The 144,179-nt window shown below is 37.7% G+C and overlaps 6 protein-coding genes across 22 annotated transcripts; 4 read left to right on the plus strand and 2 right to left on the minus strand.

The window, feature by feature from the left end:
- The first annotated feature begins 2,748 nt into the window (after nucleotides 1-2,748).
- Nucleotides 2,749-64,673, plus strand: LOC104605222 (lipid transporter). Of its 5 annotated transcripts, none has more exons than XM_010269892.3 (15): nucleotides 2,749-3,145; nucleotides 3,242-3,321; nucleotides 4,790-4,884; nucleotides 8,265-8,425; nucleotides 9,015-9,166; nucleotides 12,889-13,007; nucleotides 14,127-14,290; nucleotides 14,368-14,442; nucleotides 23,209-23,280; nucleotides 35,626-35,763; nucleotides 36,587-36,742; nucleotides 63,446-63,498; nucleotides 63,694-63,869; nucleotides 64,096-64,187; nucleotides 64,282-64,673. In XM_010269892.3, exons 1-14 carry the CDS (start codon nucleotides 3,064-3,066, stop codon nucleotides 64,154-64,156), a joined length of 1,584 nt encoding a protein of 527 aa, XP_010268194.1. In that variant the 5' UTR covers nucleotides 2,749-3,063; the 3' UTR covers nucleotides 64,157-64,187; nucleotides 64,282-64,673. The 5 variants fall into 5 exon arrangements, with proteins under 5 accessions (XP_010268194.1, XP_088752567.1, XP_088752568.1 ...); XM_010269893.2 differs by having other exon boundaries at nucleotides 3,014-3,145; nucleotides 3,237-3,321; XM_088896441.1 differs by lacking the exon at nucleotides 3,242-3,321 and having other exon boundaries at nucleotides 3,011-3,145.
- An 8,028-nt stretch (nucleotides 64,674-72,701) lies between these two features.
- LOC104605219 (uncharacterized) lies at nucleotides 72,702-79,028 on the plus strand. Of its 2 annotated transcripts, XR_016077695.1 has the most exons (8): nucleotides 72,702-73,077; nucleotides 74,148-74,219; nucleotides 74,363-74,430; nucleotides 76,446-76,602; nucleotides 76,738-76,821; nucleotides 77,468-77,557; nucleotides 77,852-77,999; nucleotides 78,792-79,028. XR_016077695.1 is itself a non-coding variant. In XM_010269891.3 (7 exons), the coding sequence occupies exons 1-7, from the start codon at nucleotides 72,814-72,816 to the stop codon at nucleotides 78,795-78,797; spliced, it is 741 nt and encodes a 246-aa protein (XP_010268193.1). In that variant the 5' UTR covers nucleotides 72,703-72,813; the 3' UTR covers nucleotides 78,798-79,028. The 2 variants fall into 2 exon arrangements, 1 of the variants encoding a protein (XP_010268193.1); XM_010269891.3 differs by lacking the exon at nucleotides 77,852-77,999 and having other exon boundaries at nucleotides 72,703-73,077.
- A 23,289-nt stretch (nucleotides 79,029-102,317) lies between these two features.
- LOC104605218 (basic helix-loop-helix (bHLH) DNA-binding superfamily protein) lies at nucleotides 102,318-109,063 on the plus strand. 9 transcript variants are annotated; one of them, XM_010269889.3, is made up of 8 exons: nucleotides 102,319-102,603; nucleotides 102,687-102,782; nucleotides 102,863-103,030; nucleotides 105,752-105,877; nucleotides 105,964-106,029; nucleotides 106,611-106,676; nucleotides 108,271-108,312; nucleotides 108,559-109,063. In XM_010269889.3, the coding sequence occupies exons 4-8, from the start codon at nucleotides 105,776-105,778 to the stop codon at nucleotides 108,742-108,744; spliced, it is 462 nt and encodes a 153-aa protein (XP_010268191.1). In that variant the 5' UTR covers nucleotides 102,319-102,603; nucleotides 102,687-102,782; nucleotides 102,863-103,030; nucleotides 105,752-105,775; the 3' UTR covers nucleotides 108,745-109,063. The 9 variants fall into 9 exon arrangements, with proteins under 9 accessions (XP_088752756.1, XP_010268191.1, XP_010268190.1 ...); XM_010269888.3 differs by having other exon boundaries at nucleotides 102,876-103,030; XM_088896629.1 differs by having other exon boundaries at nucleotides 102,695-102,782.
- A 5,926-nt stretch (nucleotides 109,064-114,989) lies between these two features.
- On the minus strand, nucleotides 114,990-118,338 carry LOC104605217 (B-box zinc finger protein 24-like). 2 transcript variants are annotated; one of them, XM_010269884.3, is made up of 3 exons: nucleotides 117,608-118,338; nucleotides 116,558-116,860; nucleotides 114,990-115,483 (listed from the first exon to the last, which is right to left on the minus strand). In XM_010269884.3, exons 1-3 carry the CDS (start codon nucleotides 117,788-117,790, stop codon nucleotides 115,253-115,255), a joined length of 717 nt encoding a protein of 238 aa, XP_010268186.1. In that variant the 5' UTR covers nucleotides 117,791-118,338; the 3' UTR covers nucleotides 114,990-115,252. The 2 variants fall into 2 exon arrangements, with proteins under 2 accessions (XP_010268186.1, XP_010268187.1); XM_010269885.3 differs by having other exon boundaries at nucleotides 114,990-115,480; nucleotides 117,608-118,332.
- Nucleotides 118,339-120,897: 2,559 nt separating this feature from the next.
- On the plus strand, nucleotides 120,898-130,658 carry LOC104605316 (putative disease resistance protein At1g61300). 3 transcript variants are annotated; one of them, XM_088896624.1, is made up of 3 exons: nucleotides 120,898-122,788; nucleotides 122,891-124,435; nucleotides 130,242-130,658. In XM_088896624.1, the coding sequence occupies exons 1-2, from the start codon at nucleotides 121,597-121,599 to the stop codon at nucleotides 124,429-124,431; spliced, it is 2,733 nt and encodes a 910-aa protein (XP_088752750.1). In that variant the 5' UTR covers nucleotides 120,898-121,596; the 3' UTR covers nucleotides 124,432-124,435; nucleotides 130,242-130,658. The 3 variants fall into 3 exon arrangements, with proteins under 3 accessions (XP_088752750.1, XP_088752749.1, XP_088752748.1); XM_088896623.1 differs by having other exon boundaries at nucleotides 120,898-122,493; nucleotides 122,572-124,435; nucleotides 130,242-130,657; XM_088896622.1 differs by having other exon boundaries at nucleotides 120,902-124,435; nucleotides 130,242-130,653.
- Nucleotides 130,659-131,631: 973 nt separating this feature from the next.
- LOC104605215 (putative fructokinase-1) lies at nucleotides 131,632-134,974 on the minus strand. The gene is made up of 4 exons (XM_010269883.3): nucleotides 134,568-134,974; nucleotides 134,100-134,432; nucleotides 132,702-132,818; nucleotides 131,632-131,943 (listed from the first exon to the last, which is right to left on the minus strand). The coding sequence occupies exons 1-4, from the start codon at nucleotides 134,964-134,966 to the stop codon at nucleotides 131,818-131,820; spliced, it is 975 nt and encodes a 324-aa protein (XP_010268185.1). The 5' UTR covers nucleotides 134,967-134,974; the 3' UTR covers nucleotides 131,632-131,817.
- Nucleotides 134,975-144,179: the final 9,205 nt, after the last annotated feature.

The raw sequence follows: 144,179 nt of genomic DNA on the forward strand, positions 1-144,179 counted from the left end.
TATAAAAGATTCAACCATATTTTTAAAATATTAACATATAAATGTATGTGTACATATATACAGGGAATGCTCTCCTTGTCCCTGCCAATGGGGATGAAAATTCCCCCATCTCCATCCCCGTGAGAGGAAAATCATCCTCATCCCCTCCCCATTCGAGGCAGATCCCCACGAGGACCGGGGAAATTGAGAAAATTGCCAACCCTAAGTTTGATAAACAATCCTTTCTAAAATTAATTATTGTTATTTTTGTATTGTAAAAGAATTATTAAAACTAGTATATAAAGTATAGATGATTATTACTTATTATATAAAACAATTGTATACTTTTTCATGTTTCTATTGTTTATCTTTGACTTAACAAAACACGTGCATCGCACGGGTCCCCGCTAGTATACACTAAAACACAACAATCTAGAAATTTTCTCCTTTGTTTATTTTTTATTCCATGTCATTTTTTAAACAACTAATGAGATGCTCTCCTTCCACATAAGTAATTACCTAAACTCTCTCTCTCTCTCTCTCCCACACGTTTCTCAATAACCTAAATAATATCCTCTCCTAAAATTTCTCTTAAACTACCTCCTACACTATCCCACACTTTCTCCTAAATTATCTCTAATTCTTATTTCTTTCATAGATTATCTTTAATTCCTATATATCCTCTCTCCACTTTTTATCTATATCTGTATAAAGAAAGTTTGAATTAAAAATTTAAAAATTATTTAAATGTTCAAACGAAATTATATAATAACTGTAAAATATTTATTAAAAACACAAGAAATAATTATAATAGATTTAATAATATTCATGTTATTAATAATTTCATATTTTTACAAAATTCATCATGAAATTATGTACTAACAAAATAAATTATGGTTATCTCAATTGTTTGATTTAAATGTTATTCAAATAATAGAAAATATTAAAATAGCTAAATAATTATATATATCAAAATCTTTAATATTATGTAACTTTAAAATAAATAAAATTCAAATAACAAAAAAGTTTTAAATATTTTATACATTAGTTAAATATTTAAATAACTAAATATTTTAACTAACAAAATATTTAACATAAGTAGATTTTAAATAGTTAAAATAATGAAATTATGAAATAAATTTAAAAATTTTCTTAAAACTAGAAAAAATAATTATAACATAATATTCAAATTAATAATAACTTAATATTTCACAAAATTAATAACGAAATTATGTAATAATAGTATAAATTATAATTTCATGGATTATTAAATTCAATACATATTTAATATTTTAAATTTTATATAATGTTATTATTTAAATAACTAATTTAACTTATATCAATTAATAATTATACAAAGTAACTTTCAAAAAAATTATTATATATTTATTTATGCTAAGATTTATTTTTTTGTATATTCAATAAGTAATTATTTTTTTGTGATAAATATATTTTCAATAATTATATATAAATCTATTTTTGTGTTGTTATTTAAAAGAAAATTTTCAATAATTATTGGAGATTAAACTACTATTATTTAAATTTTAAATTTAATTTACTATACTTATTATATTTTTGTTATAATTTATTGATTTATGTTTATTATAGATTAAACAATTATTTGAGATTACACTATTTATTGACTAATTTAATATATTTTTTAGTATTTATTATATTTTTATTATCAATATATTTTCAATAGTTATGCATTTTTGCTATAAATTTTCCATAATTATTGTATTTTAAACTATTGTTATTTATTAGATATTAGACTATTAATTTAGCTAAAATTAGGAGTGTTCACTGATTGGTTTGGTTCGTTGCTGTAGGCTATTTGGCCAACCAAATCAACCTGGTCAGGTTGGGGGAGTTGGTTACTCGAAATCAACTGGCCATTAGTGAAGACCGACTAACTCGGGTTGTATCATTTTGGGTCGATTTTTGGTTGGTTGGCATTATTAAAAAACTAAAATATTTAAATTTATGATATAAAATATTTTAAACTAATAAATATGAGAATTTTTCCACTTTCTCGTATTAAAAAATATAAAATATTAATATATATTTAAGGTCGGGTGGTTCGATTTTGGTCAATTTACAAATGCCCAAAGTGAAACTTATCCAACCTGGTTGGGTTGGGGAATTGTTGAACAAAAACCAATTGGCAATACTAGAAAACTGATAAACTCAGACTAAGCTCATCAGTTTAATTAGCAACCCTAGCTGAAATTAATTATTATTATTTTTATATTATAAAAATTATTAAAAGTAGCATATAAAATATAAGGGAAAATTTATGATGTGGGAAATATAATGGTTTTGGAAGAGTTTTGACCAATCAAAATCCACCCATGAATTTTGATAAATAACACTTGATTGTTTTAGATACCATATTTTTCTCATATCATAGTCGAACCCAAAATATAAATAATTATTAATTATTTAAAAATTTAAAAATATAAAACAATTGTATACTATTAAGTGTTTCTATTGTTTAGCTTTCACTTAACAAATCTTGTGCATTGCACGGATCCCACTAGTTTGTAACTAATAAAAAATTAAAATTCATTTCAAATGAATCTAAAAACAATAAAAATTAGTAAAAAATAATACAAGTTTATTTAAAAAGAATAACATTAATAAATATTTCTAAAAATAATAAAAATAATGATTTCCCGCTAAAAATAATGAAAATTAATACAAATTTAACAAAGCCCGTGCATTGCACGGGTCCCGAAACATAAAACCGAAAACCAGAGCAGGCAATCAGTGTGTTCTTTCTTCTTTGTTACGTTGGGTCTCCTCTCGCCCCTTCCTCACTGACGTCGTAAGCCACGGTTCTTCTTCAGTAGTTCCTTCCAACGACGACACAGCCAGTTAATGCCGGAGCAGGAAACGACACTCTGTAACATCCGCGATAGAGCACGACAATCAGCGTGCAGTGTTTGAGGTGGAGAAGCAATGAGAGTTGAGAGAGACTAGCTTGTAGCCCGTTTGGCGCAGTTGACTTCCAGGCTCCAATCAAGGCCGGTCTCTCTGTTACTTCAAAATCTCGGTGCTTTGTTGGTTTAAGTACTATTTGAGATGTCAAATAAATCAGTTCCATCCCGACCGGTCGGAGGTGGCGATCGTACTAATCTCGCTCGCACTTTCAAGTATCTTATGGGTTAGTTGTCTATCATCATCTCGCATTTTCTCGATTTCAAAGTATTTGTACTTCCCTTCTTAAAATTTTGATTTTTATCTACCGTTGGAAGCTCAGCGACTCAGTTCTTATCAAGAGGAATCCCTTTTATTTTCAACTCATGGATTGTGAGACATCTTACGGAGAAGGACTACGCGGTAAAGTTAAACAGAAAAAAAAGACTTTTTTTTTGTTAATTATGTTGCTAATGGAATACTGTACAAAGAAAACCACGGAAATTTAGTTTTACAGAACGGAAACTGGCTTAATTTATTGCTCTCGGCTATCAATTTGATGCTTTATCTTTGGGCATTGACTTTATATGAACTGAACATTCGATGGAATCCATTGTAACAATCTGCTGGGTTGGGAGCATGAATATATTCATCATGGTGAATCTCAGTGATGGTGGTTGCTTGTTCGCAGTCCATTTTCTGAAATGAAGTTTATTATTTAATTAGCTTAGATTTGCATAATCTGTTTAATAGAAACGAGAGAAACAATAAATAAAGGTTTACAATTTGATAAAGAGAACTTGCTGTAAGCTTGTTGCTTGCAACAATAGAATTCATAAACTTCTGTTTTAGGCAAGTAGAAAATAAAGATGAAAACCCGAAAACCTATTCTCTAGCCAACCACAAATAAACCTTTTATTAAGCTACTAAGAATGTTTTAGAACCACTGTTCATGCTTTTAACTCTAAGGTGCCACAGGATCTGCTGCAAGTAGAAATGTGCAAACCTGGCTGAGTAACCAATCATGAGTGAACACACCAGTGGTCTGTACACATGGGACCTTGCAGCAGATCTGGATTCCTCTGAGGCTTATCTTCTTAACTCAAAGCAGTCTTGATAAAGGCTTCCAGCAAACCTATGAAGTTCTGGGGAGTCCTTATTTAATTACTTCTCTGATTCCTTTACTTTCCTGAACTCTTTGACCCATAGGTTTCCATGCATAAACAACATATATATATATATATATATATATATATATATATATATATACTCATAAACTGAGGTTGCAGAACAAAGACTCCTTTTATTGCTGAATTTTCTGGATTATAGGCTTCTATTATGATCATAATGATGATAATATAATAGAAATAATAATGTGTTAATCTTAGCAATGCAAATTTACCATTTATCAAAATAATAATTATGTGTTAATCTTGGTTATCTTCACTATTCTTTATCTATCTAATGTTTCTCTTAACTCCCCCCACCACCTTACATGCCAATCTAGGTGGTTTTTGGTACCATGGCGTTGAGTCTCAATGTTTGTACTTTGTACTTGAATTATTGCATCGGAAATCACGAGAGTGAGATGTTTTGGTACATGCCACAATGTATAATAGTTTATTGTCGTTTAAGACATGAAGTGGAAATGCCCCCCTGTTGGAGGAAATGTCGCTTTGATGTTCCCCCAGCACCCCCATGCACATAACCCAATATAGAGGGTGGTACAAATGTTTGAAGTCAAATCTGGCCAACAAAATGTGATTTTCATATGGTAAAGTCAAATTGCCTACATGGTGCTTATGTGGAATTTAAATGGGAACACAACACAATGGTTCCAAACATCACCCTAATGTTTTCTTGAGTTCTTATATCTTGGTTATCTTTGCAGCTTTATGCTGTTCAGTTTCATCTTCTCATTACAAGTATCTTGTTCCTTAGTCGGGAGGGCTTTCGGCGAGCATGCATGAGGACAGATATTAGATGGTGATTTCCTCTTTATTTCAGTATAGTTAAAGGTTCCTTTTGTTTGTTCCATAGTGGAATTTGTTATATCTGTTTTTCTTATCAAACATTTGATTGAAATTTTTGTCACAAATTTTTTGATCTCTCTCTCTCTTTCTTTTCTGTTCCATGGTTATAGTTTTTCTTCACTTTGTTTTTTACTGAGTGTGGTCATTACAACACATGCTGTCTTTTGGGAATTCTGTTAACGATGTAATGTGGAGATGGTTGCTGTAAAGCTGGGAATAGGGATCTGTTTGTGGCATTTATGCTTTCTCCTAGGCTTTTCATATGGAGTCTTTCTGGCCAAAGATATTAACTTCATTTCTACATTTTTAAGCAAAATATGAAATTTGTAGTTGCAATATCAAGGAACCAACAACAAAAAGATAACTGGATTATTTTTTCTTAAAGAAAAACTGGGTTATTGGATTCCTTAGCTCTCTAACAATGTGAGTTTCCAATTTGTGGATGTCAAGATATATATATATATATATATATGCCTCTAATTAAGGAGGATATCAGTTAAAAGAATTGGTTGGGATGCTGAAATATTGCAAGCCTAAAAATAAAAAATAGGATCAATTGGTTAATAGCAATAAGGGGTTCTACTGTCCTTTTGGATGTTAATGAGGTTGGTACAGCTTAGAAGAGTTTTTCGTGTAGATTGCCTTGGTTGGTTTTCTTGCTCTTCCCTCTTTAAGGCGCTTAGCCATTTCCACTCTCCTCACTTTCAGTTGGATTTTCCAGTTAAAAATCAAATTGGTCAAATCCTATTCCACAGAAAATTAGGGCATTTTGTTGGGAAGTGTTTCATTTAAAGATTTATACTTCTGATGTCATCCAAAGGAGAAGGCCTCATTGGACCTTTCACCTCATATATGCTTTCTCTGTGAGGCAAATTGTGAAACCATTTGCCACTTAATCAATCTCCTGTCAATCATAAGCAGTATTTTGGAATACCTTGTTGCTATATGGAATCTTCAACAATATATTGACTCATTATTTCAACCTTTATTCTCCAAACCAAAGAAGAGGGAATGTTTTGTGGAAATACACAAAGGCAGTTGTTATGTGTGGCCAATTTGGGAGGAAATGAATGCTAAAATGTTCTTGTCCAAGTCTAACTCTAGAGAATATTGTGAGATTGATTGAAACCCATGTCATCCATTGGATGAACTCCCCAATTATTGATTCAAGGGTATACTAACGAATTGGCAAGCAGTGGCAGTGACATCTATTAACAGGGATAGGTATATTATTTTTGGATTCCCTCATCATAGTCTATTGTCAAGACGAATGCTGATGAGTGTAGCTTGGGAAATCCAGGTCAATCAAGCATGGGAGGCACCTCAAGAAATCATGATAGAGACCTCCTTTTGGCCTTCTCTTACACCATAGGTATTGAGAACTCATTAGGAGCTGAATTGAAACCACAGATATTGATGGTCTGAGGAAAGGAGCCTGCCTTAACTATACATGAATAAATAGAAGATAACCGGTTTGTGGATGCTGGCCGATGGAGGAGAGTCTTGAAGGTCAAAGCTAAGGAGCTCTTATTTGAAGAAATGAAAATCAGAGGTAGGCTGAGTTTGAAGATTAGGGAAGCAAAGCATGCAACTTTGCTGTTAAAAGGCATTGAAGTGATCAAATGGTTTAAGGAGTTTCTTGAGCTAGTGGAAGGAGTATGGAACTGAAGAAGGTAAGAGATATGTGTGAGAATGCAAGAGGAATAACAAAGGTTTCTACATAACACTTCTTGAGTACTTTGTGGAGGGCAGAAAGCAGTTGGTCTGTTTCTCAGAAGGAAGACAGGGGGAAGGCTGGAAGGAAGTATGTAGAGGGCTAGAGGATTTCTTATCAAGCCTGAGAACAGCAAAAATGGAGGTTTTGAGAGAGAAAGAAGGGATTGTCAAAAACACAGACAAAGATGATTATAGAAAACAAGAGTTCATGGCCCTGGCAAAGAGCAATGGACAGGGTAGGTTGATAGCTTATATGAGGAGGGAAAAATGGGAGAGTAAAAATGTAATATCCAAGTTAATAGTCAGACAGTTGATTGGAAAAGGATTGCAAACCTATTGATACTGCACCTGAAGTTAAAAGGACTCTTCGTTTTAACTCCTTTTGAAAGTTGTAAAGCTGTGTTAGACTTGGTTGAAGACAGATTGGAGTTATCAACAGTTAGCTTTCAATATGATATTGGGGCAGTTATATTAGAAAAATGGAGTCCATCATCCAATTCAAAAGACTTCTTTGTTGAATAAGGAGTACTGGTTTGAGTGTTAGCCTATGGAAGCAAGAGATAGCTGAATCAATCACCTAGCTGTGTGGATGGAATTCTTGATGGAGCTTACTTGTGGGGGGGGCTTCACTTGACGGCCCTCTTATTAAATGGAATGAGACCAGAAGAAATACCAAGGAAAATAGTGCTCAAAGTGGAGGGATGTCTCTACTCAGTATGGCTGGTTTCATCTATAGAAGCAAGACTGTGGAGAGAGGCTTGCAAACAAGGTAGAAGATGAAAGGTTTGAACAAAATGATTGGTGAGTTCAAATATTGAAAACACTTTCACCAAAATGGGTAAACAAATTTTTGAGAACCTAAAAGGCGTGGGGCAGGTAGAAGGTCAGAAACATTAGTCAGATGGTTAAGACTTAAGAGCCATCTGATCATGCTGTTTTTTGGTTTAGGTCACTAGGCCCTTTCTTTGGTGGTACCCTTTCCACTATGGGGTTCTGATCCTATGACCAAACAACATAGGAAAAATTACAAGGACTCCAGATCCAGGACAGTCACCATGCTATATGTTGGTGATAATGTCCTTATCAAACTGGTTTGTGTTTGCCATTTCTTCTGTGTATATTTGGTTAGTCTTCATCCAGTGCATAAATGTATAAAGACGGTACACCATTAGGTTGCATATTCTGCCCATCTTGTATAGTTGGATTTATCATTTATAAAGTATATCCATACATTGGATGTTACATATGGTGCTTGTTTTCTGCTATGACAAATTAGCACATGTGAGCGCAGAGGTTATGTCTGGGTTCTCTTGTGATCTAGAAGATAAGAAATAAGGTTTTCATATTATAATAATACCCACCAATTAGGGACTTTTGGTTATTTTCAAAAGAACAAAAGTGATAATGTAGATTCCTTTAATCATCAGGTTCAATTTGATTGTTCTTCTGGCAGATCTCCTAGGTGGGAGGCATTGAAAGGCTAGACCTTGAACGTTCATCAATATTCAAAATTCTGATGTTCCTATTACATTCAGTAATTTCTGTCTGTTATATGACTTCATAGTTTATTCACTCATGAGTTTCATGTCAACTGAAAGATATTACTCTTCTATACAGTGGTGGTGCACAGATGCAAGAAAATGCTGCAAAGATATTAAAAGTAGCTTGGATGACTTTTCCAATTGGAGTTTTTGTCACATTTGCAGCCTGTGTGCTTGTCTTCTGGTGGCAAGCACTAGAATTTTCTGATCCATATGGACAAGCTATCCTGATTCATGGTAATTTTTATTTCCATTTCCAGTATTCCAAATAATTTGTTTCTTGTTTCAGCAAACTATTTTGCATTTTGGACTTTGGAGTGTTGATCTCTGTCCATTTTCTGCATAAAAAGGCTTGTATATGAAGCAATAAGCTTGCTAAAACCCATCACTGTTGATTTATCCATGGTCTTGTGTTGCCTTGTAGCCTAAGCTGAGGGAAGTCCCTCCATTTATTGTATGTTTTTACTGTTCTGGTGGAGATGGGTAAATACCAAGTACCGGTTGTTAAATAAGGAGGATATAAATCTATACTTTTAAAAACACAAGGTCAAGTTATGTAAAATATTGATGGTAACAAGCATGCAGAAAAAAATGGTAAAGTTGAATAGTTGATGCGCCTTTCATAATCAACATTAAAGGATAAAAATTTTAAGGTTTTTCATAATAAAGGGCCTTGTATTTTCACAGTATATTGATTAATAAAGTTAACTTCAATTATAAAAAAAGGGCCTTGAGATTTATTTTTTTCTTCATACTGGTGCTACTATTTTGTGGTTGGTTTTCTTAATAGATTTGGTAAATGAGATAATTTCATCTTATGTGACAGGATTTGCATGCATATTAGAGTTATTGGCGGAACCTCTTTATATTCTTTCTCAGAATCTGCACCTCCTTGATTTGCGCCTGATAGTTGAAACTACTGCAACACTTTTACGTTGCATTACGACCTATCTCCTCATTGCCAAGCAAACTAATATGGTAAATGTCAAAAAGATCCTGCTCGCATTTTTTTATGCCACATTATGCTTGTCTTGGTTTGTAAACAGAATCCAAAGATTGTGTCCAACTCATATTTCCTTGATAACATAATTAATTCTTGCAGGATATTGATTGTTTGTTTACTATTGGAAAACTGTTTCCTTGACCTTTAGTAATTGGGCAAGAGAGTATTAGTTTCACACCTACACTTTGCCACTGATATAAAAAAACTCCTCTGAGAACCAAGGGTCATAAACCTACATGCTCTAATTGGGTGCTCTTTAATAATTTCTGTCCTTGACTTACTTTGGGGAAGAGTAACCTGGCTGGGTGATCTTGTTAGAGGCTTGATTATGGATTATGGGGCGAGGGTTGTGGGTTGTGTCATATCTGTCTATTGCCAATGAGTTACTTGGGCCTCTGGCATGACCCTCACTCTTGTGATTTTTAGAATCAATGAATCACGCTCTTTTATGTTCTCAAATTTGGTCAGGTTTGCCTTCTCCACCTAATCTATGTACTATTTCTTGGTGCTTAAGGACCCTATTGTGGTAAAAATCATTAGAGAGATATTAATTTTTAGGAACTTCCTTTGTCAACAAGGATGATACTATAAAGATCATCTAAGTGGGATACAATGTTAAAAGTATTAAAAAAAATGTCTGAAAGGAGGAGGATGAAGATTTTGGGATTTTGTAGTAAAGAGTATTTGTGGCTTAAATTCTAATGGCGGGATGAGGGTTGGGTAGTAAGATTAAACCTATATCTCTTCTTGGAAGTCTAGTTTTGTTATTTACTCTCTTTTTTTTCTTCCTATTATCAGGTATGAGTTGTACGACCACTTATTTCCATGATAAAAAACCTTTCCATTGCTTGTTTGATAAAAAATCTTTCCATTGCTTGTTTTGCTTACTGTCATCGTTTCATCATCTAGGCTACACAGAATTTTGGTTTTGGGAGATCGGCTGATGGATCAAGACGACTGATGTAACCTCCCTTTTCAGTCTACTTGACAGTGTTTATCTTCATCCCTCTGATGTTGATTATAGATTCTGGCCCTTTGAATCACATGGATGTTTTTTTTTTTTTTTTCTCCCTTTAATGCTCCAAATGATACTGCTATTTCTTCTTTAGCATTTTTGGTAAAGGCACTTTAGGTTGCCTTCACACCTTCAAGAATCAGGGCTTTTTGTTGGGAGCTGATTTGCTTGAAAAAGTAACACTTGTACCGTCTTACAGAGCTGGAGATTGGAGATATTTGTGGTCTCTTACATCCATACATGTTGTCTTTGCATAGGCCAAACAGCAAGTCCATTCATAATCTACGATTTCTATTCCTTGTATTTGGGATTTGGGATAAGTTCTTATATCTGTTTGGTGCTATATATACACATGAGTGAAACTATGAGTTTATTTGGGTTCAGGTTTTTGTTCCCTGAAATAAAATGTGGAAGATTATGGAAATGTTTGACTGCTTTGGGGTTTGGGGTAAGTTCTTATTATTTGTTTGGTGCTAGATATAACCATGGCTGAAATTATGAGGTTATTTGGGTTCACGTTTTTCTTTCAATCTTCCCTGAAATAAAGTGTGGAAGATTATCGAAATGTTTGAGAGCTTTGGTCATTTTGAGAAGAGAAGAACACTTGAGTTTTCTTTAAAATGGAGCAGGCTTCAGACACTTGGTTGATATTATCACCATAGGGTGGTGCATTGGTTCATACAAAAAAATGAGTTCAGAGATTTCTGTACTGATGACATTGTGACTGAATGATCTTATGTAATACCTTGACTATTAGAAAAGTATTGGGATCAAAGCATTGGTCTTGTCCTTCCTAAGAAGTGATCAAGTTTTAACTTTGGTAGTTGCTTTCCTTGCGAACTTGGGTCCTTCATCAGTTAGATGTGTTGTGGTGGCAAGAGCCCTTTGTCCCTTTATCAATTCATCAAAAGACTAGATATTAAGATATATGTGTTGGTGATGGTGAAAGAATAAAATTTTGGGAGGATGATTGGATGGGGGTTGGGAGACTTTCTGACATATGTCCAAGGTTGTGCATGCTGGGTGAGATGTATACCTCAGTGGCTCAAAATTTTGAAATAAACCAAGGAAAGGTTGTGTGGCATCCTACTTTCAGAAGACTATTATTGGAAAGAGAGATTGAAAAAATATAAGGTTTCCATCTTTATTACAAGAAGTGGTAATGCAGGTGGATAGAGGTGATTTAAGATGATGGAAGGAGTGTCGAAATGGAAGATTTGAGGTTAAACCATTCTACAAAGCTTTGGCAAGGAATCAAGTGGAGAGATCCCAAATTGAACGTCTGGTTCACCCTAAAGTAGAGTCCTTTGCTTGGTTGGTTGCTTTGGACAGCATCCTTACACAAGATCATTTGAAATAGTAAAGGATACCAAATGGCGGGTATATGTTACCTTTGTAGAAGGGCTGAGGAAGATGTGCTTCACCTTTTTGTTGGTTGCAGCTTCTCGAAGTGCATATGGGTTTTCTTCTTAGGGTTTTTTTGGGATGGGAAGTGTGGTCTCCAAATTCTCTGGCAGAAATTTTCTCATGGCCAGTCTTGAATGGAATCAAGAAAGCAAAATTGGTCTGGTCATGCATGTCATTTGCGGTCTGCTGGGAAATTTGGAAGGAAAGGAATTGAAGGATCTTTGAAGACAAGTCAAGAGACAAAGAAGAGCTGTAGTCAATTATAGGGAAGAAAATTCTGGATTGGAATTCATCAAAAAAAAAAAAAAAATTCTGGACTGGACCTTGATACTATCAGAACTTTTGGATGTTTCAAGGGTTTCATCTGGACTTTTGTAATTGGATGTGGGTTTTTGATGTACTGCAGTTTTATTTCTTTGGTTTTCCTTTTTTGGGTGATTCCTCATAACCAGATGGGTTGTAATCTGTACTTTGCTTCCTTTTTAATGAATTTTATCTTTTATTTACAAATATCGAGCATTGTTCATATGGTCCAAAGGTTAGCTAACTCACCTGTGGGCACCTTAACCGGAGGTGGCATGGAGTGAAGAGAGCTTGTTGGGGGGTCAGCCCTTTAGGTTATCTTCTTTGGGTGTTGTGCTTTTTTACATGGGGTGCACTAGTCTGTCATCCTTGGATTTAGCTGTCCTGGTCAAGGAGTTCTTTGTGTATTTCTGTGCTTGTACTAAAAGTGTGACATGTATACAGACTTGCAGAGATCTGAAATGAAATTTGATGCATGGCAGTCTGGCTTGGACAAATGAAGCAAGAAGGATTCAAGGACATGCCTATAGAAATGTTTTAACTATTAAAGCAATCCATATTTTGTTGAATTTTAACATAATAAGCCTATGGAGAAAGGCCTAAAAGATTATCTTGTTAATAATATTTTATAGGAAAAATGACATTTATTGTGTATGTTAGCTGTTTGCTTGTGCTGAATATGCAAGAGGAAAAAAAGGGAGTGTGAGTCCAACACATGTTGGAAATGGAAACTCATCCATGTAGGAGAGTCTATGCAACACTAGTTTGTACTCTCCTTGATTTTTAGCATTATCAATTAAATTATTTGATCTTAATAGTTATTACGGCTAAAAACCCATAGAGTTGGTTTGCACACTTTATTTATCTGTAATTTTGTGGTTCAATAAACTCTTTTTGCTGTATGTTTGATGGTTTATATACCACTTTATCACATAACCATGCTGACAGCTATACTAAATCGATCCCTTTCAGGAAAAGGAGATAGTATTTGCTTTGTCACAGACTGCTTATGGAGCCTGTATACTATTGGGATACTGGGGTTATTTTCTTCGTTTTCATGTAGTTAGAAGCTCTGACCTTTTTCCTTTCAGGTATTCTTTCTCATCCCTAAATGTCATTTTTTTTTATTAATGATGGAGATGGTTTTGTTTTGAAATGTAAATTCAAGATGTACTCATTATCTATGTATACATGTTATATATTATGTTTGCATGCATGTATATATGCATATACAAGTATGGCAACATATATGATGCTCAGGAAAGCTTAGTAGGCACATTACTCTTTTTTTCTTTTGATGAGTAACAGTGCAATTTTATTAAAACAGAAACTGATTCAGGATTACAATCTCATGCAAGATCCCTTAGAGAGGTGCGAGTTGCAGCCCCTCCTGATAAATACAAAGAAGTTAGGAAACAATTACTGAAATCACAACTGAGCCCAACAATTCTTTCCTATTTGCCCCTTGCTTGGCTAACACGTCAGCCAAAGTGTTTGCAGATCTCCCCATCCACTGAATAGAGACTGACATGTTCCTTGTTAACCATTTAATTTTCTTAACTTCATTCTTATAGCACCAAACAGTCTTATCAGGTTTCCTTAACCAGCCCACCACCACCTTTGAGTCCCCCTCAATAATTAGTTGTTGTACCCCCATTTGGTTTGCAAGCTGCATCCCTTGTACCACAGCTAGCATTTCTGCCCTGACAGCGTCACCAAGTCCCAAAGGACCCGAGTACAACAGACCCCCCCATTCCAGAGGGCCCTGGATTGCCTAAGATGCTGCCATTGAAATTCAGTTTTAGTGAGCCTTCAGCTGGAGGACACCACCTTGGGACTACCTTGTCCTTGATGGAAGAACACCTCGCTATTGCCAACCAGTTTCTCCAAAAGTCATTAAAGGAGAACTGATGAAATAGGTCCAAAGTCTTCAACCATTGTATTGCCCTATTCAATAGTCTTTTAGTTGCTGGTTATTTCTTTCCTTCTCTTGAAGTATTCTATCAGAAATATTCTATCATTCCTTTCTTCCCATATTGTCCAAACCAAGGCTGCTCTCGTACTTCTCCACATTGATCTTAGTTTATGTTTTAAGCTCGCAATTTCTCTGTATCCAACATTAAATCTCTATGGTGTTCTTTTCAGTACATTGCTCTTCTCTACTTTTGTAATTCTTTTAGTAAGAGATCTATTTTGTATATTCTATGCAGAACGAGAAATATGATGGATCATGATAGGGACCTTTCACATATGTGTATGCTATTTACTTCTCAATCTGTCCGAAAATTGATTCTTCAAGAAGGGGAAAAGCTGATTCTTGTTTGGTTTGATACACCTTATAACCAAGCTGTATATGGGCTTGTAGACAAGTTAGGTGAGTGCAGTGCAAAACTCCCTCTATCTTTCAATTTACTTGGAGTTGATGGTATCACTTTTCAATTGCTTTTCCAGGTAGCTTAGTTGTGAGATTGGTGTTTCTTCCTTTTGAAGAAAGTTCCTACACTACATTTGCAAGGTTTGCATCAGGTTTATTTCTTTCCTTTTTTGGGTTGCTTTTTTGGTTCTTCAAACCAAGTGGTCATCCTTATTTCTCTTTGTTGTATTATGAACTTGCTTCCTCAGTTAACAATTGGCATATGGTTGTAGCATTTAATTGGTTTTTCTACTTCTGAAGAAAGTGCACTTCCAATCTATATTTCCCCCTTGATTGCTCATATTCTGTGGCAGTTGTTAGATAATCATTAATTCATATGCAGTGTATCATACAGTGTAAATCAGATTGTCTACATATTATTGTTGTTGTTGTCTTTTCTGCTGGTAATGAGAAATGAGAATGTCTAGTTTAATTGGAAAATTAGAAAATGTAAGCAAAAAGAGAGCACCTGCTCAAGAAGATAAACAGGGTAATAAAGGAGATTAATGATAACAACAAATGGAGAACCCACAGTAAAATTTGGCATTTGTTACCCACTCTTTGCTGTCAATGCTTCCAGGGCATTAAGGCCATGTTTAGTTCGACTCTCATTCTTACTCAATTTTATTCTTTTTCTCATCAATGGAAATAATAATGTAGGTATACATACAATACTCATTAGCAGATATATAGTGGAAACATGCAAGACCGACACCCATAAAACACAAATCAACTATGTGTGCTTCACATTAATAACACAAATATGAAAAAAAAACAAGAAACCAGAAAAGCTTTTGCATTTTGTTGCACAGAGAATATATAAAAGAAAATTTAAAGGAAGCAATTAGCACCTATTTAAAACTAATTGCTGAATTGAGTAGGCAGTTGTGCAAATGAAGAAAAAAGAGTCTAGAACTTCTAAATAGAAATGGAATTTAAAAATTGTAAAATTAAAAATAAAATTAATAAAATGAAGAAGTACAAAATGTCTAACAAAATGCAAGAAATGGAGAGTAAACTTTCTCAACTCTCCTAAAGAACCCAAAAACAATTACAACTGAACCCAAAATAGTTGACTTTTTTCCCACCCCTTGTTTTGCAAGAACATCAGCAAAGAACATTAGCAGTTCCTTTCGCCATAAGCCATTACCTTCCTTTTGCAACCAATTCACTGCCAGCTTAGAATCACCTTCTATTACCAGTTTACTCAAATTCAATTCGTTTGCCTTTTGCACTCCCTCCATAACAGCCAAAATCTCAGCCCTTAGTGAGTTGCCTACCCCAGTGGGACCTGAGTACAGGCCAATTACTTTTCCCTCATCATTTCTGAACACACCTCCGATACCAGAAGGGTCAGGGTTTCCTGCACTACTCCCATCAAAATTCAGTTTAATATAGTTATTGGCTGGAGGACACCAAAGGGAAATTGCATTGGCCTTGTGACACTCTAAGCTAGCCACTTCCTTCCATTTTTTTCAACAAGTCGTTATAAGAGAAATCGATAAAAATCTCCAAAGACTTTGCCCAATGAACCACTCTAACTGTAATGATCTCAATAATTGCCTCTTTACTTCTTTCCTTATCTCAATAATTGATAATAGTATATTCAATAAAGAAATATACTAAGAAAGTAATAAAATATAAAAAGACATTGTATAATCGTGCCCAATGTTGCTCCTTTTCATTCTTCAAGAAGCTTTGTGCCGACGGTCACAAATTTCCGGTTTAGGTCTCCAATCCACCAGCATAGATTTTTTACCAGTGGATGGCTGGCAGTCAATGTCCATTGGCGTAAGTTATGACAGCAGTAGCTGACAGACAGTTGATTGCCAACCATCTGTTGGTAAAAGTCTATGCTGGCAGTTTGGAGACTAAGGCCAGCGGTTTGTGACTTCCGGAAAAGAGCTTCTTTAAAGAATGAAAATGAGCAACATGACACAATTATTTTTTTTTTTTTGTTGATCAGTAATGAAATTTTATTAATGATAAAAATCAGGTTCACAAAGGGATGGAGCTAAAAAGTCTCAACTCCAGCTACCCAAGTGACTTTTTGACCATGCAGTGATTACAAAACAGCCCAGAATAATGTATCTCTATTTACTCCTTGCCTAGCTAGACCGTCAGCCAATGCATTTGCACTTCTCTTTATCCATGTACATTGAATTTCCATGTCCTTGGTTAACCACTTATACTTCCTCTTTTCATTGCTGTATTTCCACATCATAGCACTGTCCTCTTTTAGCCATTTCACCACCATTTCAGAATCACCTTCTATAACCACCTTTCTGATATTCATTTCCTTGACCCTTTGAATCCCTTCAATAGCTGCTAAAATCTCAGCCCTTAAAGAGTCACCCACCCCAATCGGCCCAGAGTACATGGCTAATAAGTTCCCTGTTTCATCTCTTATCACACCCCCAATTCCGGAAGGCCCTGGGTTCCTTATGCTGCTGCCATCAAAGTTCAGTTTAGTGAACCCAAGGGGTGGAGGAGTCCAGCAAACTTTTAATATCTTCCTTCATAAACCTGAATCAGCAATCTCCTTCCAATTCCTTAACAACTCATCAACTGAGAATACTTTGAACAGCTCCAATGTTCTCAACCATTGTACTATCCTAATATGGATGATCTCCATGATTTCATTGTACCATCCTAATATGGATGATCTCCATGACTTCTTCCGCGCTTCTCTCTTTATTTGAGAGGATCCTTGAATTCCTCTCCTCCCACACTGTCCAACAGACTGCAGCTCTACCACACCTACACATGATTTTAGCCCTTTTAGTTGGCCAATTAGGCATGGAGGAAAACAAGCTTGGAACATTCAAAGGGGGAGTCCACCTACACCCAAACAGAGAAGTAAACCATACCCAAATAGCTTTAACAAACTGACAAGATATTAGTAAATGATATCCAGACGCACCATCGGACTTACAGAGAACACACCAATGAGGAGACAAGCAACTGTTGGGTCTTTTCCTTTGGAGTAGATCCCCTGTATTAACTCTTCCCAGGAAGGCCTCCCAACAAAAAAACCAAACTTAGGAGGTATAGGTCGACACCACACTTCTTTAACATGAAAAGAAGAACCAACCGGATGAGAGGGTAACAGTTCTTTGAAAAAAGAAGCACAAGTGTATGAACCCGAGGGAGTTAGTGTCCAAATTCTGTTATCTGCTTTAGACGGCTCAATGAATACCCCTTCAAGAAGAGATAGTAAGACTATAGTACTAGCAAACTCTGTGTCCCTAACACCTCTTCTCAAGTTTAAATTCCACCCAACCCCAGAAGGTGAATTGGAAGGAACAAGAAAGGATGAAATTGGTTCATTCTTAAGGGAAGACATAACAAAAAGGCCCGAAAATTGATCTTTCAAAGGGGCATCCCCAACCCAAGCATGTTCCTAGAATTTGATAAGGTTACCAGAATGTAAGTCATACCTGATCCAAGGAGAAAATAAAGGCAAGATGGCTTGAATAGCTCTCCAAGGAGAAGCTCTTGTAGCCCGTGCTAGAATTCCTGAGTCCCATCCATTGTTTGCCAATCCATGTATACTTCCCACCACCTTAACCCACAACCTTTCTTTCTCCAATGAGAATCTCCACAACCATTTCCCTAATAATGCAAGATTCCTAATCCTAATATTACCAATACCAACCCTCCTTTTTTACCTCTACAGACGACCTCCCACTTGACCCTATGGTCCCTCTTCTCCTCCCCCGGCTCCCATAGAAAATCCCTCAGTAGCTTTTCCAACCTATTAGCCACCTTCACCGGTATCCTGAAAACTAACAAAAAATATACAGGAAGGTTAGCCAATGTAGACCTAATTAATGTGATTCTCCCTCCAAGAGACAAATAATTTCTTTTTCAGCTGGCAAGTCTCTTTTCAAATCTCTCCACTACAAGGGCCCAAAAATCATCTCTCTGAGGATTATCCCCCAAAGGTAAGCCCAAGTAGGTTAAAGGCCAGTTAGACACTACACAACCCAACATATTTGCATACTCCCCAATCTCCCTTTCCCCCATATTGACTCCAACTATACAACTTTTTTCAAAGTTCACCCTCAGATTTGACATCTGTTCAAAAAGCTGTATAGAGAGTTTCAAATTTTTAATCCAATTGATATCCCCTCCTTCACAAAACAGAATCGTATCATTTGCAAATTGTAAATGTGTAAGTGGTACCTCATCCCTTCCAACTCTCCACCCTCTTATGAGCTCCCTTAAATCTGCTCTGGATATCAATCCCCCCAACACTTCAGCTACTAATGTAAACAAGAAGGGGGATAGGGGGTCTCCTTGTCTAATCCCCCTCAAAGCTGGGAAATAGGTCCACCACTGTCCCATTCACCAAGATAGAATAAAGACAATCCTTAATGCATCCCATCACCCATTTGCACCAAATGTCTCCAAACCCAAAGTTCATCAGCACCTCCACTAAGAAGGACCAATCAACCATATCATAAGCCTTTTCCAGATCTAGTTTGCAGACCACACCTCTTCTCCTAGATCTCTTGTAGTCCTCTAAACTCTCACATGCTACACGTATTTGATTTGTTATTTGTTTCCCTCTCACAAAAGCTCCTTGATTGTTCGAGATGATAGTTGGTAGCAACCTTCTGATTCTAATTGACAACACCTTAGTGATGATCTTATAGACGCTGTTGACTAGACTGATCAGCCTGTAATCCTTTGGATGTCTTGCATCACTTTTCTTGGTAACTAGAGCAATGAATGTGGAATTTAACCCAAGGTTAATCACTCCTCTGGTGTGGAATTCATCAAACACCAACAATATATCATCCTTTAAAATCTCCCAACAATCCTGGTAGAAAGCCATCATAAAATCATCTGCGCCCAGTGCCTTTGATCTATCCATTGAAAATACTGCCTCTTTTATTTCTTCCACTCAAATTTCCACTCCAACCAATCCCTCTCTTCTCTCTTCAGCGTTGGCCAATCCAAACCCTCCAACCATACTCTATTATTCAGTGGCCTTCTATATATATTCCTAAAATGACTTGCAAAAGCTTCCGCAATTTCTCTCTGACTTGTGACTGTTTCCCCTTCAATTTCCAATCTGGTAATAGCATTTTTCCTCCTTCTGCCACAAGCCAAGGCATGAAAGAATTTAGTGTTCCTGTCCCCCTCTTCTAACCACTTGCATCTTGACTTCTATCTCCAACTTATTTCCTCCTGAAAAATATAGTCCTCTAACTGTTTCCTCAATCTCCATCTTTGTTCCTTATCCTCTTCAGTTAGGCCTTCCCTCCCTTCTCTACTGTTCAAGTCCTCAATTTGTGTGATCACATCCTATTTTCTTTCCTCCAACCTCCCAAATTCCAGTAGATTCCATTCCTTGATTCTACTTTTGATGTATTGGAGCTTCTTGTGAAACCTCATCCCATACCACTTCACCGCTAGATTGCTCTCTACCCACCACTCTTCAACCTTGCATAGTACAATAGGCCAATGGTCAGAAGTCACCCTCGGGGGTGCTCTAGAGTTCAGATTCCCCCAATGTTCTTCCAAATCATTTGAAAATAGGAATCTGTCCAGCTTAGAGCAAATTGGATTGGTTTGGAGATTGGACCATGTATAACACCTTTGTGACAGTGGGGTTTCTTTTAACTCATAAGCCTCAATGAATTGGTTAAATCTCCTCATACTTGTGGTGCTCCTCTGCCTAGGACTGTTAGTTTCTGCCAAGAATCTTATTACATTGAAATCACCTTCTAAGCACCATGGTCCATCCCACAGATCCCTTATGTCTGCCAACTCTTCCCATAATAATCTTCTTTCTCTGTAATCATTTGGCCCATATATATTGGTTAACACCCATTCAAAACCATCTTCCACTTGCCTAAATTTTAAGGAGACTGTGAATTGTCCTACCAACTCCTCTAAACCTTTCACTGCCTCATTATTCCACAGTGTCACCACACCCCCTGCTGATCCCCATGAGGGCAGAACCGCCCAGCTAATCCCCCTGCTCCACACACTCCTTGCCCATTTGATATCAAATTCTGCTCTTTTCGTTTCTTGTAACAGTACCACATTGGGATCCATTTTCCTGATGACTCTTTTTATTATTGCTCTCTTCCTTGCACTACCTAATCCCCTCACTTTTCAACTTACTATCCTCATTATTCTTTTTTATATCCACCCCTCACACCTTTTGTCTCTCACTTACTTCCCTCCTAGCCCCTCTAGTTCTAATGCCTTTGTCACATGCCACTTCCCTCCCCTTACTTCTAGCCTCACTCCTTCTCCTCCTTTTGACCTTGACTTCTTCTCTCTTTTTTTCCAAGACTCCTTTCAGCTTATTTGGATCTTCTTTCTCTGATTCCTTGGATTTATCTACCTGGCCTAGGTTCCCCCCTGTACCTTCTTCCTCCCTGCTGTATCCTAACCGAGCCTCTGCTGCCCCCTCTTTCAGACATTTATTCACCCCCACCTCAGGTAACCTGTTTTCACTGTCTCCTAAAAACCTGATGCTACTATTTACTTTCTTCTCACTTTCCCCCTCCCTCTCTAACTCCTCCCCACCTCTGCAAATATTTCCCGACCCTCCTCCTTCTACATGGACTGCAGCCTCTGAAATGGGATTGGAATCTGGCACACAGGACACAGAGCAACCATTAGTACCAAAAACTAAAGGGACACTGTTACCTTGGTTTAGTTGGAGTGGATTAGGGGAACTGGAATTGGAAGCAATCGAATCCTGGAAGAAGGTGTGGTTGTCAGTTAACTCCTTGGCTCGGGTCTGTGGAGTTAGCCTTCCTGCCTCTTTCGTTGTACAGAGGTTCCTCTCTGCACCCAGCTGATTGTCCCTCATTATTGTGTTTCTACTTTGCTTCAGGGGAGTTGTGAATACTTCTTTACTAAGCACCCGCCCGTTATCAAGCTTTGGTACAGAAGCTTCTAAAGCTAGATCATAATCTTCCTCCCCACTCTTGTTCTCCTGGTGTAGAGCCCAATCCGGATTACGTCCTTCTTCTATATCTTCTGAAAACAAAATATCAAGGTTCAAGGTTGCTGCCAAATCAGCCTCTGATAGCAGGTCTACCTCCGTACTGCCTATACTGGACTGGTCGTCGGAGTCCTCTTCCATATCTGAATCTTCCAGTTGACAATTTACCCAACTCTCATCAACCTCTTCCTTTTCTTCGCTGCAATCTCTTTATATCTAGGATTCGGATGGTCTTTCTCTGAGTTGCTTCCTTTTGAGAGGTCAGGCATGAATCTAGGGGCCCAATGCAGAGGACCAGCTGTTTTCTCTTTCCGTCTATTCGAACCAGTGCCTCCAACTCTTTTTCTCTTCAGAGAGGAAGAAAGTAGACCTTGTTTAGTGTCTATAATCCCCTTCATTTTGTCCTGGGCCACATGCTCACTTAAACAGTCACGTGGCCCCAGAACCAAATCTTTGGTTGGACCAACCCCACCTCTAACCGGTTCAGATACTCCAGTCCGCAACAGTAATGTTATGTGGTCCAACCCCCTTCTTGACCACGTCAGCAAAGGAGGCTCAAGCCCCCCCACTTCGGGAAGCTTCAAAGATTTTTGATTTTTTTTCTCTAAATGGCTTACTTGGGTCTCGGTTTTCCAATTGCAACTTTTCAGCTTCCTCCTTAGGTTTCTGCCGCTCTGCCTTCAGGCCCGCCAACACCTGTCTGTCACGTAAGATCGAACCCGCCACGTCCCCTTCATCTTCAAGAATTTTGTGCTGCAGGATTTTTTATTCTAAAAAGAATGAGGCCCATGACAAGAATTTTGTAACTAAACACTCTAATGTTATTCATTCTTGCCCATTCTTGCCCAGAATGAGTAAGAATTAAAAGAATGAGACCTGTAGCAGCGAACCGAAGTAACCTTGGAATCCAAGAGTAGTAGATGTTTTGACCATGGTTCTCAATATGGACAATATTTGGTGATATATCCCCAAAATATCCCCCATTTGCTAGTTGGTGATACGAGATCTTCCGGGAATCTTTTTTTTTTTTTTCAATTCCCTGAATTTTGCTGATATGCCAGCGATATTTCAAATTTCATTTTAGACTATATATATATAAAATTTAAAATTTTAGAATATTTCAATATTTAAATTATATATATATATATAAACTTTTCAATATTTTATTAAAATCATCATAATTTTTTAAAAATATTTTCCTAAAAGAACCAACAAGGAATTGGTGATTGGATAATTGGCTTACTACTTTGATATGATTCACTTACTAAATCACTATAATTCAAAGGAAAAAGAAAAAAAGCATATAGCTACAAAATAGTATTGTCAATCTAATCAAAACATATAGTAACAATAAAGACAAAAGTTAAAAAGGCAAATAATTGACATATAAAGAAGAGAAGAAGGTTAAAGACCAAAAGGGAGACAGAGAAATACACCTATTACAGTTTCTTAATTTTTCCTATTTGATCTATACAGTTCTTTACTATGGTTTTGAGCCTTAAATGTGCAATTGTGTTTCTTTAATTATCTCTTGAAGGTTTGTTTGTTAACTAATTCCATGTTTCTAGATAACTTTCCTATTTTTTAGAATTTCCCAATATCTTAGTGAACTTAGCAAATTATCTCCAAAGTTCTCCAATTCTACATGGTGAAATGCTCATCATCAATATCGAAATTATGAACAGTGGTTTTGACTATACATGCTGAACTCCCAAAATAATTTCCATGAAACTCTTCTTGCAAAGTCTTGGAAAGTATAGACAAATAACTCCATTCTCTCTAAAAGATGTCCTGTGTTCATGTTATAGAATTTAAAGATGTCCTGTATTCATGTCAATAGTTCAATACGTTAAGGAAATATCAACTGTTTTCAGCAAGCCTGTTGAACTTTCTTTCTTGACAGGAACATCCCCTGATAAGCAAATGAAGCTAGCAAGTTCACTTACTCAAGCTCTAAAGCTTGTTTTGTTAATTGGTATGTCTTTCACTTTGCTATTTTTGTTGCATTTGCTTAAAATTTTCTGTTAATTATTTGGGATTTGTTCTTTTCTCCAATTTGTAATGAAAAAGTCATGAACCATGTGTGCAGATGGTGATAGTGTACCAAGTACCAACTATGAATTGAACTTTTCAATTTTGACAAAAGAACTAAAGGCTACTGAAAATATCAACAACACTTGTGCAGGTTCAATGTAATTGATGTAATAACATATTTATTGTGGTATTGAGTTTTATTAATATCACATTATTTATTTTGATAGCCTGAAGAAATTATTAAAAAAATTAAGAAAAGGAGATATGAAGACCAGCAAGAGAGCTTTGTGGCCAAGGCATAAGAACTGCACAAGGAATATACAGAATACAAGAGGCAGCGAACCCACCTCCTACCTGCCAACGACACCAAGATGCCATATTCCTGTTTGAAAGGAGTTCAACATCCTCCTAAAGGCAACATTTTTTTGATAGTTAACAGAAAATTTGTTAATCAGAACATTAATGACAAAGAGAATCATTAAATAGCTGAAAGGAAAACACATTGGAAAACAATGACAAAAATACCAAAAGAATCATTAAATAGCTTGTTTTTTCCTTCTTCCACCTCTTTCTCAACCCATGGTATTCTTGGAATTGCTCCTCAACTTCTGCAAACACAACCTTGCACCATCTGATGCCACCGGGCCCATTTTCTTTTTCTTTTTCTCCTTTCTCTCTCTCTACAGACAACACCCACCATCTGCACAAGCACTTTCCATTTCGAGCACCTTGATTCTCCTGTTGGATTCCACTCCCTAACTTGGGTGCTCCTTTCATTCTTTTCGAGACACCCGAAAACAGTTTCCACAGCTTTCTCTCCTTCCAAAAAGAATATACCCAATTTCTTGGCAACCTGAAACTCATGGTTCGCTACCATTTCCACCAGTCGACTTAGATACCTCCAGGAATTCATTGGAAGGTGCAAGTTTACTGTTCTTTTTTCTGTTCAATAAAATTGCCAGATAAGTCATTGATCAAACAAGCAGTCCAGCATAAAATTATACCAGATTTGTTCTCAGAAGAAAAGAGAACGAAATGCTAGGTCTCAGAGAATAGCATTAACACCAACTAAACAGTTCAATGGGGGTGGCTGCAAACATAAGTGTAGATAAGGTGAGACTCGCTGATGGTTCTTTCTCCACCATAGCTGGCCAAGGAACCATATCTCTCCCACTCGGCATTACCCTTTCTAACGTACTACATGTTCCTAAATTACCTATAAATCTGCTTTCCATTAGTAGTATTACTCACTCCTTGAACTGTTTAGTTACTTTCTATCCGTCTTCATGTGTGTTTCAGGATTTGGCCTTGGGGAAGACGATTGGTAGAGGAAGCATGGTGGATGGCCTCTACGTGTTGTAGAACAAAGCTGGTCTTGTGGCTACAGAGTCTTTGAGTTCATCCAATGAGAGTCAAGCCTATTTATGGCATAGTCGCCTTGGTCATCTTTCTTTTGAGTCGTTAAAAGTTATGTTTCCAAAGTTTGAGTCTTTGTTAGTGAGTCAGTTGCAGTGTCAGACATGTCAATTGAGTAAGCATTGTAGAAGTTCTTTTCCTTTGAGAAATAAAAGATCTGAATTTCCATTTCATATTATTTATTCTGATTTTTGGGGCCTATTACTCTACCTACCGAGGCTGGATATAAGTACTTCATTACCTTGATCGATGATTACTCTAGATACACCTGGGTTTACCCTATGCGATCTAGAGAGGAAGTGCCTAAAATTGTGAAAGACTTTCAACGCATGGTGTTCACTCAGTTCCAAACTGAAATCCATATTTTCCAGTCGGACAATGCAAAGCAATACTTCCATAATGATCTCACAAAATTCTTTGCTTCGAGTGGATCACTTCAATGAAGCTCTTGTGCTAGGACACCTCAACAAAACGATGTTGCTGAAAGAAAAAACCGTCATCTTCTTGAAGTAGCTCGTGGCTTGTTAATCCATATGAATATTCCGAAACGTTTTTGGATGGATGCTGTTTTGTGTGCTACGTACATCATCAATCGTATGCTCTCTCGGTTACTAGAGTATAATGCCCCACATTAGCTTTTGTTTCCTACAGCTCCGTTGTTCCCCATTCCAATGCGTGTTTTTGGGTGTCATTGCTTTGTTCATAACTTGTCACCTACTCGGGGTAAACTTGATCCTCGTTCTATTCCTTGTGTCTTCCTTGGTTACCCTCTATCTCAAAAGGGGTACCGTTGCTATGATCCCGTCTCTCGTAAGTACTATGTCTCAATAGATGTGTCATTCTTTGAGCATCAACCTTTCTTCTCGGTTTCTCCTCAGGGGGAGAGTAGGGTTGAGGAGAAACAGGCTCAGACTCAACTACCTCCTCTACCTGACCCTCCTCCATTCCATGTCTTTCTTCGCCGCCACAAAAACCAACAGAGTTCAAGAGCTGTGGAACCTGACACTATGCAACCAACATCATCGGCTTCACTGGAGGTTGATCCTTCCCATCAGCCAGGTACACTTGCTTCTATAGATGTGCCTACTCCTCTCAATGTTGATTCCCCTGTCATTAATGATCTTGATGTTCCTATTGCTAAGAGAAAGGGTGTTAGATCTTGTACCACTAACCATCTTATCTCTCACTTTGTGTCCTAATGATCATATTTCATCTTCATATCATGCATTCCTCTCCTCTGTTGACAGTATCCCCGTTCCTAAGAATGTGCCAGAAGCTTTATCCAAACCTGAATGGACAAATGCAATGAAGGAAGAGATTGATGCATTACACAAAAATGGCACTTGGGAGTTGGTGGATTTTCCCGAAGGGAAGGAACCAGTGGGGTGCAAGTGGGTGTTCACAGTGAAACACAAGGCTGATGGAACTGTTGAAAGGTACAAGGCCAAACTGGTGGCAAAAGGTTTTACACAAGTATATGGAGTGGACTATGCAAAGACTTTTGACCCAGTAGCCAAGATGAACTCTATAAGAATTCTCCTTTAACTAGCGGCAAATCTTGACTGGGAACTTCACCAATTGGACATAAAAAATGCTTTCTTGAATGGTGACTTAGAAGAGGAAGTGTACATAACCCAACCTCCAGGCTTTTGTGCTAAAGGCAGTGAACAGGAAGTGTGCAAGTTAAAAAAATCTTTATATGGGCTGAAACAATCTCCTCGGACCTGGTTTAGTAAGTTCCACTTAGCAGTTCAACAGTGGGGTTCAAACAATGCCAGTCAGATCGCACACTATTTGTAAAGAAAGGTGAAGGGAAAATTGCAGCTCTAACTGTGTATGTGGATGACATAGTGATCACAGGAGATTGGGAGGCTGAAATACAGAGACTAAAAAAGTTCTTAGCCACTCAATTTGAGGTGAAAGATCAGATCCCTTACGTTATTTCCTTGGAATTGAAGTTGCCCGCTCTCATAAGGGCATCTTTATTTCCCAACGGAAATATGTACTAGATCTACTAGAAGATACAGGCAAACTGGGGGTGAGACCAATTGACTCACCAATTGAACCTAACCATCATCTGGGAGACAGTCAGGGAGAGTTCTTGAAAGATGTGAAGAAGTTTCAGAGACTTGTAGGGAGACTCTTGTATTTGTCTATGACCAAGCTTGATATTGCTTATGCAGTGGGTGTCCTTAGTTAGTTCATGCACAACCCTAAGACAACTCACCTTGAAGCTGCAGAGAGGATCCTCAGATACCTCAAGAAGTTTCTTGGAGCTGGTTTGCTGTTCTAGAAACATGGACATTTAAAGGTGGAGGTATATACTGATGCTGATTGGGCAGGGGCAATTGATGACCGAAAGTCTACCAGTGGATATTGTGCCTTTGTAGGGGAAACCTAGTCACATGGAGAAGTAAGAAGCAAAGTGTGGTGGCTAGGTCTAGTGCTGAAGCAGAATACAGAGCTATGTCTCATGGAGTTGTTGAAATCATGTGGATAAGAAATCTGTTGGGAGAACTGGGTTTTACAGTTAGCAACCCTAGGTCACTCTATTGCGACAATAAGGCTGCTATCAACATTGCAGCTAATCCAGTCCTCCATGATAGGACGAAACACATTGAAGTGGACATGGATTTTATTAGAGAGAAACTTCTAAGTGGAGAAGTGTGCACCCCATATGTCAGCTCAGAAGAACAACTTGCAGACATCTTCACCAAAGGCCTTCATCATGTGCGGCATAATGGTTTGTGTGACAAGTTGGGCATGATTGACATCTATGCTCCAACTTGAGGGGGAGTGTTGAAAGTGTTAAAATAATTGATTTTATGTTTGTTAGGGTCTGTTTGGATGATTAAAGCCTTTTTATTTTAATCTATTATTGTACTATCACTTAGTAGGGGCACAAGGGTCATTTCCCTTCTTATTTTTTGCCCTATATATTATAATGAAGCTGGCGCTGCCAGCACTGTTCCATTGCCTCAACACTTCTTCCTTCTCTCCTCTTCTCTTCTCTTCTCTTCTCTTTGCTATTACCTTCAATCAGATTTACTGTCAAGATGGTGGATTTAAGGTTGAGGGGTCCAGAAGAAGAAGATGAGAGGGGGTGGAGTTTGGGTTGGGGGGCGGAAAGGAAGATTGTAAGGAAGAAGCTGAAGTTCGTTTGTTCATGTGAAAGCTAATGAAGTTGGAGATGCTATAGAGAGGGGTTTCAGTCGAACTGGTTGATGGCAGGAAGTCTACTAAGGACAAGAATCTTGTTCTTGCTACTTCTTCTTTTGAGGAAGTGCCGAAGTGGTAATCAGTGAATTAGGAGTTGTTCTGGCTCAAAGGAGGTTGGCTGGAGAAAGGTGAGCTTGAGGGAGTTGGGGTGGCTCCTAAGAAGTCTCATGCTTCCAGTAAGCTGCACATTGTTCATGTCACTAAGGTATTCTCGTGGTTGAAGCTAGGTTTGGTTCGAGCAGGTCCCACGAAGAACTTTAAGAAAGTCTATAAAAGAAAAGGGGTGAGGTCAAAAGCATCGATTTCAGTTAGTCTTGGTGGGGGAGAGTCTACTGCCACCCTTACCTTGGATTCACATTAGTTGGTTAATTTGCATAAGAAGAAGAAAAAGAATGTATCCATATTCCCTCTTGGGGAGCTAAGATATTTTATCTCCCCTTTTGTATCCATATTCCCTTTTTTCTTTTAATTTAATGAAGCTGGTGTTATTGATCAAAAAAAAAAGAAGAAAAAGAATGTGGATGAGGCCATGGGGGTGAAGTTGATTTGAGAATGGTAGATAAGATTCTAGAAGAAAAAGTGGTGAAGGAAGGTTGTTTGGAGCTTGAGAAGATTGGTGGGAAGAATGTTGAGATTGGTAAAAGACTTCGCTTTTTTTTTGTGGTGGTGAGGCATTTGCTAGAAGTGCAACTGAGGGGTTCGAGAAGAGAGAGAGTTTGACAAAAATTATTGTGGGTGAAGGAGGAAAGGTCTGTAATGAAGCAGATGATGGGTAGGTGGAGATATTTGAGGGGGAGGAGTAGAGGTGGCTCTTGCAAGGTGTCTTTGCTCTCTTGTTTTGCTGGATGTTTTTGTTGGTCTTTGGGGTTGGGGGTCTGGGGCTTGTTTGGTTGGTGGTTGCTGCTTGAGGAAGGTTTTCGTATCTGGTCTTGTTTAGAGTCTTGCTGTTGTTTGTTTCCAAGGTTTCTTCCTCCTTGGCGATAACTTGTCACCTGTGTCTTGTATTCTCTTTTTTCTTTTAATAAAATTTATTTTAGTATCACTGTAGAGAACACTGATGTGGGCCCCACAACTGTGGTCCCACTCTGTCCGTAGGGTAGAATGTGCCCTAGTCATCCTAGGGTTAGCTGGTGGTCAATCTGTTATTCCAGTTGTTATTTATATTTCAATTTTATATTGTTTTATGTGTTATGTAAATACCAAGGGCAGATTTGTCCTTTCATGTAACTAGCATAACCTATAAATACTAAATAGAAGTGGCGGCGGCAGAAGATTCAGATTCTATCCTTCCTTTCAATTCTTTTGTTCTACTGCTCTCTCTACTCTTTCTCCTCTCTCCTCTATACCTTTTTCTCCTTTTTTGAACCTGAAATCTATTAGGGTTCAAGACTGATAGCAGTCTTGAACATCTACTTGGTATCAGAGCAAGGTTAGGGTTTTTCATGTGAGTCTAGTCCAGCCGACCACATGAGAATCCCCTAGGGCTGGAAGTTGAGAAAGTGGAGTTCGTGGACTGATTCTTGGAGATCGCCAGAGGGTTTAGCAGCTATTGAAGACGTGTCACGGTTGCAGAGTGTTGGTGATCAGGAAGAATCAGAGAAGACTAGGGTTCGGGTAACCTTGGAAGGCAACGAACAGTTTTTTCTTGTAAGTTATCTACTTTCTAAGAGAAGTACTATCAGAGAGGATAGGTTGGACCTATTTGGAAAGGGCTGCCAAACCATTATAGGGTTTTCTCCCTTCTACTCTCTAGGGTTTTACAGCAAACCCTACTGTTGGGCCGAACTGCCTTAGGGTTCTTTTCTCTTACTCTAGGGTTTGAAAGTGATCTTGCGGCAAACCCTAATAAGCTTGTGGAAAGCCCTAATGTTAGACTGAACCCTGCGATTTACCTGGAGCTGTCCTCAAGTTTTGTTAGCATTGATCAGATTTTAGGGTTTCATATTAACCCTACTGCAAGTCTATCTGTACGGTACTGATTGGAATGTGCAACTGAAATGTTTTCTTTTTTTTTTGATGAATGACTGAAATGTTTTCTTTAAGGACTGATTAAAACCCTAATTCTGCCAAGCATATCAGACCTGCTTCTAAGCTGATTTTTCAGATCCTTTTGGGGTCTTCGAACTCTCTTAAGGGGTGAGAACTGTACGAACTGCTGCTGTTGTGTTTGCTAGTTGGTTTCAGATCAGATTTCTACCTGTTTTGTGCACATACACTGTGAATACAGATTGGTCCTACACTGTTTTGATTGTGATTGGTAGTCCAAGTGCTGTTTTTGAGACTTGACCGAGATGGAGTTTAAAAATCAGGCAGAAGGCAGTTTTGGGAACAACAGTTATGGTAGTGTTTCTGAGACAGGTGGTCAGATTACAACCGTAAAGTTTGATGGATCAAACTATTTGGAATGGGCCCAATCAGCCGTGATGGCTATTGGGGGAAGAGGTAAATTAGGGTACCTCTTGGGAGATGTGAAAGAACCCCCCAAGGGAGACCCTACGTATACCAAGTGGATCCAAGAAAACTACTTGGTTATGACATGGCTGTGTAATTCTATGCAGCCTCATATTAGCCGAAATTACTTGTGGGCAAAGACAACTAAGGAGATATGGGATGTTATGAAAGAAACTTATTCCCAACCCCTTAATTTTGCCAGAGCATATGAATTGAAATGTGAAGTGAAAAACCTTAAACAAGGAGAAAAACCGATTTCAGTATACTTCTCTACCTTGCAGTCTCTGTGGCGTGAGATTGATCACTTACAGACTCTTGAGTGGGAGAGTCCCAAAGATGCACAGATATATAGAAAGCAGGTCGAGACAAACCGGGTGTTTGAGTTTCTGGCGGGCCTAAATTCAGAGTATGATATTGTGCGGCAACAGATTTTGACTAGAGATAGTGTGACTCTCTCTCAGGCATACTCCTTAGTACATAGTGAAGAGACCAGAAGGAAAGTTATGATGCAACCTCAGCCTCTTACACCAGCCTTTGTAGCTGTCAAACCCAAACCAGGGGGTGATTCAGAGAAGGACAAGAGGAAGGAAGACAAAAAGGATGTGGTATGTGAACATTGTAAGAAACCCAAACATACAAAAGAAACATGTTGGAAACTACATCCTCACTTGGTTCCGGCAAAGTTGAGAAGCAAGAAGGGCAATACTCATGTGGCCGTGAACATTGATTCAACATCCTCATCTGGCACAAGAGGAACACCTTTAGAGACCTTAGCTGCAGTTCGGGCTGCCCTAATACAGTTAGAAAAGGAAGTTGGAAGTTCAGCTCAGCCACCGCAGTCACCATCAGCTCCTGCCATATCTGCCTTCGCACATTCAGGTACTCGAGCCTCAGCCTACCATGCCTCAGCTCCAGGTACTACTGAACATTGTTGGGTAATAGATTCAGGTGCATCCGATCACATGACTAGCTTGCCTTCACTGTTTACCACTTACCATTTGTCTTCGGGTAGGGATAAAGTATCTATTGCTGATGGCTCCCTGGTCCCTATTTCTGGGAAGGGTGATATTAAGTTATCAGATACTATCTCCCTGTCATTTGTTTTGCACGTTCCTAAGCTTGATACTAATCTTCTTTCAGTCAGTAGTATTACCAAGCATATGAACTGCTTAGTAACCTTCTTCCCTGACCGATGTGTTTTTTAGGACTTGGAGACAAAGAAGGTGATTGGGAGCCATGAGACGAATGGGATCTATCTGCTCGAGGAGAGGTCTCGTCAGGAAGAGTCAGTAGAGAAGATGTCTTTTGTTTCTCAGAGTGTGAGTTCGGTTATGCTTTGGCATAACCAATTGGGTCATTTGTCCTTTCGGTTTCTAAAGAGTCTGTTTCCTGCTTTATTTGAGTCTATTGAATTGTCTCAGTTGCAGTGTGAAAGTTGTGAGTTTGCTAAACATTGTAGAAACTCTTATTTATTGAGTAATAAAAGGAGTAATAATTCTTTTGATATTGTGCATATTGATGTTTGGGGGCCCTATCACATCCCTTCCATGGGTGGGTACAAATATTTCTTGTTATTTGTTGATGACCATACCCGTTTTTCTTGGGTTTATCTCGTGCGTTCACGAGATGAGGTTCCTGCCCTGACCCAAAACTTTCACCAAATGATCCTAACCCAATTTGATGCCAAGCTCAAAGTTCTTAGATCCGATAACGCAAAGGAATACTTTGTTAAACCATTGGCATCTTACCTTCTTAATCATGGGGTTATACACCAGAGCTCTTTCCCTCATACACCTCAGCAGAATGGAGTTGCAGAAAGGAAGAATAGGCACATCTTGGAGGTGTCTAGAAGTCTTATGTTTACCTCCAATGTCCCTATTCACTTCTGGGGTGATGCTATCCTCACGGCGGTATATCTTATTAATCGGGTTCTTTCTCGGGTCCTTGATATGAGATCTCCTTTTTCACTTCTATACCCAAGTGAGGAGTTGTTTTCTATTCCCCTTAAAACATTCGGTTGTACCTGCTTTGTTCAGCTTCTCGGACCCCATCACTCCAAGTTCGAACCCAAGGCCTCCAAATGCATTTTCCTTGGTTATGCACAAACTCAAAAGGGTTATTGCTGCTACGATCCTGTCTCAGGGAGGAAGTTCGTTTCCATGGATGTCACTTTCTTTGAGGAGACACCCTATTATCCTCGGGTTTCTCCTCAAGGGGAGAGTAGTGTGAGTGGGGGTTTGAGTCCTTTTCTTTAGGGGGAGAGCAGTGAGAGTGGGGGTTTGAGTCCTTTCCTTCAGGGGGAGAGCAGTGAGAGTGGGGCAGTTCCTTTACCTATTCCATTGGGCGATGAGAGCTGCAATGGTGAGGGTGGTCAGAGGGATCAGGAGTTGAGAGTCTATCACAGGCGATGTAGGCAGGTTGATCCCGGTCATCAGTAGTCCATGCCAGCTCCAATCTCATCTGCAGCTCCAAGTCCAGGTATTACAGTCCTAGGGCCCACAGAGACTTCCTCTATTGTTGCCATTTCACCTCCTGCAGATGACCTTGACCTTCCGATTGCCATCCGTAAAGGGAAACGACATTGTACCACATCTACAACCCACTGTATTTCCCAGTTTTTATCCTATGATCGCCTATCTCCTACCTACAGGTCCTACCTTAGTTCCGTTGCCAATGTCCCTATTCCAAGAACAGTGCAAGAAGCCCTATCCGTCCCGGAATGAAAAGATGCAATGCAGGTTGAGATGGATGCACTGTTGAAAAATAACACCTGGGAGCTAGTTGATCTGCCCAAAGGAAAGAAACCAGTTGGCTGCAGATGGGTATTTACCGTGAAGCACAATGCAGATGGATCCATTGAGAGGTATAAAGCTCGGTTAGTTGCAAAAGGGTTCACCCAGACTTATGGTATAGATTACTTGGAGACCTTTGCCCCGGTAGCCAAGATGACCACTATTCGAGTCCTATTATCCCTTGCAACAAGTCACACTTGGCCTTTATACCAAATGGACGTGAAAAATGCTTTTCTGAATGGAGACCTGCAGGAAGAGGTTTACATACGTTTGCCTCGTAGATTCTATGATGCAAAAACAGGTAAGAAGGTCTGCCGGCTCAACAAGGCTTTGTATGGTTTGAAGCAGCCTCCTAGGGCTTTGTTCGATAGATCCAGACTCGCCCTTGTGAAGTTCAGTTACGTACAGGCCCAGTCAGATCATACTCTATTCATCAAGAGGGTAGAGTCCTCCTTGACACTACTTGCAGTATATGTTGATGATATTGTGGTGACAGGGAATGATAGCCATGAGGTTGAGTCCCTTAAACAACTCCATCAAGAATTTGAGGTGAAAGACCTTGGTGTACTTCGGTATTTTTTGGGTATTGAGGTTGCTAGATCCAAACAAGGGATCTTTATCTCTCAGAGGAAATATGTCCTAGATCTGTTGGCAGAAACTGGAAAGTTAGGTGTCAAGCCTGCGGATACACCCATTGAATAGAACCACAAGATTAGTGCAGAGAGTGGGGAGCCTCTTGAAGACAAGGTTATGTTCCAGCGATTGGTAGGAAAGCTCCTATATCTCTGCCTCACTTGGCCAGATATTACTTATGCTGTTAGTGTTGTTAGCCAGTACATGCATTCTCCTAGAACTACACATCTTCTTGTGGCAGAAAGGATATTAGCATACTTGAAGAGATGCCCGGGTAGGGGTATACTGTTCAAGAACAATAACCACATGAAGGTGGAGGTCTATACGGATGCCGATTGGGCTGGGAGTGTTGATGACAGAAGGTCTACCTCAGGATATTGTGCTCTTGTGGGAGGTAATCTGGTCTCTTGGAGAAGTAAGAAACAAAGTGTTGTCTCCCGATCTAGTGCTGAAGCAGAATACAGGTCAATGGCTAACGGAGTGGCTGAAATCCTATGGCTGAGATCTCTACTTGAGGAGTTGGGTATTGAGTACGAGAAGCCCCTGATGCTGTATTGTGATAATCAAGCAGCTATTAATATAGCACATAATCCAGTGTAGCATGACAGAACCAAACACATTGAAGTTGACTGACATTTTGTACGAGAGAGGGTCTCATCTCAAGAAGTATGCCTCCCTTACTTCACATCCAGTATGCAACTAGCAGATATCCTCACTAAAGCCATATCAAGAAAGAAGCTAGAGGCGGATCTATCCAAGTTGGGAATGATAAACATTTATTCCCAACTTGAGGGGGAGTGTAGAGAACACTGATGTGGGCCCCACAGCTGTGGTCTCACTCTGTCCATAGGGTAGAATGTGCCCTAGTTATCCTAGGGTTAGCTGGTGGTCAATCTGTTATTCTAGTTGTTATTTATATTTCAGTTTTATATTGTTTTATGTGTTTTGTAAATACCAAGGGCAGATTTGTCCTTTCATGTAACTAGCATAACCTATAAATACTAAATAGAAGTGGCGGCGGCAGAAGATTCAGATTCTATCATTCCTTTCAATTCTTGTGTTCTACTGCTCTCTCTCTACTCTTTCTCCTCTCTCCTCTATACATTTTTCTCCTTTTTCGAACCTGAAATCTATTAGGGTTCAAGACTGATAGCAGCCTTGAACATCTACTATCACAAAATAATAAACATCTTTCTCTCTCTCTCTCTATATATATATGTGTGTGTGTGTGTGTGTGTGTGTGTGGGAGATGGGTTTGATTCATGAGCCTTTGCATGGGGGATGGGGTATGGGGACTAACAGATAAGAAAATCACTAGCTTTCAGAAGGAAACGGTGAACACCAGGAAATATAGGCTTGCAATATATTTTAGCTCTTTTTAATTGTAATCGAATTTCTGGAAATTTTTATTAATAAAGCTTCTTGCCCTCCTCTGCACAGAGGATGCATTCACCCGAGGAAAGACCTAAGTAAACAGTATTTAATCAAATCATGGAACTGTAATGGAGTGAGACTCACTTTGGTCTATGTTTATCTCTGTCTTGTTTACTTCTTTTTCCCTTACAATAGACCCGATATTTGATTGGCTGTATATAAACTCCATTGTATGTACACTTTATTTTGGAGAAAGTACATATTTTTATTGATTATCAACCCCAGAAATTATCGCTTATCCTTCTGTTGATCAAATATTACTTATTGCTTAAATGAAGCCCCAGAAAATTTTAGTCCCTGGCCACTTTTTAATGTCTAAATTTTATTTGTGCCTCCTGTAGGTTTTCTGGTTATGGGATTTGGTCCAAGTTACTCCTATGTCCTCATTAGAGTGCTATATGGTAGGAAATGGAGTGATGGAGAAGCTTCAACTGCCCTCGGTTATTATTGCTTCTATGTCATTGTTCTGGCTATGAATGGTTAGTAGTTCATTATGTCCTTCATTCTATTGATGGAATTATTACAGATAATGATAGTTTATTGATTTTGTGTTGATCCACGCTCATGTTTCCACTTTTCATTCCTCTAGCTCTAGTTATCCGGTTTTTAGGATTTAGGTTATTTTATTATGGAAATCTGAGCTATTGACATACAACTGATCGCATGTCCAAGATGATTCTAGAGCTTAATTGCTAAAATGTTGGACAGTACTCCATAAAGTAATGATCTAGACTATTTTATTATGGAAATCTGAGATATTGATCTATCACTTATAGTGGATCAGAGATAATTCTAGATCTCAATTTTGTGAAAAATGGTAAGTGTTGGCTATACTCCATACTTTTTGGCATGTAGACATGTTTAAAAAAAAAGTTAGAAATAGAAACAAATTTAAGTTTAAAAGAGGAGATGGAGTAAATAGTACAAAACAATCCTTTAGCAGTCTATTGCTCCAGCATACATCTTCTCCAAACTTGATTTTGTCACCAGAACACTTCATAGCTGGAATGTGATTGATTTTCCACAACTAGATGAAGTCTCTTGTGGGCAACATTTATGCATATATATATTTATTTATTTATTTATCACAAATACTAACCGATGTAATCCTACAACCAGAAAGCAAGGACTTTAAGGAGCTTAAATAAATTAGTAGCATATTAGTATATTAAATTCTTCTGACATCATATTTTCTTTTTCTTCTTTTTTTCTTTCCTGTGCTGATGCATATCTGATATTGGTGCCTGATCAGATGATGTTTTCCAAACAGAGTAAGATTCCATTTATTTGATTTTGCTTCAGGAACATCTGAAGCATTTCTACATGCGGTGGCAACCGAGAGCCAACTCAAGAGCTCAAATGATTTCTTGCTCATTTCCTCTGGGATTTATGTAGGACTGAACGTCCTGCTTATACGCTTGGCTGGTGCAAATGGGTTAATTGCTGCTAATTCATTAAGTATCCTTCTCATTAGACATTCTTTCAGGATTCCATTCATTAAATCTACAATGATAATTTGATTTTTTATGGGTACTAATTTACTTGCTGATATCACCTTTGTATTTATTGTGTCATGTTCACATGATTACTTTGTCTCTTTTTGACAGGCTTTGAGATCGCAAAGTAAACAACAATGAATATTTTTATTTTTTTCACAAAAATAAATCAACAAATTGATTTTTATCTTCTCCACCTTTATCTCTTTTATCTTGTGAGGAAGTCTGAGGATGGGTTAGAGCTATCCTTCATTGCACTGCTATTCTCATCGCTCATATAGCAAGGGTAGGGGCCTTAGACCAGAATTTTGGTGGGTCCAATCTTATATGCTCAGTCTGGTTGTGTTATCTTGACTTTTTCTTTGTTTCAGGAAATATATGGCAGGCAGTTGATTGAAGAGCATAAATTGACTGACTAGGATACTTGTCATAGTTCTGGATAGTGGACTTATCACTTCTTGTCTTATTCTGAGTTCTATTGGAAATAGAGAAAAACCCAGTCACTATTCCATCTTTTTAACCTATGTCTAGATAGATAAAAAAATTAATCTACCTTATTCTTCTCAATTGGAAAATAGCTGCCAGTACCAGTATCTTTGTTAATAATGATCAATTGACTGTACTCTTGACGCAACGGTTGGGTTGCTCCATTGCAACCTGGGTGACCAGGGTTCAAATCTTGGAAACAGCCTCTGTATGTCTATGCGTAAAGCTACACATCTGTCCCTCCCCAGACCCCGCATTGGTGGGAGCCTCGTGCACTGGGCTGCCCTTTGAATAAGTGTACTCTTCTTCTCTCTCTCTCTCTCAAGGTTTGGAGGGGGGTGGTTTGGGAAATGGTGGGCCTTAAACCTCTTACTAATTGCAAGACAACTTGCATGTTGTGGTCTAACTGAACTGACTTGACATTCACATATAGGTGTAAAGAGACTGGGCCGAATGGGCCCTAACAGCCGAATGGGCCCTAACATCCTCTCTTGTAATATCTTTTGTTTTATTCTTAATGGGCCTGTTATTTATTTTTTGTTTTATTTTCTTTATGTAACTACCAAGCTGGCCGCCCACTTAAGGGCATTCTTGTCATCATCAAATTTTTAGATCTTAATAAAATAGGGTTAGAGGAGAATGGAGAATATTTGACTCCTTCTTCTCTTACCTCTTCTTTTCGCCATCCTCTTCTTTTGTACAGCTATTCAGACCTGTTTTCTTCTGCTAATCCCTAAGTTTACTCTTGATATTAGAGGACTGATTCACATCTTGGTATCAGAGCGGGTTTAGTTCCTCTTCCTTTTTTTCCTTCGTTCCTGTACACTCTAAAATCAAGGGAGTGTATGGAGAGATAGGTTCTCTATAGTATAGAGAATCACTTGCCTAGTTGGTAGAGGGTTTGGAGAGTTTAGATCTGGCTGGATTTTGCCAAGAAGTGATGCTGTTCTGTTGCTGCCCGAAACCCTAGCCGACTAGAGATTTTCGAGGTTATCAGGAAAGGTGAAGCTCGGGTGTGGCGCTCTGTGCTTGGAAGGTGTTTGGTGACTACTAAAGGAGGGCGGTTCAGGTTTGGAAGAGTTTGGGTTAGTTTGGTAGGTGCGGCTGCATCTTCTCTCTTCCTCTCATCAGCTGGACGGAGCAAAACCCTAATTTTTTGTTCATATCACCTTCTCTCTGGGAAAGAGAAAATATCCCTTGCCGATGGGTCCCTTGCCCCCATGTCTGGTAAATGTGATATAAAGACCTCTGACACCCTGTTCTTATCTTCTGTCCTTCATGTCTCTAAGCTTAACACAAACCTCTTATCTGTTAGTAGCTTAACAAAGTCCATGAATTGCAGCATAACCTTCTTTCCCACTCATTGTGTTTTTCAGGACCTGCTGTCTCAGAGGATGATTGGGAGTGGCCATGAGGCGAACAGAATATACTTGCTGGACACACCGGATCATGCTTTGGGACCACCTCATGGAGTTGCCTTAGAATCAGTCGTGTCAGAGTCTGTTAACAAAATTTTATTATGTCATTTTCGGTTTGGTCACTTGTCTTTTTCTGCTTTGAGTCATCTATTCCCAGATATGTTTAAAGGGGTGTCTTTATCGAGTCTTTGTGAATCGTGTGAGCTGGAAAAGCATTGTAGACATTCCTATTCAATTAGCAATAAAAAATCACTTTCTCCTTTCCATATTGTTCACTTTGATGTATGGGGGCCATATCACATGCCAACCATGGGAGGCTACAGGTACTTTATCCTTTTTATTGATGATTATTCGCGTTACACTTGGATTATCTCATGAAATCCAGGGATGAAGTACCAGCTATTGTGAAAAAATTTCATGAATTCATCCTCACCCAGTTTAATACTCGTATCAAAGTATTCCGTTCTGACAATGGTAAGGAGTATTTTGAGAGAACCCTCTCCACCTACCTTGAAACTTTTGGGGTTATTCATCAAAGTTCTTGTTCCTACACTCCACAACAAAACGGGGTGGCGGAAAGAAAGAACAAACATGTGGTTGAGGTTGCCAGATCCCTTTTATTTGCATCCCATGTTCCTATAAAATTTTGAGGGGATGTTGTTCTTACTACTACCTTTCTGATCAACCATATGCCCTCCCGGGTCCTTGGCTTTAAAACTCCTTTTAGTCTTCTCTTACCGGATGAGGATCTCTTTTCCCTTCCTCTCCGTGTGTTTGAGTGCACTTGTTATGTGCATATTCATAGTCACCAAAGGCACAAGTTTGAACCTAAGGCTCATAAGTGTGTGTTTCTGGGATATGCTTCCACACAGAAGGGTTACTGCTGTTTTGATCCAGTTCGTGGCACCCGATTTGTATCTCGGGATGTCACCTTTGCCGAGTTGACTCCCTTCTTTAACATTCCTCCTGAGGGGGAGAAATCTGATGAGCCCTTTGCTATGTCTCCAGCTGTTCCTCTTCCCATCCCTTGTGAGTCAGATCATGGGGTGTCCACTTCTTCCATTGGACCTACCTCTGATATCCCTGCTCCTCCTGCTTCTACTCCTGCTCTCCAAAGGTGGTACCAAAGGCAGAGATTCAGACATGTGCAGGTTGTTTCCAATCCTTCAGAAGAGCATCTTGCCACTCCCATCATTCCTGAGGTAACAGGTCAGCCCTCTACTAACCCATCTCTGACTGTCCCAGATCTTGACCTTCCTATTGCTCTTCGCAAGGGCAAACGGAAGTGTACAACCCATTGTATTTCCAAACACTTATCTTACAACCTTCTCTCCCCTTCCTACTACTCCTTTCTTGCCTCTGTTTCTTCCCATGTGATACCCAGGTCTATATCGGAAGCATTATGTCAAGCTGAATGGAGGGATGCTATGGTGGCTGAACTTGATGCATTGCATAAGAATCATACCTGGGATATTGTGGACTTGCTGGAAGGGAAGGAACCAGTGGGTTGTAAATGGGTGTTTACCATTAAATATCACTCTGATGGCTCTGTTGAGAGGTTTAAGGCTCGGTTGGTTGCTAAGGGCTACACTCAAATGTATGGCATTGACTATCTTGAGACATTTGCTCCTATAGCTAAGATGACCTCAGTCAGGGTTTTCTTTCTCTAGTAGCTACTTTTGACTGGCCCCTACACTAGTTTGTTGTTAAAAATGCCTTATTGAATGGAGACCTGCATGAAGAGGTCTATATGTCTCTACCTCCAAGAGTGTATGGGAAAGAAATGAAAGGCAAGGTGTGTAAACTACACAAATCTATTTATGGTCTCAAACAATCTCCTTGGGCTTGGTTTGAGAGATTTCGGGCTGCTCTTGTCTCCTTTGGCTACATTCAAACACAATCTGATCATACACTGTTCTTGAAGAGAAATGACTCTGGTGACCTTTTTGATTGTTTATGTTGATGATATTGTGGTCACGCGTAATGACATTGAGGAGGCCAGCAAACTAAAAGATTTTCTCAACTCGGAATTTGAAATCAAAGATTTGGGAGATCTTCGGTATTTCTTGGGCATTGAAGTTGCTCGATCTAAGGATGGTATCTTCGTATCTCAGTGCAAATATGTCCTTGATCTTCTTGCTGAAACTAGTAAACTTGGAGCTAAACCCATCTCCACTCCCATTGATCCTAATCATAAACTTTCTGCTATAGATGGTGAACCTTTGTCTGATAAGGGAGTGTTTCAGAGACTGCTTGGGAAGTTGTTATACCTTTGCATGACTCGGCCAGATATTTCCTATGCAGTAAGTGTTATTAGTCAATTTATGCATTCTCCCAGAGATATTCATCTAGCTGCTGTAGAAAGGGTTCTGTGCTACTTGAAAGGTACTCCAGGGAAAGGTATTCTATTTGCTAAGCATGGTCATATGAAGCTGGAAGCCTTTATTGATGCTGATTGGGCAAGATGTATTGATGATAGAAGATCCACCTCTGGTTATTGTGCTCTGGTTGCTGGGAATACTGTGTCTTAGAGGAGTAAGAAACAATCAGTAGTTGCTAGATCCTCAGCTGAAGAAGAATACAGGGCAATGGCTCATGGTGTTTCAGAATTACTATGGCTACGATATCTTCTAGAGGAATTGGGGGTGGACTATGAGAAACCAATGATGCTCTATTGTGACAACCAAGCTGCTATCAACATTGCACATAATCCTGTTCAACATGACAGAACTAAGCACATTGAGGTTGATAGGCATTTCATAAGGGAAGGAGTCTCTTCAGGGGAAGTTTGTTTGCCATTCATCACATCAGAAGAGCAATTGGCTGATATCTTGACCAAGGGAGTTCCAAGAGGGAAGTTGACACCTTATATAAGCAAGCTAGGCATGACTGACATCTATGCTCAGCTTGAGGAGGAGTGTAAAGAGACTAGGCCGAATGGGCCCTAACATCCTCTCTTGTAATATCTTTTATTTTATTCTTAATGGGCCTGCTATTTATTTTTTGTTTTATTTTCTTTATGTAACTGCCAAGCTGGCCGCCTACTTAAGGGCATTCTTGTCATCATCAAATTTTTAGATCTTAATAAAATATGGTTAGAGGAGAATGGAGAATATTCGACTCCTTCTTCTCTTACCTCTTCTTTTCACCATCTTCTTCTTTTGTACAGCTATTCAGACCTGTTTTCTTCTGCTAATCCCTAAGTTTACTCTTGATATTAGAGGACTGATTCACATCTATAGGCTACGTAGAAGCTGTTTGATAACAATTGAAGTGGCTGAACTGGATGACTTATTGCTTTGTTTTTTAGTGGATAAAATGATTAAACACTAAACAATTTAAGAATATGATTGTCAACTTCAGCTGCTATCAAATATAAGTGTCTTAGTGTTTAGAGGGGGTGGAGAAGTCATTTTCGAAGATTTGTAAATGAAAAACATATTTGGATCTCACATTTTGAAGGTCTTAGGAGCCCTATGGGAAATAGAGAAAATAGATATCTTTGTAGAATTGGGGAGTAAAAAAATGGATATTTTTCTAGAGTTTTGGATTTAGAAGTTAACGAAGCCTTAAAGAAAGATTAAGGCAGAGAAGGATTTAAAACCTAATGGGCTTATTATTATTATTACTATTATTATTATTATTTGATTATTTGATTGGCAGTACGAAAAGAATTTATTAATCGAGAAGAAAGAGAAAGAAACAAATACATTTCTTGGGTAGCCTTGGCTACGTTACAACTTAACAAAACCCTTTGAATTTTTAACATTACAACTGAGCCCAAAAGCATTGTGTCCTGTTGACCCCTTGCTTTGCTAACTCATCTGCTAGACTATTAGCCGACCTTGGGATCCAATGGAATAACAATTGCATGTTCCTTGACAGCCTTCTAAACCTTTTGATTTCATTTCTGAAGTACCATGGAGCCTTTTCATTCTGTTTCAACCAGCTTATGACTACTTTTGGGCCTCCTTCAACTATTAACTTTCTCATCCCTACCTCCAAAAAACTTTTTGCATCCAAACACCACTGCACTCTATTCAGCTGTTGTGGAATCCCCAGTGCCAAGAGGACCTGAATATAGTCCCACGATTATTCCACTTTCATTTCTTATCACTCCTATTCTAGAGGGACCCAGATTATTACCAAAGCTACTTCCATCAAAGTTTAATTTAAGGAAGCCATTCTCAGGTCGACCCCATGACCTTAAAATTTTCTACTTTGAAGAGGATGAAGCTGAAATTATCCCCTACTTTCTAATTACATAAAAAGGGAAGCCCAGTGCATGAGGCTCCCACCTATGTGGGGTCTGGGGAGGGATAGATGTACACAGCCTTACCCCTGCACATACAGAGAGGCTGTTTCCAAGATTTGAACCCAATGTGCCACCTTTACCATAACCCCCTCTATCAAAGCTTCTTTCTTTTCATCAAAGATTCTTTGGTTTCTTTCTTTCCAAATTGTCCAAATCATTGGTGCCCTCATACATCTCCATAGAACTCTCCCCCTCCTTTTTGGCCATCTGAAAGTAGAAGGATAAAACAACCTGTCCAAGCTATTTGGGGTGTTCCACCTGCATTGAAAGAGAGAAAAAAACCAATCCCAAATACAGAGATTCACACAAATAATACCAATTTGGGGATAAGCACCAGCCATGTCTCTTCCTCTGCAACAAGTCACAGGTATTAATTGCATCGTGGAAAACCTCCCAACAAAAAGCACCCACCTTGAGGGGGATAGGATGCCGCCAAATTTCTTTGATTAGGAAAGGCAAAGGGGATTGAGCAGTAGAATACAAATATTTAAAAAAAAAAAAGCGCAGCTAAAAACCCCAGATGGGTGCAAGGTCCAAAGACAACTATCTTCTTTACTAGTATCAAAGAAAACCCCATCAGGAACTTATAAAAGGTTTGAATTAAGATAAATAAATGCCTAATGAGTGAGAGAAAATTGTAATGGTCCCTAACTCCCTATACATATAGAAACAAAAGGAACATACAAAAGTGCACTAATTATTTGTGGAGTTAAGATTGTGCTATACTATTGAGCTTTTGGAGATGGTAATTGAACAATTACTATTGATGTGAAAATAATGCATCTTAAGTTCTTAACCATAGGAGTCAAAAGTTGAAGAGACAATCATGCCACTTTTCTTTTATACTACTTTTTAGGAGTCAAACTTATCTATTTTGCATGCTTTTGGTGTCAACAAGGCTGAGATCTTGTGTAGAGGTTTTTTGAAGATGGATTTAAAGTGTTCCACAAAAGCCTCGACAATCTCTTGCTGTTGTGTTAAAACTGTCCCATCAACAATCAGCTTAGATATGGTGTTTTTCTTTCTTCTGCCATTGGCTATTGCATGGAAAAATTTTGTATTCCTATCTCCTTCCTTCACCCATTTGTGTCTAGATTTCTGTCTCCAACTTACTTCTTTTTTGAAGATTATATCCTCCAGGTTCTTCTTTAGCTCCCACCTCAGTTCTTTATCCCAGTCCCCAAAACATCCTCTTTCTTCCTTAGCATCTAACTCCTCTATCTTACTTATCAACTGCTGCTTCTTCTCTTCTAGCCTACCAAAGTGGAGAGAATTCCATTCCTTAATTTTGACCTTGAGCTCTTTCAGCTTCCAATGGAATTTCATCCCTTCCCAATTGACTTTCGGGTTACTTTCATTCCACCAAGTTTTCACTTTGTCTTTGAAGTCCGGGTGAAGTAGCCACATATTTTCAAACTTGAAGGGAGAGAGCCCACTACCACCAATATCAGACTTACCAATCATTACTGGCCAATGATCAGAAGTAACTCTGGGTAGAGCCCTTGACACCAGACCTCCCCAATGCTCATCCCAGTCTATGGTGAACAAGAATCTATCTAATTTGGAGCAGATAGGTTCAGCTTAGAAATTAGACTAGGTGAAGCTGTTATGTGAAAGGTTCAATTCCTTTAGCTCAAAAGCATTAATGAACTCATTGAACTTCCTCATGCTGGTAATGCTCCTTTGTCTCACCTTGTTGCTCTCTTCAATGAACCTTATCACATTGAAATCCCCTCCCACACCATGGCCCCTCCCATAGACCTCTAATATCTCCCATTTCCTTATAAAGCTCCTTCCTTTGTTTGTAATCATTGGGACCATAAGCATTGGTAAGGACCCACTCAAACCCATCTGACACCTGCTTAAATTTGACAGAAATTGAGAACCTTCCCACTAATTTTTCCACTCCCTCCACTACTTCATCCTTCCACAAAGTAATTAACCCTCTAGATGAGCCCTAGGAGGGGCTCATAACCCACCTCAGTCCATTCACTCTCCACACACTTCTAGCTCACCTTTTGTCAAATGTCATAAGTTTAGATTCCTGAATTAAAACAATGTCTGGATTTTCTTTCTTTAAAACCTCATTTATTAAAGTTCTTTTCCTTACACCCCCAATCCTCTCACATTCCAGCTTACAATCTTCGTTCCTTCCACAGCTCTCTGCCTAGCCCCACTCCCTTTCCTTCTAGTAACCTCCTTTTCTTCCCCTCCCTTTCCTCACTCTAGCCTCTGTGCCCACATCCACTTCCAACTTCAATTTCTCAACTTCGCCTAGCCTTCTCTTTCTCCTATTCCCACCATCTTTTTCAGCCCATAAGTACCCTTTCAGCTCGTTTAGGTCTCTCACCTTACAACCTAACTTTTCTACAAATTCAGCTAATGACTCCACTTCTTCCTCTCCCTTCTCTTCCTTTCCCCCCTCCCTACCTCACTCCTCCTATTCCCCTCCTTCTCCTCCATCTTACCACTGTCCTCCTTAGTTTCCACCTTTGGTTAATTCATTTGGATATGCTCTCCCCATCCTCACCACCTTCTCACCCCCCTCCTGTAACTCCCCAACCTCTTCAGTATCAGCCTCTGGACCTTGGGTATTCAGCAAAGGGGCACGACTGAGATCTGAAAGACAAACATCACAGGCAGAGCAGACATTAGTATCTAAAATCGAAACCACAACCATACTTGGGACTGAAGGAAAAGGAGAAGAGACAACCAACTGGGTTAGTCCGTTCACTCTCTGTGTAGGGCTTATCTGGTCGGCACCTCGGCTAACTTCACCCTTGTTCATACTTCCAAGGCTCTGTCGTTCATCCCCGCCTGTGTCGCCTTTGCTTGAATTATGATGAGCAGCCGAAGTTCTCTTGCATGTCCCTTGTATTAAGTTACTGTCCTGGTTTGGTTCTCCCTTACTTGGTGTTAGATTTTCCCCCTTGTCTTCCAAGACATGCTCGGCAACATTCAGCCCTCCGCACCCAGTGGAGGATTTATGCAAGAAAGGATCCTCTGCAACATGCTCTGAGAAAAAGGATATCAGTATTTAGGGCATCTTCCAACTCTCCTTGACGATCTTCCCATTGAAGTTCAGCTTCAACATCTGAGTCTGACATCTCCTCTGAACTGTCGCAACTTACCCATCCACCGTCCTCATCTTCAAAGTCTTCCTTACTCCCCCTGGAGTACCTCGGGTTTGGCCTATCTCATTCTGATCCGTCCTGGTTGCCTTCTCTATGTTTTGTCACCGGTAACCAGCCCAGCTTCCTCTTTGATAAGCTCTGGTTGCCTGAAGAAAAATTTTGGTTTCCAAGAGTCGAGCCACGTGAAGAAGATAGACCAATATTCTTGTCTATCAACGGCTGAGTAGAGAATCGACTCATGTGAGTGGTCACATGAGTCCAAAAACTGATTGTGGCCCTTAAGCTCGTTGAGAACCACCCAACCCGGAAATGGACCAGTCGGTTCAGAGAGTGTGGTGAGCAGCTCGGACTTGGTCTTGAGCCGAACCCCCCCGGTCTGACCTGGTTACCCCTTTGACCAAGTCTTTATAGGACAAAACAGCGGTAGAGTTGTTTTAGTTTTCAAAAAAATTTGAAAACTTTTCCACAAATGCCTCTTTGCTTTTGGCCTTCGACTTTTCAGCTTCCTCATTTAGAGAAGGCTTCACTCCAGTGGCTGCCACATGTCCAGACTTCCTTTGCTCAAACCCGCCAACTGTAACCCATCTTGCCATGTCATCATCTCCCTCAAGCTTCGACCTCCCCAGCCACTGCAACGTTTCAACTTCCGAACTCACCCAGACTTTATACCAGTAGCTTTCTGCGCATATTTGTACTACCCTTGGAACTTTCTCAGGCTTCATTCCAGCAACTCTCAAGTGATCTGCCTTCAAATCTGTGGTCTTATACGGCAGAAGAACACCGCCCATCGCCTGCACCAGATTCTCCAGGGTTGATTTTTGCCAGAGATGAAAGGGTAAACCCAGCAGCTTCAGTTTAAAGCTTCCATCTACAGCAGCAACCTCATTCGAAAGAGGACACCAGTTTTCAATTCTTACAGGGCCTTCACTCGTTCCATCAACAACTCACCCACATCAAGGACTGCTTGCCTATCGTTGAAAGGAATAAGGATGACCGTCTGGTTCAATCCAAGCTTCATTGTCACCTCTTCTAGCAGCCCCTTCCAGTCCTTCACCTCCTCCCTCGCAGATAAGATGTATTTCTTTTCCCAGTTTCCTTTCTCCCCAGCCAATGCAATTCTTGGTTCTGGGATAGTAAACGCCACAGTTGGCTTTCGTTGGGTTCCCACTGTGTCTTCTAAGCCCAGCCTCTCCAGTCTCTTTCCTTTTTCTGTCATCTCTTCTTTCTTACTCTGTCTGCCAACTACTCTCTCTGTTTGTACCTTCACTGCCTCTGATTCCTTACTGACTAATCTCCTGTGTAGAGCATTAGCCACCGCTGTCCATCCCTGCTGCCAAACACCTTCAGGGATAACTAATATCTGTCTCTTCCTTTTGTTGAACTTCTCTTCCAAGGTAACAAACCAACCACTAGAGTTCTTCCTTCTCTCAGCTGCATATTCTCTCCTTGCCTGCCTGAGCGTACCTTTCCACCTTTCACTCCAACTCACCTGGCCAGCAGCACCATCTAGGAAACTCTGAAACCACAGAACAGCATCTCCCACTAACAGAACTGTTCCTTTCTTTCCTTCTCTAATCTTAATCGTAAACTCCTTTTGGTAAAAAGTTTCCTCCAACAACAGTTCCTTTCGTTCTATTTTCAACACTTCTCTCCATTTGCCAGCTGGTGAGAAACCTTCATGTCCTTCGAACGCCATGGGTTTGCCTTTATCCTTTCTAGTTGTTTCCCTAGCTAGAAATGCAAGGAGCTCTGGGAAGAACCATGGATTACACCCCTCCAACCAAGATTGTCAAGAACCAGCTCCTTCCTGTTCTACTCTAGGTCAGTTTTCTTTCTCATTTCTTTTATTTTCTTTTGCAAACACATCAATTTTAGTGCTGCTCTAAGTTTCCAACTTGGGAGTATTATTGTTGTTTTTTGCAAATAATGGTGGTGTGCAAAGCCAATGGTGAGACTTCCCTATTTATTTATCTCTTGCTTCCACCTTAAAATGTTGCTATCTTATTTAGCCTAGGTTCATGACTCAACCAAAAAGAAGAGTCTATAGTAATGTAGAGAGGCACTAGAGATGCTAAGTATAATATGGGAGATAGGTTTTGGTAGAAAATGGATTGGTTGGATGAGGGGGTGCTTGAAATCTTCTCATTTCTCAATCCTTGTGAATGAATGGTGTGCCCAAGGGATTATTCAAAGCATTTAGAGGGCTTAGGCAAGGGAACCTACTATTACCTTTGTTATTTAATTTGGTAGCTGAGTTGGGACAATTGGTAAGGAGGGCAGATGATAGGGGTTATTTTAGGGGTCTGAGAGTGGGTTGAGAAGAGAATGTTGTATCTCACTTGTAGTTTGTAGATGACACCATTATGTTGGGAGAGTTTAGAGATATCTCAGATTTTAATGTGGTGAAGGGGATTCTAGAGATTGTGGAGAGGGTGTCGGAATTGAAGATTAATCCATCCAAGTATGCTTTAATGGGAATTCACCTAGATCTGGTCGAGCTAGAGGATAGTGCAGCCATTGTAGGGTGAAATTTTAAGAGTTGACCAATCAAATATTTAGGGTCACCCCTAGGAGGCATTCAACAAGAGTTGGGTTTTTGAGAAGAAGCCATTGAAAGGTTCACAAAAAAATGGCGGCTTGGAAGAAAAATTACATTCCCATGGGTAGGTTGACTCTCATCAAATTTACTTTCGCAAACCTCCCAGGTTACTTCTTTTCTTTGTTTAGAGCCTCAGTCAAAGTGATAAAAAATTCCAAAAAATCACAAGGGATTTCCTTTGGGATCCAGGGAATGACAAAAAAGGATCACTTGTTGAGTTGGTAGAATGTATCAAATAGCAAAGAGACAGAGGGTTTAGGGATTTGTAGGTTGATGGAAAGAAACTGTGCTCTGCTGGGAAAGTGGTTATGAAGTTTCCCATTGAAAACAATTCTTTGTGGCATTTGGTAATTAAGAGTATTCACGGGTTATGCTCTAATAGGTGGGATTTTGCATTTCTAGGAATCTCAACATTATCCAATGTGTAAACAGGTGGAATTTTGGGAAGATCTATGGTAGGGAGTCTTTCTCCTCTCTTGCTTACCCTCATTTATACAGCCTTTCCTTGCATAAAAATAAATTCATTGCTGAGTTGGCCGCTTTTGCAAGTGGCAACATATCTTGGCAATTGGGATTTATAAGAGTCCTGGTTGATTGAGAAATGAATGACCTAGATTTTTTGCATAATATTAACCCTATCTTCATTCCTTTTTCTGGGCAGGTTGAGAGAATCTGGACACCCTGTCCTTCCCGGTGTTTTCACGGTATCCTCATTTTCTTTCTTTTTTTCAAACTGCTAGATACTGCCCAATCCAAGTCTCTCTCATCTTCCTTTCCTCTCCCCCAAAGGTCAATGTGTTCTGTTGGGAAGCTGCTCCTCAAGTTGTTAACATTTGTGATAGACTCCCAAGGGAAGATCAAATGATGGTGCTTATCCCCACATGTGTGCATTCTATGCCTCAAAAGGGGCAAAAGCTCAAACCACATTTTCCTATCTTGTCACTAGTCAGGTTTGGAACCATTTTTTCTCTATTTAGTAAGACTTGGACTACCCCTCAAAATGTTTTGGAGCTGTCTTCACAAGACTTGTTTGGATGTAACACCAAGAGAATGAAACTATTGTGGCATTGTACAAGGACTGCTATGCTTTAGGGTACATTGGGGGGGGGGGAACAAAAGGTGTTTGACAACAAGCAGTTGGGGGCAGGTGTTTTGACTGACCTGATCAAAGTAAGAGTGGCTCATTGGGTGCTTTGTGAAGAATTCAAAGATACTAAAATGGATGATCTTTTAACAGGATGGCAAAACATTGCTGGCCTTCCAGTGGGAAGTCCACAAAGAATGATTTATGGCAGCCACCTCAAGTAGGCACTCCTAAGTTCAATATTGATGTCTGCTGTCTTGTTAATCCTGAGGAGTCGGGGGTTGGTGGTATATGGTACGTGATGAGTTTGGTTCCATCAAACTAAGTTTCTGTGGAGCAGTTGGAGTTGGTATTTCCTTGAGGGCTGAACTTTTGGTGGTGTTGCAACTTACATACACTTAAATTTTGGCTTCACAGAATTGGATGGGGCTGAGCATTGACAGATTGTAATATAGTCATCTCCTGGATCAACTGCGAAGCAGAACCAGCTTGGAAGTTCAGATTTCTGGTTAGAGAGGCCAAAAATCTGAAATTGGCTTGCAAGATCAGCTAACATCCTAGTTCATAGTTTACCTTGAGTGGGGATCAATTGTCTAGGGTGTGTAGGGGGAATGCCTGGTCCCCAGCTCCATTTGTAATCTGATTTTTGTCTTGCTTATATTGGTGTAATCAGATTTCTGCTGTCTTTGTTCTGTTCCTGCTGTCTATCCTAAACAGATGTGGGTTCTTTCTTTATATTATTAATATAATGCTGTTATTTATCATAAAAGAAAGAAAATGCAAAACTATAGATGCTATTAAAGTATCACAATGAAGATAATTGATTGGGTAAAGACAATGAAAATACTTGAGTTTTTCAGTGGATGACTTTGTTAGAGGATGGGGGCATGAGCTACTTCCTCCACTTTGAAGAGTTTGATTCAACAACAGTGAGTTCCTTCATGCAAAAAATAGGATTAAAAAATAACTTTGTTTTTTATCAATAACAGTAATTTTATTAAAAATATATGGAAATTACAACCAGATTGGAGGGGTAAGAAATCTTAACCCTCACTTACAGAACTGAAAACACCTATTACAATATAGCCCAAAAGAAATTAGATCTTCCCACCCCCTGTTTAGCCAAGGTGTCAGCCATGGAATTAGTGCTCCTCTTGGCCCATTGAACCCTTACAATCATATTCTGAGTTAGCTGCTTGATTTTCTTTATTTCATTTGAGAATTTCCACAGGCTAGACTCTTCCTTCTGGAACCAACTAACAGTCAATTGAGAGTCTCCTTCCACCAGCAGCTTACTAATATTAAACTGAGTAGAAGTTCAGGACTGTTATCAGTCTTGAACCCTAATGGATTTCAGGATCGAAAATAAGAAGAAAGGTAGGAGGAAAGAAGAGGAAAAGGGAGGAGAAGCAGTAGAACACAAGAGTTGAAAGGAGGAGCAGAAACTTAATATTCTGCCGCCGCCACTTTAAATAATATTTATAGGTTATGCTCATTACATGGAGAGGATAGATCTGCCCTTAGTCTTTACATAACAAATAGAGCAAAAAATAAGACTGAAATAAATAACAACTGAAACAACTAAATGACCAATAGCTAACCCTAGGCAGACTAGAACATCTTCTACCCTACGAACACAGTGGGACCGTAGCTGTGGGGCCCACATCAGTGTTCTCTACACTCCCCCTCAAGTTGGGAATAAATGTTTATCATTCCCAACTTGGATAGATCTGCCTCTAGCTTCTTCCGTGGTACAGCTTTGGTGAGGATATCTGCTAGCTGCATGTTGGAGGTGATGTATGGGAGACACACTTCTTATGATGAGACCCTCTCTCGTACAAAGTGTCGATCAACTTCAATATGTTTAGTCCTGTCATTCTGCACGGGGTTGTGTGCTATATTAATAGCCGCTTGATTATCAGAATACAACATCAGGGGCTTCTCATACTCAATACCCAACTCCCCAAGTAGTGATCTCAGCCAAAGAATTTCAGCCACTCCATTAGCCATTGACCTGTACTCAGCTTCAGCACTGGATCGGGAGACAACACTCTGTTTCTTACTCCTCCAAGAGACCAGGTTACCTCCCACAAGAGCACAATATCCAGAGGTAGACCTTCTGTCATCAACACTCCCAGCCCAATCGGCATCCGTATAGACTTCCACCTTCATGTAGTCATTGTTCTTGAACAGTATACCTCTACCCTGGCATCTCTTCAAGTATGCTAGTATTCTTTCTGTTGCTAGAAGGTGTATGGTTCTAGGAGAATGCATGTACTGACTGACAACACTAACGGCATAACTGATATCTGGCCGGGTGAGGCATAGATATAGGAGCTTTCCTACTAACCACTGGAACATAACTTTGTCTTCAAGAAGCTCCCCACTCTCTGCACTAATCCTGTGGTTCTGTTCAATGGGTGTATCTACAGGTTTGACACCCAGCTTTCCAGTTTCAGCCAAGAGATCTAAAACATATTTCCTCTGAGAGACAAAGATCCCCTGTTTAGATCTAGCAACCTCAATACCCAAAAAATACCGTAGTGTACCCAGATCTTTCACCTCAAACTCTTGATGAAGGAGCTGTTTGAGGGACTCAATCTCATGGTTGTCATTTCCTATCACCAGAATATCATCAACATATACTGCAAGTAGTGTCAGTGATGACTCCACCCTCTTGATGAACAGTGTATGATCTGACTGGGCCTGTACATAACCGAACTTCCCAAGGGCTAGTCTGAATCTGTCGAACCAAGCTCTAGGTGACTGCTTCAAACCATACAATGCCTTATTGAGCCGGCAGACCTTCTTACCTGCCTCTGTATCATAGAATCCAGGAGGCAACTGCATGTAAACCTCTTCCTGCAAGTCCCCATTCAGGAAGGCATTCTTAACATCCATTTGGTACAAAGGCCAGGTGTAGCTTGCTGCAAGAGATAATAGAACCCGAATGGTGGTCATCTTGGCTACCGGGGCAAATGTCTCCAAGTAATCTATACCATAAGTCTGTGTGAACCCTTTTGCAACTAGCCGAGCTTTGTACCTCTCAATGGAACCATTCGCATTGTGCTTCACAGTAAATACCCACCTGCATCCAACTGGTTTCTTTCCTTTGGGCAAGTCAACTAGCTCCCAGGTATTATTTTTCAACAGGGCATCCATTTCAACTTGCATTGTACCTCTCCACTCCGGGACTGATAGGGCTTCTTGCACTGTTCTCGGAATAGGGACATCAGCAACGGAGGTGAGATAGGACCTGTAGGAGGGAGATAGGCGATCATAGGACAAAAACTGGGAGATGCAGTGGGCTGTAGATGTGGTGCAATGCCGTTTTCCTTTACGGAGGGCAATGGGAAGGTCAAGGTCATCTGCAGAGGGTGAGGTAGCAACAATGGAAGGAGTCTCTGTGGGCCCTGGGACTATAATATCTGGACTTGGAGCTGCAGAAGAGGTTGGAGCTGGCCGGGACTGTTGATGACCGGGATCAACCTGCCTGCATCGCCTGTGATAGACTCTCAACTCCCGATCCCTCTGACCACCTTCGCTACTGCAGCCCTCATCACCAACTGGAATAGGTAAGGGAACAACCCCAAAAGTATTAGCCCTGTCCTCACTGCACTCCCCCTGAAGAAAAGGACCCAAATCTCCACGCTCACTACTCTCCCCCTGAGGACAGACCCGAGAATAATAGGGTGTCTCCTCAAAGAAAGTGACATCCATGGATACAAACTTCTTCCCTGAGACAGGATCATAACAACAATAACCCTTTTGAGTTTGTGCATAACCAAGAAAGATGCATTTGGAGGCCTTGGGTTCAAACTTGGAGTGATGGGGACCGAGAAGCTGAACAAAACAGGTACAACCAAATGTCTTGAGGGGAATAGTGAACAACTCCTCATTGGGGTATAGAAGGGAAAAAGGAGGTTTCATATCAAGAACCCGGGAAGGAATCCGATTAATAAGATATACCGCCGTAAGGAATCCGATTAATAACATAATACTTCTAGCCACCTCCAAGATGTGCCTATTCTTCCTTTCTGCAACCCCATTCTGCTGAGGTGCATGAGGGCAAGTGCTCTGGTGGATAACCCCATGATTAAGGAGGTACGATGCCAATGGCTTAGCAAAGTATTCCTTTGCATTATCAGATCTAAGCACTTTGATCCTGGCATCAAACTGGGTTAGAATCATTTGGTGGAAGTTTTGGGTCAGGGCAGGCACCTCATCTCGTGAACGCATAAGATAAACCCAAGAAAACCGGGTGTGGTCATCAACAAATAACAAAAAATACCTGTACCCACCCATAGAAGGAATGTGATATGGCCCCCAAACATCAGTATGCACAATATCAAAAGAACTATTACTCCTTTTATTACTCAATGAATAAGAGTTTCTACAATGTTTAGCAAACTCACAACTTTCACACTTTAACTGAGATGACTCAACAAATTCAAACAAAGTAGGAAACAGACTCTTCAACGACCGAAAAGATAAATGACACAATCGGTTATGCCAAAGCATAACCGGACTCACAACCTGAGAAACAAGTAGCTTCTTATCCATTGACTCTCCCCAACGAGAACTCTCCCCGAGCAGATAGATCCCATTCGTCTCACGGCCAGTCCCAATCACCTTCTTCGTCTCCAGGTCCTGAAAAACACATCGCTCAGGAAAGAAAGTTACTGAGCAGTTCAAATGTTTGGTAATACTACTAGCAGAAAGGAGGTTAGTATCCAGTTTAGGAACATGCAAGACAGAGGACAAGGATATGGTATCCGAAAGTTTGATGTCACCCTTGCCAGAAATAGGGACAAGAGAGCCATCAGCTATAGATACTTTATCCCTACCAGAGGACTAGTAATAAGTAGTAAACAAAGAGGGCAAGCTAGTCATATGGTCGGATGCACCTGAATCTATTACCCAACAAGGTTCAGTAGTACCTGGAGCGGAGGCATGGTAGGCTGAGGCTCGAGTACCTGAGTGTGCAAAGGCCAATGTGGCCGGGGCTGACGATGACTGCGGTAACTGAGCTGAACAGCCAACTTCCTTCTCCAATTGTATTAGAGCAGCCCGAACTGCAGCTAAGGTCTCTAATGGTGTGCCTCTTGTGCCAGAGGATGCTGAATCAGTAGTCATAGCCACATGAGCATTACCGTTTTTATTTCTCAACTTTGCCGGGACCAAATGTGGATGCAGCTTCCAACATGTTTCTCTTGTGTGTTTAGGTTTCTTGTAATGCTCACACACCACATCCCTTTTATCTTCCTTCTTTCTGTCCCTCTCTGAATCACCCTCTATTTTGGGTATGATAGCTACCAAGGCAGGTGTAAGCAGCTGAGGTTGCATCATGACTTTCCTCCTGGTCTCTTCACTATGCACTAAGGAGTATGCCTGAGAGAGGGTCACACTATCTCTGGTCAAAATCTGCTGCCTCACAATATCATATTCTGAATTCAGTCCTGCCAGGAACTCAAACACTCTGTTTGTCTCGATGTGCTTTCTATGTATCTGAGCATCTTTGGGACTCTCCCACTCAAGAGTCTCTAAGTGATCAATCTCATGCCACAGGGACTTCAAGGTAGAGAAGTAGACCGACACCGGTTTCTCTCCTTGTTTAAGGGAATTCACCTCACGTTTCTATTCATATGCTCTGGCAACATTAAGGGGTTGGGAGTAAGTCTCTTTCATCACATTCTATATCTCCTTGGCTGTCTTTGCCCATAAGTAATTTCGGCTGATATGGGGCTGCATAGAATTGCAGAGCCATGTCATAACCAAGTAGTTTTCTTGGACCCACTTGGTATACATAGGGTCTCCCTTGGAAGGTTCTGCCACATCTCCCAAGAGATACCCTACTTTGCCCCTTCCCCCAATAGCCATCATGGCTGATTGGGCCCATTCCAAATAGTTTGATCCATCAAACTTTACGGTTGTAATCTGAAAACCTGCCTCAGAACCACCACCATAACTGCTGTTCCCACAACTGCCTTCTGCCTGATTCTTAAACTCCATTTCGGTCAAGAACCAGAAGTCTCAAAATTAGGTTACTACAGTCAAAACCAGCACTAGGACTACCAACCACAATCACAAAATCAGTATAGAACCAATCTGTACTCACAGTAGATGTGCATGAAACATGTATAAAACTGATCTGAAATCAATAACCACACACAACAGCAACAGTCCGAACTTTTTTCACCCCTTTAGAAGTGTTCAAAACCCCAAAAGAAAACTGAAAAATAGTTTGAAGAACAATCTGATATGCTGAAGCCAATTTGAGGTTTTAATCAGTCCTAAAGGCCATACACTCCAGACAGTACCGTATGGATAAGGTTTGTATTAGGGTTAATATGAAACCCTAAAACTGATCAATGTTGAGGAGAACTATTAGGGTTTGCCGCAGGGATAAGATCACAAGGTTCAGTCCAATACTAGGGTTTGCCGCAAGGATAAGATAAAACCCTAGAGAATAGAGAGATAAAACCCTAGAGTGGTTCGGCCACCCTTGCTGGATAGGTCCAACCTATCTTCTCTGATATTACTTATCTCAGAAAATAAAGGACTTACAATAGGATTCAGTTCGCTGCCTACCAAGGTTACCCGAACCCTAGCCTTCTCTGATTCTTCCTGATCACCAACTCGCTGCAACTGTGGCACTTCTTCAAAGAGCTGCTAATTCTCTGGAGATCTCCAAGAACCAGTCAACAAACTCTGCTATCTCAGCTTCCAGCCTTAGATGGTTCTCATGTGGTCGGCTGGACTAGATTCACATGAGAAACCCTAGCTCTGATACCAAGTAGAAGTTCAGGACTGTTATCAGTCTTGAACCCTAATGGATTTCAGGTTCGAAAATAAGAAGAAAGGTAGGAGGAAAGAAGAGGAAAAGGGAGGAGAAGCAGTAGAACACAAGAGTTGAAAGGAGGAGCAGAAACTTAATATTCTGTTGCCGCCACTTTAAATAATATTTATAGGTTATGCTCATTACATGGAAAGGATAGATCTGCCCTTAGTCTTTACATAACAAATAGAGCAAAAAATAAGACTGAAATAAATAACAACTGAAACAACTAAATGACCAATAGCTAACCCTAGGCAGACTAGAACATCTTCTACCCTACGAACACAGTGGGACCGTAGCTGTGGGGCCCACATCAGTGTTCTCTACAAACTGCTTAGCTCTTTTTACTCCTTCTAGAACTGCCAGGATTTCAGCTCTCAAAGAATCCCCCAGCCTATAGATCCTGAGAACATAGCAATAATTCGACCCTCTTCATCCCTGAAAATACCACCTATGCCTGAAGGGCCTAGATTACCTTCACTACTACCATCGAAGTTCAATTTGATGAAACCCAAATCTGGTGGAGTCCAAACAGGTCTAATAGCACTAGACATAGGAGCTGACTGAGCCACTTCTTCCCAGTTTCTAATGATGTCTCCTACTGAATAGGCTTCAAAAAGCTTCAAAGACTTGACCCAGTGTGCCACCCTAACATAAATAATTTCTATGAGGGCTTCCTTGTTTTTTTCTTTGTCATGAAATAATCTTCGATTTCTTTCTTCCCAAACCGTCCAACAAATAGCAGCTCTAGCACATCTCCACAAAATTTTACCTCTTCTTTAAACCCCTCACTGGAGTGGAACTGAACAAGCTTTGCACGCTTGAAGGGGAGGGCCACCTGCAACCAAATGAAGAAAAGAACCAACACCAAATCTCTGAAACAAAAGGGCAAGAAACAAGCAAATGATAACAGCTTTCACCATTCTTCTTACATAAGATGCACCAATGTGGAGATAAACACCAATTAGGCCTTTTCTTTTGAAGTATGTCACAAGTGTTACACTTTTCTAGGATTGCTTTCCAGCAAAAAGCACCTAACCTAGGAGGGATAGGGCTACCCCAAACTTCTCGGACTGGAAAAGAAGACCCAGGTACCGGACTAGGTTGTGTCAATGCTTTGAAAAAAGAGGAGCAAGAGAAGATACCCGAAGGGATAAGAGACCAAACCCTAGAGTCCACACGGGAAGGTTCAAGATCTACCTCTGAGAGCCCTTCTAAGACCCAAGTTCCAACCAATAGCAAAATTGGATAGGGTAGCAAAGGTTGCTACTGGTTCATTTTAAACCTAGACAGAGCATACAAGGAGGGGAACTACTCTTTCAAAGGAAAATCCCCCACCCAAGTGTGTTCCCAAAAATTTACCGACAAACCAGAACCAAGATCATACCTAATGAAGGGAAGAAAAGACTGAAGGATGGCATGAATGGACTTCCAAGGAGAGGCTCTTGAAGCCCTAGATGATAGTCCCGGATCCCAGTCTGCTGCCTCTTGCCCATGAGTACTTAGGATTATTTTAGCCCACAGATTCTCCTTTTCTTTGGACCATCTCCATAACCATTTCCCTAACAGAGCTTCATTCTTCTTCTTCAAGTTCCCCAGCCCCAGTCCCCCTTCACTTTTAGCTCTTGTAACTAGCTCCCACCTAACTCTATGGTCCCTTTTCTCCTCCCCGGGTTCCCATAAAAAGTCCCTCATTAGTTTTTCCAACTCCCTACAAACTCCTTCAGGGATTTTGAACACCGACAAGTAATAGACTGGAAGGTTTGCCAATGTTGACTTAATCAGGGTTATCCTACCCCCAAAGACAAGTAATTCTTCTTCCAAGAAGCTAGCCTTTTAGTGAACCTATCAATCACCGGATTCCAAAAACTCATTTTTCTAGGATTATCCCCTAAAGGAAGCCCTAAATACTTCAGTGGCCAATGAACTGTCTCACAACCTATCGCTCGGACCCTTTCCTCCACCTCTCGTTTACTCATATTAATACCAATCACACAACTCTTATCAAGGTTTACTTTGAGGTTAGTCATTAGTTCAAACACTTTAATCACCATCTTTAGATTGCTCACCCCACTAATCTCCTTGCCATCACAAAACAGAATTGTGTCATCTGCAAATTGTAGGTGAGTGACCGGAACCCTATCCCTCCCCACTCTCCAACCACTAATCAGATTTTTGGAGTCTGCCCTCTCAATAAGCCTCCCTAACACTTCAGCAATTAGGGTAAAGAGGAACGAGGAGAGAGGGTCCCCTTGCCTAATACCCTGGACAGCTGGAAAGTGATCCACCATTTTGCCGTTTACTAACACAGAATAATGGCAAGTTCTAATGCACCCTTTTATCCACTTGCACCACCTTTGTCCAAACCCAAAAGACTCTAAAACTTCCATCAACAAAGACCAATCAACCAAATCATATGCCTTCTCCAAATTCAGCTTACACACCAACCCTTTCTCCCCTCTACTTTTGTAATCCTCCACACTCTCATTTGCAATTAAGATTTGGTCCACAATTTGCCTACTCATCACAAAGGCACCTTGATTATGGGAGATAATTGAGGGGAGCACCACTCCAATTCTTCTGGATAACACCTTAGCAATGATCTTGTAGAGGCTGTTAACCAGATTGATGGGTCTGAACTCTTTAGGGTGACAAGCCCCAACCTTCTTCGGAATTAAAGCAATAAAAGTAGAATTCAGGCCTGGGTTTATCACACCTCTTCCAAAGAATTCTGAGAACACTGCTTGAATATCAGCCTTAATTATCTCCCAGCAATCTTGATAGAAGGCCATCGTGAAACCATCAGGGCCCGGGGCTTTAGATCTATCCATGGAGAAAATGACATCCCTGATTTCTTCTAAGTCAAACTCTCTTTCCAGCCACAACCTCAACTCATCAGGGAGCTTAGGCCAATCTAACCCTTCAATCCTTAATCTCTCCTGTAGAGGCTTTCCGAAAATGGATTTAAAGTGTTCCGCAAAAGCCCCAACAATCTCTTGCTGTTGAGTTAAGACTGTCCTATCTCCTTCCTTCACCCATTTGTGTCTAGATTTCTGCCTCCAACTTACTTCTTTGAAAATTGTGTCCTCCAAACTCTTCCTTAACTCCCAACTCAGTTCTTTATCCCGATCCCCAAAACATCCACTTTCTTCCTTCGCATCTAACTCTTCTATCTGGCTTATCAACTGCTGCTTCCTCTCTTCTATCCTCCCAAAATGTAGAGTATTTCATTCCTTAATTTTGACTTTCATCTCTTTTAGCTTCCAATGGAATTTCATCCCAGCCCAATTGATTGCCGTGTTACTTTCATTCCACCAAATTTTCACTTTGTCTTTGAAGTCCGGGTGAAGTAACCACATATTTTCAAACTTGAAGGGAGAAGGCCCACTGCCACCAAGATCAGACTTACATATCGTTATAGGCCAATGATCAGAAGTAACTCTAGGTAAGGCCCTTGACACCAAATCTCCCCAATGCTCCTCCCAGTCTGTGGTGATACCTATCTAATTTGGAACAGATAGGTTCGGCTTGGAGATTATACCAAGTAAAGCTATTATGAAGAAGGTTCAATTCCTTTAACTCAAAAGCATTAATGAAATCATTGAACTTCCTCATGCTGGTAGTGCTCCTTTGCCTCACCTTGTTACCTTCTTCGGTGAACCTAGTCACATTGAAATCCCCTCCTACACACCATGGCCCCTCCCATAGACCTCTAATATCTTCCAATTCCTCCCACAACTCCTTCCTTTGTTTGTAACCACTGAGGCCATAAACATTGGTGAGGATCCATTCAAACCCATCTAACACCTGTTTAAATTTGACAGAAATTGAGAACCTTTCCATTAACTCTTCCACTCCCTCCACTACTTCATCCTTCCACAAAGTAATTAGCCCTCCAGATGAGCCCCAAGAAGGGCTCATAACCCAGCTTAGTCCGTTCACTCTCCACACACTCCTAGCCCATCTCTTATCAAATGACATGAGTTTAGATTCCTGAATTAGAACAATGTCTAGGTTTTCTTTCTTTAAGACCTCCTTTATTAAAGCTCTTTTCCTTGCACCCCCAACCCTCTCACATTCCAGCTTACAATCTTCATTTCCTCAACACCTCTGCTTACCCCCACTCCCTTTCCTTCTAATAGCCTCCTTTTCTTCCCCTCCCTTTCCTTACTCTAGCCTCTTTGCCCTCATCCACTTCCAACTTCAGTGTCTCAGCTTCACCTAACCTTCTCTTCCTCCTATTCCCGCCATATTTTTCAGACCGTAAATACCCTTTCAGCTCATTCAGATCTTTCACCTTGCAACCTAACTTTCCTACAAATTCAGCTAATGACTCCTCTTCTTCCTCTCCCTTATCTTTCTTCCCCCCCCACACCTCACTCCTCCTTTTCCCCTCCTTCTCCTTCTCCAACTTACCACTGCCCTCCTTAGATTCCCCCCTAGCTAATTCACTTGAATCTGCTTTACCCACCCTCACCACCTTCTTACCCCCCTCCTGTAACTCCCCACCCTCCTCATTGTCAGCCTCTAATCCTTGGGTATTCAGTACAGGGGCAGGACTGGAATCTGAAAGACTGACATCACAGGCAGAGCAGACATTAGTATCTAAAACCGAAACCACAGCCATACCTGGGTCTGAAGGAATAGGAGAAGAGACAATCGAAAGGGTTAGTCCTTCCGAGGCTCTGTCGTTTATCCCCGCCTGTGCCATCTCTGCTCGAATTTTGGTGAGCAACCGAATTTCTCTTGTAAGTCCCTTGTCTTAAGTTACTTTCCTGGATTGATTCTTCCTTACTTGGTATTCGATTTTCCTCCTTGTCTTTCAAAGCACACTCGGCAACATTCATCTCTCCGCACCCAGTGGAGATTTTATGCAGTAAAGGATCCTTTGCTGCAAGCTTTGAGTATAGTATATCAGTGTTTAAGGTGTCTTCCAACTCTCCTTGACATTCGTCACACTGAAATTCCGCTTCATCGTCTGAGTTTGACATCTCCTCTGAGCTACCACAACTGACCCAACCACCGTCCTCATCTTCACCGTCTTCCCTACACCCCCTGGAATATCTTGGATTTGGCCTATCTCCCTCCGTCCCATCCCGGTCGTCTTCTCTATGTTTTGTCACTGGAATCCAGCTCAGAGTCTTCTTCGATGAACTCTGGCTGGCTGAAAGAGATTGTCAGTCCCCAACAGTCGAATCTTGTGAGGAAGAAGATAGACACTTGGAATTGTCTATCAGCGGCTGCTTATAAAATCGACTCACGTGACCACTTAAGTGGTCACATGAATCCGAAGAAGTGCTGTGGGCCCTTATCTCATTATGAACAAACCGACCCGGAACTGAGCCAGTCGGGTCAGAATGTGTAGTGAGAAACTCAAACTTGGACCTGAATCGAACTGCCCCTTGGTCTGGTATTGTAATGCCACTGTTGGCTTCCCTTGGTTTTCCACTGTGTCTTCTAAGCCCAACCTCTCCAGTCTCTTTCTTCTTTCTGTCATCTCTTCTTTCTTATTCTGTCCACCAACTACTTTCTCTGCCTGTACCTTCACGGTCCCTGATTCCTTGCTGACTAATCTCCTGTGTATAGCATTAGCCACCACTAACCATCCCTGCTGCCGAGCACCTACAGGGATAATTATTGTTTGCCTTTTCCTTTTGTCGAACTTTTCTTCCAGAGTAACAAACCATCCTTTGTTCTTTCTTCTCTCAGCTACGTATTCTCTCCTGACCTGCCTTAGTGTACCTTTCCACACTTCACTCCAGTTCACTTGGGCAGCTCCATTTAAAAAACCTAGAAACCAAGGAACAGCATCTCCCACTAACAAAACCGTTCCTCTCTTTCCTTCTCTAATCTTGATTGTAAAGTCCTGGTAGAATATCTCCTCCAGCAGCATTTCTTTATTTTCTATTCTCAGATCTTCTCTCCACTTACCGGCAGGTGAGAACCCTTCTTGTCCTTCGAACTCCATGCTTTTCATTGCAGACGTAGTAAGAAAATACCTACTACCCAATGTTGGTCCCAGCTATCTGGGGTCTTGGGAGGGGTAGACTGGATATGGTCCTGATTAAAAAATAACTTTGATGGAAAGTTCAGTTGGAACTCCAAGATCTTTAGGTATAGGGGGAGTCTTTTAGGGATCGATAATGGAACAACTGTGGTCTGTTTTTCAGGTCCAATTGGTTATGGAGACTTTCTTAAGCAGAAAACTTAGAATTATTGTAAGGCCTAAGACTAGCTAAGCAGCTAAACCTCAGGGACGTGGAGGTTGAAGGTGATTCCATGCTGGTTGTGGGGTGGATAAATAATAACAACTGAAGGATTTGGACATACAGGCAAGTTTTGAGAGCAATCAGACAGTAAGAGAGGTAGAGGCCTCTCTCAGATGGGTAGTTCAGGTTTGGCCAATTCTCTAGCTAAACAAGGGGTTTCTAGGGAGTAGATATTTTGGGTATCATTGCTTGTTTGATGGGGTCAGGGGATAGGCTCTGTGGGAGCTGAAAGCTGTATAGTCTGTTGTATAAGTTTTATTTATTTATTGTATTAATGAAATTAAATTCTGTTCTTGATTGAAAAAAAAATGAATGGTGGTGTAGAACTTGTTATTTGGCTTTTCCCAAACAATGCTGATGATTTATGAATTGGTTGTTTTGGTCTTCAATTTGCTTTTATTCTATTCAAAGTACATATAGTTGTTACTTTAGACACTTCACTTGCTCAATGGGATGCACTGGCCCCAATTAATACTTTGATTGGATGATTCTCATGGCCTTTTTTCTTGACTGTCACTAAAGATATGATAATGAGGATTATGTACTCTGCAGTATTTATTAAGCGTCATTTCCAGGTAAGGGGATGACTGTTACTTCAAAAATTTTTACCTTTACCAGTTCAAAAAAAGGAAAAAAAATCACTTTTCCATGCTATCTAATCTCTAATTTTGCTTGCATTTCTATAATTCCTTTGACAGTAAACAAGCAACTGCTACATGATTTGGATCTTATATTAGCTCTCATGTTATACCTATTTTGTCCCTGAACAGGATTCTTCATTTTCTTTCCACTCTTGCTTTCCTTCTGGTTGGGTAGTTTTACTTCTTTCAGGTGTCATCACTTTCATTTCTAAGAGAATATTCCTAGATCCAGAAAACTTCTGGCCAACCTTGTTCATTCACTTCACCGTTGGACTGACATGCTTCTGCATATCTGCCATAATTATGTATGTACTCTATTGTACTTACAGTTCAAATTTAAAATTGTTTTTATTTCAGGGTAACTACTTTTTCATATTATAGTATTGTTTTTCACTCCTACAAACAAACCAGTTTGTTGCCGCTGCAGTACTAGCTGATATAAATCTTCCCATTGCATTTCTGTGGTGCTTTTGAACTACTCTAGGTTTGAAGCTAATGAAATGTCTCTTGATTGTGTATTTTTCCAAATAGATATCGCAATGAGAGACCTTTCATCAACAAAATCATCCGTTTTCGTGACCATGTGGAGTGAGAAAAGGCCGACTTTTCTTTGAACCCAGCTGGTGAGCTTATGTTGTTTTCTTATCAGTTGTCTATTACAATTATTAATACAGATTTATTAGTTTCGTAAAGAGCCTCCCTGTGGTATGGCTTCAGGTTTATTTCCTAGGCCCAACAATTCAATGATTCATTGAGCAAATATATTTATTTCTGGGATCTGATCCCAGCTGACAACAAGCTTCGCAAGAATATTGTTGCTAAGGTGGTATTTCCTTCTAAGATTGGATCTGAACATCTCAGCATATCGGTAGATTCCAGTTAAGATTCAAGGAACATTTTGAATATGCAGATCATAAGCTTCTACTTTTTTTCTTTCCTGATGGAAATTCAGAAACTTGTAACGTTGTCACTTTTATTGGATATATCTTGCCATGAAGGACAAGGGAAATGTTCCAATGCACAATTGCAATTGCAATGGTTGATTAAGACATTTGTTTGGACCAAATTTAAAATATTAATACACCCCTGTGTATCGGTACTTAAAATGATATGCTTGTATGTTTTTTTTTTTTTAAATTGAGTTTTTTGGCCTATTTTTAATCATATTTTTCATTAAACAGAGGAGGCTCCCGAAACTCTTGTAAATAGGTGTATCGTGAAGCCATCAATGCAATATGATATGTCCGATATGGAGTGTATCGTATCGAAATTTTGAACTTTAATTGATACTAGATTCAAACTCTCTTTAGAAGCAGAGAAACTGTGGAATATTTTATTTTATTTTTTGATCATCAGGAAACAGTGAGAGAGATAAAATGGGCATATAATCCAATTTTGGAAGCTTTTAATGAAATCTGTGTTTACAAAGCTGTGACCATTTCAAGTTTTTCAACCTTTTATTGTGAGCCATTAATATCAACACAAATACCGACGGGCTAAAGCATTTTTTTAGTATATGCGTTTATAAAGCATGTGAACTGAAATAATAGTTTAAATATTTCAGCGGGGCTTGAAATTCCAACCCCATCTAGGATCTCCAAATTTTCCCTGCGCTGCCTCTTGCTGGCCAGCATGGTTTCATTCACATTTTGGGTTGAGGTTTTCCTTGATTTGTCCTGCCTCTTGCTCATATAATTCAATTCAATTTGATTTAATATAAATGCCTAAAATTTATTGTATCTATTACTAAATTGATTTGAATGTTGTACTTTTACTAAAATTTCAAAGCTTAAAGTTTTATGTAAGTAATTTTCAAATAATTTTGTTCATAAAATATGATATCAAAATTATTTTTAGTTCATTTAATATTTTTTGAGGACCCATAGGTTTACTCGGAGGGGCATCCACTTTAAATTTATTAATTAACCATTATCAAAAGGGAGGAAGAGTAAACCCGAATACAAAACACACAACCTCACCCTCTCAGCCCAATCCTGAAAAATAAGAAGACAATACCTCTATTCATCACCATCTATGCCTTATTCCAACCATATGGGGTCGGATACATGAATCCTATTTCGTTAATCCGTTCTATTTAAAGTCACATCTATGATTAAATTATGTAATTGAATCATTTCTTATTACGACGATTTTTGTTTTATGGGTGTTTATTGAAAAAATGTTACCACATCAACACCACATAAGTGTTGGCATTTATTGCATGCAAAACAATATGAAACAACTGTTTGGTTTCACTGTTTGCCAAATAAATGATAGAAAACTGAAATGATTTGATTTTTGTGCAGGAGGCATTTGGGAAAATGTTAAATTCTTATTTCCTCCAATGCCCCAACATTTCTTGAAATCAAATGGTGATGTGACACACTTTAATGGGTATTAATCTGAAGTGGAAAGTAAAAAAAAAGTTTAAAGTGATACTCAACCAAACAATAAAAACAGGAAACATCTAAAGTGAGAAAATAAAAAGAAACAGCTCATCCATAAACACCCACCAAACTAAACATATACCTATTCTACCCATTTCCTTCTTGGTCTACCTTGATCTCTTCTAACTCCTTCAATTAGTAACAAATCACTTCTTCTAATTGGTACAGTTGGTGGTAATCAATACTTTTATTAGCCAAGAAATTTAGAATATGGTTTAGAAGATGTTTCCAATACACGATGAGATGGGGGTGTGAGGTCCATGTGAGACATACTCTGTGAAAAGCAGATTCGGACTCGGTTTACTTGTCTTAAAGTGTGAGAGAATATTAGAAATGTAGCCAAACCCATTCCTTTAAATTCACGAAAGAGATACATGATATTCAACCACCGTGATGCATTGATTGAAACAAAGTTGCAAATCAACTCCAAGAAGCATTACTCGGCAATAAGCGAAGATCCTTCACCATGGAAAAGCACCAATACCAATTCTTACAACTCACCTCCACCACACACCTCCCATCAACATTCAATATCCAATTGCGATCAAATTAACAAATCCAACATAAACATATCAGATATAGATATAGATAAGATTCTATTTGAATTTGCACATAGATAAATCAAATTTGGATGTACCTATTCAATCCGGTTCAATCTGTTTGCAGCGTTTCAAGGATTAGGACAGGGTCGAAGACAAAAATTAATGATGGTTATATCATGGATATTAGATGCCATATATCCAGGGATATATTATTGGATTTTCCTATGTATTTATGGTGGTTATGTCTTGTATAATGCCTGAAGGATAATACTATAAGTTTCTCTTATCTTTTATTTTTGCACTACACATATTTGTATTTGCTTTCTTCTCAAAAGTTCAATTTGGGAAGAGTGCAAATACAATGTTGAAAATTACAAAATAATATAAAATATAAGATTTTGCATTGTATATATTTGTATATTTACTCTTCTCAAACTGAGCTTAATTTTTCACCAATAAAAAAACTGAGCTTAATATAAAAAAAGGTTTTGGGAAGAATACAACTAAAAAATGTACAGCATAAATATAAGATTTAAAATATAAAATGCATATATAAATTAGGTTTGAAAAGAATTATGTATAGTGCAAATACAAATATATAGTCACATTATTGTACCCATTTTTAATTTGAAAACAAACTTGTGCTCTTTGATAATGGGTGTACTTGACCAAAAATTTAAGGCATTTAATGATGGGGCCCATTGGCCCATGTTTTGCACCAATTTCAAACAAAAAAATGGGTTAGACTTTGCATTTTTGAACGAGAAAGTAGGTATTTATAAAGAATACATATTGATTTGCCTTTACATCGCAATTAAACACAACCTAAGGAACAAACATCTTTTAAGGGGATTTGGTCTCTCATAAGTTCATAACCCTATTCTTTTCCTCTCATTTCCTCTTCTTGTCCATTTTCTCCTTTTCTTTTCTCTTCTCTTCATCTTCTTCCACTTAAATCTTAATTTACCATCAAACATACCTAATAAAGCAACTTGGTATCTAAAGTTAAAGCGTTTGGTTGCTCATAAATTTCTTTGATTTTAGATGAATTTTGATATATGTTTCACATCAAATAGAAGTCATTTAAAGTAGTTTTCTCGATTTTCTTTTTAAAAAATCGGAGAAAAATCTAGATTTAACGTTGGTCTTGTTTGAACGCGGCAACGACCCCAGGCGGCTTCATATCGCAAGCCGCCCTTATTTGTGCATCTTTCTTTCTCCCATGCTTTCCGTTGGTCAACAACCAACCACAGCTCTCGTTTAGTTCTTCAGGCTTTCTGTCTGGAGGGAATCATTTTTTCTCAATCAAGAATGCTTCAACTGGATAAATTCACTTATTTCACACAATTTTTCTGGTCTTGCCTTTCATAGGAATCAGTCTAATGGAAGCGCGAAAGCCAGGGGCGCTAACGCGCAGCCGAGCAAGCGATTCAAAGCCGTTGCTTATTGTGCTAGCGTGTGCAGTAGTTTTGAATCTTGCTGCTAGAGCACTCTGGCTTTCAAGCCTACGTTTGCTTGCTTTTTTCAACAAATGCAGGCCTCTGATGACTCAAGCAGAGTTGGTTTCTGATTCCTTGGCCTAGGTAAGGGTGCTTTCCCTTTCGATATAGGAATTCTACTTCCTAAGATCCCTCGTTGGTCCTAATAGGAAGCTTGGGCTCAGTTTGGAAAGTGTACAAATACAGTGCAAAATAAATACAAATATGTGCATGTTTTGCACTATATATATTTGCATTTGTGCACTTTCCAAACTGAGCCTTTAAGACAAGATTGTTATCGGTTAGCAATGGTTGCAAAAGTAGAGTTTGGCTTCGGTCAGGGCAATGCTTGTTTGAACAGCCTTTACTGCCTTGCATTGAGAATATATTCATACTTATGTGTTTTATTTTATGGAAAAAAAAAATTCCTGATGCAAAGTTGCAAGAGGATGTTGACACAGTTTGAGCATGGGCTTGCCCTGACTGAAGCCGATCTCACAGAAGCAACACTTCGCTAAGGGGATGTTTGGAACCGTGGCCGTTTTTCAAAGAAACGGTGCCACATCGGATCCACATAGGTGTTTCAACAAACTCCTATATATCTCATTGTTTGGTTCAGCCGATTATTAAAAAATTGGGCATGCCTAAAAAATTTGGACCCCATTGATGCATGAAACACCTACCATTTCATGCATCAGTGAACCGTTTCCCCCAACGGTTGATTGATGTGTATCCTATGTGGTGCTTACTTGTCAGCACATACATGAAAAACAGTGATGAAAATCACCTTACCAAACAGACAACATAGTATTGCTCACTGCTTACGTGACAGAACTGTTTTTTTTTTTTTTTTGAAAAACAGGTCTTGAAAGCATGAACATTTTTTCTTAAAAATCGGTCCCTAACTAATTATAAAATCAAACTTATTGAGACAATTCAAAGAGCAATAATTCAACACAATCAATAATGCACCTTGAATCCCAAGGTTAGAGGAAGAATAATATGAAGACTACCCCTATTTTCTGCAATAATTTCTGTAATTAATTACATTAGTCATGACCAATATTTAGAATATCTATACACCTCGATATATCCAAAGTGGAAGGGGTGTATGGATACTTTGAACCTTCCATTTTCATTTTTTTAGTTTTTTTTCATAATTTACCATTTTTATGTATTTAAATTGTTCAAAAAAAGATGTTCTTAAGATCTCTTAAAATAAGGGTAAGTATCGATTGCAAAAAATTTTGTAGGAGTTGATGTTTATGGGAAGTAACGTGTCATGCTAGGAGACCTTGTTGACGGCCTAGGCTGCTCTCTCGCTTCGTAGGGATGGGTTGGGTTTGGGTTTAGCTTGAACAGTGTAAAGTTTGCATGGGCTTTTGATAATGACTGAAATGGCTGAACTGAAATAATTTGTTGTATTGTTTTTTAATAAATAAAATGATTAAATAGTTGACTTCACTTTCAGTCATTAAAAGAGTTCACTACCTCCTCAAAAACTTATTAGCAAAAGACAAAGCAATAAGTCGCTCCATTCAGCCACTTCAGCTGTTACTAAACGGCCCCTATTTGCCACTTTTTAGCGTAAGAGCTAAGAGGATATATTTAAGCTGATGTTGTTGTTGTATCGTGATTTCGTGAGTTTGGTTGGGTTCTTCAACTTGACACCTTCCAAAACAATTATATTAATTTGGATTTAATGGCCTTCACATGCAGATGTTGTTTCTTTGCTTCCCAATAGTTATGACTCTCATCATTTTATTAACGCATCCATAGGTGTATTTTCTATTGGGATGATATTATAAGAAAGGATGCCAACGGGTCGAGCCTATTAGGACTTGGCTCGATTTAAAACCCGACCCGATTAAATAAAAATGGGATACCAAACCCAATTCTATCTGGCTTCAGATTGGCGTCTCACAGAACGTGCCCCACGAAACATCTTCTGCATTTGTTATGTGGGGTACAGCACCACCCTGACCCAAAATCCAATACCGGTTTATCACCTAACCCGATCCATTTATATCCCTTAAAATTATAAAAAATTCTCCTTCCATCCCTTTCTCTTTCACTCATATTCATACCCTCAGATGTCCAATATATCTTATCCAACTTGTCCTGGCTTTTAGTGGCTTACATATATTTTAATAAATGCAACCAAACCATCTTACTTATCTTATCCTCTCCAGAATCCACCCTATCCACCTTGTAATACCGTTGACAATGCCCTTCCATTTTTTTTTTTCTCCATAACAAACCCGTTTGTCAAACCAACCCACTCCTCTTAATTTGTTGACTTCTTCAATAATAATGATACTTTTTTTTTTCTTTTTTTCTTTTTTCAGGCAAGTCAGTGCCAAGTTTGGATTGACTCCCTACAATGCATCCTAACCGTGCATTGAGAACATCTCCCCACTATATCATGGATGCTGTGTGGGGTGTTAATCTCAGTTCTTCTAAAACATCTCCTGTCATAGGGAGATATTCCCAGTGGACGGTTGGGATGATGTACTGTGGGGCGCACGGTGTGGGAAAACCAATGCAAATTCCATTTGGAAGCAGAGTTTCATGTCATATATATATATATTTATGGAAGAAATGAAATATTGACTACAGAATCAGATGCTCTGTTGGGCTTTTGAATGATATTCTCTTTCTTATGCATAAATTTCAGCAGGTTATCTTTTGTCATATCAGTAGATTTTGAATGGGGCAGAGACAGAGTAGCTCAATGCCTCAATATGCTGATTTAGTTGGACTCTTATTTTTTATATATCCCTGCTACTTATTAGTTAATGAAGTGGTTTATTTGCTTAAAGTAAAATAAAAGCCACCCCCTAATCCCTAATTCTTTATTCTAAGATGATCATTTTCAGCCCGGCTTGGCCAATATTATTTTATGTATATATATATATATATATATATTGTTTTATATTTCATATATGAATATTATAATATGATGCCTATAATACATATTATATAATTCACAAAATAAGTTTTACACACATATGGAATATAATATATTTAATATTTTTATAATAAAATTGAATTCATATATAGGCCTGAATTAAGCCCAGTCCATCATATAAGCCTTGTCAAAGGTGCTAAATTCAGTCCATGATTAACCCTACTTTACTCCCTTTTCCCTCGTACTCTCATCCATAATCTTATCTCTTATTTACCAAATCATCACTTTTGAATGATAATCCATGAAGTTTGATATATTCTTTTCAGACTGTTGAATATGTTGACTGATGCACAGATTAAGGTTTTTTCTGTTTTGCAAGTCACTAGGGTTTGTTGGTGGGTAAAACATTCAAGTTGGTCAGATATGACATCTTAACCCAAATTATTGCTGTCAGACTCTGATTGGACCGGTGGTTGGACCTATGGGGTCCAATATTGGTATTCAATTTGAAGTATTTCTCACTACATCAACTCCCGGCTCCCCTCAACATTCACAAATGCTCAACTTAGGGGGTGGGGTTGGGATCTGCTGTAAACATGATAACTACCTCACCCAATCAAGAGTGAACATATCAGTCATCTCATCTGTACCACTTGAATGATTCAATCCATTTGTTGCCCTATTTGGTTGGACCAGTGATCCGGTCATTATACCAGCTTGGATCAACCTCCAACCTCCTATTTTATAAAATCACTTGACTGGGTCAACAACCTATTGACCGGGTGGTTGAACCATTGATCCATCTAACCAATTCAGTGGGTTATCGGGTTCTTGTATTATTTTTATTGCTTAAAATTTTTTAATGTTGATGACACCACAAATGGATCCATTAACCCAAATGGTTGAACCGAACCAGCCAAGAAAATGGTTTAGATTCCAGGAAGGGTTTTTAAAACGGATTAAACCTAAGTCAGCCCAAATTAGATCTGTAGTCAGATGGTCAACCCACTTGTCTTTTCCTGAACCGGTTCAGGTCAAGCCGTATCTGGTCTAAATCTAATCCAAATTACCCGGGAATCTTCGTTCCTCCCTCAACAAGCATGAACCGGATGATATAGAAGTTTATCCAGCTAATCAGAAGAAGACAAACAATGAAACAACTTATCTTTTTCTGAGTGTGCGAGTCACGCCGACTCGCCGAGACAGCCCGAAAAACGCGTTACAGTAGAGGAGTTGCATGAATTTATAATTGTACACGTGGAGCCACACAAGCTGATCCATCAAAGGGGTCCCACTTTTTAGCATAATGGATAAGATCATCCATTTAAGGGGCTGTTTGGTAATTTTAAGAGACATGCAAGACGCAAGTCAATAATCCCCGTTCCATTATTAGGGACGTGCCCCAATAAAAAATGAGGTGTGCTCAAATCATTTCTCGAGATTATAAACGAGGGAAAGAAGTGTGATAAAATTAAACTATATTTTACGGAGAATAGGGGCATTTTCGGGATTCAACCAGACACAGACAACCTGGATTCCAAAAATATCAGTTCTGGTCTTGAACTGACATGATTACCCTATTAGAGAGAATAATTAATGTGCAAAGCTTCAGGGATTTATTTTAATTTTATGGGTATTCTGGGAATTATACGTAAGTTTTACCTGAATTTCCGTTAATAATCCTTCCTGGCATTCGGTAATTTTGCCTTTTCGATGATTTTGTGAGGGTAATTTAATTATTTAAATGTGTATACTGGGAACTATCTGAGAATCAAGGACTGATTTTGTTTTCTTTTGAACACACACCTTCTCTGTTTTTCTCTTCCGTTGTTGCTCGGAGGGGGAAAGAGAGAGAGAGAGAGACGGTCAACATGGTGGATGATTTCATGGTCTGTGTTGATAGGATTATTGCTTCGACTTGCTTTGATTCTGTAAATGAAGGTTATGAGAGGACGGCGAGGGGTGATGGCGTGGAGAATGTTTCTGTAAATAATGGAGTTTTTGTGAAGAATAATGGAGAGGGTTGTTCGAAGAAAGAAGAGAAGAAGGGGGAGATGATTGAGTGCAGGATTTGTCAGGAGGAAGACGAAGAGCACGAAATGGAAGCTCCTTGCGGTTGTAGTGGCACTCTTAAGGTCTTGTCCTTTCTGGGTTTCTCTTAATATCTTTTGGATTGTGTTTTTCTTTCGTTCTCTTTTTTCTCTTCTGGATTGTTTCAATTCTTGTTGTTTTTTCGCCAAAGTTTGTTTTTGTATTTTTTTGGTTAATTTGTGCTGATGAAGTTCTTTTGTTTCGGTTTGGGGTTTCTGGTTTTGGGTTTTGCCTTTCTAATTTATTGTTTTTTGGGTCTTCTGGGTTTTGCATTTGAAACAATGGGTCACTGGATTTCATAAAACGGTGACTTCTTTTAGATATTCGAGACTTGTTTTTTCTGGTTTATGAGTCTGAGTTTTAAATCCTTTGCCTTCAAATTTGTTCATATCGGTATGCCCTTGGAATATTAATCTCTGCATGGATGACCTCGAGTATTTACTCCCCGGGTTTTTGTTCCTTTTTTTTTTTTTTTTCTGTTGTATGTACTTCGACTGTTCTAGCTTTAGGGCCTTCGATTTGCAGTTTTTCGCGCCCAGGGCTCTGAAAATTAACATTTGGAGTTTTCTGACTTTGTTCTATTGGGGTTTGTGTACTTTTAATGTGATTTTTGTATTGGATGGTTTTGCATGTTGGGTTTTCTTAACTACTTCTGAAGAACTTGAAGAATTTCCATAATGCACTTCTCATCGGAGAAGAATTTTGGTATACATTGATAAGCTTTGGGTTTGTTATAATTTCTTAGTTTCTTTTATACTTAAATTAGGGATTGTGTGTGCATTTGTCCATTGATTATATCATTTAGGCTTTATTTTATTTTCTATCATCTATGGGTCGCTACCATTTTAAGCTTTAGTGGCTCATATCTATGATTCATATTATAATTGAATTTCTTTCTTAGTTTTTAGTGGTAGTTTTTTAGCATCTCCACTCTGAGCACTATATTGGTTTTGTGATTTAATGTTTTGGAGTTCTGCATTGTCTATATCTACATTATTGTTCTTTTCTCTCATTCGGATCTTATATTTATAAAAAAAAAAGATCTTATATTTTGAGCCTATGGAATTGTGCCAATTTCCTACCAACCTCTTCTTTCCCTCTTTCTGGTACGCAGTTTGCTCATAGGAAGTGCATTCAGAAATGGTGCAACAAGAAAGGTGATATTACCTGCGAAATCTGCAATCAGGTTTGTTTTTGGCTTGCCCAATAATAGTCTCATTTTTTTTTTTATACTTTCCAGCTATTTTTGTACCGTCATTACATGTTTCTATGAAAGCATATATGAATGCATTTTGAAGCATAAACTTTGTGTTTTTCTTTGCTTATTAGGTTTTTTCGCCTAATTACTCTCTTCCACCTACCAGAACCAATCCTGATGGCATGGCAATTGATATCAGGTATCTTTTAGATGATTCTTTATTCCTTAGCCTCATTTCTTTTATCTGTGCATTTTTTATATGTTGTAATAGTTTTTAAGACCTTTTAAAGTCTGGTAATTAGCAGGTGTACTTTTTTTCCCTTGTTTTTTTGTAGTCTACTTCACATATTTTAAAGTTTAAACTACTAATCTGGATCTTTCTTACAATTGTCATTGTCACTTATTATATTTTTTATAATAAGGTTTTTACTTTTTTAAAAGGGCCATTACCCAAAGTTGGTTCCACCTATCTGGTGTCTTGGGAGGGGTGAACTGGATATGAACCTAACCCTCAGCATTGTTAGCATGAAATGGACATTCTCAGACTTGAATCTGTGTTCTCCCTCTTGCCAGCCCAAGATATTAAATATTATCATTATACTAAAAGATCAGATTGTGTCCTACAATTATGGTGTTGGTTGCTTATCAGAAACTAACAAGCTAGATGAGTATTAGGCAGAAAATAACAAAAATGGATATCATTATTTGTAGGAGAATCTGGGTAATTTTTCCTATTATCCTCCATCTTACTAATACCATACATAGCTTTCCTATTTATTGAAGTTACTTCAGCACTGTCAACTTCTAGATATCACATCATGATAATGCAACCGTAAATTGATATTAAAATTTTTGGCAGGTAACTATCAAGATTTTATAGAAGTACTTTTAAATTATGTAAGTGATTTTAGAAGACAATAAATATAATAAGAAAAAGAAAGTCTTGAAAAGCTTTTGGGGTAAAAAAGATCTTGGGAAGTCAAAGTGTTGGCACAGACCACAGATTATTGTTTTTTTTTTTTTTTATTACACATTGGCACAGACTCAAAGAGCAATCTAGCTTTTGCATGAGTGAAGGACAACATTTCAAGTCCTGGGTTTGAATTGGGACTCAAATTTTGCTTAAATTTTTTAACGGATCCAAGTTGAAAAAACTCTAAATTCTTGCCACTTCTATCCTTCCTTTACAATGTTTCATGTCTTTGATTGATTCTACTACTTTATCCTTCCTTTTTCTATGTTTTCTATATAATTTATCCCAAAATTTTATAGTTGTTCTCCTCTGAATGTCCCCTTGAGGTGGCCTTTAGGAAATGAAATAGCAGAATTCTGAAGATCTTACTTGAATTTAAGGTTGGGGGTGCGGGAATGGCCTAAATTTCTTACTTAGTGTTGTCACTTATTTCTCATTTAGTTCAAGGCCAAGAACCATGAGTTTCTGAAGTGATTACTAGGTTAGTGATTGGATCAATATTATTGTCTTTTAGAATTCAGATATGTATAGTGGAATGTGATCTTTGATAATAAATCCTACCAAGGCTTGAGTCTTAACCCTGAGCCTGAAATGCTTCTCTAAATGTTGTTTTGAATGAGGACATGAGTTGGGGCAAATATTGGATGTTATTGTAGGCATCCATACTGAGCAATACGCAACAACAAATATTCCTAAAAAGTGACCCCAAATTGGAAGGTGCTTATTGGTAACCATTTTCATCAGCTGGTTCATTTGGATGGTAAAAAATCATTAAGTAGAAAAATGACTAACAAACCCAAAAGACTATATAGGGAATTCTAAAAAATTAGACTGTGCCTAGCCTTTCATTATGTATTTGAATGATGCCCTATGGTTATTCTCTGTACTGGAACCTCAAAATCATTGCATAAGTTTGTGACCTACATGAAGCTCCACCTGCTCCTAACTTTTCACAAGAAATAATGCTTTGAGCAATTTCTTTTTCTTTTTTTCCCCTTATTTGGCTTCATTATTGAGATCCATTGAATTGTGAGTCCCATTTTTTTGTGATGTATTTTAGCCTGAATGTATGTGGTTTAATCATAGAAAATAATTGCTAAAGTACTTTTTCTTTAGTTTGATCATGACATCTGCCTTCTTAAATTGCCTTAGCTTTTCCATCTGTGCACTTTTATGGACACAATTCCCTATTTGTTCTCAGGAAGTTGACCTTTTCCCTTTTCATTTTTTCTAACTTCCAGTTCAATTAGACAAGCATGGGGTCAACAGTATGATCTCCACGAGCCACATTTTCTAGCTCTAACTGCTGCAGAGCATCAGTTACTCCGTTCACAATATGATGAATATGCTGCTGCAAACAATGGAGCTGTTGCCTTCTTCCGTTCCATTGCTCTCATTGTAAGCATATTACTCCTGCCATAAAAAAAATATTACTTGTATTTACCTTTTCAGAAAAAGAAATGATATTTTCTTATGCTTATAAGCTTTTGCACCACTGGGAGCTTGATAATGTGGGTTTGCTAATCTTTGCAGTTGATGCTAATATTGCTTATTCGAAATACTCTGATGATCACAAGGGACTCTGGGATTTTGCAGGAAACGTCAACTTTCTTCAATGTGAGTCCACTGCTGCTTTGACAATATTTAATATAGGTGTATACATTTAGATGTACCAGCTTCATATACGGAAAATGCTGTATATGTATAACTACATATGTTATGACATTGACACTAAGGCTATTTGTACACAATTGTGCATGGCCATGTAAATGTGCATACAATTACGCAAATATTGGTGAGAAATGTTCTAAATAAGTAAATTCTGGCCTTGCAAGACTGGCCCTCCTCCTTAGTTGTTCAAAAAGCTACACGATGACAAGTAAATTTCATTATTTTTTTTGACCCCCCACTTCTCAAAGTTTTCCATGAAGTTATTGATGTCATCCAGACATTTGTATTTCATGATGAGAGATTGATGTAGAAAAGCATGCCTTTCTAGAATCTATAGTAGTATGGTACTACTAGCTCACTGCATACTTCATTAATGCAGCATATGCGATTTAACATGTATTGGTCATTGGTAGACATTGATTTTGAATTTGTATATCATGCAGACAAATGTATTCGAATCAATGCTTTACAAAAGGACATGCTATCTATGCATAACAAGCATGAAACAAGAATACAAACAAGCCATTATGTGCTATTTGTTTATTTATAAATGGGAGACGTGGTATTGAAATTGAATAAATTTTATTTTCAGGTTTCTGTTCTTCAGTTGGCTGGCTTACTGCTGCCATGCTATGTCATGGTCCGCTCATGCTACATTATACATAGCAGAAGGAGGAGACAGGTGTGTTTTCAATTTCACTTGAAGTTGTTAGATAAGGATGGATAGTTTTGTTGATATTCACGATCCCAAGAAAACCCAGAAGCATCCATGGTTTTCCGTGAATTGATGGAGAACCCTCAAATGCTCTGAAACAAAAAGATGCTACCACGAATTATGACATGGAAATACGTGGGCTTATACTGTAGTCACTTGCTGACTCTGTCATAATGGGTGTAGCACATGAATCTGATTTGACATAAAGTATATTTTTTTCTTGACTAACATTCCACCATATCTGCCTATGCTCCTTTGTAGGCAGATACACCAAAAAAAAAAAGATATCCAGGTCTTATCAGGAAAAGAATCTCTCTCTGAGGCTCAGGCTCTGTGAACACGTCAGCACGTGGGTGTAGCACGTGCTGCTCTATCCTGAGAGCAGCCACATGTGCCATAAATGCCAAAGGTTTGAACTGTATCCAGTCCACCCGTCCACCCTTCCAATACCCAGATAGCTGAGATACACATACACATGCACACATGGGTTAAGAAATGATTTAAATGCTAATAATTAACAATGGATGTATCATCATCTAAGCTTTGTCCCAACTATGGGGTCAGTTCCATGAATCTGTTTCGCAATTCCATTATGTTTATTGTCATCCATTGTTAATTTTTTTAGATGAATGATTTAATAAAATTGCATAATCAGTCATCGCAAAAAAAAATAATTTAACAATGGATGACAATAAACATAACGGAATTGTGAAACAGATTCATGTAGCTGACTGCATATAATTGGGGCAAAGCTTAGATGATGATACATCTCTCTACTAGTTTTGAGCTCAAAAGGACTTGTAAAGAATCCGGGTCTGAGAAATCTGGGATTGTTGTACATGATACTCGGTGGTTGGGAGTGGTGGGTATATGTCAGGTGCCCACTGCTGAGATTGTTGTATATGTAGACTAGGAGAAATATTCCAACCAATGTTATTTGTACATAGGCCTACAATTTGAATTTGTGAAACACCATATACTCTAAACCCCCTAATTGAAAAGTTCCTTTCCAATAGTTCAACGCTGCACAACCGCATTTGTGATTTGTGAACCTTCGAGGATTCTATCTGACTCTGAATCAATACCAAAATCCTGTCACTTAACAAACTATTCATTCTTTCCTTTTTTTGTGAATACCCTTTATTTGGCAATTGGAATGTATAACCTGATCTATGCCTCTCTCTCTCTCTCTCTGTAACAGGAATAATAAGCCATCGCTGATTAACCTTACTGTCCCAGAACAAAGGAGAGCTTGTTTCAACTCGTTACAGCCAAAGCTATTCTGTATATTGTATTTGCCCAAGTTGTATTTAAATCAAGAGTGCCAAGAATTGGCCAAAAAACTTGTGCTTGAAAGCCAAGTAGCTTTTGCTTAAGCTACTCAAAATTTCAAAAGAAAACAAGAGGAAGTAACGAGGAAAAATTTTAAATCTACAAATGGGATTCTCTATTTGTGCTTGTTGCACAGAACTCTACATACACAGTATGTTTTTACAATTTAAGGCAAATTGCTTGAAGCCCTGCCAACATAATCTGGAAAGACGCAAAAACAAGTCATTAGTTTCTGGTGTACATAACAGGAGAGAGTTCAGTGCTGACTTGGGTGGAAGAAACTGATTAGTTTGGGGGCTCTGTGGAAGGGGTGATCATGGGCCGGGCCCTTGGTGGGCTTGGCACCCGTTATAAGGGCTATGGCCCAAGCCTTGGCCCACCTGGGCCTGAGTTGGGCCAGGCCTTCTCCTGGGCCTATGGTTTTAAATATGAATATATTATAAATACAATAATTAACAAATAATATATGTATAAAATTTATGTTAATACTGTAATATAATACACATTATAATATGTGTCGTATTATAATATTTAAATACACAATATTAAATATAAGTAATAATATGAAATGACACAAACATATGTAATATTTAATTTATATAAATAATTACTGGTTGGTGTGGGCCGGGTCGGGATGAAAATGATCACCCCTAGTGGAATCCTTCCCCCCGATTTTCATAGGTCTTTTTCACCAGAAGTAGACGAGTTAGTAGATGGAGACTGTTAGATGTCTAAATAGAAGGGTTTGGTGGTGATACCAAGGCCACCCGTTATCACCAGAATCACTGTTGAAGAAAATAAAATGTTGGACCTATAGGGGGTGTGTTTGGATCAGAAGTTTAAGCTCGAAAATGTGTTATGCACTTATGCCATCTGGTTCTGAAAAGTGAAAATTGTTCCATGTGTAATTCATGACTGATTTCGAATTCCAAGTGTTTGATAATTTCATTTTGTTTCCTTTGCCTTTCTTTATTTGAAAATTCCAGGTGGGATAGTGGTCGAGAGTGAAAAAGGTTAAGTAGGGATTTCTATTTGCCTCCAATAATCCAGCCACATCCTTCTGGGATCTTGGAGGAATGGCTACTGGGTCCAACGTCTGGAACGCTTGACAATTTTGGAGCTCTAGTTGAATATGTTCACACTTCACAATATAAGTGAACACACCGGAGAAGTGAAGATAGCAAATAATGATCAATTGCAAGTAGTCCTTTGGTGGTGTTCATTCAGTAGTCAGACTCAACCTTCTAGTCCATGTGGTTCAGAGGACCACCCTCATTTACCACACTAGTGATAAGTCAGAAGGCACCACCACTTGGATAGTTGGATAGTTGGATTGAATGATTTAGGAGGCGTCTAACACTGGGTGGAGTCCAGCTCCAGCTTGATTCCTAGTTTGGTCTAAAAGACAAATGGGTTTGCTTCCATCCCTAACCAGTTGAGAAGTGAATACAGGAGTCGTACCATAATTGTTCTGTCTTGTCCATTCAAGTGGAGCAGCAAAAATCCTGTCCTTGGCAATGCCCCAAGGAAAAGAATGCACCAAAACAGATAGATAGCACTATGATCCATTTTGCTTACTTGTGGAAACTGCCTCTGCCTCTGCCTTGGGTCCGTAGTGCATTTCCTTATGGGACCATCAACGAGAGTCGAGTCAGGCTGTGTCGGTGGCTGGCCCTATTCTGGGTCGGCTGCTCTTTGTCAGATACTCAGATTGGTATGTTGAGGTCTCTTCGATTAGGCCTGAAAAGCTGGGTCTGGACATGTTCGGCCACTGCTGGCCATTAAAAACTTTGGCTCTAGGAATATTGGACCGGTAGTAGGTCAGTGAGTGTTGTTGAGACTTTAGTGGCGTGAAATCTGGGTGAATGGTTCATTGACGATCTTCCTCCCTCTCTTCTGTTCAAGTATTGGAACTGGTCATAACTAGCAACTTAAATACGGGTAGAACAGGCAAAAAGCAATTTGCAAGATAAACCAACCCTGCTGACATAAATCCTGTGTTGGATTATTACAAATATGGAGATAAATTAAAATTTTAAATCTGTAAACTGTAATTAGGGGTGAGAAATGGATGGGTTTGATTGAGCTTGCATTTCCTGCCACCAATCTGGAGACCCCTCGATAGCAATCTGTTTATAAGAAATTTAAGGCATCGCATTTCATTGGGGTCGCATGCAACATGGCCACAGCCCAAAGGAAATGCTTCTCCAGTTGGATTGGGTTGGACGATGGTTGAAAACCAACCCATCAATCAACCACCAACACCATCGCTAAATCCATATTGCTAATATGTATATGATCTCCAACCCAATTTAACCTATTCATGTTGCTCCATTTAGACGTTTAAAATTATGCAAATACATTTTTTTATTAAGGCTGTGCTTGGAAGTGGTGTAAAACGTCATCGATGTAACGTTTCACACCAAACCGTTTGACAATGTAAACCGTTAAACGTGCTTATTGATGTAGTTTTTACATCGACAATTGATATAAAACCTCATCATAAGTAACATTTTACATTGATTTACGATGTAAAACTCTACTCCATCTAAACACTTACAAATCTGAACTGGAGTGGAGTTTTACATCGACCTTGATTTACACTCTAAACAAACATCGATAAAACTAAACCGGTTGCGAGGTTTTACACCGATGAGGTTTTATACCTCTTTCAAACGCAGCCATCTGTTCATTGTTCGATTGTCTCATTCTCATCACCACCAAACAACTAAAGAAGGTTCTCTCAAATAGGGGTGCAAGTTGGGCCGGATTAGATTGAGCTGAGATCAACCCAAACCCAACCCAAGCTATTGAACCCCCAACCTAACCCTAAACTCAACTCTTAAGTTTTTGGATTGGGTTTAGATTGACCTTATTTTCTTTTGTCATATATACTTATTTCCTATATTCAAGGCTTGACACCAATTCAGTTTTAGCATTATTATGTAAAAATGAATATAATTGTCATACTTATGCTGCAAAATTAAAACTGTTGATATGTAATTATGCATGCATACACATATCATACACATGCTAGTAGGTAGAAAGCAATAAATAACATATTTGCAGAAAAAGGTAAATATATGATTTTTATCAAAATTTTCTCTTACAAAAAGATGGTTTGGATAAATTTCTGGTTCTACATGGCAGAATTGGTTCTAGCAGCATTGGAGTACTTACATAGCAGAATTGGTTCCAGCATTGGAGTACTTGCATGGATCAAACTAGTAGTGTCAAAGGACTTGATAAAAGAAAAGCCATGAGTTGTTATGTTTTTGTTTTTGATTCAGAAGATTAAAGGGTTTGACTGGTTTATAAAAGAAATTTATTGACACATGATGTCATATACTTAACTAACACGAAAAGAAAAATTACAAAATTGAATATATAAGGATTTCCATTCTCTTTGGTCTATTCGATTACATGACAAACCTGGGTGAAGATGAAGACTAAAGGTTTGTTTTTTTTAAACACCTTGAGGTGTTGATGTAGTTTTTCTTCATTTTGGGCTTCATGTTTGATTTAAAATGAAGATGAAAACTAATTTCCCTTGGAAAGTTGGTCTAGATGTGAAGTAGAGAAAAGGAAGTGCCTTCTCTCTTCTTCCAGAGGCTTAAAGCAAATTTGTGCAGGTTGTGAATGTTGTGGGCTATAACTCTTTGACATTTTTGATTGGAACAAAAGGTGTCGGAATGCCCCACTTAGCAACTACCAATTCGAATGAGTAGGCATTAGGTTTAGTTTACGTGACACTCTTATTTTGGAGAAATTAATGGTTCTGTAGTAAGACCTACCCTACTACAAATAAGAAATGGGCCAATTTTATGCACTTGGACCTATTGGGGCCATGGCCATGACGTTACAGATTTAGGCCTTGGATCAGAGAAAGCCCATTTGAACTTTGAATGCTCATCTTGTAAAACTAAATCCATTTAATGGCTTCTAGAAAATTTTAAATTTTTAGGGTAAATTATAATGACCTCCATACTATGGGGTTAGTGACAATTACCCCCTTGAACTTTGTTTGCAACAAATACTCCTCCATTGGAGTTATATCAGTTAATTTTGAAAAAGATTCTCTTTCAGCAGTTTATTTTTTATTTTTTAATTTTCAAATTACGTTTTTTTTTTAATTTATTTAAATAATTTATAATTTGATTAATTTTCTAAATATAATATTGAAGTCCTTGGTTGCTCTAATAGATCATTGCAGATTTCTGCCTGAACTCAATATTCAGATGAAATGGTAGAGGTTTCTTTTTGATAGATATAAAGTTAACGTCTTATTTGGTTTTTCTTGGTCTATCGGAGAAATGAGTACATAACTTTATCTATTTTAAGATGAAGAGAGACATTCATGTCAGTGAAATGAAACAAAAACTTAAAGATATTTGTTTTTCTATGTCAGTGGAATTATTCTTTTTATTTTATCTAGTTTCCTTTGGAGAAAATGGAGGTATTATCGGATTAGGGTTTAATAGAAAAGGGCAAGAAAAAGAAAATAAGAAAAGTTCAGGTGAATATTTTGGTAATTTAATGCATTCCATCATCTAACTTAACACGCCCTGGGGTATTCGTCCCAAAATGCATTCCATCATAGTACAGAGTGTATTTATAATTTACCCAAATTTTTTATGTCTACAAACAAATGGCATGCAATGTTGTAATTTTGCAAAGTGCGCTGTTAGTATGATGTAGCACTAGGTTGGGTTGGGCTTGGTTGATTGTGAAAAGCCCAAAAATACTTTTGATGAGTTTGCAATGTTCTCCTGAGTAGAGATGCAAGTCAGGCTTGTGTTAGGTCTGATTGAGATCAACACTAACCCAACCTTAACTAAACTTCAACCCTAACCCAACCACACCCAACTTTTTTGAGCTAACATTGCCCGATTTGTAGGGGTGTCAATTGGACTGGATATGGTCCAATCAGTTCCAGTCCAATGTGAGTCGATAACAAATAGACCTGGTCCAATCCAGTCCAATGAATATTTTGGATCATTTTGGACCAATCCAGAGATTGTCCAATCTGTTCAAATTCCTGTTAATTTAGATTGGTTTCAATTCAAACCTGGTTCATTGACACCTATGTTGTTATCTTTTATCAATGGACCAGATATTGGTTCAATCCAATATAGATTTATGTCATATTGGTCCGTCCAGTCCATCCAAATTCAGTATGTCTTATTGGTCCATCCAATCTGTCCAAATTGATTTTGATTTGGACGAAGTCCAACCCAAAACCGGTCCATTGACACCCCTACAGATTTGCATCCCTAGCCCGAGTCAGCTAGAAATAGGCTAAAGCAAGGTAGAATCTGGTGGTTCTGTGTTTGGAGAGAATGAAATTATATGTTGGAGACATGTCATGACTCTTGTGTTCCAAAGTGTGACTGTCATGTGAAGCATGCGTATGACTATTTTGTTGATGGAGAGAGACTTGTTGTGTTTAAGCATGCGTATGACTAGTTATGATAGAGAGAAACTTGTTTGTTATGTTGTTTTCTTTGACCTTTGACTTTTTGTTTGGGCATATAGAGAGAGATGGTTGCAATTCGTGAAAGAGGCATAAGGTATTGAGCGATCGATGGTTCAATCTTCACTAGTTTATTTGCTTGCTTGTCGGTCAATTACGTATAAACTAAGAATAGCTTTGTTTACGCTTTCTGTGTTTTTCACCAGATCAGGCAATATATGTGGGGTTAACCGCGCAAAGCCAGAAGCCGCTGGGTAAAAGCCCTCCCAAACGGGTACCAAATCATATTAGCATTAGCTAAAGCAAGGGCTTGATATTCAGTCTCTGTACTAAATGGGAAACAGTTTATAATCTTGACTTCTAGACCAATTAAGTTATAGCCAAGAGAACATAAAGCTCTACTATGGAATTGTGGGTGATCATGGGCTGAACATAAAGTTGAATGCATACCAAACTGTGGGCCTCTCTTAATGTGAGATACTAAGAGAACCATCGAACTTAATATCTGGACTGGAATGATCAATCAAGGTGCTCCATGCCTCCATCTATACTCTAGAACTGGAGGTAGAGTTGATCATTCTTAGCCCGAGTCAGGAACCCAACCTGGTCCGGCCCATATGTTTACGTATTTATATTCATACATTCACGGGTCTGGGCTTGAGCCTATTTTTTGAGGCCCAGGCCTCTTATACAAGGTGACAATCCAGTTCTGGCCTATGGGCAGTTGGGCACCCCTGACTGGAGCTAACGTGACTTGGATTGAGCAATGTCTGACCCCTATAGCTCTAAGTACAAGTTTTTAAGTGCAAACTGCAAAGTAGTTCTTTAGGCTCAGTTTGGAAAGAGTACAAATACAAATTTGTAGAGTACAAAACCTTATATTTTGTATGTATTTGCACTGTATATATTTATATTTGTATTCCTTCCAAAAAGCTTAATTTGGAAAAATTATAAATACAAATATGTACAAAAATATCATATACAAAGTTCTGTACTAAATATGTTCCTATTTGCACTCTTCGCAAACTGAGAAATGTTTGGTTTGATGAAAATAAGAAAGAAACCAAACCAAACATCGCCCTTAATGTATGGAAGAGAAATCTGGGAGAAGATGCTTGGATTTCTGAAATACAGTGTAAGAATATTCAGGTCTTACATGCCAAATTCTATTGATTACTCCTATAAAAAACCTAAGAAGAACTGGATCACTGCACAAGAGAGGCCTTTGATAAAATCCTATTGGTTACTCCTTATCATCATTATTATCATTGAAGTCTTGTCTTATCATCATCATTATCAGTATCAGTAAAAACCCCTAAATTATTTATGCTTAAATTATTTTTTAATACTTATCCTTTTTGGTCCAATTCTACTTATTTTGGACCTTTCAGCTTGTAACAAATCACTTTATCCCAACAGGTGTCACTGATGAGCCTTTCAGATAGCTGAGAGATGAATAAGAGATTGTTTGGCAAGTCTTTTTCAACAGTCCAGTAGACAATAAGACATACTGAGCTTTTTGGGATTTTATTTTTAAAGATTAAAACTGTTTGGTTCGCATCATGGTCTACCGGGCTGTTAAAACAATTGGAAAGACTATTTCCAACGTGTAAAAACCAAAAGTTTCATTTGAAGCTTTCTGATTTTTGGATTTTTTTCAATCTTTTTGTGCGCTTGTCTTCCCGTCTGAAAAAGGACCATTTTTTGGTCTTTTGAGCTTCCCACAGACCAAAAAATACACCAAACACCACCTAAATTAATTAACTAAAAGCCTTATTTGTCCTAATTGTTTAGGGAAGCCTTGGAGTTATTAACATGATCTGCATCTAAAACTAAAAGCTGGTATAAGCCGAAGTAGGGCATTCCAAAGCTAGCCAAATAGCTAGGTCTAGGCTGGGGTGGGTCACCAAATCGGCCTAGTTCATAGCTCCACCTAATGCTTTTCTCACTGCAACCAGAAAAATACTTCTGACGAGGCAATTAAAGACCAGAAATTAAGGTTTCAAACAAATACGATTAGACCCTAATTCTCATTACCAACCACTAATTATCCAAAAAGGTATAGAAATTTTATTGAGATTCTCCAAAGATCTTCCGACAATATCAAGCGGCAACCTGAATTTTGTTCTGCGTGCTTGTCTTGTCTTTATGTTTTCCATATATAAAATATTTCTTGAGTCCAAAGGTTCTGAGGCTACTTGATTTAGTGTGATAGTTATTGTCTGTCTCTTCATATTTTATTGGTTAAATAGCTCTATTAGTCAGGCTTGAAATAGTAATGTGGTTGAAAGGGTCTTGTCTCTGTAATTAATTAAAACAGATGAAAGAGCCAATAGTTTGGTTCTTTTCTTTATTCATTAGTTTTTGCTTTGAAAACGATCTTGCACCTTTAACAAGCTTTAATTTGAAAGCTCTCTCAATGGGGAATCCACCTCCCCTGGCCCACTCCCACCCATCCAGAAGAAGAAACCCTTTTTCTGGCTGTTTGGTCCCCATTGATATTTGATATTGTTAAGCAAGTAGGTGGAGGATTATAATTTATAGCAATTCAAATACTAACTATCTTTCTTAATATATGAATGTAAACTTAGTGAAAGTCAAAAGGAAAAGCATTTGACAAGAGGAGCCACCCCAACATAAGATAGGACTGTAGGAGCTATATTCTATTCCATCCCCATATAAAGATAAGGCTGTGTGGTCTGTAGCTTTAGAAGCCCTACATGAAGGAAAAGTAATGTCTAATATAGTGATAAAAAATCAATTTTGTTACATGACCTAAGTTTTAGAATTTTCTCAAAAGATCACTGTTATGAAAGAATGGTTTACTGTCCTGACTTGCTGACAAAATGTAATTAGATAATCCAAAATGGACAATCAAAACCCTAACATAAATGAAATGACAATTAGAACATAGATAAGTGTTAGTTTTTGATGTTATTTAGAGGGTATTATTTGCATACTTTGTTTACTGGTGCAACCACACAGAACAGAATGGTGAAATAGGATTCACCTAGCTGACCCCATATAGATGGGGTAATACTTAGATGATGATTTGCATCTATAGCACTGTTTACTGTTTATTGGCACTAAATAGAACAGAAAACGAAGAGGGATTCATGTAGACATGTCATATGGTTGGGATAAGGTTTAAATGATGATGGTTTACACCCATAACACTGGTTGGTGTTTATTAATACAAACAGTGAAGCGAAATAGAAAATAGAATTCATATAGCTAATCCTCTATAGTTGGGATAAGGCTTTTATGATGATGGTGATGATTCACATCTATAACACTGTTAGTTGTTTAAACACCCACTAGAAAGATCAAAATGTAAGGTTAGTTTGAAAAGAGTACAGATACAAATATAAATAGTGCAAATACAAGTTTTAAAAACACAGTATATAGAGTTCAAATCAGCTCCTCATAAGATTGCCCACCATAATGTCCCACAGCATATCTCAACCGTATATTAGGAACATCTCCCGATTTTCCTATTTTTCCTTTCCTTTTCCTTTTTTTTTTTATTCAAACCAAATACATCCTAAAAGAAAAAAGTAAAAACAGATTTTTATTTGCTCTCAACTCATTTGCAATTCATACTTCTGCATCAATGCAAATAAAATTGCACTGCAGAAAAAACATGTCCAAAGGGCGATTCGAACAAAATTTATAGACTAAGCTGACATTTGAGACTTCACAAACAATCAATCCAAAAATTTAGCTGCCACGGGTTATAAGTTGAAGAAAACATTATCTCGTTGCCACCAGGGTTGGGATGGGGGCAGGTTTAAGGGTATAACTGATCTAACCATTCAACACGTGACCCTATCTTGATTATGGTCCAGTAAACCTTAAGGCTATATTTGGTTCGAAGGAAAAGGTAGAAAAACCTGTGGATCCTCAATTATTTAGGCTGTATTTGGTTTGAAGGAAAAAGTAGGGAAAGGTAGGTATGGGTTATAGTTAGAATAAAACTTTTTAGAAGCAATAACTTTGTATTCGTGCTGGGGTGATTTTTTTTTTCGACTTTGGGTAATTTTTTCATAATCTATATGCGATGCAAGCTATTTTTAGGGCTGTGAACAAATTGGATTCAGATGGGATCCAGTTAAATCTGTATTTGATATGATTATCAAACCTTTGAATCCAAACCCAATCCAAGCCTAACATCTTGGATTTAAGGTCAAATTTGGGTTTAATATGCATCTATCTTATTGTGTTTAAAATAATAATAAATTAAATTTTAATTATTTAGCTTATAAATTAATATATAATATATATATATATATATAAAATATTAAATTTATCATTTATAAGCTTTATAAATATATATATATATATATGAAATAACTTTTTTATCAGACTTAGATTTTAATTAGATCAGAATCAGAAGTATTAACATCCAAATCTGGAATAATCAGATTTCAAGTCAAATAACCTCAAATATCAAATTTTATCTTATAAAAAAGATTAAAATTAAAATAAAACTATAAGTTATCTAAAGAAATAGACTCTGGGTCAGTTTTTAAAACATTGATTTGGGTGATGTTCATGATGATAGTGACATGGATTAGTATGACTCGTATTACCATTTTTCTTAGGGTGGGACTCCATCAAGTTTCTAGGTTTCATGTCTTGTTCACACAATTCATAGCTTCCACTTCAACAAAATAGAAGTTCCATGTTTTCTGCCAGGATTACCGGTGGCTTTATGCAGACAATTTGCTGAGACTATGAAGCCATTGTTCATGCCTAGAAGTCAAAGAAACATTGACAGTAAGAAAAACCATATTCATGCATTATTAATAAAGATCATCAAAAAATGCCAGCCGACAGTGTTAAAGAAAGAACAGTTTCTTTAGACTTGAGTACTCACTAATTTAGAAGGTGAAGCTCAAGACAACCTGCAGCAATGGTCATCCAAACTGCCAACCCAACTGTCTTAACCTAATTAATTAGTGATTTCGATTTGATTTGAGTTCTTCTTTATCTAAATCAGGCATCAATCACTCTGGATTTGGCTTGTAGCAGTGTTTAATTCTCCTGGAGAATTTCAACTGATTGGTCCAAGGCAGCCAAACTCAGGTCAAGTTAGGTGGGTTTTGTCCAACCAATCCAAATGGATCCACTGCTAGCTGTGTTTATGAGGTCTAAATAAAGAAAAATAACTCAAGGAGTTAATATTTATTTTGATCAGAAATATATAACAGGCTCCTAATTAAGCCTTCCTTGACAAGGGTTTGTCCTTCTTGTCCATTTGGTCTATGGCCTGTAGCTCACACGTTAAAACAGTAACCTGATAGAAAATTGTACTCATGTTGAGTTGCTTTCAGTGCCTATTGTCAGTACACGAAAAACATTATTAGAAAACTGTGTGGATCCATCTATAATAACTATATTTGCATCAATACTAATGAAGATGCAAATGGGTTTTCTTGATTGAATTTATTTTTATTTTCACTAGAATTTTGAAGATAATAATTAAAAAAAAATGAAATCAACTTAGTTGATGAATTTATGCATTCAAATCCTAAAGGAAAAAAAAATGATATCATTTCACATGGCTTCTGCACTCTCCTAATTATATCAGAGTGAGTAGTTGGCTTAAGTAGTTAAGAGGTAGAAGAGTTATCCTTGTATGTTGTATGATCTCATTGATATGCATCTCCTTAGTCAACCAAAATTAATAAATGCAAATCCTATCATCCCCTTTGTCAACTGTAGGAGAACAGTTATATTTATGGGATTTTCAACAAAAAAAATTATATTAATTTACAGGATTCACTTAAAACTTAAGGAATGTACCAGTATCAACAAATATGATTAAGCTATTATATATCTTGTAATCACACAAAACTTGACCATGAAAATTAATAATAAAAAACTATTCATATACCTTGTTTTAAGGTCTGAACCAATTAATTTATATATGATTGATTTCTAAGAAATTAAATATTGTTTGCAGAATTGATCAATCTTACCAAAGATCTACAATTTCCTAAATGCAACCGGATGCCAATTTTTTAATCTTAAATTTTATAAGGGAGTAGGTTTTTGCTAGTCATGTTGTCTACTGAGCTTAGTAATTGGGAGCTCAAAAGGGCCCTACATATTCATTCTTGCTGGCCTTCATGGGGGCAAATTTCACCATTGAATTTTAGGGTGGCAAGTTGAGTATCCGATTTGAAGAATTTACACAGCATTAGTTCATATTCATTTTTTTTATTATTATTATTATTTTTTTTTGCAAAATCTGGACCCAAATTCATTGAAATTGAGTCCGGACATGCTCCTCGCTCAGCACCTTACACTGACCTCACAGCATGTCCTGACTGCACATCTGTAAGAGATATAATACAGGGTGGGATGCACATCTGTAAGGTTTTCTTACCTTTTCCTATCTTTTCCTTCCAAGCAAACACAATCTTAAATCACCCCTTTATCCTATCAAAAAGATATTTCTCATTATATAGTATTTGGGTCATCGAAACGCTAAATGCATAAAATTTAAACATCTAGCCCGATTAATACCCCTCCTAGGGATGTCCTCATTCAATTTTCAAAACCTAATTAATTTTAATATCAATATTATTATTCATTACAAATGTCAAAGTATATTCACGCTAATCGACCTGATTAGCAAATATTTTGCACTAATTTAATATAATAATAAACACAAAAATGGATTTAGCTGTTCCTTGCCGTATCATATTTGCTTTGACTGCATTCATAATTGTTGAACGTTGAAACGGAACCACACACGAAGTTTCTCCTGCACATCATTATCCTTTGTGAATGTGCTGAATTTCTTAATGTCACAAGCATTTGAGGAAAAATCTTGATTTATCACCCAATTAAAAAAAAAAGGACAAGGGTAATTTTTGATTTATTATATAGAGGGATGGCGATGGCAATGGCAATGGCCTTGCCTTCTATGAAGTATGATCTGTAATCCTGCGGTGTCCCTTTAAGGAATTGTTCATGGGCAAAATAGTAAACTCAAAGGCGATGCATTCATGGTTGTACGCTTACGCAAAGAAAATGACAAATTGACAAACGCAAAGCGCGTGGGCCCTTGAAGAGATCAAAAATCCTTTCCTCGTGGACTTTTTGGGCGCATGGTGGCCGCTTCGGGGCCCACGTAAGCAGTTTGGGCCCCACCTCACCAATCAAAGGCATTGGGCACCGGCAGGCAGGCAGTTTGGGCCCCAGCAATCAGAAACCGCCTATCTGAACCCAGAAACTACTCGGACAGCGATCTCCCGCCGAAAATAGACAATTTTTATATATTTTTTAAATTAAAATAAAGTAGAACAACGGATTGGGCAGTTTTTAACCGTCGATCTGGACCAAGCTCATGAAGCCGACTACACGGCTATAGTACCGGCGGCTTCGTGGGGTGGTAGTAGTTATCTCCCCGTCTTTTTTCTTGTTATTCGAATGCGTTTCATCTAAGGCTATGTTTGGTTTGAATAAAAAGATAGAGAAATTTTTACAAAGCATGTATAGGTTCCTCTACCTTTTTTTACTTTTTCCCACAAATCAAACACAGCCTTTCAGAAGCAAGGTTTGAATTTTAAAATATAATATGGTCAATTGCATTCCTAAACTTGGAAATGGATAGGATCATTTATTAAAACACTCCCAATGGTTTCAGGGATTTATTAAAATTTATCCTATAGTTTGTTGTCTATTTGAAGGAAGACATGTTGTTGCATACATGGTTTCCAAAACTAGATTGGATCAGACAGTTGGATAAAAAAAACCAGGAACTATTCAGGTGACCGGTTCCATTTTTCACTAAAACCAGATTTTTGTCAAAAAAACGTTGATTTGGTCAATAAACTGTTGACCCGGGTGGTTGAACCATTTGAACTATTCAACAGTTTTAACCGTTTATTAATTTTTTTGTTAAAACGGGCCAACGTTCAGTTCAAATGGTTGGACTGTTCGACCTAAGAACCAAACCCCTAACTAGTTTGTTACCCGAGTCAGTTTTCAAAACCTTGATTGCACTTGCACATGAAGAAATTAGATACCATTGTTGGCTTTTTTTCTTTATTTCTTTTTTCTTTCTTTTGAGAAAAGTATCATTGTCATTCTGTTGAAACCAAACATTGCTTGGCAAATTTGAAAACTAAACATTGTTTCTTTCTAAAAACCTAATACGAGGTGCTATGGATAATTTCAGAATAATACAGTGAAAATATACACATATGTTTGGATACATTAGAGAAACTCCTACAAATCATTCCAAATACATTAATAATACCAACTTGAAGGTTGATATAACTATAAGTGAGGAACACAAAATTATGCATATATAAGTTCAAATCAGCCCCCAACAATTAAAGAAGTGCCCCACAGCGTCCCATAGCACATCCCAGATGTGTATTCAGAACATCTCTCCATAGTAGTATATGAAATGATGAACCATCATCAGTAGATATTCTCATGTAGGCTGGAATGTACTGTGGGACGTCGTGGGGTGCCTTCTTGGGGGCTGATGTGAACTCTGCATATATTAACAGTTTATATGTTCTTAACAAAAGAAAATTTATATGAAGAGCATTATAATAATGAGAGTCTAAGGATACATCAACCATTGAATTATATAAATAGATGCATAAGCTATGGTGTATCTTCACCATGAAACAAAAGACATAAACTAGTGATAAAACAGAATTATCTTGTTAAACATGAAAATAGGGTTAGTGAAATGAAAAGTAAATATACCATGCAATGTCTTTAATGTGATTAGTCAAAATCTTGATTTAATGTACAATAAATATTCATAAATGCATCATAATTGAAATCTTAATCAAACGATAATCAGATACATAAAAATGTAAAAGACCATAAATCAAAGAGTCCAATACACAAATAAAAAACTATTATACTTCAATTACTTAATCAATTCTTTTATATTCTATTCTTTTTGGTTTTGTAAAATACCAAAATAGTTAAGTCAGTGGTTTTACCTTCTTAAAAATTACTAATACAAGTTAAGTTAATTTTGTAGATAATAGTTTTATTTGTGTAAAGTATCAATGTGTTGTTCACTTCTATTATAAATTAAATTCCATTGACCAATTTCTCCCTCTCAAAATCCAAAAAAATAACAAGCCAAAATGTCTTCTAATTTCCTTTTCATCTTTTTCATTAAATACATGGCATGTAAATTTTTGTGAAATCATATTCTTTGTCAAGGCAAATCTTCTTGTTAGACAGTGGCGTGTTAATTAGTATTAGTTGACACGTGTGAGGAATGTGGTAGTAAGACACAAATCTACCATATGTAAAACATTGATATAAACTAGGTTCAGAGGTTGGAAGACTACAAATCTACCATGATTAATTTGCACTCGTGATACAAAACTTGTACCTTTTGTCTCATTTGCACACATATTAACAGTGCACAATTTTCATCTAAAAAACTGATGCAAAATTTACAACATCTGCCTCCTATCTCAATTCTTTCATAAAAAGTGGGAACCACATTATCTTGCTTCCTATTCACTTTAACACAAATAATCCTCCAATCTCTTTCATATAAAGCTTATATAGAGATTATATTATTTTACTTCCTATTATATACTCACAAACAAATAAGACAAAATCAAATATGAAGCAAAAGTAAACTAGAATAATTTGCACTATATAAGCCTATTTGCACTACCATGTATTTATACCGATGGAAATGAAATTCGCGTTACAAACAAACTAAAGCTTTAGAATAATATAGATTGACTAAGGCACTGTTTGGTATGCAGGAATAGAGGTCTGGAATTGGAATTGGAATGGGCTATTCTGATTCCATCTGTTTGGTTGGGTGGAATCGAAATCCCTTTCCTATTCCTATTGGAATGGCATTCCCCCATTTGAGGGAATAGTCATTCTCTGCCCCTTCTTTGGGAATGAAATCCCATTCCTGCTGATTCCAATTTATGTTCCTGTCTGAATCAAACAGATTATAAGAATAGACCATTCCAATTCTGATTCTAAAGGATTTCGATTCCAATTCCAACTATAAACCAAATGACACTAAGTTCTCATTTGGAGGGCTTTCGTGCAGCCACTTTTGGCATTGGACGGTAAGCCCTACACGAAATACTGTAAAGCCAATATTTGGTGAAAAGTCTGAAAAGCCAAAAATACACCTACATAAACTGAAAATTCAACTTTCCAATAAAACTATTATTGGTAAATTCTCAGAAAGCACACAGCTCAATCGAAGCTGAAGCCCTTTCAAACAAGCCCTAAGTGGTACTATCTGGTGTACTATCTATTTAAGCAATACTACGCTACGCTAATTAAATGCCCTGTACTCAAAATTTTATGCATAGCTAGCTAGCTTTCCATGGATTTCGTATCAAATCTTTTAAAGCTAGATCATATGTATTGACTTTAGTAATGGAGCCATTCAGTTTAATTATCCATTGGCAAAATTCAGGAGAGTTGATTTTTAGAAGACACGGAAGAAGCACTACTAAAAAATAATTTCTATTTGATCCCGTGCCTCCGTATTATTCAGGTCACTGTTTTCAAAACCGGATGGGATCGGACGGTGGGATAGGAAAAATCGAGAATCAGTCATCTAATCGGTTCCATTTTCTTTTAAAACCGTTTTTTTCTCTTAAAACCATTGATTTTAGTTAGTAAACCGCTGAACCGACCGGTTAATCGTTCAAACAGTTTTGATCATATTTTTAATTTTTTATTATTTTTGTTAGAACGGGCCAGCCATTTAGATCAAATGGTCAAACCATTTGAACCAATAACCAGACCTCTGACCGGTTCGATCACTGGTTCATTTTTAAAAACCATGATTTAAGTCACTAAAAAATGATACAACTTATCGTCGTTAACGGATTGGATCAGATTCAGTAAATGGTATATTCAATCGATCCGAATTCGATAAGAACTTGTCAGATTTTCAAGAGTATGAATTCAAATTCAAATATATTATTAGATATCTGATTCGATTAGAGTTGTAATAAAAAAAATGTATGTTATAATATAAATAATACATTATATTATTTATATAATATTTGTTAACTAATAAAATAGATTGAGTCGTGGTAGATCGGATGGGATATATCCAAATTCAATCCATTAATTAAATAGATCAAATTTTCTGCTTTAATCCGATTTATTAAGATCAAAAGAGGTATCTGAATCTAGCTCTCATAGGATTGGATTTAAAAATTCGAATCGAATATATGATCCGACTTATTTGCAGTACTAATGCAATTAACCATGGCCTCATCAGAATTGCATGTAATCCTCAAGTTGGATTCATGCACAAAGTAGATATTTGCCTGACCTTTTTAGAGAAAAATTTAGCTATTGACGTCCGACAGCCTGTGCTGTGAATTGGCTCTCGTGACACATTAGTCCATACAGTTGTGCCTCTAGCATTGTTATTTACGGTTGCATGGAGTTGATAACATGATACACATTTGCTTTTCAAAAGTTACCCCGGTAATGACAACTAAGCTTGGCAGTCTCATTGGGTGATTCATTGAGTGCATTCTCATTTGGTATTTGGATTTGTTCTTCACAAAATCAATTCTCACACCCACTTTATAACTTTTTATTCATGGGGATTGGGGAGATATTTCTAATGCACAGCTGCAAGGTTGTGAGGTGTGTATATATGCGAGGACCAATTTTGTGAGGAGCAAATCCGGTTTTCTCATTTGGTTCTAGTTAATGAGTAATGACTTTTTATTTATCATTTTGGTTGCATGGAGCCCTTTGTCCCAAGATTTTAGATCAGGTAGGCACACAAGATGAACACACTAAATAAGCACTGAGGAAATTTTGACACCAGTCCACCCATAACCCCTTAGTCCTGGTGAAGGCAAGATTCGATCCTAAGTCTACTACGAATTCACATCTATGCCCCACAGAGCATCCCAACCATGTATTAAGAGCATCTCCCAATGGCAAGTATGGAAAATATTCCCAATACATGATTGGAATGTGCTATGAGACACTTGTGAGTAGGGGTGAGCAAAAAAAACAAAAAAACTAAATAAAAAAATCGGTTAATCGAATCGGTCAGTTCATTTTCAATTCGGTGTTTTTAAAAAATCAAAGGTACTGGTTCAGTTTTGGTTAACCAATGTAGAAAATCGGTAGTTAACCGAACCGACTGGTATACAAATATTTTTATATATTTTATATATATTTATGTATATTATATTATATATTTTTATATATTATAAATTAATAAATACCATTATATATAAATATATATTATCTTATTTATTATTTAAATATAATATTATATATTTTTATAATATATATTGTAAAAATTAAAAAACCGAAAAACCGAACCGATTAACTGACTGACTTTGGTTCGGTTCTGGTTATCGGTTTTCTAAAAACCAATAGTACTGGTTCGGTTCCAAGAAAAGCCCAACGGTTTGGTTAACTGAACTGAACTGTGAGCACCCCTACTTGTGAGGTGTCCTTTGTGGGGCACATATGTGAACTCCTCCGCGGCAACCAGTCAGAGACCATGTCAACTGAGCCGGCCAGTTGGCACCTTCTATACTTTCTATTGAGATTAAAATGAAGGGAGAATGACAGTTCAACATAGGGTCAGAATTTTTAGGCCCAAAGTACAGTTGGAGTGGATGCCACCTTGAATTGATGTCAATTCACGGGCCAACATTGGTGTATAGAATGAGGGTTTTTAACATTTTAAATATTTATAACTCTGCAGTCAAAATTTTTACATAAAAGGGATGGACTACAGTATAAGTCTCCGCATCATTAATGAAATATCAAATTTAAATAAAAAAGATTCCTAGACAAATCAAGTAGGGAGATTTCGTACAAATCAAGTTGGGAGATTTCAGACATACATTTGGAGGGATCTTGTGGCAATGGAGACCATCAATTAAATAGGAGACTATATCTTGCAAAAAAATAATAATAAATAGGGGACTAGTCCATATCAACCATACGCCCCCACTTTAGTTTAGTGGTTTTCACAATTAATATTAACCATTCAATGGATTCCTTAACTTTTTAATATGAAACTTATAAAAGTAGGCTTTATTTTGCATATGTAGTAAGGTGCGCTTTGAGCAGAAACTTTTTTTCTATGAAAAGAGGGTGGTGAGAGGATCTCATGGACACTTTAATCTGAGCTTCAAACTACTTTTCTATACATGGAATATTCCTTTATATCTTTTATTTTTCTCATTGATCGTTACCATATTATACCACATCTCTATATCACTTACATAAAACTCACTTGTATTAATGGATGAGGAGACCCACTTGAAATGATAGAATATTCTGTATGTGCAGTGAAGGTGCTGTTTGGCAAGTTTTCTTAGAAATATCTTTTAATAGTTCAGATGGTCAAAAGAGTATTAAACTTTTGGGGTCTTGTCTTTAAAGATAAATATAATTTGGTAAGCAGATCCGTCTATCGGACTTTTAAAAACGTGTTTAGAGATTATATATCACATAGAAAGACCATAAATCTTAATTTGAAACTTCCCAAAATTCGGTGTATTTAGTCTTTCTCTATCTTTCCACACATGCGTCTTTTCATCTTTCTAGCTCTTAGTTATCAAGCGGAAAAAGACTGATTTTTGGTCTTTCAAAGATACAAATTTGTGCACTTGGCATTGCTCTGATGGTAGCTTGTGCATAATCTATCTCTTGTTGTGGTGGCACACTTGTCCTTAAGTGGATGGCAGAATCTGTTCTAAGGTTAAAATGGGTGGATTTTGCTTAGATGGATTAATAGAACCTTGCAATATAACTCACACAAGAGGATTCTAGGTCATCATACAAAAACTCATGGTGACAGAAATTCAAAGTCACGGGGATCAAAACTATCAATTATCAGATGGATTTTTACCCAAGGACACCTTTTGCTATCCACCTAATAAGGAGAATGCTACCATGACCCTTCTAATAAATTGGTGGACATCCTACTTTTACCAAGGTTGGGGGCTGTTTGGAGGAGTGGTACCTTCTTGTGCAGCCCATCCACCTGACTAGGAAAGAAAGGGGGGACATCTCTAATAAATAGTCAAAATGTACCCTTCAAAAAGACAAGAACACTTTAATATAGTCCATCTTTTTAGCAGAGGTATCTTCGATTTTTATTGCCACCCTTACCCTTTGTACAAGGATGAGACCCATTGTACAAGTTGATGAGAAATTGATGAGATTCCAATTTAGGGGGTATTCTGTAGTGTGGATGAGAAGTTGGTGGGTATGGACTAGTTTACAGCATACCACAATTCACAGCTTTCTGAACTGTGGGCAGATTATATGGATTAAACCAATCCACACCCATAGTGTTGTTCTAGTCCACACCACACTTTTTGATTGCATGTATCATATACATTTTACGAATGATCTACATCATCAATCATAAATGTCTAATTTTTAAATTTTATATGATAAATATATTGAAAAAAGGCATTGATAAATTAATTTTAATCAACAAATATTAATGTTAATAAAAAATAATTTAAATATTTAAAAATATTATTTTATTGATAAAAACTTTAAAATAATAATATTTAAATAAATTAAAAAAGAGTGAAAAGGGAGCACCATCGGGCTTGTGCTAGAAGTAACATTAAAAATATTAAAAAATTAAAAAGAAAGAAAAGTATGTAGAAGAGATGTATCGTATCAAAATACAATGTGAAAATGTTGTGGACCGGCCACATCCACGAGATAAGTGTGCCTGAGATTTTGGACTATGGATGGGAACAATCCACGATATATTGTGGACCAATCCTGTCCACAACCAATGGAACGGCAAATTCACCCCTTGGTGTGGACTGAAACGGTCCATCCACGAGATGAAAACACTATTACCATAGAAACAAATAAAAACTCTAGTGTCAAAATAGTGGTTCCTATATTGGATTATTTTAGGTGTTCAAGGATAAGGAAGAGATCAGACTCCAATGAGTTCAGAGGGAGGGTAAAAGGAGTGTTGGTTCAAATGGGTTATAATTCTTTAAAAATTTGAAGAGTTATTTTATGCTTAGTATGGAGATTATTGTGAGAGGTTTTCCTTTATTTTGGTTTATATTAATACAATTTACACTTTTTATTAAAAGAAAAAAAAAAGACTAGCATATGACCCAGTAGTTGAGGTGGCCACTTTGGCATCCCACCCATGGAAGTCACACTCCATGGTAAGGTCACGTACACCCTGTTTTGTCTCCACCCTTGAGTCCCCTATGTAATACCCAAAAAAAGGAATAGGAAAGGGGATAGAGAGAGAGAGATTGTGGGAAATCGAACGCCGTTGCAATTCTTTGCACCGGCGGTGGTAAAAATACAAGGGGAGAAAAAGAGAGAGGGAGAGGGAAACGCTGCTTGCAGCGGCAGTGGCTGGAAGACGAGGGAAGAGAGGGATTTTAAATCCTACTCTTTGCATTTGTTTCTTTCACATAAGAGGGTACATTAGAGAATAAAAATCTATTCAGAGACCTCATTTAATGCTAAGTGGCACGATGTTCATTGGGAATTTGATAAGAGATTTGCAGAAACAAGGATTTTAAGTGCGTTCCAAATAAAAGTATTTTGAAGACTAAAGAACTAAAGAAGACAATTTTAAGGACAAAAAAGTCACTCAACCATTGTATTATAGTTTTCAAGTCTATAAAATAATTAATATCTAATATTAAAATAAGCAAATTTGAAGAAAACAAAATAAAGAAAGAGAGAAACACCACTTCTCATAGATAATGTCACTTTAACTATGAAATTGTAGCAAAAGGCCATTTTTTGATAAATTACAATAAAAAAAAATGTTAGGAATCTTATTATGAGCATGGTCTTTCTGAGGCGGTTGATCCTTATATAGATATAGATAGATAGCATGTAAAACCCTCTTTTTAATCTTTATTTTCTGTTTTAATTAAAAAGTAGATACCTTAGGGGTTTGGGGGTGTTCTAGAACATGCATGATTGGTTGTCTTTGTACAATTAAAATAGAAAAGAAAGGTTAAAAGAAATGTTAAAGAAGCGTGTAACTTTTCTGTGAATGGGATGCCTTTATATAGGTTAGTTGTAAGGCTAGCTGTTGTGAGACTCATGAAGTGTGTCTGAGATCTTCGACTCATTTGATTTAGAGGTGTTTTAATGCCCAAAGATGAAATCCGTGTAAGCGAGTAATGTCTATTCAGTTGCGTTCGAAACGGGCGAGGTGATAACTAGCTTCTTCCAATGTGGTGTCATGATCCTGAGAAAGTTGGAAATGACACTCCTCTTGTAGAGGAGGTCGCTAGTTGAACTCGGGTCAAATCAACGGAAGCAGGTTGTCTCTTACATCGACCTAACGTTTTGTTGAGCCAATTATAGTTTGGCCTGCCGAGGTGGTCCAAGGTCGTCAGGGCGGCTGTGAGGTATTCGAGGTGCTCCCGAGGTTTACTAATGTGGTGTTGAGTGTCAACTGACTGTTTTGAGGTGTCACATGTTATCACGTTACTGGAGGGCCAAATCACCCTTCATCAGGGCTGAAATGGCCATTCCCTCATAAGGGGTAATCCCATTTTGTGAAGAATGGAAATTGGAATCCCATTTCAACCAAACAAATGGCCATTTCAGTCTCCCCCCGCCCCAATCAAAGAAAACCCCCCAAAACCTTAATATTAACAAAATATCAATCAAGTAATAATGAGAAAATAATAATAAAAAATAAGAATATATTAATAATTAAATAATAAAAAAGATAAATTGTAATAAAATATTAAATATTAATTATAAAATACTAATAAAATAATAATAAAGTACTAAAAAAGTATTGATATAATATTATTAAAGTAATAATAAAATATTAATAAATTAATACAAAATTAAAAAAAAATTGGTTAAATTTGATTATGGCTCTATATGAACCAAACAACAAGGATTAAAATCGGACTCCAATTCCCGCATACATGAAACAAGCATGAGAAATGAAACTCCATTTTTGTTGATTAGAGTTGTTCACAAACAATGCCAAACCGATCAAACCGGCCTGACCCAACCTGATTTGGTCAGTTTTTCTTCACCACCCGTCAATTTCAGGTTATGAAGAGGGGATAAACCGAATTAATTAGTTTATGATTTCCTAGTCTTTCCCTAACTAGATAATCCCTATCTTAGTTTATTCTTTCTAGTTAGTTAATTATTTTTAACATTAAAGAACAATAAAATATTAGAATTACTTTTTTTGAATAAAAAATTTTACACCAAATTTAGAATTGTTCACAAACAATACCAAACCAACCCTTCATATTTCATATTTGTATCCATTTTACTATAAATAACCCGACCAAGTCGGATACGGACCTGAGTCTAGTTTCCACGTACAAGTGTAAAGACTAGATTGAGCAGAACTTATTCCTGATCGTCGGAATCGGTCATTAGAATTACCTGTCAACATCTCATACATTGCGGGTCCCACTTCCATAATTGTTCCCAATCTCATACTAGATCAAATTGGTTGGAACGTGTTTTTTAGGCCGAAGATCCATATGTCGAGTTATTAGCATCATTTCAATTTTCAACAGCCTTCACCTTTAAAATTATGAAATGACAAAAAGAAAAATTAAATAGAGTTGTTTTTGCTATCTTTTTTTTTTTTTGATAAAATCAATTTTAATTTTTAGTGAAATGAAAATTCAAAAAAAAAAAGAAAGAAACCATAATATAGAACACTGGACATTTTGGTAATTCACTTTCCAGCCAAGCTGGGCCTCAAGCCCTCGACCAAAAGCCAAGCTGAGGTCCAGAGAGATATAGACAGAGAGAGAGAAACTGTAGTCAAGTATAACCGTAGATTAACAGCTAGTGTTAGGTTAACCCCACTGCGTGGTTGGAGATGAGCTGTCATTTTAGGGCTTTTATAAAAACTTTCAAAAATCCCTTCCGCCTCCTCTCGCGTACTGCACGCTCGTTTTCTCTCTCTCTCTCTCTCTCTCCTAACTTCTGAGCCTCAGAATCTCCGGTTCAATTCTTTTAAGCTGTGTTGGATTCCGGCTCAATTGCAATTCTGTAACATATCTGCTTTATCAACAGCAACTTTTGCCAGATTATAGGCTACTTTCACTGAATTTCCCGGTTGAAATTTCTGGCAGTATCGTTCTGAATTTCAAACACTCGCATAAAATTCTTGTCTAATTCTGGGGTTTCCGATCATTTCCTGGCTAATCTTAAGGTCTCTGGTCACGTTTCCGGCTTTTAATTATGGCATATTTTCCAGAATTGCGAACTAAATGCGTGAAACGACAATTTCTATAGTGTTTCAGGTAGGAGTTCTGGCTAGCGGATTTAGTTGATTGGTTGAAGCTCAGGGTTTACATCTGACTCAGTCATTAAGGCTTCTGCCACCTTCCGGTAACCCGTCCTAGTGAAGATTTCGAGTTCCTTGCAAGATTTCAGCTGTTTCAGCGAATATCAACCTAATCTTTAAACAGTGGCCATTATCAGTAATTGTGCGGTCGAGAAGTACACCTCCAGCAATTATCTTGAGCCTCCGATCAAGTTTTCGGAGTTTGATAGCGGTTTCGCCGGTCAAAGTTGAAGTTTCCGGTGGAAAAATTTCATCATCTTAGGCTCTCTGCAATGCTGAGTGTCGATATCCGGTGAGTTGGTTCTCGTAGCTTCTGGAAATGGAATTTTGTTTTATTTTATTGTTTGTTGTACACAATCCGTAATTTTGCAACAGCAGCCCTCTACTCTATACTACAAGTGTTTTCTGAGCCGTTCATTTGGAATCTCTTGTTTGCTTGTTTTTTGATCCCAGCCGTCTGATGTCACCAATTGTTTTTCATTCTCCATTGTTTGAGATAGCTTTGGGGCCTATTTGTTAATTGAATGGTCAGGATGGTGAGCTGAGGCATCCTGCATTCATCTGCCATGTTGGGGACCTGTGTTCTAGGTATTCTCACTGGTGGTAGCTATCCTGATATCCGAATTGTACTGTAATATGTGCATCGTGTAGGGTAAGAATCAAGATCCACGGAAAGCTCCTGTTGTTTTCCTCCAATGATTCCCTAGTTACCCACCCACCCGACATTTATGATCATCATCTCCGTTCTATACCCGGAATTACTTGGCTTTGCTCCCAACTTCGGACTGTCAGACATGCCCTACTCGATTGACACAGCCTCTTGTCATTAAACTATTTTATGTCCAATAGGTTGTGGCCCACTTGACAGTGGATCTGTCGTACTTGGGAATATGAATTTTGGAGGGTAGAGATGATTTTCCCACCAAGTATTTGATGTAGCGACTCTACAAATGATCAAGCACTCATCTACCATTGTTATTCGTTTTTGATAAGGGGGGTTAGTGGGTTTCCATTAATTTACTAATTGGTTTGTATTTTTTATTTATTCATGATCTTTTGTTTAAGAGCTACATTTGTTTTTGCATGGCATGGATTAATTAGATGACGAGTACCAAACCAAGAAAAGGTTCGTTAGATGACCACAACGGTACATGTATTTGCCTATTCAAATCATTTTTCAGGGCAGTATTTAATTGGAGTGGAAGAGTGAGGATGGCTTCTGCCAGGGATATCTACTCTCTACTTAGCTCGAAAGCTCTGTTAGGCTCATGCTTTTTAAAACCGAAGCGGTGACCGAACCTGTCAGGGGTTCGGTTATCGGTTCAAACGGTCCGACCATTCGATTCAAACGGTTGGTCTGTTCTGACAAAAAAATAAAAAAATTTGAAAAATGATAAAAACTATTCAAATGATTAACCGGTTGGTTCAGCGGTTTGCTGACCAAAATCGACAGTTTTGAGGAAAAGTGGATTTGGGGAAAAATAGAACCGGTCAGGTAACCGGTTCCCGGTTTTTTCGGTCCGACCATCCGGTCCGGTCCGATTTTAAAAACCATGGTTAGGCTGCGTTTGGAGGTGGGGTCTTTTCCTTCTGAATGGGCTTCCCAGGAAGCACTTTCTGAATGAGAAATGAGACGTTTTTTTTATTCAGAAGCTATAAGAGCCCGTTTGGGAAAGCTTGTGCGTTGGAGAAAAGGTGCTGATTAAGCCATGATGCTTCAGCACCCATGTTTTGGAGAAGCTATGTGGAATATCTTCCTATTTCAATCATGTTTCTCGCCTCCGAAACACAGTGATTGGCTTTCCAAATTTTCACCAAACAAAGCTTTTTGCATTTTCATGTGGGACTCAGCTCAGAATGTTTGGGAACTTATTATTATTATTATTTTTTGACTTCAGCAAAAATGGACTTCTACTTCTTTTTCGGACCCAATAAACCCTTGGTGACATTTTTTACCGAATGCATTTTTGGGTGCTTTTAGTTTTAGCTTCCCCTCCCAATAAGCTGCAGAATCACTTTTTAGAAGGCCCCTTCCCCAAACGCAGCATTTGATTGTTAAATTGCCTGATGTAAACTTCTTTAATTCATTTGCTTTGTTTTTCTTTTTTTTTTTTATTCTAATTATCAGAGACTCTAAGGTAGAATCAAGTAGACAGTGTTCTTGCCCATAACGAAAGAAAAAAATAAATAAAAACAAAAAAGTTAGTATGATATGGTTGCATTCATTGGCTCAGAGTTGTCCCTTGTGTGATGGACCCACCAAAAGGTGGACTCTGTTCACGCTTATAGATAAGGAATAGGCAGAATAGAGATCTATCCTTTGCTTTACGGGTACCACGTTAGGGCTGTATTATTGCCAGATCAAACAACATCCACCAAAGGATAGAATGGATCTCCTTTCCTACTCTATAAAAGAGGCTTAACATGCATCAGTCGTATGGATGTCAAGACAAACAAAGCCTAGATGATAGATAGATATATATAATCACAGGTAAAAGAGCTATGACTAAAGAGTAAGACCCAACAGTCGGTCTAGTTATAGGTTCTATGCAGCTTATATATATATATATATAAACCGGTATACCACCTTAGTTCTTTTATTCATTAAAGAAATTGCACTTGAAAATAATTCATTAAAGAAATTGAATTATTGATCATTTTGAGGATTGGCATTTAGCTATACGGCTGTTAAGGTCCAGTTTCATGTTTTAGTAGTTTTAAATGACCTAGAAGCATGTAACTGAAATCCAAAGAAAGAGATGCAAGATGCAACATTTTGATTGCTTCCCTGGTTTATACCTTATATAGTCGGCCAAGTTTCCCTATATAGTATTTCCTAATTAACAATGGCAGCTTGCGATAACCTAAGTGGGTGCCATACGTCCCTATAGTATCTTTGCTGATTTTACTATTTAATTTTATTTCTTTCCTTTGTTTATTTTGAATGAACTTGAATATGGTTTGCATTGGATGTTAATGTTATCATGGTGATTTTTCATTATCTTTTATCTAGTGTGAGCGGAAGGTAGAGGGAAGGATGATGACCGACTACAAAAGAAGACCCGAATCTGTTGACGAAGGCAGCCTTACTTGTAGTGAAGCGAAGAGACAGAAGACTGATTTCTCTATCTCCCCAAAGGTCTTTTCTCAAATTCTGAGTTAGTTATGCAATATTACCCTTGGCTTAAAATAGACCATGTAACCTGTTAAACTTTCTGGGTTTAGGAGAGGAAAGAAAAATTTGGAGAGCGAATTGCAGCTCTGCAGCAGCTTGTCTCACCGTTTGGGAAGGTATATTTAAATTCCTGTTCAACTGAAGAGAAAATTTTTAACAAGGCAATAGGTCCAGTATCTTGAGAGGGTGACTGCTTTCAGACTCGAACTCATGATTGTTAGAGATTTTATCAAGCACCACGCAATGAATCCTAGAAATTTTAACATGACTGTGAACTAGAATACAAATGAAAATTTTTATTGGATTATCCATTTCATACCATATGCAAATTGTCTGCAATGGACCTATCTCAACTACTGCCTTCTAATATTGATTCCGTAAAGATGGTCTTATGTACAGTGTTGCTGTTTCAAGTTTTAACCAATATTGGATGGCAATACAATGTATTAATAAATGGATTCCTATTTGATAAAAAGAAAAAAAAAACATGTTAAATACTAGCACCACCTTATTAATTCATAAGGTGATGCTAGATGATTCTGGGATCTACTATCCCCGCAAGCAACTCAACCGGGAAAAATAGCCTGAGACGAGTACTGTTTTGAAACAGATCAACAAGAAAAACTTTAGTTTCTTTTCTCTATGATAAAATCTATTTATTTTTGTTGTCAAACTAAAGCCAGCCTGTCGCATGCAGACAGATACAGCTTCTGTCCTTTTGGAGGCAATGGAATACATCAAATTCCTTCACGATCAAGTTCAGGTTTGGTTCTCACTTAATAACTACAATAGAGATCCATTGTCCAATTTCCTTGCATGATTCGTGCTTGTTTTCTTAGTTTAAATTATTTCTCCGTTCTAGACTGGAAAATGATAACAAAATTTCAATCAAACGAGGTTCAAATAAAAGACCGACTGGTTATGGGTTGATATATTATACCTATTCATAAGAGAAATGTTGGGGCTTGATAGCGTATGTTCTCTGTAATAAGCGAAGGAATGAGATTGGCTGAAATTATGGTTATCCAACCAGATCAGGTTGACTTTAAAATAAAAAAGATCAGGTTGAGAAAATTTCCTTGGTGGAACCTGATGTGGCATAATCCGGCTGCTCCCTGCTGAAGGTGATCTGGCTGCCAGCAACGATGGGGATTAGATATCCTACAAGAGATGAGTCAGAGATTCCGAGGTGGCTTATCCAGTAGGGACACTCCGATGGCTAAGTTAGCACTCAGTAGTGGTAGTAGTGAGCTTGAAAATGATATCAGTGAGTTAGAGAGCAGAGATTACATACCTTCACCCCTGGGGGGGTGAAGTCTTTATATACTGGAGTCCCCGTGGGTTGGTGGAGCGGTTCTTGGATCCTCGCTGTGATGGGATTCGTTCGCGTGTTAGGTGGGTAAAATGCCACCAACCAGTAAGGTTGCCTGCTCCCTTCTAAATCGGGGAGTGGGTGAGCTAATATAGCCATTAAGGTACGATCCCGTGAGACGCGGGGTACGGTTGTGAGCTCCTCGGGGTTGTCACACGGGGGTCGGTCTGACTAGGTAACGAGTTGCCTGTGAAGTGTTGGGCTACTTGGTGGCGAGCTGCTTAATGGAGAGCTGTCTGAGCCCATGTCCTTGAGACCCGACCTGCTCTGAATGTCGAAGTGCCTTAGTACTGAAATGATCTTGCACTGAGGCAAGCTTGTCTCGAGGTGGATTCTTTCCGAGGTGGTCCATCTTCCCGGGTTTGATCTGTAGCCGACTTGATATCATTACCCTGGTCCCGATCTGATATCGAGGTGATCTCAGTTCGGGATAGCTTTAGTTCGGGGTATCAGGGTACCTGAGGTCACTTTGTAGTGAATTGATCATGCTGAGTTATCATTTGTATCGAGTCACGACCACGTGCCAATCTGATCATGTTGAGTTGTCACTTATGCCGAGTCATGCCTACGTGTCTCCCTGTTACGAGATTGGGCCAAATTTCTCTTCATCAGAACCCATTTAACAATGTATCGTACCTGGAGACCTATTTGTGCAAGTCCTACCTTAGAATTCCAAAGTGGATAAGATGAATATTGTCTCACTTATGGAGCAGCGGTGCGTTTGATTTGGTTCAAACTGTATTTGTTTGGATGATATCATGATAACCCCAACTCCTTAACCTTCTATAAGTTTTGTTGGACATTTCGGTATAGCTAACCAAATATTGCCATGAATTGAAAGCTTAGAAATCTAATATGGCCTCGAATTCTGGTTTAGTTGTTCAAGTGAATCAAGACCTGGTAATCAAGTCATTATAATTATTAATTGTTGAACATCTAGAATTGATTGATCTCATGGCTTTTTTTCTATGTTGGTTGAAAACAGGTCCTAAGCGCACCATACCTCCGGAGTACAAGGAAAATACAGGTAACTATGAGGAAGAATCTTGTGGCCACCCCTTATTTTAGGATTATAGATATGCCCCTTCGAAGTGTAGAAAGCAAATTAGAAATAATCGATTTCATGATCAAAACCCTGCTCTTGGGAATTAATTGTGACCAAGTAGTGGGCTTCTATAATGTCTGAAACTGAAGGGAGCCCCTGCTGTTCCCCCTTATATATATACCTAGTGTTTTTTGAATGCAAAGTGAATGATTTTTCTTTTTGTTTCAGGAATCGGAACAATACAGCCTAAGTAGCAGAGGCTTATGCCTTGTGCCAATCTCTCGTACTCTCAGCGTTGTGCGCAGTAACGGTGCGGACATCTGGGCTCCCATCAAGGCCAGCTCTCCAAGCTCTAAAATGCCGAGACCCAATTTCATCGATATGGTATCTACTGGAATTTCAAGGCAAGCCTAAAAAGAGTATACTCGATGCACCTACTTTTTCATCGACTCAAGTAGAAACCAAATTTTGGCATGTTATGCATTGAATCCTTGGGTACAGAAAAATCACCAACCGGTTAATCCAGTGAAGTTTTTTTTTTTTACTCCAAACTCTACTCGAGGTGGAGGGGTGGCTAATCCGAAAAAGCTTTCTAATTTGGAGCCAATTGGGAGTATTATCATGTCATTTATATTCCTCTGTTGTACTAATTTAAAATCTTGAAATGTAATCAATGATAACACAAGGGCTAATTGTTACATTAGTTGTAACTAGGTAGTGCTCTGTTGCTTTGTGTGTTTTGGCATTTACGGCATGGTTAAGATCAAGGTGAAGTATCAGTATTACATATCATATCTGTAAGCTTGAAAATGGATAAGTATCTCACTATGCTTGAAAATGGATAAGTATCAGTATTACATGATAGAAAGATATGGATACACTTGGATGGATGGATTAGGGGATATTCTACAATTTGCACAAGTTTATTAATAATATTAAATTTAGAGTTGAAATAACTATTGAACCCAACTACATAGTTATAGGATCAGGCAGAAGAACTGAGGTGCCAATTGGCATGTTGGTAAGGTCTCTGGCTGGTTGTAATGGAGACTATGGGTGTGGGGGATTGGCTACTCCCATCTCCACCCATATTGAGTTGTGTAGCACCATGAATAGACCTATTCATGGGCTGGGCTTCAAGTTCAATTTGTGTATGAACTTTGAACTGGATCCATTCAAATTTTGGCAAAAGTCAAATCCAAGCGTTGCCCATGAACAGGATCTAGATTTACCCATGAATGAACCTAAAACAGAACCAATCAACCCTATATCATATAGGTTCTGAGACTGCATTACAAAAATAACTCCTACCAATATGTGCATATATAATTATTTACATGTATATTAACATATTACAAAATTAACTCCAGTCTAACCTACTACCTATTTTCACATGTAATATTACCATATTATGATTTCTAAATGCATTATTTAAATAAATAGGTTCATTGCCACATTACAAATTGAAAGTATGCTTGCCAATTGTAATTGTCTCTCTTCCAAAAGAAAAATGTAATTATATCTTATATCAAATTGAAAGTATGCTTGCCAATTGTAATTGTCTCTTTTCCAATCTCAGAATAAGTTAGATTAATTTTTTGAACTTGAATTCAATCAATAAAATATTCGAATATAATACTTTAGTCGAAGGCTTGTATGCACCACTAGGACAAGTTTGTTAAAACTAGTCTTATGGTTTAGCTAATTGTCTAATTCACTTTTTTTGTAGAGTACTGTTTCTGACAATTGTCTAAAACCTCCCCCGCCGAACTGTCTGTCTCTTTGTATTAGTACAGCTTATTTTTCCACTTATATCTACCTAGAAATGAACAGCCGAAGTGACAGATAAGTTTTTTAAAATTCTTAAAATACCCTTCTTATAAACTATTCATCGTACTCAACCTTGAGACGAAGAGGAGAGCGGCGGTGAGAACTCCTCCTTTTGATTCCTCTTTGTCCTCTCACTATCTCCATTTTCCCCTTTCTCCCCTCTTCCCATCCATCTTCCTCTCCCATACCACACCTGCCTACCACGGGCCATGGCTCTGGCACTGTCTATTTTCGGTTCTTTTGACTCCTTCCTTTCTCGTCCGTACTCTTCTTCGGTTTTTCCTCTCACTATCTCCATATAAACTATTAGTCACTTTTAGTTAATCTTAGCTTGCTCTCAGCTTCCCCTTCTCCCCCACTTCAGACATAGTTCAATTCTGCTCCACCAAACCTAGGGGCAATTCAAATGCTCCATAGATAACCCCATGTGTCTCGTTCTCGTCCGACTCACCAGGGGATCGAAGAGTGGTTTGTGCTTCGCGCCCTAAGTGTCTTAATACCTACAACTGAATTCGTAAGCGATGCAGGGCAGGAATGGATAAGAAAAGCGGAAAGGATATAAACAGAGGGAGGAAGGGGGACTTGTTTCTCTTCCCTTCCCTTTCTACTTCTGCACTGCTTTGTTGGCAGGACAGCGAGCCAAGATCCGATTCATCAATCGATGAATCCATGCCACGTAACCTGGAAAAGGAGAAAGAGACGATGGCAAATTGGCAATGCACCTCATACAAGAGGGAGGGGTCCGAACAACCTTGTACGAACGCCGCCCATGTGAAGAAGTTCTCTAATTCCAAAAAAGCCAAGTCACCATTCTTAGTGATGAGCTTTAGAGAACAAATCTTATTCGAGAGAAATTAGTAAGGCTATGTTTGGTTCGAAGAAAAAGGCAGGGGAAAGAAGAGAAAGAGAAGGAAACCAATAGAAGGAAATAGGGGATGGAATGAGAAAAACGTGGGATTCGGAATCCCAAAATTGTATAATCGGGATCGCACCAAAACGATGCGACTCCGGTGGAAAAACTTGAGAAAATATTTTGGGCTTTCTTCTACAACCTCTGCCTATCCCAATGGTCAGATTTCCGGCGATTTTTCTGGACATATTGTTCAAAATTAAGAGCAGATTCATGGCTCAGGAGAGTTCCAAAATAACGTGAAATGGTTCAGCGAGATGAGGGCTTTGGAGCTAGCTTGCTCGCTGGTATCCTTTGTTGTTAAAAACCAGTGAAAAATGAAGCAGAGGTTCATCTCATAGTCATAGGTCCGAATGTAACAACCATGGCTTATCTATTGATGGATGGGAAGAGAGGGAACTGATCAGTCGAGACGGTCTGGCAAAGCTCAAAGCCAGTGTCTTCTTTGCTTCCATCGACCAACGAAGTGAGAAGGCTTCCGGAGAGAGTGCGTGCGCTGCCCTTGTTGCAGTCATTACAGATTGGATTCTGTCAAACAGAGGGCCCTTCCAACAAAGGATGAATTCGACACTCTGATAACAGAAGTGTATGGTTTTAACGGAAAACGATGGAGGTGGCAAGAGTATGGTTAACGGGAGTGGTGGCAGAGGCAGAAACGATGGAAGCGGCAATAGCGGAAGAAGGTATGGTTTTAACGGAAAACGATGGAGGTGGCAAGAGTATGGTTAACGGGAGTGGTGGCAGAGGCAGAAACGATGGAAGCGGCAATAGCGGAAGAAGGTTTGGTGAACGCAGAGAAATGATAGCGATGACGATGATGAAGTCTGGTCTTCAAGCAACATTTCACAGTGGTGGACGCAATAAGCGAAGATGTGCTTCCTCTCCTCGTCACTGCGACGTCTATGAGAAGGAAAAAATGGGAACGCAAGGGTGGACTATGTTTTGTGTTGGGTATTTTTTCTACTATTTTATCATATAAAACTAAATAATGAAAAGTTAAATTTTTACACATTTTCATTCCATCTTTTCCCATCTCACCCAAAAACCAGAACTTAAAAGTTTTCCTACCTTTCCCTATATTTTTCTTCACTGAAGTCCTAAAGTTTAATTGTTCATTATCAGCAGCTCAATGCCTCGTATTTTACGGAATTGAGTTGTTAAACCCGATCTGCAACAGAAAATGCCCAACTATGGCCATGTCCCGACAGAAAATCCCTTGAAAAACGGATGCTGATGCGGCTGCCGTCGTGGCCTTCCTATCCAGTATTGGTTCTGCACTGCTGCCATTACTATAATCTAACGATGAAGCTAGCTGTTGTTGTTTCCTATCTTGCTTCTGTGCCGACAGCTTACTCGATTCCCCTTCCGGTTTTGGTTCTGCAGTTGGAATTTGAAGTATTGGAGCTACTGTTACCTGTTAATGCTGTATAGTGCATCTGCAGTCTTCCGCTGCCTCATCCATGATTGTAGACATCACATTGGAATAACCCTTCTGAAGCAGCCGATATAGCAACAATGCCAACTTCCTCACTTGATCTTTGACATATTCAAGACAAATCTTATATGTTTTTCCCAGAGAGAAATCATCAAAGAACATTTTCCCTTCTCTTATTTTTCCATTTTCCTTTTCGTTCAAGCCTCCCTAGATCCCGTCTATCACTCTCCCTGGTTTTGGTGAAGCTGAAAATTATTATTTTTTTATACAAGGTTTGATGGTTTCTCTGCAACTTTTACTGTTCTAAGTTGCAAAACCACGAAACCTAGAATAACTGTTGTGTTTTGAACAAATCAACTTAATAACGATCGTTTTGAACTTCTGCTTCTTCTCCTCTCCCAAAAACTTCAACTTTGCCAGTAATGGTATCTGTCATTGTCAGTATTGGATCTGTAAACACAAATTTAGTGCTAAATTTAGAGTACAAAATTAATGCCGATAAATTCAAAGAAATTTAATTTAATTTGTTTAGCAGAAATTTAAATGGGATACAAACTCTCTTTTTATTGGTAAAGAAAATCTTCTGATTCTATTGTCTTAAATAAAAGCCAAAACGGCAACTAGAACTTGCAATTATGAGAAGCAAGTAACGATCAGCTATATGTGAACATAATTCTCCTCACAATCAATCAATGATTGGAGCGTGAACTGTTAAAGCAAGACCTTCAGTTGTAAAAGGCTCTTCGACTGTTATAGATTGATGGAAGTCTTCTTTGCTGCAAGAATTTAGCAAAAGCCCCTTTGATCGTTGTATTTCGGTAGAGAAATTTACAATAATTTGAAGACTGAAGTTCCCTAATTGGCATGACATAGAGTTGCAGCAATTCCGAAGCTTTGATTGCCAAAGAACTAGAGTCTTTGACCTTTCTTCTTGAAACGAGAAAGCCCAAAAAGAAATTGAAGAGCCCAAGAGTGTGGGTGGGTGGGGGTGTGGGGAAGGAAGAACCGAAGGGACTTTGTTCTTCTCCTTCCATCTATTTATAATAGATTCGGCCAAGCATTTGAATTCAGCCAACTGGTATAATTGATATGGGCCCACTAAATTGATAATTTGGTGATCAATTTATGATAGGCAAATTAGGAGAATGGGTTTGATTTGGGTTTGATTTGTCTCCCAATTATTTAAAGTCAAGTGCCACTTGGCAAAGGGGTAGGGCCCATGCAGCTTTCAATTCATTTGACCGACCATTATTTCTAAATTTGGTTGATCAATCAATCGTATCCCAATTCAAGATTTGGCAATCTGTCCATTGAGTGACAGATTAGGGATTTTTTTTTTTTTTTATGTTATGAGATCATTGCACCAAACATTTGAAGCTTAAGCTACCCATTAGAGAAATAAATGTTTCCTTGGGCTAACGGGTTGTTAATGGGCCCAGTAACTTCTAATTGGTTTGTCTGCCTTTTTCTCTTTTTTTTTTTTTGTCAACAGGATCTTCTTCTAGCACGGCTCTTAGACCATCAAAGAACCTACAGCACCTCCTCTGTCATTGTCGACACGGCTCTTTGCGACCTCTAGACTATCAAAGAATCTACAGCGGAAAGGAAAGAGAGGAGGGAAAATTTTTCACACGTTAAGTTTTATTCTGAAAATTTAAGAAATAATAGGGGACAAATTTGACATTTCATTTTTTCCATTACTACTTACCAACAATACCAATTGTCAAAAACAGTAAAAGTACTTTGAGACAATATATAAATAGTAAAGATAGAGTCAATCAATTAACTAAGCCATAAGAATAGTTTAAAAAATTTGCCCATTTTTAATGAAATCTGTCTTAGAAAAATATAAAAGAAAAACAACTATGCCCCTGAACTCTTCAATGTATTAAACATACCTAATCATTAGTCTAATATCTATAGCGGGAATTTGTTTGGGAAAGAGCTACCCCCGGATTTAGCTCCTCTTTATTGGCCATCTGGGTGGTGGATTAACTTTGGCTGTTGAGGCTCAACAGCATAGGCTGTTGAGACAGTTTCTGGGCAGTTCACCTATTCATGCCATGCTTTGATTTTTAGTAAAAATAAATATGTAATTTCTAATTTATCTATTCTCATGGTAACGTGGCATTTTCAGAAATTCTCTCAACAACATGAAACAGGATTCAATTAGAGCAAAGTCCATTCAAACAGCCATCATAACCTTGCATTGAGAATATCTCCCCATGAAATGAAACATAGAAGTATGGAGATATTCCCGATACAAGGCTATAAAGGCTCTTCGAACAGGGTTCGAACGGATTCTGCTCTGAGTGAAGCCCATCTCCAACAGCATAGGCTATTGGCCCCACAACAGCTAAAGTTTTTCCCTGGGTGGTGGCTCGGTTGGTTTTGAGCCCCGCTATCGACTCTGACCACCCTTGAGAAGAGTTATAATGTCTAGAAAAAAGTAGTACCATACCAAAGAAAATTGAAATACGGCCCTTATAGAGGCAAAGGCGAATGATTAAATACCATATTGTAAGATGCATCAAGGATCAACAGCAGTACAGCACCACTTTACTAGTTAAATGCACTTATAGTCAAGATCATTAAAGTCAGACCATTTAATTATATATTGATGCTCACATAATAGCCATTAGACTAGAATGGACCGAACCTAATTTGATTTTGATACGTTATCTATGTATCCTTGTGTACATTATCATGGTAACTTACAAAATACCTATGCTATGTAATGGATCCTTTTAACCAAGATCAGGGACAGTGAAGAACTCCTCTTCATCTGATATTTCGATCCTAGGCTTCTTAAGGGGCATGTGAGGTTTGGTGGGTCTGTTAATCATCGCATTACTTGGTTGTAAAATGGGAAGTTCAGGAACTTCAGCTGCTGCCAGTGCCTCCTGAGGTACTTGCTCACCAAAGAGGCCAATTTCTGTAAACCACTCCAGTTCTCCAAATTCAATAGATTCTTTCTGCTGAACATCACATCAAATAAACATTTCACAAAATTAAGGACAGGGAAAGAGGATACAAAGGATGATATCTTGAGAGAGAATGAAATTGAAGAAACTGATAATCAAATAATGGAGATCAGATAACAAAATTAAAAGGACTCTCTCTTAGAGTGAACAACACAACTGCATGTAGAGATGCACAGAAAAAGACTACATTTGCTGTGTGATACTTCAATATTAACCATGGGCCACAGTGATACCTCTATGCTCATGAACCTGTATAAGCCTATGATCCACATTCTAGACTGCCTTTACTGTTGGGGACCATTTAATAACAGATGAAGCTGCTGAACTGAAAAGATTTTTAGCTTTGTCTTTTGGTGAATAAGCTTTTGAGGAGGTTGTGGGCTTCTTAATGTTTGAAGCTGGAGTTGACTGGATTACCATACCCTATAATATTTTATTATTTAAGTATCTTATCCATGCTTAACCAAGCAAGAAGAAAGGTGAGAGCATACTTCTGTCATGTGGGGCTACACAATGCAAGAAGAAAGGTAAGGCTGCATATATCTGTCTCTCCCCAGACCCACATTGATGGGAGCCTCGTGTACTGGGCCGAGGCTGCCCTTCTAAGTATCTTATCCATCAAAAGAGAAAGCAAAATGTCGTTTAATTCAGAAACTTCAGCAGTTATCAAATGAACCCAATCTAATCTGGCTAAGAGCTCTCCTAGTCCTCAAAGCAATATAATGAAATTATTCCAATTGCAAAGCTGCAAAAACTGTCCAATTTGGATCTGATGATCTGATCTGCAAGGTCACTAAACTCATAGCTGGACTTGTATTACATTTATACATGTATGTGGCCCATTCTAGTCATTGATTAAACAATACCAGAAGGTGGACTGGACATTGAAGCAGCTAGGTATCTATGCACATGTGGGAATCCAATTTTGACATGAAGCTCTCCATTTCATTATTGCAATATAAAGCATGTGCTCCATCAGGTCCAGTTTAATCATCAAAGTCTTATGATATAAGGTAGACAAAAAGCAGGACAATAGCAATCCTTGTATAGAATTCAAATTCCCATTACCTTATCACTGGATTGAAAATCTGAAAACTGTAACAAGTCATCAACTGCCCATGGTGGAGATGCAAAGGTTGAAGGTTGTGGTGAAGACATTTTTATGGCCATTGGTTGTGGCTTCTGGTTGGTTGGCTCCAAAAATCCTTTGTTGGTGTCCTTGGCACAACCAGATCTCAAAGCCACTTTGATTCCAGTGGCGAGAAATCTTTGGTGATTGGCAGAGAGGCTATTTGCAGAGTGGATTGGCTCATCACAATCTTGACAGAAGAGGGCTCTATCTTCAACACAGAAAATAAAAGCTGTCTTCTCCTGTAAAGTAAATAAACAAAGAAGGAAAACAGGGGCGGAAGTTATAACTCAGATCCTGGTTAAGAGCTCAATTCTAATTCATTCTCCATGTAAGATCAAATTGGACCATTTCCTTCACTGATGATTAAGTATGAAAATCACCCTTATTATAACAGTCCTACCACTTAGTTTCTCAAATCTATGAATCCTAAAATGATGAAAATAACTTAGATTACAAATATACCAGTAATCCACCATTAATAGCCCTATGAGATCCCAGGATTTAGGTGTTTGGGATCTATGAGGAAAGTCTTTGCTTCCCCTTCTAGTTCTAATTCCACAGAGGCCACAAGCAACCGGGTCTGTACAGTACAGTGCATGAGGGAGCATGTTGCAGATAGTAATATGCCTAACCATTTCTGTAATGTAATCTCTTCTACATGTGGAAACTGTTAAAAGATTCATGCTGGACTCTTCTGCCTAATGCAATTCCATCAAGAACAAGAACAATAATAGAAACAAAAAGCAAATCAAACCCAAATACATGGACAAGGAAAGAAGAAAAGCCATTTCAAGAAAAGGGAAAAGGGAATTAGATATAGCAGTGAGGTATATCAGTGAAAAAAAAAATCTATCCTAAAGACATAAAACTACAAAAGCAGAGGAGTATACAGATGTTCACTCAAATGAGACAAGAAACGCCAAACTCAGAAAGCCAATTAAGCAAAATAGAAAGTAGAGAGATAGAGGAGGTAGGGTTCAATTTACTTGGCAGATATCACATCGGGGAAGTTTGTCGGAGAGGCATTGCAGTAGAAGCCTCTGGTGCTTGCTGGCGAGCTTGTTTGCTGCATGCACTTCGATATCGCACTTGGCACATAGAGCCGCCTCGTCGGCGCAACAAATCACGGTAGCCGGAGCTTTCTCGCAGACATCGCACTGGATTTTCATCCTCCTTCACTTGTCTTCTGTTTTCCCTTCCTTTTTCTCTTTATGCAAACCTTTTCCAAGCTTCTAGATGAGATTTAGGAGGTATCCATCTACCCAGATTGACAAAAATTGATGATTTCGAGTCGAAAGCACAGAATTCTTAATCAGAGAAAACAGAGTAAATGAATTTCAGAATCTAACCCCCCGAAAAATGGGCTTTCGGGTATTATTTCTGTTCTGAAAATGGAGACTCTCCTAAGGAAAAATTGCAGAAAAGAAACAAAGAATGAGACTCAAAGATCCCAAGTGGGTTGAAGACGGTGTAGACGAACTAACAAACTGAAGAAACAAAGGGAGAAAGAAAATTCTGACAGGAAGAGAAGAGGACAATAAAAGAAGAAGGAATAAGTGGAACCGAACAAGAAAGAGAGTACAGACAGAGAAGCGAGTGGTGTAGAATGGAGGAGAGTCTGCAGGAGAAGATAACGTTCTGGATTCTCATATCTAAAGCTAAGCGCTGAACTCATCTTGGTGGAATCTCCTCATTTGTGGCTGAGAAGCTCCCAACAGTATTAGTGGCCACCAATATTCTCGACTTCTTTAACCGGAGAGAATCAGGTAGCTGCCTGCCTGCGTCTGTACTGAGCGCCACGGTTGTTCCTGAACCTTCGGATTGGAATTTTTATTATGAGCGAAGGCTTGATTCCCCAGATGATACTAAATCCACGGTACACATTCTTAGAATGTTCATTTTTTGGTTGAACATCTTTTAAACGCTTACTGTTGAAGTTCCTCTGTGATAGAGACATGACAGACCTAGGCCAGACAAGTCGAGCCCAGTTTAACTGTTATGCACTGAGGCATGGGCTGGGCCCGAGCCCAACGACCTGGAGTTGGGCTGGATCTTTCTAGATGACCAGACAAGTCTTGCTGTAGCTGTCCAACTTTTCAGTCTTTTAATCTTGTAGGCCTGCACCTGCACTACAGATACTTTAAAGATCTTTTCAATCAGAGCCGTAGATATTGGAAACCCTATTTAAGAGATCTCTCGAGCTGAAAACAGCTTGATTGGATCAATTGGATATCTCTGACTCTAACCTTGTTTTCTCATCTGAACAAAAATAAATTATTTGGCGCTTTAATTATATTTTTTATAAATTTGTTTTGTAATTTAAAAAATAAATTAAAAGAAAAATTCCATCAATTGTCTGATGGAAATTACTAACGTAACGCTTTAATTTTTTTTTTTTTTTTTCAATCTTGCTTTTGCCCATGAGAAACTTTCTTGGCATAGTCGCAATTTCAACAGAAGAGGTGTATTTGCATATTTATTTGAAATGTTGGAGGGGTTTTGCAGATGTCAAAAGTACATTAAAGATAAAAGCAATTTTTCCTATATTAAATGCTATAATATGTTGTTGTGCTAAAAGCTAAATAGATTCTTCTCAATGTAACGACTTGTACTCATAGGGCTTGGAGCTGAAGGATCATTTCGATAATATATAGGGATGGATTCCAGTTAAGCCAAGCCGAATAATTAGTGTTATTTGAGCTTGGCTCGCTAGAACAATATTAGGCTCGAGCTTGAGCCCAATTCGGGCTAGAGACTTGAGCAATCATGTGTTCCTTGAGGTAAATCAAGAAATCAAGCTGTTGATGAGTTTGGATTTCCTGCACTTATAATGGTGTATGTCGAGGTGCACTTCCATTCATTTGATAACATGTCATGGGAATGAGGGTCCTGATAACGCCTTCCCTAAGTGTCTTATATTTTATATTGTAAAATAAAAAACCTAAAAAGTAAATGAAGATAATTTGAATTATCTTGCGATAGCGAAAAATAAACCCATCTGTATGAAAAATAAGCAAAGAACTTAAAAAAAAAAAATTAAAATTAAAACAGGGAGTTCTATTGATGAATGGCATAAGAAAAAATGATTCTTCTTCTTCTTCTTCTCACTTTTTACATTACAGGGACGCCATCAACAAGATCCTCATGCAAGGTTTTGCTCCTGCCCTATCAGTGTAATTGCAAGAAGAATTCCTTCTTCTTCTCTCTTGAAGACCCAATTTCAGCAAGGTGAAATTACATCGTGTGTTGTCAACAACATGAAATTTCTGTAAGATCTCAAGCCATCGTTTAACCATATCAACTCAAGTTAGATCTCAAACCATTATTAAACACCATAAATATTGACAAAAAAACCCAGAGATACAGCAGCTCTCTAACTCAGTCCTTTCACTAGATAGTTGGCTCTTCTAACCCTTAAAACAGAAGAATGCCTGTAACTTGTCCTTGACTAAAGCTAAAAAATTAGCTTCAAACAACATGAGACTTGTAACTTTAGCTAAAGATAAGATTGAGGACAAAAACATAATTCTATTTGCATATGACTCCCACTCTTGATTGAAGATTAGAGAAAAAGTCAATTTTTATTTATAAAACTTCTCTGAAATTGCAATCTTTAATGGCTTTTGCCCCTGGTTGAAGCGTAAAGAAAAAAGAGAGTTTTTAAAATCCTTAATGGCATCCATTGAGTTCTAGGTTTGGTGGAATTCCCCCCTTTCCTTTGAGTACAAATTCTTGAACACTCAATTTGAGTTTCCCTTTTATTTTCCAAAAAAAAAAAAAAAAATTTACATCACACATAATAGGAAAAATTGCTATTAATCCAACCGCACATGCAAACCGATTGTCCATGTAATGTATTTTATAAACGATTTTTAAACTTTGTTCTACATTCTATGTATTTGTATTTATATTCTTCCCAAACGGAGTCTAAAGAGAATAGAGAAGAAAAGAAGAAGAAAAGAGAAAAAAAAAAAAAAGAAAAAAAGATTGATAGTAGGGGTGAGCATTCGATTTATTTGGTTAAAAACTGAACCGAATAAATCGAAATTAAAAAAGTATTCGGTTTGGTTTTTGGCTATTTTAGTTAAAACCAAATTTAATTAAAATATACATAATGTTATATTTATAACCTATAATATATATTATGAAACTTAATTTTGTTATAATACATTATATATAATATAGTAATGTATAAATATATGACATATTATATATTTATATTATATAATAAATTTTAATTAATTTAGTTTTTTCGATTAACTGAATTTCTAAACCTGAAAACTGAAATACCCAAAAACCGAATTAATTGAACTAAATTCCCTAACAACCGAAAAACTGAATCGAAAAAGCCGAAACCAAAATTTTTAATTCGATAATTCGTTTTTAACCGAATAATGCTTACCTCTAATTGGTAGCGCTGATATCAAAGCTGAGTTGTGGTGATGGAAGACAGAAAAGGACAAAAGAAGAGAGAGAGAAAAGAGAAGAAAAGAAAAAAAAAAGAGTGATAGTGCTGATATCAAAGCTGAGTGGTGGTGGTGGAATACAGTAAAGGACAAAAGAAGAGAGAGAAAGGAGAATCACGAATAATTAAAGATGATAATTATGAGATTCTTAGTACCAAATTCCAATAGTAGGAGACACGCTAACCGAACTCATTGCATAGCTCAAATCTCGATCTCTACACTAACCAGTAACCAGAACCAGAGGGAGGAGGGGTATGGGAGTCGTCTACTTATAAAGTTAAAATTGAAGAGAAGAATTTCTACTCTAACCAAACTTATTGCATAGCTCAAATCTCAATCTATACACTAACCAGAGGGAGGAGAGGTATGAGAGAACTTTGTATGCGTTTAATCTTTGTCTCACAGGTTTCCATTAGAACAGCTTTCCTCTCTCTCCCTCTCTCTCGTTGTCAATCTCACATCTTAATCTTAATTTCCTCTCTCTAGTCTTAGAATCTCCAAAGTGCGTCATGGCTGCTGACTCGATCTCCCTTGTTTTGCAATGTTGGGCTTGCATTGAAGGGCCTAGGCGTTCAGCCTTTGTCTGTAAATTAGAAGAAAATCATACATCATTGAATGACATGTTGGGTAGATTGAAGAATTTAGTAAACGACGTGAAGAATAAAGTGGAGGCGGCAGAGGTCATCAGAAGAATGACACGAACAGAACAAGTGGATGGATGGCTGCGACGTGTAGAACAAAAGCAAGGAGAAGCAGAGGATGTCCTACATCAATGTTCTCAGCGGATTGCCAATGATTGTCATTGCCTTGGACGTTACTTCCCCAAGAACTACTTCGCTAGCTACAAGCTTGGTAGGAGAGTGGCTCAATTGCTAACCGAAGTCGATAATTTAATCAAGGAGGGCAGCAGTTTCTTTCTCAGTGAGGTGGCTTATTATAGGCAGATTGCACTTTCAGGAGAAGAACTGCCTTTACCAGCAACAATTAAAGGTATAGATTTGATGTTCGATAAGATGTGTAAATGCATCAGAGAAGATGAAGCTGCTGGAATCATTGGACTATACGGTACAGGGGGAGTTGGGAAGACGACCCTTCTCAAAAAAATCAACAACCACTTTCTCCTCAAAACAGCAGACAACAGTGATTTTGATGCTGTGATTTGGATAGTTGTGTCCAGGGAATTAAGCACGACACAGATTCGAAAGAAAATCGGTGATCAGTTGGGAATTACACGAAAAGACGATACAGACCAGGTTGCAGAGGCCACCGACATTTTCAGGTTGTTGAGTCGTCAAAAAAATAAAAAGTTTTTGCTCCTCTTGGATGACGTATGGGAACGAGTTGATCTAGAGGAAATTGGAATTCCTCACCCCAGTACCGTCACTGAATCAAACAACAAGTCAAAGGTGATATTCACAACTAGATCTGAAAAGGTGTGCGGAGAAATGGAAGCTAAAAAAATTTTCAAAGTTGAATGCTTGCAGGATGATGAAGCATGGAACCTATTTGAAGAGAAGGTAGGAGAGGACACCCTGAATTGTGATCCAGACATACGTCAGCTAGCCAGGGATGTTGTGAAGGAGTGTGGTGGGTTGCCGTTGGCTCTCATCACCATCGGCCGCGCCATGGCAAGCAAGAGGACTCGTCATGAGTGGGAACACGCTATCACAGTGTTGCAGAAATCTCCAGCAAAGTTTTCAGGTATGGAAGAGAAAGTGTTTTCTATCTTGAAGTATAGCTATGATGCCTTGGCAGATGATAAAGTTAAATCTTGTTTCTTATATTGTTCCCTCTTTCCCGAAGATTATGATATTGAAATCGAAGGACTAATAGAATATTGGATTGGGGAAGGATTCATAAAAGGAAATGAGGAAATGAGGGAAGCAATGAATGAAGGATATGATATCATTGAAACTCTGAAACGAGCCTGCTTGTTGGAGCCCGGTTGGATTGATTATTTTTATAGGAAAAAGTATGTAAAGATGCATGATGTGATCCGGGACATGGCATTATGGATTGTGAATGACTTTGGAAGGAATGATAAGAAGCAGCATTTGGTGGTAAGGTATGAAGAGTTGATGGATAAGCTTATCTTCAAAAGGCAGGGCGCCAACAGGATATTTATGCTACCTCCACGTCGTCCTTATAATAATAGTGAGAGTGATGCAGAGCAGCAGCAAATTAAAGATGAGGTGGTCGTCCCTCCTGATGAAGACTATCCCAACCTTATTCCAATTGCAACCTTCTTAGCAACCTATGGTTTAGGGAAGGAATTCCCTACTAGCTTGTTCCGATCTACCAAGTCTCTTAGAGTTTTGGGTTTATCTGGTTTTTCATTTGGAAAAGTAAAGTTCCCAACTGAGATTGTTGAATTGGCTGAATTGGAATACCTCAATCTCTCTCGTACGAATATAAAGGAATTGCCATACGAGTTGGGAAAGTTGAGGAAATTGAGGTACTTGAATTTGTATGAAACAAGAGATCTTCATGTGGTTTCAGTTGAGGGGATCCAAAAGCTGTTGGATCTAGAGTATTTGAACCTATTTCATTCTAATTTTCGGGATTGGGAAATGGACGGTAGATCAAGATTGATGGAACTATTTGAAGCCTTAAAGCACTTAACTGATTTCGGAGTCACAATTAGCAGTGACACATGTCTCCAAAGTTGGTCAAATTCCTACAAGTTACAGAAGTACACAACAGGTCTATGTCTTGAGAATTACAAGGCCAACTCTTTCCGCATAACTACTACTACTCTTGAAGATATGTTTCTAGAAAAACTCGAGTTTTACAAATGCGAAAAGTTGAGAGATATTAGTTGGAGAATGGAGACAAAGAAGTGGTCAGCCTTGAGGCCAGAGAGATTATTACTCCATATCGTTCATCTTCCCAAGTTAGAGATAATAGAGTTGCCGCACATGTGCTTACAGAACATACAATATATTTATATTAATAATTGTATGGTGTTGGAGGAACTAACCTGGCTTCGTCATACTCACAAGCTGGAAGAGCTTCGGCTACTGAATCTGCCAAGACTAAAAAGGATAATAAATGTAGAAGAAATGTTGATACCATTCTCAAATCTTAAGTCTATATGGCTTTACCATCTACCGGCATTAGAAGACATCTACCCCGGTGCCTTGCCTCTTCCGTGCCTAAAGGAAATTCGCTTAAAAGAATGTCCAAAGCTGAAGAAGCTCCCATTTGACTCCAACACTGCTAAGAACGACACTTTGATGAGGATTGAAGGAAGCAAGGAATGGTGGGAGGCGCTAGAATGGGATGATGAAACCATCAAGTCCAATTTCCAAAAATATTTCACCGAGATTAACTCAGAAAAGTAGCAAGGTAATAAAGTAATTAACCCTCATGATCGATTTTATTGTTTGTAATGTAGTTTTGGACGACGATAATCGTGACTTTTAATTTTTGTTATCCCTATTTGTATATGAGCTTTCCTAAAGCAAAATAATAATTATTTTCTGTCTTATATAATATAAATAGAGTATTGATCCCTCCAGTTTGTCCCTGATGCTGTTTCAAGTTATATGAACAATCCAATTTGTCCGCTAACAAATTGAGTATTGCAGTGTAGCAAAGACAAGAGACAAAAGAATGTTTCTCCATCTCCCTAAGGTTTTTTTTTTTTCTCAAATTCTTAATTGCTTAATACTACCTTTTGTTTGAAATAATATCATGCTGTTATTCAAATTTAATTTGAATTAACTTTGTGGATTTAACAGAAGAAATAAATTTTAGTAGAGAAAATTGTGGATCTTTTTTGTCTTACTGTAAATTTTTTTGTAATTTTGTATATCAACAAAATTATGAGCTAGCCATGTATATCAACATAAAGAATGCTGGAGATATGAACCAGCCATATTTGATTTTTCGTTGACCCACGAAAGATCATTTATCGTAAGTTGGTGAAAGGGAGGCTGTTCACGGATCGGGTTGAGTCGATTTATTAGTGTTTTTGATTTATTTGGGTTGCCTATAGATCAAATCGAAACTAACCCTCTATTAAGTAAAACCGATATGATCGGTTTGTGTTTCAACCAAGGTTTAAAATTTCATCACGTCTTAGCTCGTATCAGCTGATGCATATTGGTTTTTTGACTTACCAACATGAGAGACAGTCCTAAATCAAACGTACTGTCTCTTTTCGTCGTGCCAAAATAGTATCGACTTCGTATTGGGCTGGTATCGGCCCATTTCGGTATGTCTCGGTCAATATGTGATGAATTCACTGTTACAAACAAAACAACCTTCGAAAGTGGGGTTCTAAACCCATTTCAGAAGCCCTCTTTCTTCCCTAAACCCTTTAGAAACTTGCTTTACATTCCTAGAGACTCAAATTTAGGAAAAACCCATCAAAACACCTACAAAATTGAAATATTCACCAAGTTTTTTAAGGTTGTTGAGAAAATATGACGTTTTTTCAAAATTTTTACATTTTCAGCCAATGTTTTTGTTTTTGTTTTTGTTTTTTTTTAGTTTGGATACTTGAAAACATCTTTGTGTATGTTGACCGGCTACTCGTGTGCAAAAAATCCCACTGACTTTTCTGCTATATGAAACTTTTTGTGAATATTTGAAGAAGTTCTACAATAACAAAAAATCTGAAAAAAAAAATGAAATTTTTAGGTTTCTCTTTGGATTTGCCTATAGAAATTGATTACATTGTATACCTATGGATGATCTACCATGTCCATAGATCAATTGAATTTTTTCTAAATAATTGTTTTTTTTTATTTTTTTATTTTCAAAATAAATAAAATATATATAATTTCTTTAATTTTATGTGATAGATCTACAACATACTAACCTTATAGGTTGAGTATGTTGAGATCTCTGGATGATCTTGATCTACATATCTATAGATCAATTGATTTTTTTTTCTAAATAATTGATTTTCTTATTTTCGGAATAATATATATATATATATATATATATATATATATATTCTTTAATTTTATATGATCAAACCCTATAGGCTGAGTATGCTGTATATCTATGGATGATCTACCATGTCCATAAATCAATTGAATTTTTTTATAAACAATTTTTTATATATTTTTTTAATTTTTGGAATAAAAAATATTTATAATTTCTTTAATTTTATGTAATTTAACCCTATCGGCTGAGTATGTTGTAGATCTATGGATGATTTACCATCCATAGATCAAATTCATTCAAATTTTCTGTTACATTTTACTTTTCTTAATTTTAATTTAAATTTTAGAATAAAAAATGAAAAATAATTATTTAAATAAAAATAAATAATCATTTAGTTTCTAGAAAATTAGAATGAAACATGCAAAATAATTATTTGATTTAGTATGCCCATAAATCCATTCGATTTTTCTGTTACATATTTATTTTTCTTAATTTTAATTTAATTTTTAGAATAAAACAAGCAAGACAATTATTTGAATAAAAATAAATAACTATTCAGTTTTTAGAAAATTAGAATGAAACATGCAAAATAATTACTTGGTATACTATGTTTGTAAATCCATTCAATTTTTCTGTTACATATTTACTTTTCTTAGTTATAATTTAATATCTAGAATAAAACATCCAAAATAATTATTTGAATAAAAATAAATAATTGTCCAGATTTTAGAAAATTAGAATGAAACATGCAAAATAACTACTTGATCTATTATGTCCATAAATCTATTCAATTTTTCTGTTACATATTTACTTTTTTTAATTTTAATTTAGTTTTTAGAATAAATTAATGAAACATCCAAAATAACTATTTGAATAAAAATAAATAATTATGTAGTTTTTAGAAAAATAGAATGAAACATGCAAAATAATTACTTGATCTTATTATGTCCATAAATCCATTCAATTTTGCTATTACATATTTACTTATCTTATTTTAATTTAATTTTTAGAATAAAACAAGCAAATACATTGGAACTGAATTGAGTACTTTATTAAATAGTATATTTTAGTTCTGGTATGTTGATTATAATATGTTTTTTTCATAAAACCCACAAACATATTATTTCTATGTATAAATATCCCATTTGTGTCTTATATTTAGTGATACTGATGTTTATTTATGATTTATTAAAGTATTTATAGCATTTACATGTGTTTCCATGCGTATCTTAATTTTTCGTTCGTATCCATGCGTATCCCGATATGTCTCTCTTATTTGCCTTTCCAATATGCATAGCGTTTCCGATACTTTGAACCTTGGTTTCAACCAACTCCAAGCTTGCACAATGAACATAAAGTCAAAGTGCTAATATTATATGTAATCTTTCAGAATATATTTTTTGGAAATATATATTTAAAATCAAAACATATATACAAATATATTGGAACATACTTTCTAATTTCTGGAAATATATATCTGATATATTTCAGAATATATATATATATATATATATATATATATATATATATTCAGATATATATTTATTATTTAAAACTATCTATATTTAACAGATATTTTTTCAAATAACTCGGTTCGTTTCAATTCGGTTTTCACACATAAAAACCAAAATCAAGCCAAATTATCGGTTTAATTATCTTTGCAACCCAAAACCGACCGTAATGAAAAAAAAAAAAACAACCAACTCAGATTGGGTCGGGCCGGGTTGATCAGTTTGATCGGTTTGGATTTATATGTGAACAGCCCTAGTTAAAAGGTTCCACAATTTTCCAATCTAGTATTGCTTACAAACGAGCAATGATATCAAATTTAGGTGAGTCTTCAAGATCATGTCTACTCCTAGTAGTCAATTAAGGAACTGGCAACATTAACTTCTAACTGTAGGCACGAATTTATAATCCTCTCGCCTTTCTAATATGGAAGCCCACTGCTTTTGAGTTTTGATCAATATATCTTAATCAAGAGCTGAGGTGATTTTCCATTTAAAATGAAACCCCCCAAAAAATTATTAATAATAAGATCAAGCAGAACGAAGAGGATTAAAATTGCAGATAAACAAGGCTTAATTTGATCTGGTCTCAAATTGCAGATGAACTAGGTTTGACCTTCTCTCTTAGGAAGTGCAGCAAATGTTCACGTTTCCAGTTGTCAACTCTGCAAATAAGATAAACCAAGGCAATATAAGTAAAATGAAATAAACTCTAGCTTTAAAACATATAAAAAAATGAGTGAAATATGAAAACTAGTGGAACCACCTGAACTCCTGAACTAAAGGTCTAAAGCCACATATAAAAAGGGGATTAAAAGGCAAGAAAATAGCAACAAGGTTAACGTTTGGACGATCAAATATATTTGCATCATCAATTTTAGTAGACTACATTGTATGGAAAATTACAATAGATAAAACAACTAGATTGTAGTTTGCTTTACCATGGATGAGTAGGAAAAAACAAAGTTGGCTTCATCATCAATTCCATGATTGATTTTTTTAAACAAAGGGCTATGCTGCTTGTGTTTGGATTGTCAAGAAAGCCCTCCTGAAGGTTAATGAACAGGGCAGGGCCCAAACAGAGGAGGCCTTCCACTAAATGCCATAAGCCAATTTTCAAGATGGCCCATTTTGTGTCAACATTTAATGAAGTAAACCAGCTAGAAGACATGACAAACCTACCTAACGGTTTCCTTATGCTGACCATCATGAGCCAACATGACGAGTTTGGGTGGAGAATTGAAAACATATTGAACTTTGACAGAGGGGATTTTTAAATGGAATTGAAACACATTTTTAATATTTACTAAGTTTTTCTAATATTTATTTTTAGTGAAAGTTTATTGGATTTTTAAATTAATAATTTTTTAATTGTTTAACCTCAACCTATTTATATTATTACTATTCTCTTTCTCTCTCTCTCTCTCTCTCACACACACAATCTCTCTCTCTCTTTTAAATGTAATAATAACATGCATTAAAATAAGAGGCCTTGGAAAATCCAAAAGTCTCTTTCTCTCCCTTCCCCCCTCTCTCTCTTAAATATCTTTTGTAAAAGTCTCTATCTATAATAGTGTATAACTTTATTGAGGTAATAAAAATAGACAATGATTACTTTTTTTATATTTTAAAACAAAATAAAAATAGGAAAAATGCAATAATTTGAGAAATTAGATAAATAACTTCTCTCAAAGGAGAGGGTTGCTATATGAAACTATAAGGGTATTTTAGTAAATGACCCTTTCTATTATTTATCTTTCGCTTAATAAATCCCATGCATTGCATGGGTCCCCGTTGGTAATTACTAAAATACAATAAAAATTAATTTTAGTATATATAATTATATAATAAATACAAATTAAAAGTTTAAAATTATTATTATTAAATATTAATTTTTGAAAGTTATTTTCTTGAATTATTACTTAACATAAGTTAAACTAGTTATTTACAATATTATATAAAAATATTAAATTAATATTAGTTTCAATATCATGTTATAATTATTTTTCTACTTTTTGGAATTTTTATAATTTATTACATGATTTCTTTATTTTAACTATTTAAAATCTAGTTATATTAAATATTTTGTTATTTAAATATTTAAATAATATGTAAAATATTTAAATTTTAAAATACTAATTATTTATTGAATTTAATTATCCATGAAGTCATAATTCATACTATTATTACATAATTTCATTATTAATTTTGTAATATATTAAATTATTATTATTTTCAATATTATATTATAATTATTTTTTGAACTTTGAAGAATTTTTTTTATTTATTATATAATTTCGTTATTTTAACTATTTAAAATCTAGTTTTTTTAAATATTTAAATAATCTATAAAATGTTTACACATTTTTTGTTATTTGAATTTTATATATTTAAAACTATTATATAGGGAGTTATTTGCTTGAAGCTTTTTCTCTCTAACGTTTTCATGAAAAAAAATGGATGTAATCCTCTCCCACTAATTAGTGTTGCAAGCAGATTTTATCCTTCTTGACTTAAATTTGTGCCCTTGAAGTCTTATTACACTACTTGCCCATGATCTCCATATAGCATATTCTCATGTTGAATTTGTTTTATACAAATGTTTGTCTTATTTATGGATTTGGAATAAATATCTGCATTACTTTAACAACTATTAAATGCGTTTTCTTAGTGGATTTGAAATAAGTGTTTGGACTGGTTTGAAATAAATTATGTTATTGAGTGGAATGTTGATTACTATTTTGCAGGAATTATATGTGGAGGTCATGGTAACGAAAAAATAGTGGTGTGCTCATGCCATTTGTATATTAGGAAGCATTGTTGTGTTGTGCCTTTCTTATTTCTTTATTCAATGTGGGTGGTGTTGATGTGAACACAGCATGTAATGTGTTATGTGTATGTGCGTGCAACCTACTTAAACAAATGATTTGGCTGCCTATTTGATCATTTGAAGAAATATTGATCTATGCCTACTTGGCATCCTCTATGGTTATATGGATATTTCAACGCATAACATATTACAAAAGATGGACATATACCATTCAAGGTTCAAAAGTATTGATACGGGCAGATATGTGGGTAGGGTGTATGGCCTGTGTTGGTGATTTTTATGTTTTATTTATTTATTTTTTTCAAAATCAGTTTCGATATGTGGGTAGGGCGTATGGCCTGTATTGGTGATTTTTATGTTTTATTTATTTCTTTTTTTCAAAAAATTGGTTTAACTCCTGACTATCCTCTAAATCTTGGTCTAACCCGATACAACCGCTGGAATGACGTATCAGGAAGCCATCAACATGATATGTATCAACCAATACGGGTCAATACATGTCAATACTTTGAACCTTGACACCATCACATACCCAAACCCTTCCTCCAAAACCCTTTTGGTTTTATGCTTCCTAAAACATTAGATTTACATCTAGATGTTAATCCATGTATAATAACTAGCCAATCAACAACAATCGTTTTGACCATCAGAAGGGAATTAGTATAGTAGGATATGGTATCACATACATGCTGTTTGGAAGGGTGAGCACTTTTGGGATTAAATTTCAAGAAAATACACCCATGCTTCCAAGACCTGCTTTTCACAAAAAGACGCTTCTATCACATAGGCAGTGAGCAATACTATGCTTTTTGTTAAACACTGTTTTTCATGTATGTACTGACAGTAGCACCTCATAGGATACACATCGGTCAACCATTGAGTAAAACACTTCACTGATGCATAAAACGCCAAATTTACCGTTTCATGCATCGGTGTGATCCCGATTTTACCCAATTTTTTAATAATCAGCTGCACCAAATAATAAGATACATGGGCATTTGTTGAAATACCCATGTGGATCCAACATGTCACAATTTTTTTGAAAAACGGCCACGGTTCCAAACATCCCCATAGAGAACATAAACAGTCATTTAAAGGTTTTAGGCAGCAATGCTAATGCCAGACACAATACTGCTCAAAAACACTTCTTCAATGGCTAATCAACATAAAATACCAGCCAAACAAGTTTCATGTCAAAAATAGCTGGCATAGTTGTAACCACCATTGTTCGTTTTTTTCTAAAAATGCAAAAGTAAATCACTGAAGATACTTGTCGATCATTATTCTTTTTTCTAAACTCAAGGATGGATCGTTTCCAAAACCAAATAATATATAACATTAAGCAAAAGACTGATGCAAATGTCCTTTAATCATCATTATTTGACGGAACAAAATTAGAGTTGGGACTTGGGGAGAGATACGAAAGTCCAACAATTCCTAACAAAATCTCTCAGACGGTGAGACTTTAAAATTGTTGAGAATGAAAAGTTGTTCTATCCTTTAATAAACTTGAGGACTTCGGGATCAGTGGGAAGGGCAGGAATTGCGCCTTTCTTGGTAGTAGTAATTGCTCCACATGCATTTGCATATCTCAGTACTTCCCTTAACCTTTTTTCGTCCTGCATTTATAGAAACAACACTTTGTTTAAGAAGAAAAAAATATCACCTGATGTACAGGGTAGACGAATGGAGACAATTTTTTGACCTACCAATTCTACAAAATCAATCGCTAGTAAAGGAGAGGGGAGGGAGACTTTCTTGGTTATCGAATTGAATCGCCACAAATGGGTAGGAGAACATGAACGTTTTTGTTTTTATCAGCAAAATATAAAAAGATGTTCTTCAACTCTGTTTTTTTGGTTTTGTTTCAATATACAATACATACTTTCCTCGTAATCAAAACAATGGTTTTTAAAACAAAACAGATTTTCTAGTGTCTAAATTATATGATTTTTGGAACATGATATCAAATAATCAGATTAAAACAACTTTTTGAAACAAGAAATTCAAAACCAAACATGTTTTTGGTTTCAAAACAAAAAACACATGCACAACCAACAATAAATTTCATATTATTTTTGTATTTTTGCTTTCGGAAATAATCAGTTTTGGAACTTCAAACGGTTTTGACTTATTTTTTAAACGAGCAATAAGAAAAGTGAAAAACAATCAAAAACAAACAAAAATTTACCTTGTAGAACGCCCCTTAAGTGTTCCCTCATATTATGAGAGAGGGGACCCTAACCGATTGCTAAAATGTATCCCCATGCACTAATGCCCCCCCGCCCCTAATACCATGCTAATCGGTCAAAAATGAAAGATCCATCCTTCTTATAATGTTACTCTTGTAATAAAAACAACATTTAATTTCACTTACCTCAAGAATCGATAGATCGTTAACAATTTTGCGTAAGAGGGCGCCGACAAAGGCGTCTCCTGCACCAGTTGTGTCCACTGCCTTTACTTTGAATGCCTCGACTGATCCCCGGAAGTGCTGGCAAAATCCAATCAAATATGTTAGCCTGTGTTGAACAGATTCTCACATTTCTTTCATGACCCCAAAGCAAGTACGGTTTAACCTAGGAATATTAGATTTCCTTTCTCTATCCCTACTTGGGCCTCTGAAAATAAGACTAGTTGGAAAATGGAGATAGATATCAGCAAGAAGATTGAATTAATTTGAGGTAAGAAAATGCCAACCCCACCATCTCAATTCTTCCACGGAAGTAAACTGGGGCAAAAATATGATACCAATTGTATTTTCATGAAAATGCATATGGACGGTGGAGAAAAGTCCATATATTACCATTACTGATATTGATGGTGAAACACATCAAATGGTATCAAATCAGTAGTAGAGTCAATTGTGTCAAATCCCCTGGCAAATACAACATCTCTCGATCCCTCGGAAATTAGGATAGAGAGTTCAAGAATTAGGTTTTTTTCGTTAAGCTCAAAATTAGATTTTTTTTATAAGCTCAATAATTAGATTGGGCAACCGAATACTAATTCCAGTACGGACAGGCCCAATACAAATCTCTGAATTTCACTACAAAGTTATAAACATTAAAAAAAAACACATTTTATAACATCAATGCCCGTCCGTGAAAAATTCTGACACTGGGCTGAACCGTCACTCTTCCTAAATAAATAAAATCCTCGACTGTGCTAATAGAGGAGTCCATGGATTCAGATCAGCTATATCTTTTGTCAATACAAGACAAGTGGTTGATGATTCCTAGTTCCAAGCCAAGAGATTTCACATGGTAGCTGCCACTGGTTGGCATTAGTTGGTACAACCTAAAACATTTTTGGCTACCCAACTTTCTTTTTGAATCTTTTTTATTAGAACTGACAAATAGCTTAAGTCCAAACAAGGTTCCAAAATATAAGTGCAAACATATGACCAGTAACTATGTTTATTTTACAAATAGTAGGCTACCAATCAGCTTTCGTCCTGAACAAAGCAGACAAAAGTCTGAAACCCCACTGCACTACGAATCCATTATCCACCCCATTTGATATCCTGTTTCCCCTTTCCCTTTGAATGATACCAGCAGGGGACCCACCATCTATTTAATCTCACCACCCACAACCAACCAAGTAATTGGTTGGTCCCACCCGTTACGGATTGCGAAAAGCTGAGCAAGAAAAAATCTAAACCAAATGTCCAAGGACTCCGGCCTTGGGTTGATCCGTAGATTCAGACCCATTAGCAACTACTGACCAAATTGAAAACTGGTATTAACTACAAAATCAAGAGATTTTTGTTTACCTTAGCGTAATATCTGCAACCCTTCTCACCAAGAGTCACTAGCAGAAGCTTCAAGTTGGGATGCCACAGGGACATTGCGCTTTCATCGTCCACCTTATTACTCTCCGTCAGGAACTCCAGCTCAACATCGCTGACCTTGATCAGCTCGGCCTGATCCCAGATGCTCATGATCTGCTCCCGTGCTTCCTTTGCAGACGGCCATAGTGGCAGTCGAAGATTCGGATCGTACGATAGCAATGCGCCCGCTTTCTTCGCCTCCTTCATCGCTCTTATGTGAGCAGATCTGCACGGCTCCGTGATTAAGCTTATGGATCCGTAATGGAACACCTTTGCCTGCAATGCATCACATTCATCAAACAATAGATCCCAATCCAACGGTCTCAATTAAGTCTTCATATGAGATCGATCTCTTAGAAATATGACTCAAAAAATAATATTCAAAATCCAGTCTACATAGGGAGAACGGACCGATCTGATGAGCTCAAGATTCAGCTCCTGTTCCTTCAAGAGCATGTCGGCACTGGGGTTCCGGTAGAACATGAACTCACGTTCTCCATCGGATCGGAGCGTGACGAACGCTAATGCGGTGCGAGCACCCTTATCGAACAAGATCCCGTCGCCATTGACGCCGTTTTCCTTCAAGATACCGGCCAACATGTTACCGAACTCATCGTCGCCGAGTTTCCCGACGAAAGCGGATCGGCCTCCGAGGCGGGCGACCGCGATGGCAACGTTGGCAGGAGCACCGCCCGGAGCCTTCAAGAATCCCGGGGCTTCAGCCAGGGACACGCCAGAGACTGTCGGAACGAAGTCGATAAGCATCTCGCCGAAGCTCAAGATGAGACCGTCGGAGGACTTCTTGGCCATCTTTCTTGATATCAGATCGATCGAAACGCAACAGAGAGAGAGAGAGAGAGACAGACAGCAGAGAGAGAAGAGAGACAGCAGAGAGAGAGAGAGAGGAATTGGAGGCTTGAAGGAGGGATTTATAGAAAGAAAGTCGGAATTGGTTGGCGATGTATGGTAAGGATTTGACCGGGAACGGTGAAAAACTGAAAATATTTTTTTCTTATTTTACTAATTTCCTTTTATAATTAGGACCGTTGGATCGAGGTTGCTGTAGCGACTTATCATGTGCTTATTGCATTTGATCAGATTCCGTTACCATTTGGACATTGTTTGTCTCTCCGCACATTGGCGTATTAATCCAACAACTTGGGTTCGTTTGAGCAATTGAGCTTGTTGAGCGTGGGGGTATGTATGGGTACTGACAATGCGGTGGGACCCACGTGGAGGAGAAGTTCTGCCCGTTGCGATGTGTCAGATGGGAAGACAGGGTCGGTATGTAGATTCCAATTGGACGACAGGAATGTGATGAGACGTTGTAGAAGAAAGGTGTAAGGACCAAGGAGGTGGTGAGTAAATCTTGGAGTTAGATTGCAACTCCGTGTCCGGCTGGGGTAAAATGAATATAAATTCTCAATTCTGTGAGGGCCAATTAATAAAGCGGGTGACAGCATGCTGAGACGGATTGTCAGCGTCAGAAAGGACACACGAGTGGAAATACTGTACAAACTACAAAGAGATCCGCTACCTTACCCTCTGTTTGGATAGTTTATTTTTTTTTTCCTACCTTGATCTTTGCTCTAGAAAGCATTTGCTGAACAAGAAAGTGTTTTGAGCGTTTGGCAAGGGTTGATTTTAGAAAGATAACAGTCCCAAGCCGAAGCACTTTTATGCCCCAGAGCACAATGACTAAATCAGAAAGCCCAAATACGAATTCATTTGGCTAATAAACTGACTTTTCATATGTAAAACTGATTTTATTAACTTCTTCAAAACAGCCTAATCAAAGCAGTTCAATCAAAACCGAATCCCTTCCAAACGGGACTTTACATTTGGGGTTTTGTGCAAATCACAAACCCTGAAACTTATTCAAACTTAACCTTAAATAGTTAAGAATTTATATACGCGTCTCGTGCCTGATGACTTGATACATTTCTATGCCTTTTATCGAGTTCAAGAGTGACAAATTATTATTATTATTATTAGAAAGAAATATTATAAAAATTTGGATGAGAGGTCATAACTCACATGCTGGTACATAAAAAAAACGGATGAAAGGTCATGATTCATGGGTTAGGTGGAGTGGCAGTATCAGAACATAGTTTGTTAATTATCAACTGCACTCAAGCTCATTGTATTTAAATCTTTGTGTGAAACCCAAGTCAATTTATCACACCTATCCTAATAATCTATTCTTTTTCATTTTACACTTTTAGCTCATGTTGGTCCCACCACAGTTTCTCTCTCTCTCTCTCTGAGCTGAGATGAGATGAGATCCAGGTAGGTTGCTTAAAGGTACAAAAAGGTAGAAAAGGGTTTGGTGTCTATGGTCTGGGGACAACCCACAGCTCCAAACATAGTCTGGCAGAGCCATTAGATTGCAAAATTGATAATGGGAATCAGCCTTCTGGGCTGGCAATCTGATCTACCCCATATGGGTAAGCAGGAAAAATTTTGCATCTAAGGGCTTATGTCATGTGGGTGGGGATCCACCACTAGGTGGAACCCACATAAGAAAAACCCTAATACCAAAAATAAACATATAATAAGCTGATTTCAACAACAAAAAAGAAATAGTAAATGTATTAATTTTCTAGTCTTGTAGAACTTTTGAGTGATGCATTAAACAAACCCTCTTCAAGAAGAGATTAAGTGGTGTTGGAATTGATGTTGAGGTGTTTCCTACCATTTCATTCAATTCAAGGCCTTTTGATATTGTTTCTTGGCTCTTGCGCAACTATGATTTTCTTCAAATGAAATTTGTTTAGTGCATTAGTTTATGTGGACTAGTGGTGTGAAATGTTTTACTGATTTTGGGTTACAAAATAAAAAATTGAAATCTGAGTTCATCAAACCCATGAACCAAATTTAGATATCTGTTTAAATAATTCCCAAATTGTGCCCTTCTTTATTGTATTGCCTAGTCATAGGTTGCCAACTTGCAGCTATTCTAGGCAATGGTGGAAGTGTATCAGTTTTTAAACCACTGATATATCAAATAAAATTGTTTATTAGGAATTGGGGAAAGACATCTATCAGTTATTAATACCCTTCCTAGGTAGGAATGGCAACGGGGCGGGGATTACATTCTTCGTCCCCAACCCCGACCCCCAAATCAACCCATTCCCGTTCCCGATCTCTGACGGAAAAGGAATCCCCCTTCCATTCCCAACTCCGACAGGGATGAATTCTCTGTCGAAGACTCGAATCCCCAAAATTAAGAGAGAGAGAGAGGACCATTGGGACTTGGGAAAGTTTATGTTGATGATGACTGATGAGAGAGAGTCTGAAGGGTGATAGCAACGGCGACAATGACGGCAACGACGATCAGCGGTCTACGAATAGGTGGCGAAGACGAAGTCTCTTCCTTAGTTCTTTGGCCTCTCCTCTGTTCGATGCCCGACGGGCAAGTGGGCAATGGCAACAGTCAGCTACGGCGGTTGGCGGTCGGCGAATCGACAACGAAGACGAAGCTATGGTTTATTGGTTCAGTCGCCTCTCTTGAATCTTCTCTGTCGAAGACAAAAGAATGAAGACTAGTAACTGGTTTAGTTGAGGGTTAAGGGTTTTCCAAGTTTTCAAGTTTTCTTGATTTCTTCGAATTATGTGACCCGGGGCGGGGATTGTATTCCCCATCCCCGTTGGGATTCATGGGTAGCCCATCCCCGACCTCGACCCTGCCAAGGTACCTCCCATCCCCAACTCCATCGGGTCGGGGAGCCTGGGTACCCGTCGGGAACGGGGAAAATTGCCACCCCTATTCCTAGGCCATGTTTTCTTCAAAATTTGAAAACTGAAATCGATTTTAACCATGATTATCACCTTTGAATCACACAATACATAGTTTTTGCGTATCTGTATCAATACTTTGAATCGCAATTTAAGGATCCACTTGATTCATAGTTGAAATTAAAATCAAAATCCTTTAAAATTGAAATCAGAATCAGAATCAAAATGATCTATTCCTATAATCTGTTTGATTCAGACAAGAATTGAAAGTAAAATAAAGATAGAATGGAATTTCATTCCTAAGGGAAGAGAGAATGGCCATTCCATTTTCATCAAATGGGGGAATGCCATTTTAGCAGAAATGGAATGAAATTCGATTCCACCAAACCAAATAGTTGGAATCAGGCCCTTGGAGTTTGGGCCCAATTAATCAGGATCCAATTGGGCCTCATTTGGATCCTTTAAACATTTCCAAAAGAATGTACATGATATGGGATGTTTGGTACCATTGACGTTTTCAAAAAAACAGCACCACATCTTACCATTTCAGTGTTTAAAGGGTGCCATCTTCTATTTTATAAATCATTTTTTGACAACACTATTATGTTGCTTTTTTAAGAAAGTGTTGATAAAACACATCTTACCAAACAAAAAAATACACAATATAATTGCATACACTAACAAACAAAATGAGACGACAATAAACTAAACACCCACAAAAAAAAATGCACCGTGGGGCTAAAGCTTGGATTGGGGGTTCTGAATAATAAGGACAGGACTTAATTGACCTGACCCGACCCGACCCATATAAAGGTGATGAAAGAAAAGGACTGAAGGCTGAAAAGTGACTATCCACCAACTGAATAGTCTGATCAGAAAGTATAAAAATCTACGGATGTCAAGTCCAGTTGTTCACCCACCAACTCAACACTCTTGGTAGAAACGACAGAGCTCCACGGATTTGCAGTTAAAAATATCAGATGTTGGGTTTTGTTGTCGCAAGGTAAGTGGATCCAATATATGCAAGTTACAGTATAAAGCTGCAACGTACTGAGTATTATTATAATATATTAAGCAACCATGGCCCACTGTGAATGGATAAGGACTACCAATATCACTGACTTCTGATAAATTATCAATACCAATGGCTCAGATCAGTTCATGTGCTTCTTATTTGCTAGCGATTTTTTAGTCCCGATCTGATGTGTCCCCAATTGGGTGTGTGAAACGGACCACGAACATCTGAAACCCGATTCAACATCTGATTCGATTAAGCTCGGGTTTGGTTGCTAGCTGTATTAGATTAATAATCGGATCATAATGAATGGGCAAGAGTGAAATAAGGTGAGGCCGCAGAAATACACGGGAGGCCCTGATTTCACAGGTTTTAGACCAGGGTTACCCCATGGGCATAGGCACATAGCCGATTTCTGCTCGATTTTTAACTCCATCAAATTTAATCTAATTTATAGGGATGGCAATTTTCTTCATATTCGAGGGATACTCGGGTTCTTCGACCCGACTGGATTAGGTATGGGGAGTACTTTGGTGGATCGGGTCGAGCATGGGGTTATCATTGAATTCCCGATCGGGTTTGGGGACGGGGATGGGAAATACAATCCCCGCCCCACCCGACCCCGATTAATATATATATATATATAATATTACATATTATTTGTATAATATTTATATTATAATATTATTACATTATATATTATTTATTTATTTGATTAATAAATAACATTATAACAATTTCAATTAATAATTAATTAAACATTATAAAAATTATAAAAACTCAAAAAGTGTAAAAAGCAAAAAAGTAAAAGATTAAAAGACAAAAACTAAAAAGTTCTCGAGACTAGTCTCTTGACTACCACTCGATAGAGGACAGAGAAAGACTCAAAGAAGAAAGAACTGAATAGATTACAGAACAAAGGTGGCAGTTGAAACTAAACCCTAGTTCTTCCTTTGTCTATCGTCATTGTCGCCCGTCGGACGTCTAACGTCTATCGTAGCTGACTACCACTCCACAAAGGACAAAGAAAGACTCAAAGAAGAAAGAATTGAACAGACTACAGGACAGAGGTAGCAGCTGAAACTAAAACCCTAGTTCTTCCTTCATCTATCGTTGCCATCGCCCATCGGACGTCAAGCGTCTATCGTCTCCTCCATAACCTCTTCTTGAGGAACTGGCATGCAGATCAATTAAAGAAACCCCTCTTGCAAAATGCCATCTCCAAAGAGGACTTTGTGAAACAATCTTTAGTAAGCTTCTTTATGCTAAAAATGTATAAAAGTAAGCATGCTAAAAAGATGAAGAAATGAAAGCTTTGTTGAGTTTGATGCCCATACTTTATGATCTCTACATCAGGGACGGAGCTAGGGGGTGGCAGAGGGGGGGCCAGCCTCTATGCGTTGAAAATCCCTACAATATTCATTTTAACTTTACTTATATTTTGGTCCCCCTACCTATATTTACTAACTTTTGGCCCCCATATCCATGTTTATTACAATTTGGCCCCCCAAAAAAGAAAATCCTAGCTTCGCCCCTACTCTACATAATCACCATATCTCTCTAGATAAAGAAGCTCCAAGCAATTAAAGCATAGTAAGGTTATTGAATAACTTTAATGATTTTGAAACTGCTCAAAGGTCAACTATTACAACAATTCATTAAGGAAAAAACTACATTAAATTGTGCTCAATTGTGTCAATCTCTTAAGATCTTGATGTAATCGACTACATATCATGTACTCTCTAGATGCTCAACAAGAATGAACTCGGTATAAGCAACCTTAGAGACCAATTGTTAGAATAGGTTTGTTCTTAGGATTTGTCGAATTTAAACAAATGATTATGATAAAAAATGTATATTTTTAAAGGAAATGAAAGAGATTCTAAACCTTTGGATAAAAAATTCTAAGATTTCCAAGTATTGGGTTGTTTGTTAAGCAAGATTGCCTAGACTCTATAGAATAGTTGACTACTTAGAAATTAGTTGACCAACTTAAACAATTGAGGCAAGTTTGGCCTATGAGACATAGTTTACTACCCTAGATATCACAGTGGACTAATTATAATAGTTGAGGCATAAAATTTTAGAACTATGAAATATAGTTGATAGACCCCAAAAAGCATAGCTGGGTAACTGATAACCAAGGCATGAATATGCTCTGTTTGAGAAGACTATTTGACTAACCAAAATAACATAATCGACTAACCAAGACAAAATGATATTAACTGATTGACATGGAGGAACCAGTTGACTGGGAGAGAGGAAAAAGATTCATCCTTTCATCAAGTAGTCGAGTAGCAATTTTGACAATCAACTACTTCAAAGAAACTTGATGGTTTGAAAGCTCAACCAACTATTTTCATCTATAGAAATGGTTACTTGCTCTTAAATCCTCTATAAGTAGAGGAGTAATATTTGATTTATAAATTAGAAGCAAGAGATTGAAATCAAGCAAAAGAAAAACATGTACTTTCCTTGAACATAGTGTATAGTAATTTTTTAGAGAGAGCAAATTAGGTAGAGTCCTTTTTGTTGAAGAGATTCCTAAGCTTCAATAGTTTTTTGAGGTAAGAAAAGTTAAAAATCCCTTGAGTTCATCCATGTATTATAGATGTAGGGGTGCAAATGGATTGGATCATAATTTCATCCTATTTTTGTTGGATTTTTAGATCAAATCAAATTACATCATTTCGCAAAATACTTATATTTTTGTTTTTCTTTATATAAGATGTTTATGTGTTTTTCTTTTAATAATTTATTAAAATTTTCAGAATTTAAATCGGATCTGATCAGATCCGGATATCCAACACCCTTAACAGATTTGAATTCAAATAACCATTTGCGAGATCCAATTGGATCTTCGGATTGAATCAAATCTAGGATACGTGTTATTGGATCAAATTAAGATATACCTTGGTTCAAATCCTATCCAATCCGTTTGCATCGTTATACGGATCTCTTCACTAAGTTGAGCATTTGTAGAGAAACTCTAGTAACTAAGTTAGATTGTGTTTTATATTGTTATATTTGCCCATTCAGAGGCTTTTCTTGCTATAAACTTGTTACTATGCTAGAAAAGAAATATCTGTAAGTAGGCAAGTGTTCAAGTTCTTTGAACACCATTAAGGTCTTATTGGCACCTCTTTTAAGCACCTAAGCGCATCATTAAAGTCCAACTAGTTCAAGTCTTATAGGCACTCATAAAGTCCTACCAATTGTAAAGGCTTTCCTAGCACCTGGGAAGTTTGATTGATCTGTGGAAATCCTTAATTCTGATTTAAGGTAGAGGATGTAGGTAGGGTTGGCCGAATTTCTATAAAAGTCTTAGGTGCCTTCTATGTGTTTTATTTTCTTCATGTTTGGCAATATATTTATGTACTTACATTTTCTCATAAATACAATAACTCGAGTTCTTAAGATCTTGCAGATATTACACTTATTTTATTTTATTTTTTCTGCAAGATACGAGACCATTTAATGAAGTTATTGAGCTACTAACCATACTAACATTTACTAATTGCACTAACTCTTTGGCTTAATAGTTTGGGCTTTATTTACTAATATTTTCCAACTACTAACAATTTATTTTAATTGCACTTTTTTACTTTTACATTTATAGTTATTTATCTTTATTGTTAATTTATTATTCAATTATATTTACTTTTTTTTGCAGTTAAATTTGTCGTTGAGATTTCGGTAGCAATCTAAAAGTTGCTTGAATGTCAAGTTGATTCAGCTTTGATAGCTGGTCCTTATCTCCGCTATCATCTTGTAGCTGGTCCTTCTCTCAATTACCATTAGTGTGAAGCAACAATGCACTGTAGACTCCACCATTGAGGCTAAATATGTGGTGGCTTCTAAAGCTGCCAAAGATGGCATCTAGATGAAGAATTCCATATAGAGACTTGGTCTGGTATATCTAGTTTACGTCCATTAATCATCTATCGTGATATTAGTAGAGTAGTTTACGTCCATTAATCTATCGTGGTAGGTAAGAATGAAATTGAATGGTTTTAATGAATTCGTCTTAATAATGGATTATTGAATGTTTATTTTACTATATAAATCTATTTTTTGTTTAATTTAAATAGGTTAATCTTATTGATTTCGTGTTAATTCGAAGCATATTTGTCATTTAGTATAGATTTAAATAGGCTAATCATGTTAATTCATGTTAGTTGGGTTGTATTGTGTACATGTGTAATGAATAGGTTGTATTTGTATATGAAAATTTGACATATTAATTAATCATGTTGTATTTGTAGATTGACTCGGTTCATTTTAGACTATGAAATTGGTTTGTTTAGTTTGCTATTATTTCACTTTCATGATTTTATTGTCCCTTCTCTAGATTTATATCAGAATTTTGTTGAATACCATTATCTCCATCCTCTTGTTCTATTATGGGTTGTACGAGCACTTACATTCAACTATTCAAAGTTTCTTGATTCTTCACTAAGGAGCCATCTTGTAAAATGGTATATATCAGTCTCAATTGATTCTAGTCTCACTTCATTAATCATTTATAGAAGTTTCTATATCAACTTCACCACCTTGTAAAATGGTATCAGTCTCTACTAAACAGTTTCAAAACGCAGTGATTTGAATGTATGTTTATCTGTATTGAAAATGATATTTATATATTGTTATTTCACATGTACAACAAAACAAACATTTGAAATTTAAAAAATAGATATGGTTACTTGTGAGATGTTTCCCAACAAGAATGTCAAAGTTATTTTCTATTTGATGGAAAAATATATGATGCTAGAAAGTGATGATGACAATGAAAAAGATTTGACCAATCAAAATCCGCTGTGAATTTTGATGAAAATCCATCTTATTGCTTACCACTTTTATGATGTTGTGGGTTGATTGATTATAAGTTTTTCTAGTATCATGGTCAAACCCTATTTAATTGGTATTAAAATCATTTTATTTGTAGACAAGGGCAGAGCCAGGGGGACCCAAGTAGACCTGTTCATGGGTCAGGCTAGCTTTTGAATATATATCAACGGAATACACTCAGATTCGAGCCCGAGCTTGGCCCGACCATCGGGCCTAAGTCTTGATCCCGAGCCCGTGCTTAGCCAGAAATTTGAAAACAATTTTTTTATTCAATAAAAAAGTGTTTTATTTATATTAAAAACCTTCAAAACTCAAAAATAATAAAACATCTCACTATTACTTGGAAAAAAGGAGAAGAACAAAGAAAAAATATTATATATATGTTATTAAATAAAATATATTTTTATTATTTAATATATAAC

Source organism: Nelumbo nucifera, chromosome 1, assembly GCF_055504915.1.
Source record: "Nelumbo nucifera cultivar China Antique chromosome 1, China Antique-T2T, whole genome shotgun sequence".
Classification (NCBI taxonomy): domain Eukaryota; kingdom Viridiplantae; phylum Streptophyta; class Magnoliopsida; order Proteales; family Nelumbonaceae; genus Nelumbo; species Nelumbo nucifera.

Coding starts and splice junctions, on each gene's coding strand:
- LOC104605217 (XM_010269884.3), bottom strand. CDS start 117,790: ATGAAAATCCAGTGCGATGTCTGCGAGAAAGCTCCGGCTACCGTGATT. Junction 116,861..117,607: donor CCCGATGTGATATCTGCCAA/GTAAATTGAACC, acceptor TTTACTTTACAG/GAGAAGACAGCTTTTATTTT. Junction 115,484..116,557: donor ATTTTCAATCCAGTGATAAG/GTAATGGGAATT, acceptor TGTGATGTTCAG/CAGAAAGAATCTATTGAATT.
- LOC104605219 (XM_010269891.3), top strand. CDS start 72,814: ATGGTGGATGATTTCATGGTCTGTGTTGATAGGATTATTGCTTCGACT. Junction 74,431..76,445: donor GGCATGGCAATTGATATCAG/GTATCTTTTAGA, acceptor TCTAACTTCCAG/TTCAATTAGACAAGCATGGG. Junction 76,603..76,737: donor TCCGTTCCATTGCTCTCATT/GTAAGCATATTA, acceptor TAATCTTTGCAG/TTGATGCTAATATTGCTTAT.
- LOC104605215 (XM_010269883.3), bottom strand. CDS start 134,966: ATGGCCAAGAAGTCCTCCGACGGTCTCATCTTGAGCTTCGGCGAGATG. Junction 134,433..134,567: donor ATCTTGAGCTCATCAGATCG/GTCCGTTCTCCC, acceptor GATGCATTGCAG/GCAAAGGTGTTCCATTACGG. Junction 132,819..134,099: donor GTTGCAGATATTACGCTAAG/GTAAACAAAAAT, acceptor GGATTTTGCCAG/CACTTCCGGGGATCAGTCGA.
- LOC104605316 (XM_088896622.1), top strand. CDS start 121,597: ATGGCTGCTGACTCGATCTCCCTTGTTTTGCAATGTTGGGCTTGCATT.
- LOC104605222 (XM_010269892.3), top strand. CDS start 3,064: ATGTCAAATAAATCAGTTCCATCCCGACCGGTCGGAGGTGGCGATCGT. Junction 13,008..14,126: donor TCTGACCTTTTTCCTTTCAG/GTATTCTTTCTC, acceptor TATTCTATGCAG/AACGAGAAATATGATGGATC. Junction 14,443..23,208: donor ATTTGCAAGGTTTGCATCAG/GTTTATTTCTTT, acceptor CTTTCTTGACAG/GAACATCCCCTGATAAGCAA.
- LOC104605218 (XM_010269889.3), top strand. CDS start 105,776: ATGATGACCGACTACAAAAGAAGACCCGAATCTGTTGACGAAGGCAGC. Junction 105,878..105,963: donor ATTTCTCTATCTCCCCAAAG/GTCTTTTCTCAA, acceptor TTCTGGGTTTAG/GAGAGGAAAGAAAAATTTGG. Junction 106,030..106,610: donor TTGTCTCACCGTTTGGGAAG/GTATATTTAAAT, acceptor TGTCGCATGCAG/ACAGATACAGCTTCTGTCCT.